Here is a 132,573-nt window from a genome sequence, read left to right on the forward strand (position 1 = left end):
TCCTTTGCTCCAAGGGGGTCAGCTCAAGAGTGACTTTCTCTGTAGGGGAGCCATCCATTCTGGTTTTCTCCAGGCTGAATTAGGTGGGGTGTTTTTTTTTTCCATCTTCCCATGACACTGTTCATCCCTCTACCCTAGAAATTCACAGTTGTTCTCTCATCCCGTTCACTGGTGGACTGTGAGGTCACTGAGGTTGGATGATATGTTACTGATATTTATGCCCCAGCTCTTAGCTAAATTCCTGGGCATCCAAAATATTCATTGAAATGCATCTGCAACGTTATCCATATTATAGAGCTGCAAAAACGACGGTCTCACACCAAGGATAAGAATGTAAAATCTAGGACAGCCCAATTATCCGTGATCTCAGAGCAGCCTCACTTCAACCACTGAAAGAGAAAAAAATAGTGTTGAGTTTTGTTTTTCTTTCCTCTGTCACTTTTAATATATTCAGGTTAGTGGGAGAGCTAAAATAAAAGTGACAGACAAAAATTTAAGATGGTTCATCATATAGAATTACTCAGACTATTGTGAGCAACATTTAAAAAAATATTTTAACACTTGGAATAATTGATATGTACAGCAAATAATATTCATACCTTGAGAGGATATAGTTTTTCATTCATTCAACATTTTCAGAACACTTTCTATACGACAGACACAGTTCTAAAAATATCAATTCATTTAATTCCTATAACAACCTTAAGAGGTCATCACCAGACCAATTTGGAACTTACTTTACTGTCTTGTGATATTGAACTGAATCCTTTCCCCTACATCCAGCAGAAAGATTTTAAATCAAAGAGAATAATAATATCTAAACACACAACTAAAAATTCTTTTCAAATGTCCTAAACAACATCAAAAGTTCTCAGAAAGAATGAGTACTGCAATAATTACCATCTCTAATGTACTAGCAAAAGATAAATAATAATTTGAAGTTTTGAGTAGGATTTTTGTATGGCATAAAAGTACCACATATTTAAAATAAATCACTTGATAAATTATGGACGGAAGGCAATGGAATAGTTCCAGGATTGAGATAACTCCAGGCTTATCACAACATAAACCAGATAACAGGACAAAATCTTGAAAACAGTCTTACTTCTCCTCATTTAATACATTTAGCAAATAGTGATGAGTAATTGCAGGTATAAGACTTAAAAAGAGCAGACTGAAGTATAGACACATTGAAGTGCCACAAAAAGAAAGCTAAGGGTGCTGAGTCCGTAGTAAATAGCCTACTGGGTCCCTATTTTAGAACTGTCAGGGGTGAGGAAGTTGCAGACACTAATGAATATAGATTGGTACTGAAGTTGCAACAACCTTTCCAATAGTATATAGAAGAAGAAAATAGAGATTTTAATAAATCATAGGAACACGTATACCACAGGATGAAGTTAACTGAGTTGTATCAATGAACTTGAATGAAGCTACAGAAGGCTGGCTTGTCAAATTTACTGATGACAAGAGGTCTGGAGAAATGGCTAATGCTTTGGATAATAGGGTCAGCATTTAAGAAGATCTGGTTAACCCTCAAATTAGTAAAATTAAACTAATATATGCATCTATCATTTGGATATCCTACTTATATATCCCCTCTTCACAAAGGCCCTTTTGACCGTCTATTTCTAATAAGGCCTTTGGGATTCTCCACTCACCGTCACTTCACCCTGTTTGGTTTTCAATACAGCACTTATCCCTTCCTAACATTTTTCTTATGTAATTATTAGTTAATTGGCTTTCTTTCTAACTTCATTGGAAAGTAAAATGCATGAAAGTAGTAATCTTGATTAACTTGTATCACTGAGAGTAGAACAGAAGCATTGAATAAATATATGCCCCAAAAATGTCTATTTATTCCCTTCTCTTAAAAACAAATTTGGGTTCAAGATGGAGGCATAGGTAAACACGACTGCCTCCTTGCGTAACTGTAGCAAAATTTATAACTAGACTACAAAACAAATATCACACAGAATCATCAGAAAATGGAAGTATATGGAAGTCTGACAACTAAGGAATTAAAGAAGCCGCTTTCATAGGAGGGGTGGAAATGTGGAGACATGTGGAGAGGAATGGAGAGGAGTGGTGTTGCGCAGTCCTATGCTCCCGTGTGGTGGATAAAAATCAGGAGGGATACCTTGGGTGCGAGGGATTGTAGCCCCACACTAGACCACTGAGCCCGGGGCTCTAGTGCCAGAAAGACAAGTCCCCACAACATCTGGCTGTAAAAACCAGAGGAGATTGGGGCAATGGAAGAAATTGCAGGGTTCTCAGGAGTATCCTCTTAAAGGGCTTGCAACAGACTTAGGACTTACGCAGACACACTACCTCTTGGATTCAGCACCAGGGCGACAGCTAAAAGGGCATCACTGGCGTGAGGGGAGAAACTGAAGTGACTGACATCAGAGTGAGTGCAGGGAGACAGCTTCCTCCCAAACAAAACTCGAGAGGCCAGGCAGTGGCATGGTCCCCTCTCTGAGCCCTCCCCCACGCAAGCCACAGACTGGCAATACAGGTTGCCCCACACTAATGCTTACTTAAGGCGCTGCCCCGTCTTACTGGTGCACTTTTCTACAATAGGCCATGCTACTAAGACAGGGAGTCAAAGCAGCTCTATTTAATACACAGAAACAGACACAGGGAGGCTGTCAAAATGAGGAGACAAAGAAATATGGCCCAAATGAAAGAACAGAACAACACTCCAGAAAAAGAACTAATGAAATGAAGATAAGCAATCAATCAGATGCAGTGTTCAAAATACTGATTATCAGGATCTCAAGGAATTCATTGGGTACTGCAACAGCATAAAATAGACCAGGGCAGAAATGAAGTTTACACTAAGTGAAATAAAGAAAAACATACAGGGAACTAACAGTGGAGGGGATGAAGCTAAGACTCAAATCAATGATTTGGAACATAAGGAAGAAAAAAGCATTCAATCAGAATAGCAAGAAGAAAAAAGAAGCCAGAAAAATGAGAATAGGCTAAATAATAGGCTAAGGTACCCTGGGACATCTTCAAGGGTACCAACATTTGAATCATAGGGGTGCTGGAAGGAGAAGAGAAAGAGGAAGAAATTGAAAACTTATTTGAAAAAATAATGAAAGAAAACTTCCTTAATTTGGCGAAGGAAGTAGACATTTAAGTCCAGGAAGCACAGAGAATCTCAAACAAGATGGACCCAAAGAGGACCACACCAAATCACATCATAATTAAAATGCCAAAGGTTAAAGATAAAGAGAGAATCTTAAAAACAGCAAGAGAAAAGCAAAGAGTTACTACAAAGGAGTTCCCATAAGACTGTTTTGAGTGGATCAAAACCTGTGATTTCTTTACACAGTGGAATACTACGCAGCAGAAAGAAAGAAGGAGCTTCTACCCTTCGCGACAGCAGGGATGGAACCAGGGAGCATTACGCTAAGGAAAATAAGCCTGGGGGTGAAAGACAAATAACATATGATTTCACCTGTAAGTCAAACCTAATCATGAAAACAAATAGTGAGCAAAAATATAATCAGAGAGATTGAAATAAAGAACATACTGAGAGTAACCAGAGGGGAGGGGAGGGGGGATAATGGGAGAAAGACGGGGAAGGGTCATCAAAGAACATGTGTAAAGGACCCATGGACAAAACCAACGTGCAGTGAGATTGAGGGCGAGAGGTGGAGGTAGGAAGGGCCGGGGAAATGGTGGCGGGAAAATGGAGACAACTGTATTTGAACAACAATTTAAAAAATAGAATCTTTTCAATTTTAAAAATAAAGAAACATTGCTGGCTAGAAGGGACTGGCAAGAAGTATTTAAAGTGATGAAAAGCAAAGACTTACAACCTAGATTACTCTCTCCAGCAAAGCTATTACTTAGAATGGAAGGGCAGATAAAGTGCTTCCCAGACAAGGTAAAGCTGAAGGAGTTCATCATCAGCAAGCCACTATTACATGAATGTTAAAGGGACTGCTTTAAGAAAACGAAGATCAAAAGTATGGATGCTAAAATGGCAGTAATTTCACAAGTATCAACAACTGAATCTAAATAACAAACTAAGCAAACGAGCAGAACAGAGGCAGAATCATAGGTATGGAGATCATTTGGAGGGTTATCAGTTGGGAGGGTGAAGGGAGAAGAAGGCGGGATAAGTGCAGGGATTAAGAAACACAAATTGGTAAGTACAAAATAGACAGGGGGATGATAAGAACAGTATGGAAATAGAGTAGCCAGAGAACTTATATGCGTGACCCAAGAACATGAACTAAGGTGGGAGGACCGCTAGAGGGAGTGGCGGATACTGGGTAGAGTGGGGACAAAGGGGGAAAATTGACAAAACTGTAATAGCATAATCAATAAAGTATATTTTTATAAAAACAAATTTGGCCCTGGCTGGTGTGGTTCAGTAGATTGAGTGCTGGCCTGCAAACTAAAGGGTCTCCTGTTTGATTCTCAATCAGGGCACATGCCTGGGTTGTGGGCCACGTTCCCCAGCAGGGAGCATTGGAGAGGCAACCACATTGATGTTTTTCTCCCTCTCTTTCTCCCTCCTTCCCCCTCTCTCTAAAAATGAATAAATTAAATCTTTTAAAAAAATAAAAATAATACAAATTTGACTAGGAAAAAAATGGGTAAATATAACAACAGTATTTGTTATGAAATATGACATCTGTAGATTAATAGAAGAACCGAGCTGGGATCAGAACTGAATGGCTTTGCAACCGAGTAGTCACTTGACCTTTGATAAATCATGGAATTTCTTCAGGGACAGTTTTCTCATCTGTAAACAGGCCTGATAACAGCCCTCCACGACCCCACCCAGGGGTTTTCAAATAAAGTGTATAGCCCTGGCTGGTGTTGCTCAGTGGATTGAGTGCTGGCCTGTGAGCCAAAGGATCTCTCCTTTTATTCCCAGTCAAGGCACATGTCTGGGTCATGGGCCAGGTCCCCAGGAGGGGGCGCACAATAGGCAACCACTCATCAATTTCTTTTTCCCTCTCTTCCACCCTCCCTTCCCCTTTCTCTAAATATAAAAAAGTAAATTAAAAAAAAAATTTCTTTCCTGGTGCTTGATTTAAAAAAATAAAGTGTATAAAAGAATTTTGTAAACTATAAGGTACAAAACAAATGTGAAGAATTGTGACTGAGGGTCAGGGTAGGAAGTTGACTAAATGCCCAGTGTGAATCCTCAATGTTATGTGACTTTAAAAAAAAATAATTAGATACAAACATTTGGATCTAAATAATAGTAGACATTTTGTACCGGCAAGACCCGCACCACGTATTTCCTCTTTAGTTGCATGTTATGCAAGGTATTGACAATTGTCTAAAGACAGATCAAGCAAAAATAGGTTGTAGAGATAGTGTCATTTGAAAAACAATGGAAATAATTGGAGAAAAAAGTGAACGTAAGAAGTATGGAAAGAAGAGGGGACTATGGTACTTATTTTGAATATGTGAAGAATTGTCATGTGGAGGATTTATTCCATGTAGCACCAATGTGCATCTAGGAATTGGTGATTAAAGACAGAAAACCAATTGTTGGTTTTAGGCCTTGTTTTAATGTAAGGAACAATTTTCTAAACTTTAAAGCAGTCCTATAAAGGTGAATGTAATGAAATACGGTGGTCACATCTAAATTACATAGGGACCCATCAGCAGTGTTATTAGGAGGCTTCTAATATTTAGCTCAAGTTTAGCCTATGATTCCACGGTCCTTCCCAAGTCCCAGATTATAGTCAATCAAATGCAATATTTCAAACTCAGACAAATCCTAAAAGACTTTTCTTAGAGACCAAATCAATTAATGAGAGAATGACAGGTGATATCAGTCCTGAATCAATGATAAGAAAGACCAGTGGGGTGTGGTATTCACCAGAGGGAGAGCACCTCTACTTAAACCACTCCATCCTGCTGAGAACCAGTTTCATGCGATTTGGTATGTCTTCTTTGCTTGACAACATTAACTATAAGGGTCACATTTATGACCCTTAGTGTCCTTTAAGGATTTGCTGCTGTATTTCATATGACACCCTTTTGTAAATACAAATGCCAACTAAATATATCTTAAATAGAGTCTTATTCCCAAGCTTGGAGGAAGGAAAGAGGAAGAGAGGCCTTAAAGATTCAGCAAGTGTTAAATTGGCAAAGCCAAACAAATGTTAAAATACTTGTCTGAAATGACTTTTGCATAGTCCTGCTGTAAGAACACATTGGCTCCTCCATATTACCTTTATATTTACATGAAGGAGACACATGCATCAATAAACCCTGTGTTAATCGTGTGTTGACATGCTCTCTGTGTCCACAGACCTACACATGTATGGTTTATAGAAACTGCACGTGAGAAATACAGAGGAAAAAAGTAGAAAAGAGGGAGATTGAACCCACAGAGAAACAGGTTAACATAATTTTCATTACTTTTTTTTCCCTCCCACTTCTGCTTTCCGTCAGCGCAGGAGGAGGCTGTGGGCTGCGGACTCAGTGCTGGAATGAGGAGTAATTGAGCTTGAGCCCAGGCCGAGGTAGCTTCTCCTCCTCCCGGTGTCATTGCTGCAGCCTCCGGGGCCGGGTCCCCGGGTGCAAAATCATTTGCAAAGACAGCGAATGCGCCTCAGAAGTTGCCGGGCATAGGACTCCGGAGGCATTGGCTCGATTAACTTTTCACGTCATTTTCTGCTCCGGAGCCCCTTCTCGCCTCTCCGCCCAGCCTTTCCCACCGCGACTCACCAGCGCTCATGGGGAAGGGGAAGAGCAGCTTGCAGCACTGAGCCGAACCGGACTCGAGCCCGTGATGTCCGGCACCAATTTGGAGGACTCACCCCCTTGTTGCAACTTGTCATCTGCTTCGGAGCCGAATGTAACTCAAGAGCCCTTTTTGAGCTCCACCGACTATGATGAAGACGAGGAATTCCTGCAGTACCTGTGGAGGGAATACCTACACCCGAAAGATTATGAGTGGGTCCTGATCGCCGGGTACATCATCGTGTTCGTGGTGGCTCTCATTGGGAACGTCCTGGGTGAGTCTGGTCCCGAGCAGCCCTCCAGAGGGCTGTCACGTCCCCTTCGCCCCAGGCTGCAAAGGTTCTGAGACCCCTCCCTCCCCCTTGGACGCAAACAAAGAGGTCGCTGCTCTCGGGGTGGGGTTTTCTATTTAAAAAAAAAAAAAAAAGTTTTCTGATTTTAGGAACAAGGACAGAGAGACCAGGAGTGGTGATTCCTTTTTTCTGCCGAGAGAAGCGGGGAACCGCCTTTCTAGGCGAGCACCTGGGTTACAAGTGCCAGCAAAGGGGGAGCGACGGGGATCTCCAGGTGGATTTGGAGTGTGGGGAAATTAGTTATCCTTTTGTGTAACGTGCCTGGGGGTTTGGAGGTTTGGGGAGAGGTAAAGCTGGCAGAATGCAAAGCTGTGCCTCTAAAGAGCAAGCTTGCTTCGGCTTTTGAAGTCACAAAGGATGTGTGGACGAGGTAGAGTGCCCTTTGGCGCGGAGGTTTAGGCTCTGTCTAGAGGTGGTAGTAAAAGGGTCGGGAGCGGAGACAGAGGGAAAGCAGGAAGAAGGTTCATTCACACGCTGAAGCTGATTTACACAGGAACCATGCTGGGCGCAAGCAAGGAGGGGCCTCTGAGAAAAGTGCCGAAGAGATCGCAGTCATTCATCCATTCATTCATCATTCATTCATTCATCCACTCGACCAACATTTTCTTCTCCCCGAGGATGTTTGTTGCTGCGCTTGGGAAATATCTGTACCTCCCCCCCCCCACCCCCAATGACGAGACCAAGCTTAACGTTAGGCTCTCTCTATTTGTCTCTGTCTAGGTTTGCCTGTAAACCTCCCCTCTACCCACCTCTACACAATTTCTGAGGGTTGGGGAGTAGGTGCCACGGAGATACGGTGGCTGTGGTGGTTGAGTCTATTAGGACAGTTAGGAAATCCACTTAAAGAAAAAGAGCTTTGCAAGGGACAGGAGGACTTAGTATGAATTGTGAATGGAAGGAACAGTGTACCTTGATGAATGGAGAGTGGGAGGCTTTTCATATGCAGAGGGCAGTGTGGAGTGAATCTCTGTTGAAAATAAGAGGAGGACATGGGGGTGAGGGAGAGCGAGGAGAAGACGCTCTTGATTTTCAGTTTTAAAAAGGGAAGGAGAGGAGTAAGGTGAAATGGGAAGAGAGGATTTGAAGCCCAAAGCAGAGAATTTGTAGCTGCAATGGAGGATGATAAGGGACTTATCAGGCTTTCTGCACTAACCTCTTTTTTACCTTCTCTCCCCCAGTATGTCAGTCTGGTCAGGAGGCACTGAAAGTAGCCTCTTGCCAGTTCGGCAGGTAGAGCAGTTGGCAGTATGTGATGGAGACGTGTTCTGGAGAAAGTTGGTATAATAGTATTTGAAAAGAGAAATAAAGCTCCTCTGAGAACTTTAGTTTCGCTCTTCATGTATTATTTTTGACTATTATTTGTTGACTTTTAAAAGGTATACATAAGGTAATATTTTGGGGATGTAAATAAGATGGATGAAAGTGGGAATACACATGGTTAGGGCCCTTTGTTATAAGGCTACATCTGTTAATGTACTACCTTTCTTGTTTTCTTTCTTCTTGTCATCCATCCTTAGGATTACAACTATTAAGATGCATGGCCACCAGCATAGCAACATTTCACTGCATCATGCCAACACTTAAAGATGAGCCAATAATCCAAATTGAGTATCTGTTGAGTACCTAATGTGTGACAGACCCCTGCATATACACTCTCTCACTCCAACCTCAAAGTAACCCACATTTGACAGAACAAGAAACAAGGCTTAGAGACTTATTAAGGAACATGTTTCAGATGTATTTCCATTTTGTCTGACCTCAGATCCAGAAAGCTTCATTGATATTCTACTCTATAGCTAGAAAACATATAAAGAATGAATTCTTCATTCCTGATTGTCTGCAAGTCTATTAAATGTACTTCCTGTTCTCTTCTGTACCTATGTTCACTGCTAATAAATTACCACAAGAGGTTAATGGCTCTGTCATTCTCTCCAACAAAAACCTAATCATAGAGAAATGTTATTGCATTGCAGTAAACTTTTGACATGTTTTGCAGGAATAGCTACAAATTGTAACTCTTTCCCTTCTCTAATTTTATTTCAGGCTTAATTTTTGTGATAAAATTTGCTCCTCTTTGCTGTTATTTCATTATGGCTTTGCATAGACCTGTGAGGCATAATATTATATCCTAATTGAGTAGTTTAGGGGGACATGCTTGCTCGCCTGGGCAGTGTTTTAATCTCAAAATGGAAACACCTCTACAGTAATAGGACTTGTTTCATTAGGTAGAGGAAGCGAGCACTGTCCATAGCACCAAGTGCTGAAATGGCCAATTGCATTGAGCCTAAAAAGAAATATTTACTCAAAGCACTCTGCTCTCAAGATAGTGACAGCTATTTTCCTCAGCATTGAATGACACTGAAATTGTCTCTGGCTGAACTGAAACCCATTCTTTGCTGACATATTCCCTGAAAGTTGATGAAGTTAAGTTTGACATTTAAACAAATGAGCAGTGTCATTACTCACAGACAGCTTCCTGCTCTTCGATGTCACTGTCAAATTTGAAAAATGGATTAGATTGAGAATTGATTTCTTTCTTCCCTCTAGTATAAAGGATTCTACGCAGAGAATAACAGGGCATCACATTATTTTGTAAGATAAAGAGGCGACATTCAGTTTGAAGGTGAAATACCACAGTGTAGGCAGCATATGTAATCTCTGACCCTTTGGTTCCATTCATCATTTGCACTTGCATGTAACTGACTACATGGAAAATCTCAATTTTTTTGAACTTATAAATGCAATGTACTAGTTAGAAGTCATTTCCCCCGCAATATCCTTTTGTGAAGCCATATAATGGGATGGCAGAGTCTTGACCATCCCCACCTCATTTTCTTTACTCAACAGCTCCTTTCTCTCATTATATGCCCTCTCCACTATTAGGTGCCTTCTTCCAGAGATAGAGAGCAGTTTTCTGAAAAAAAAATTGTGACAAAAGTCATTAAAAATAAGGCAAATATTACTCTACACAGAATTTCACTAGTAAATGCATTCTAGTAAAAGACACAAGAATGCTTAGTTATAGAATTTAAGTCCTAGAGGAGAAGGTGGGACAGGGTTCTTTCTGGAAACTGTATTTTTCCCATATCTTTAAAATTGTGCTCCACAAAAGCTATTCCTAAGTATATCTTGTACCAAGTAGATACATCCAATTATTTGATTAGTACATTTTGAGCAATATTATGTTTTTAAAATTAATGTGTTTGGGGAGAGAAAGCTCTTGGGGGCACTTAAAGGAAAACATTTAATGTAATTCCTATTTCTTTGGGGTTTTTTTTGAGTTGAAATTGGATGGAGAGATGAGTTCTAGTCAGTTTACACATTAAACATTTGGAGAAAGTGAGCAATTTCTGCCTCTTACTTCTGCATTTAAAGATATCTTAATTTTTACCTGGAGTGCTTCTATTTCTCCTGTTGTGTCATTTCCATATAAAAAAATGAGGAGAATAGTCAACCTATGACATGAATCTAGCTGTGCTTTTTGCTTCTTGTGTGACCATTAACAAGTTATTAACCTCTCCAAATCTGTTTTTTCCAACTGAAAATTAAGGCTGACAATACCTGTCTTGTAGAAAGGTACTATATCTGGTAAAAAATATATAAATATCCTACATATATAGAGAGAGGAGTATACACACACATATGTCTGCATATATGCATGTATACATACCATATATGTGTGTATATATAGTATATTTATTCTCGACACATAGTACACACTGAATGCCAATTTCTATGACTTCATTCTGACTCTTGAAATCTCTTCCCAGTGTGGTTTGTAGCCACCTTCTGCCTCTATGTCTGTGGTTCTATAGTTCTTTACAGCCTCTGCTCCAGCCTTTTTCTGAATTGAGTGTTTTACTACAAGTTATTAGTAAAATCGATCTTGCCTTTTCTCAGCTGAGTGTCTTGCTAACAGCTATTAGTAAAATGGAGTTGGCATATGTTACTCTTCTTTTCCATACCAGCTCCACCCACCCATCCCCTAACAGGTGCTTAGTGCCTTTATACTGACTGCTTAGCATTGCTCTCCCACCTCTCTGTGAAAGTCATTCCTATCATGATAATTTTTTTCACTTTCACACACATAGTTTCAATGTGCCTGCACTGCACCCCATTTGCATAGTTTTTGATTTGTTGGTTTGTTGGTCTACCACTGTTAATGTTTTAAGTGGCATCCCCGTACACACAGACACACACTGGCAATAATATGCTGCTTTAGCTCAGTTAAAGCACACTGCCTATTAAGGGTTTACCCAATAACAGTTAACCTAAGTTAGGTAGGTAGGATAGGAAGAATATTTTAATAGGATTCCATCTTAAAGAGCTAATCTTATGTCCCAGATTTTAGAAATGACAGAGTTACAAGTTCTCACTACTCAGCCTAAGTACCATCTCATTGATGGTTCTTGTAATGCCCAGTTCAGTTCTGTGGTGTGTGCAAACATATCCTTTCCAACACAGGAAGCAGAAAGAGGATAGAGATCATATATTACTCATCTCTGCCAGGACTCCATAGAAGTCATGAATAGTGACTGTAGAAGGTAATATGAACATACTCCATAAACTTTAAACATGTGTTTTTGTTACAGAATGCAAAATGTGCTTATCTGAATAAGAATTAAAGTGATGCTTCTACATTTTTACTAGAGTCATAACCATTTAGTTTTACTTGGTAAAATAAATCATACTTTTGAGATGAACAAAAACTCAGTGATAATTTTTTAAGTGTCTCTCTTAACAATAATAGCAACAATTATCATGAACAGACACTAATGAGATAATGTGCTCCTGATAATTTGAGTGTAATGGATTCTTTCTATACTTGAAAAAATATGAGTAAATTGTGATAATGAAAATAATACCAATTTTCAAAAGAGGCCAAATCTGACATTCAAATACAAATGAAATATTCCAGTTTTAAACTTTTTTACATTTTATTAGCACATACATATGCATTTTATATATTTATATGATTTTAATTATTTAATAGCTTAGAATGTATTTGCAAATCCTCAGGTACTGCAGCTATATTAGCATTCCAAAGGCCCTGAAGTCTCACTCAGCTCCTCACATTTCAGGAGTATCCACCACTGGTGTTATTTCACTGGTGAAAGAAGACCTTTCCATCTTTCTTCTTGCAGCATTCTGACATCCTGCGCCATTAGTGATGTTGGCTCCATCAGTTAATGGCTCACTGGTAAGGTTCAGTCAATGTCATGTGGGGGGTGAAGCAGAGGGTATTCATCTCAAGTTTCTTTTCTCACCACAAAGGAAAATGAAGAATATTTTTTAAGTACTATGTGTCACACTCCACCATGAATATGACTATTTCATTGATGTCTCATAGTAAACTTTTAAGGAGGAAATTAATAGCTTTGTTTTACAAAGAAGAAAAATGAAAATCAAAAAGCTATTTTACCTTGTTCCGAAGTTTAGTCGTACAGTAAGTAGCAGTACTAGGTTTCAAATACAAAGTCACCAGTTTCTGTGGCCCATTACTTTATCCTGTCTCTCTTCTTTGCTTCTAATTCTGATTAAGAAACACAGAAGAAGAAAAAGTGAAAATGATAGTTAGGTGTGCCCTCTGGACAATTTACAGAGTTGTTCTGGCTTGTTGCCATGTCAGTTCTCTGACAGACTCTAGCCGTGAGCTCATCTGATAAGCTGATCAAGGTCAGGCTCAAGTTACTTCACAAGGGAAGATTTCAAGGTAATATAGGTGCTGCCAAAAATGCTTTTGCCTGGTCAGGGCATGAGTCACTGGATACATGTTAGATAATTGTGGCCAAGGATTACTTTGCTATTAAAGGTCCCATGTTTAGACATAATTTAAGACTGAGGGTTTAATATTCAATATCTCACATGATCTAAAGACCTTTTTTCCATTTATTTATTTATTTATTTATTTTTAATTGAGTTTATTAGGACGACACTGGTTAACAAAAATCATACAGGTTTCAGGTGCACAATTCTACAACACATCATCCGTACATTGTATCGTGTGTTTATTACCTCAAGTCTAGTCTCTGTTCATCACTACATATCCCCTGAAACCTTCCTCTGCCTCCTCCACCCTCCTCTGCCTGCAACCACCACACTGTTGTCTGTGTCTATGAGTTTTTTCTTTTTTCTTTTTTTGCTCCCTCCCTCCACAAAGGCACCCAGGTCAGCCTGCCTTCTGTCTTTATAAGTTTCCAATCCTATACATGCATTTTATTTTTTTCTTCCTATGACATAATTAGTATTAACTTTTTAAAAATCATAAGTTTCTTTTGATTTGACTGAATAGGTCAACCTTTATATCACACAATATTGTTCCTAGAGCATTAAGGTGTTACAGAGGTCCAAAGAGATATTACCTATCACTCCATATGTAAAATGACTTTTAGATACTAACAGTAGAACACTTTGAGATGCTAATAGATTAAATACACATCGTATATGACCAATATTTTAATAAATGACTCATAGGACTGAATTTGTTCATTTTAACTTTGTTCTCAAAGAGAGATGATCTCTTGACCAAGTACATGTATTTTATATATATATTTAAAATAAGTTATGTTTTCTCATAAACAAAAAACAAACTGTTCAGAATAAATATGCAGTTTATTCTTTAAAAGTATTTTGGGATTATTAACATTGAGTCATTTCCAGTAATTTCCTTTCAACATCAAATACAGATGAACAATGTTTAATATTTATATAGTATAGTATCTCACTCTTCAGAAGACATTGTTACATATATTGTTTCAATATTCATACATTGGCTCATATATTGTCTATCAATAATAATACATATATTATTCCTCACAATAACCTTAACTCGTAGGTCTTAATTAATGAAAAAAAATTCAATACTTGAATCACCTTAAAAAAAGTTTGAGTGGATGGAAATATCAAGTGGTTGTGTGTCATCTTGGGAAGAGTGTTTCCTGTATTATAAGAGGCCAGGAGAAGAGATACTAGCTATGTTTGTCTGGCCTTCAGCTGTGTTGTCTTTGATACCTGATTTTCACAGCAGTATGTGTTCAAATGTACACTAACTAAACTCACAAACCTGGCAGAAAAAGAAAATGAAAGAATTCTAATGTCTCAATTTAAAGTAAGAAGTTACTCTCACAAGTCCTAAAATACTTGAAGTTCTTTCAATCATCACAGCCTCTTTCTGTAGACATAGCTTTATGAGAGCTTTATTGGTCTGAATAGCTAGGCTATGCCATACTAGCAAATCAATCTTAAATTCTCACTGGCTTAGTGTCACAAACATTTATTTCTTGCTTATTCAGTAGTTAATGTGGGTTGGGGAGTTTGCCTTACCCACTAACTCACTGTCCAGATGTTCTCCATGTTTTATTAACCTCCTTAACAAGTGACCACTGTGGTGACCAGCCTCCAAGATGGCTCCATTTTCTGGTCTCCATTTGCTTGTGTAGTTTCCTTTTCACATTGTGCCAGGATTGAGCTGTGACCAAAAACATACAGCACAAGTGGTAGTATGTCTATGTCACTTTCAAGATTACATTATAAAGGATTACAGCTTCTGCTTTGAGTTCCCACTCTCTCTCTTCCTCTTGGATTTCTTGCTCTGAAGAAAGAAAGATGCCTTGTTGTGAGTGACCCAAATGGTAAGACATTGAAATATCCATCCAACAGCCGTAGAGGAAATATGGCCTTCTAAGAACCATGTGAATGATCTTGAAAGCAAATCTTGAGATGCCTGAAACAGCACCATCCACTGAAACTTAATAACAGACTCTGGGACAGAACAATCTGGCTAAATTTCTCACAAATTCCTAACCCTTTAGAAGCTGTGAGATAATGTTTGTTGTTTTAAGTTGTTGTTTTTTTTTAAATTGTGGATAAGTTGCTCTACAGTCTCCTAAGTTGTCACGGTAGCAGAAGTGTGACCTGAAAAAAATATACTGGCTCTTAACTACCTTTGCCCAAAAACTATACATGTCAATTGTACCCATAATTATTTGGCCCAAACCAAACACATTCTATCACCCTGACTGCAAGTGAGGCTGAAAAATGTAAAGGAACCCTGTCTGTGTCAGAGAAGCCATGCATAGTTCAAAGTATTTTTAACATACATAGACTCAGAATGAGGAAATTTAGGAATCATGTACTTAATGGCATAAGGCTAAGATAAGCTGATAGATATAACCACTTCACACTTTGGATCTCTGCCAATAAAAGTAGCTTATAATTTTGGGAAAGTTTGCTAAATTGATTTCTATGCTAAGCACTTAGGGTAAAAGATAATAAAAACCAAGAAACCTACCCTCCAGTTGGAGAGACAAATATATTAATAGATGATTTCAATATAATGTGGCAAGTGCTCTGACAGATGGTTATAGGATATAGTGAAAGTATATAAAAAGAGTACCTCGTTTCAATTGGGGGATTATAGGAAGATCCAGGAGGAGACGGCACATACACTGAATTTTAACGCATAAATTCAAGTTATACAGGTGAAGAAAATTGGGTAAGGATGTTCTAAGCAGAGGAAGCAACATGAGCAAAGATGCGTGAAATAGCATGGGCTATGAGGAGAAAGTTAAGCAAGTGGGTAACTGAAGTGTAACTGAAGGTGAGAAGAGTCTAGCTATGAGGCTGGAGCATTAGGTAAGGGTTGGGTTACAGAAGGCTTTGTGTACCGTACTAGAGATCCTGACTTGCTTTGACACTGTAGTTTAAAGGGAGACTTACAAGTTTTAAAGGAGGATGCTGCCATTGGTCTGCATTTTTCATGAGGGCATTTGGGAGTTAATGAAAGAAAATCCAAAAGGAGAAAGACTTTTGAGGGTTTTACACTAATGTCGGGGATCATTAAACCAAGCTGGCTTCAATAAAAAAAAATTGATAATAAAAGACAATCAAAATTCTCTAAATTACTTCAATGAGGTTTTCTACATGCTGTATGAGAAATAAAAGGAGAAAAGAAGAAAGTGAGAAAATGAAGAGAAAAATAATGGAAGGGAAAAGGAATAAGACTAAAATATAGGAAAAAATGTTGCTGTTTTTGCTTTGCAGAATACTTAAATTTGAGAAGACATTTCTGTTTAAATTATTTTTATATTTTTACTGAAGAATGTGTGTAAGAATCTTACATGTCATGACTTTATTAATGTTTTCCAATATTCTATATAGTTTTCATTGAAATCATTTTTATTATAACTTATTTGGAAGGTTTCAGAAAGTTACTATACTCCTAGTTATCCATTATTTTGGCCTTTAGAGCATTTTTAACCTCACACTGAGACCAAACAGATGAACAGTTTGACATCTAATGAAATGTTTTTTATATTTTCTTTTGTTTTTTAAGGTTTTTATTTACTCTTAGAGAGAGGGGAGAGAAACATTGATGTGTGAGAGAAATATTGATCTGTTGGTTGCCTCTCCTAGTTCCCCAAGTGGGGAACTGACCCTCAATGTAGACATGTGCCTTAACCAGGAATCGAACATGTGAATCTTTGGTATGCGGGGGTGATGCCCAATCCACTGACCCACAGCAGACAGGATGAAATTTTTTATATTTTCATATGAAATCCTCGTTTTTATTCCAACTTACTTGGAATTTTCTAAAGTTGCTCATTTAAAATTTATTTTAAATGGCATTGTTATCTTTCAAATAATCAATAAAGATATCATATTGACCTCAGGTGAGTTCTGAGGGAATTACAGGAAACATTTCTCTATAAGTTGACTTGGTAACATTTCAAAATTTTTTAAACTGTGGTTAGTTTGAAAAACTTTACACAGTGGAGTATCAAGATGTATTATAAAGTTCTACACCTGAAATTTACGTTATTAACAAATGTTACACCCAATAAGTTTATTTTTAAAAATTAAAACAAAAGTATATAGGGAGTTTTACAACTGAAAATAAATAAACAAATATTTTTTAAAAACCTTTATTCGCTACTCCTAGTTCACAACTGGAATACAGTGGTGATTAAAAACTGTAATATCCTTTTCTAGATTTTCAGTGAGTTTTTACTCTTACTGAGTGAGTCTAAAGCGAATTTATAAAGGACATAGTTTGTAATCATGTGGTTCTTTGATGTTATCACTACATTGCTAGAAATGGGGTCAATAAGGCACTGTCTATAATAATTCACTTCATTAGTTCAAAATGAATTTGATGAGTCATCTACTTTGGTAGAGAACTATATTGCTTATAAATACCATTCAGAAGCCAATTTGTCTTCCTTAAAATGTGCAACTCTTTCTGGATAGATGTACGAAGGTATGATTAAGTGCTTATGAAACCATTTGTCATTGGATGAAACTGGGTCAACTTTTCATTGTGATAAAATAGCTTAAAAGTTAATCTCTCCAATTAGAATACTTATATAAAAATTCCTCAATTTTAAAAAGCTTTAAAATATGCATTAACACACCTCACTAGCTGGTGTAAAAAAGGACATCGTAATTATTGGGACATTTACATGCTTGGGCTTGATTTATATTTCAGACATAGGAAGCCTAGAAAGACTTCATTCTTTAAAATCATCAGAGTTCGTGATGGTGACTCATAAATTCTTGAAAGTCAGTAACCCAAGTTTATAGATTTATGTGTTTTATTTTTCCCAGACAAAATGATCTTTGCAACTAATCACTGAAAGGAAGCCAAACTATCTCAGTGGAAAAGGGAGAGTAAAATTTTAAGAACTTAAAAACTCATTAAAAAAACATGTGCGTCTGCACACTCATGCACAAACACATTGTGGGGACTGGCCTGACCAGGGATGGAGCCCGCAACCCAGGCATGTGCCTTGACTGGGGATCGAACCCGAGACCTTTTGTTTCGCAGGATGATACAACTAACTGAGCCACACTGGTCAGGGCCACCTGAGTTTTTTCATGTGAGAGTAAGAAGCTACCTTCTGAACTTTAAACATGACAAAACTACGTATAAGGCCTTGACTTTCCCAAAGTTAAGAGATATTTTCAACTGTCCTCTGAGTAAAAGAACTAGCTTTCCAGAAGAAAAAAGAAAAAGATAAATACATTAAAGATGTGTAAGTCCTTCAATTAACATTCCTGTAAAAAGGAGCATATCTTGATCTCATTGTCACTGTGGCATTAGTTTGTTCTCCTGAACAGACTTAATACATTCCTGCTATAGAACCTTCAGAGTTTCTAAACCCTCAGACCCTCTCATGGCCAGCTCACGTGCAGGCCCCGTGTCACATCTCCCGACAAGGTCTCTGTGAAGGCCCAGTCTGAATTATCAGCCCCTTCATGTACCACTGCACTTTATTTTCTTTATTTTGTCATAGAACTTATTACTATTGAAATTATACTCTTGGTTTATATGTTAATTTTTCTGTGTCTCCCTTAAATATCATGTAAGTTCCATGAGGATAGGTCCTTTACTTTTCTTTTTTGCAGATGCATCCTCAGTGTCTAGAACAGTGCTAAGTGTGCAGCAATTTTTAGCTACCACCAGGAGACGTCCACCAGGAGAAATTCTTTAGTTATGAGTACATTAAAAATAGGCATTTCGGGCTTTAGATTTTTTCGATATACAATTTTAAAATAAAACCTCAGTAGTTCAAATTATGTTTGTGAAAATTTTGGTCAACATCTTAGGGAACACAAGCTTTAAAATGAATATTATATAATTACTAAAGTAATGTTTCAGAAGACCATTTGCAAATCTCTCCCAAGCACTGAGATTCCCTTGACATTACCAAGAAACTATTTGGCTCTTGTTATGAAAAACAAGTGGGATTTACAAACTGCGCTGTGGCAGGGTTTCCCGCGCCTGCGCCCCCTCCCCGCCCCGAAGGCAGTTATGCCAAGATCCTTCCAAATAACATGACATAATCTACAGTGACGGAGGAGAACAAGTAATGTACAGAATTCTTATTTAAGCCCTCTTTGCTCTTTGATTTGAAGTAGTTCTTAGTTGTTTCCTTTTATGTTTCTATAAAAGTCAAAGGAAACATTTGACCATTTGTGCCCCACATGCAGTAAGAGAGCTGAGACGGAATGTTACCAAGACTCCACACTTTCTACAATAAAAAGGTCCAAACAAGGTCCAGATGTTTTGGAAATGCCCACAGGGACTCAGCATTAGGAACCCTTTCTCATTCTGCCCATTGCCAGTGACATGCCAATTCTGGTCATAAATACACTATCCAGTGCAGACAACTGAAAAAAAAATCATACCTTCAGATGGAGCACAAGAACAGTGTTAGCAATAGCTGAATGGTTCTAGACACTTCATTTAATAAGGAATAAGTCAAAAACAAAAACAAAAATCTTTTGACTAACTCTGGACCTTGATTTCCTCAAATATCCACCTTATAAATTTTTAAAAACCAAAATGTCATCTTGCCCAGCTTTGCTAGCAGACCCTTGACCAATTAAGCCAGTTTTATAAGAATTTCTCATTACTGTGAATTAAGTAAATTACAACAGAATTTGCATGTTAGGCTTTTTAGAATTGTTATATTGCTCTAATTACATAACTCTTCAAAGTTTTAGTTACTCCCGCAACAACCGGTGTGATTGGGCTATTATTCACTCTTTTTCCCAGGTAGTGAGTGACATTTAATATTAGAGAGCTGCTTTTGTGTTAGCTTTTTGAATAGCTGTCCACGTTATCTCTTTGCTTCCCCATTTCTGAATACTAAATAAATGCAATGCTCTGTTCTCCCTTTCCATTCCTCCTGGGACAATGCACTATGCTACTGTGCAAAGCAAGTTGAAAAATAGACTGTGTGTAATTTAAGGAAAACACAAATTTTCATGTGCATTTTTTGGTAAACTCAACTGAAAGGGTATGGAGATTCAGCCACTAACCACCACGGGCACAGTGATCTGTAACTCAGAGTAAGTGCCTGGCCACAGAGCGGGGGAAAGGAGCATCGGGAAAAGTCAAGCCTGGCATAGATTTACTCTGCTGGTAACCAGGAGCTCATAAGCCTTCTCTGAGTGCTCAGTCACAGTCAGCAACTATGGCAGTATCTACAGATTGCTGGTTTGATGTAATGCAAATATATCTTTATCATCCGAATGGAGGTAAAAGCGACACAGAGAAGCAAAAGGCTCAGTCCAACTGTAGCAGCAAAAGGTGCACAAAATATAAAGCAACCTGAACCAACACACGGGTTTTCTAGGGTTTATCTAATCTGGAGCTATTTCCTTTTCTTACTTCATTCAACAAATATTTATTGAACACCCGCAATGTGTAATCTGTTTTATTACATTCTGTGGAGGAAACACAGAAGTGAATGAGGCATGGTCCTTACTGACAAGGAATTTCTAATTTTGTGGGAGAGACTGACATGTAAACAGCAGACTATACTATGAGGGTTATTGAAGAAGCATATGCTCAGCATTAGAACATGGAAACATAAGAGATCTGACTTGGTGTAGGAAATACTCCTTTATGTAGGAGGCAGCATTGCATTTGAGGTATTGTCGCTTTATGAATATAATTTGAAAAGTTCCCAAGGATGAAAAGAAATTACACCTAAGCTGATGAGGTAACCAGAGTAAATTTATGATTGTTTGCAGATATATAAATAACAATGCTGCAAATGTCATTCAGGGAATTTCTGCATGTAAAACGTAGACTTCAATGAGCTTTTCTGGGTAATTCCAAGTAACAAAAGTCTGATGCTTTGTATTCCTTTTATGACCTTCTTTATTTTGTGGGTGTCTGCCACACAGACACCTGTGATGTTATATCATGGTAGAACATTTTAAATCCCTGGAGCTGTTTTAAAATAAGCTCTGATATACCAGACCTTTCAAAGGAAGGTTAGTCTAAGGCAGTGGTAAGAAGTGGAAGTTATGAGAGACTAGATACTCGGAAGCCAGTTAGGGGCCTGTTGAGACTCAAGAAAGTGATTATAAGGGTGAAACAAAGGCATGGAAGTGAAAAGGAAAAAAATTAAACAAATATACAAAACACTCTGGAGATAGATACTGGCAACCATCAAATGTAGGGAATTGATGGGAACAGAAAATAATCTTCTGCTTAATAGACATTTTTGCCCAAAGAAAGAATACTGATTGTTTTGTCTTTTTTTTTTTTTAACATAGATGAGAAGAATGGAAAGAAAATCAAGTGTTGTGAGTAAAGGAGTCAACGTGAATTTAGCCAGGGCAGGATGAGTGACAATTACTAGAGGAGTGTGCTTGTGTGGCTGTTCAGTAGGAAGTAAGATTTGCTTCCCCATATGCCACTTAGTTTGCTGCTACTCAAAGATTCTTTTCTTTGTGGCTATGCAAGCAATCTATACAGTTTATGTAAGAATTACTTAGACAATGTGTTCTGGAATAATTAGAAGCATACAAAGAAATGTAAATTTGTTAATAGGTGAATCAAGTTGCAAGACCTTTTTTGCAACACTAAAATTCAGTGGTTTAAAAAAAATAGCTATTGTGTACCCAGAAAAGCTAAACAAAACAGGCAAAGCTCCTTCCCTTGGGAAACTTATATTCTAGTGGTGATATTTAAGATGTTTTGATAGTAGGACCAACAGGATTTGCTGATAGATTGATTGCATATGGGTGTGAGAAAAAGAAAGGAGTTAACATTTTCATGACAAGTAAATAGATGTTGGTGCCATTTATTGAGATATGGGATGCTGGGAGAGGAGTCATTTCCTGTAGGGAAGGAGAGAGAATCAAGAAAACTATACATTTTGAGATAGGTCAGAGAGGCATACAGTGAGCATTTGAATATGAAGTCAGGAATATTAAGTATTAAGTCAAGCCAGATGAAGTAAACCTGTGATTTATAACCAGTCATCTTTTATGTGCATATCTTTTTACATATTCATTTTATGGCCTTTGATATGAAAAAATATAAAAGAAACTGCATAGTGAATACAGAATTCTGTTTTACATATTATTTTACTTTTGGCTTTCTCCTGTATGAAATCATCACAAATATTTTTCCTTAAACTGGGAAAAGAACCATTTTGAGCTACACATCAAGAAATAAAAACAAAAAGATTAGGGTACATGGTAAAAATTTTATTTGCGTTTCATGCCTGACTTACTAAGTTGGATTTTAGAGGGTGGTAAGTCTAGAACTGACACTTAAAATAAGGCCCCAGTACACCAAGTATGAGAATCCCTGTCATAGAAAAAGGGTAAAAGCCAATTTCCTAGTACAGAAGGACACCTGCTTTTGGAGTCCAACTTGAAGGTGAGGTGATTTTACATTTGACACAGATTCAAATATGCCTGTAAGAGCTACCAGAGGAGAAGAGATTAAAAGACCTGAAAAAATGATCAGGCAGGAAAACAAGAAAATGCAGCAGAAATACTAACAAGTGTTAAAGGAGAAAAAGGGGGAGGGTTAAAGGTAGGGGAGTCCCAAGACTTCAGTGATAACTTTGAAATAATAGTTACATAACACTTTGAGCAGAGGTATCAGTTTGGCTCAATTTATTCTTGTAGTAGTCAGTACACATTTTTTTTGTTATCCAACTGTACCAAAAAAGGACATTTCACAAGTCTGTCATGACAAACCGAATTCACCGCATGAAGAATTCAATGCCTACAGAATTAGTAATGCAAAGATTTAGAAAAATTCTAGGAAAAAAAAGAAAAAGAAAATCAGGAGTGCAAAGGAGTTTCTATGCATTTTTTATTTACAATTTTCTATATGAAGTCAATGTTTCAGGATTGAAGTGAAACTTACTTCCTTTTCCTGTGTTCCTTGAATCCTTCAACAAAATCTACATATATATTTCTATGCACAATGAATGTAGTTAGTCATTTATGTCATAGAAGAAATCTGAGTGTTGCTATAACAGGTGTTTCACCACACAAAAGCTTGGTGAAAGACTGGCTTTGATTTAGTTCTAGTGGATCTGACTTATTAAATTATAAATATGAGGAGCGTTAGGCACAGAATAGATGTAGGATTATGTAGAATTATAAGACCATCAAAAGCTTTTTGGCAATAATATTGAATATATGGAAATCCTGGATGGATATGGACTAAAACAAAGAATAGAAGCTTTCCTCCAAGGGCTTGTCCACAATGAGGTTTTAGAAATTCAGTTTTTCTTTGAAATAGCCTTATCTCTCTGTGTTTAAACAAGGAGGAAACATAAGACTCCATCTAAATCCGCTGCAGAAAGATGACTACCTACCCTTTTCTTCAATATATTGAAGTTTGTAAATATCCTCCTTCCAAAGAGTAGGTGTTATAAAAATATTTTGAAAGATTTATAAGACTTGAGATATATTTGATTATAGAAGGGGCGAGAAGGGACATTTTTATTACAGACTATAATGATTCAGTTTTGGAATATGCAAGTCTAAATTTTTTCATATATGTTGCATATATACATAAAAACCTGGGTCATGGGAACACAGAGCAGACTGAAAGTGACAAGAGGAGATGAGGAAGGAGGACAATGGTGGGAAGGAGAAGGGACTAAGCAAGGAACATGTATGAGTGACCCATGGACATGGACAACAGTGTATAACTGACTGTGGAAGAAGAGGGCAGGGTGGGATGGGTGGAGGAGGGCAAAGGGGGAAAAATTGAGACAACTGTAATATAATAAACATGATTTAAAAATAAAAAAATTTAAAGAATTTTAAAAAAACAAACCCAGGTATACTCACATGTATTTTAAGGAGTCAGTGGAATTAGTTATAGATAATTTTATTCTCCTTTAAATTCAGTTCAAGGAACTCAAATTTAGTTTCTGTTTTCCTCTTAAGAAAAATATTTAGCATCTGCCTTGGCTTTTATTAAGAAAATCATTGTCTTCAACTTTCCTGCAATTGGATCCCAAGTTATTACTTTTTATTTACTTAGAGTATTGATTAAGATAAATGTTGATTGATAAAGCATGTTAAACTGATTCTTTACTAAATCTAATTATCTTCCTCTTTTTTGGGTAATCTCTATTATATGTTAATCTGTATGCTCTGAATATAACCCAGGAATGGGATATATGTTATAGTTTTATGAGCATTTTTCTATTCAACACTCTAATTAAATGCTTTAAGTTCTATTTTTAGCATTGTATGAGTGTAAGAAAACATGGTCTGTGCTCAGGTTTAAAAAGTAGAGAAAATTTATTGAGGGTTCTGGAGAAGGAGGCAAGGTCATAGGGACTAATTCATTAGGAAGGTCATGGGCTGCCATTTTCTTGAGAGAAAATGTCAGCCTCTATAGCCCAAATCCTAATGTTCTGCAGTGATCTGATGTGGCTGGTCTGCTGCTGTTGAATGGGTATAAATGAAAACTGAATAATGAAAGAACATTCATTCCTTCACTCATTCATTCATTCATTATTTCACTCACTAACTTGTTAATGAAACAAGTATTGGTCATTTATTTATTGCCAGGCAATCTCCTTGACAACAGCAAGAACAAAGATAAAAAAAGACACCATTTTCTTCAAGGAATTAATAGTCTCTTGGAAAGGACAGAAATACAATATATTACAGAAAAACACAAAGTAGCATTTACTATTAAATGGATATGAATAGTGTACTGAAATATAAGATTGTATGTATAATATTAGTTTAATGAATGAGAAGAAAACATTAACACTAGAGTCCTTCCTGGGCATCAAAGAAGTAAATGGTAGGAGTGACAAAAGGTGAAGCAAGACATGCTATCAAAGGAGGGCACAGGCAAGCTAAACTTTGCTGCTCCAGCTTTTAATATCCTCAGAATGATGAGAGAAAAAAAAGTGTGGCTTAGAGAAAATTTTGTCCCTTTCATTCCAAGCAGCAAACCTTGGGGTTCATTCACCTTTCTGGCAAACCACGATTTATGGAGGAATTCTCACTGTCCCCATCCCATCCTCCTGTTTAACTGTCGGACTTGATCAAAGTAGCATTATCTCCAAATTTCTCATCAAATATAATAGTTTGGTTGTTTTATTATTATTTTCTTTTGTTTATATTTCTTAGAAATAAGTCATTTAGAGTTAGCATGATAAATTTTATCAATGTAAGACAGAGTTAGTTCCATCGATGAATGCTAATAACGTGTGCTTTCTGACGTGGGCATGGCTTTTCCTTTTCTGTTGCCCCCTGAAGACTAGCTCTCAACTTGTTACCTCCTGGCAATGGACCATAAATGGGTAACGCTTGGCAACATTTTATTTTTTTCCATAACAGGTTTAAAAATAGTGACCTAAAAATGTTTTTGCTCATTTGTCTAAATTCCCTTTATTTTTCATGGTCACAGATAGATGAGTTACAACAACAGTATCTCCTGCATTTTTATTATTAGCTTATAATTAGGATCAGGGACAGTAGACTATTACAAATCTTAGAATGGGAGTCTCTATTGCTAGCTTAAAGGCTTAGGTTTTGCTTATTTTCAGTAGCTTTGGGATGAATATATTATTGGAAACATTGGTCATTTGTAAGTTTATTTATTTAAAATTCTACCAGGAAAATATACAGGGATAGGCAGAAATAGGTTTACAGTTTATTCTTATATTATTATAATCATAATCTGCATGCCTTTTTCCATATGAACAACTGTAAACCTGCTTTTGCCCACCCCTGATTTATGTTAAGTAACTATGTGACTTCCCTTTAAAGGAGAATAATGCTTTATTCTTTAGTAACAATGGTAAATGAAGTATATTTCATTGTAAACATGTATTTCATATTATAATGCATTTTCTTTTAAAAAATAACAAGTATGCCATCTGGAAATGCAAATAACTTAGTGGAATTTTGAAAATGATTTAATGTATAATTAAATATAGATACTTATTTTAAAATTTCAAATCAAAAATATATATCTAAGGTGCTAACTTACCCCAAGTTATATTATTTTTCCTTCACTATCAACATGATAGGACTTAAAACACTAATATTAGAATCTAATTTTATAATAAATGTGGTGAAAAAAGTCAGAAATAAACAAGATTTACTTTGGGAAATTCTATTCAGCTTCATAATGTTCAGCTTCCATAAGTTTGGTATTTAATTATGTTTCTTTGTCACTGAGTGGGCTGGAAATGTGACTATTGGAGCACCAAAACAATGAGGTATTAATGATAGTTCTTTGTTTTTAAATCTGGTGCTTTCTCAGTGAAAAAGATGTTGACCTCTTGAATTTCTATAAAACAAAAAATGTAGCTTTCAATGAAGATAAAATCATATCAGAAGACAAAATGAGATTAGAAAACAAACATGGAATGACTCATATAAAATATTTAAAATCCAGTAATGCAGACAGAGACACATTGTTTCTTCCAGTCATATTTTGTGGTAAATTTCTCACCAAAAACACTAGAAAATGATAATTATAAAGTCATTAACTTTCAGAATAAGGGGCAGGGAAAAAAAAGAATAAATGAAGAAGGGACCCAGTGACAAAATAAAAACCAAAAGTATAAATGAAGATAAAATGAAAAATCAATAGGATATTGACTTCTTTTTTAAAAGACAGAAACATCACAATATAAAACACCTCAGGAGGGAAACATCTCCCTCACACACACACAGACACACACACGTACGCACAACTCCAGAATGATAAAACAAAAGAAATAGCATACCAAAATTACATGAACACTGGCTTTAAACTTTTGAAACGTTTTTAGGTAAAGGTATCATGAGGAAGCGTTGTATCAAGGTGTTGCAGGCATCGACTCAAGATAAAACCAGAACAAATGGCTTAAATTAAAATCAGAGAGAATTGCAATAGCTAAAACAGGCATAGAAAGAGTACAGAAGATAAAAAGAAACACAATCCTGTATATCCCCAAATGCCTAAATTTTAAAAATGTAAAATGTCACTATAGCATAGGGATCTGTAATAGAAACCTGCTGCTTTTTGTCTTCTCAACAGCCACATCTCCCCTTCTTCGCCTTTCAACATTACCCCTTTCTTTAGCAAACTATCCCCTTGCCATTCCACGTAAATGTGGTGGAGAGAGGAAATAAAATGCCAATCATAGCACCACCCACTCCTCACATACCCCCACCACTTCCACCGAGCTCCTTAGAATCAGAGAAAGGACAGATTATTTCCTGTCCCCCAACCACAATGTTTGGCAAAGGGATGATAATCTGATCCAAACGAAAATCACTAAAGTTTGTCCGTTTTTTCCTACTTGGGTTGACTAGACCTGGAGATGCCTGAGATACTCCTCTTTGCCACTCAAAAGAAAATCATATCTCCTAGGAGATTTAAACCAGCCTGCAGAAATACAGGCTGAGAGAGATGGAGAGAACCCTGCTGATAATGTTAGAATCCCTAGATCTAGTTAGACCAACCCTTCCCAGGTATATGAGCTTTATTTGTTTACATTTAGTAGATTTGGATGGGTACTGCGAAGCACTGATTAAAACAGGGACCAACCTGCATGATACAGGTAGTGAGAAGAAAGAAGAGAGAAAACGAGAATGGAAAACAACAACAACAAAGAACAAACGGAGAAAGAACATGAGGAATGCTGACTATTTTTATTCTTTGACATAATTTACATTCCTTAGAGACTGTTCTTCTCTAAGGAATAAGGATGAAGATGACACCTATGCTTGCAGCCTAGGTGGTCCTCCAGAGAGTCCTGACTAAACAAGTACGTTGTTCTCGCAGGACCCTTAAATCTACCTTTAAGTCTTACCATACAGATACTCTAACATGAAACCTGATCCTTTCGATAACCCTAACTGTACCCTAACACTAACAATCCTAACTAAACCTAACCTAACAGTAACCCCAAAACTAACTCTTATTCTGGTTATAGCCATAACCACATGTGTCCCCTAACTTGGACCTGAAAACCAATTGTAAAACTAAACTCAGCCTTACCTCTAAAACTTAATCTAAAACTAACCACGACCCTATTTCTATATCTAAGCATAAAACTAACCTCAGCCATAGCTCTAACTCAAACCCTCACGCCAGCCGCAGACCTGTCTCTAACCCTGCCTCTAACTATAACTTGAACATTTGCCTCAAACCTATCTTACACTACTTTACCTAACCCTAACCCTAATCTCAAATTTACCTCTAATTTTAATGATAGCCCAAACTCCAACCTGCCCCAACGCTAACTCTTACCCCAAACCTACCTCAGACCCCAACCATAATGTAAATTTCAATCTTTCCCCTAACTCTAACTCTGACACTACATATAGCCCCGAATGTAACTCTAATTGATAGTCTAGAACTAAACATAACCCTATGTTCAGGCCCAGCCCTTCCACTAACCTCCATTCGACCTGTAACTCTAGCTCAAATATTGGTACCAAAACTCTCTCTAACACTTTCTATAAACCTAACTCTGAACTAATCTCAAACTTACTCTAATTCTAATGAATTATAATCCAAGTCTGCCTCAACCCATAGCCCTAAAAATAACCTGAGCCCCTTTTCTTATGCTAATGATGACACTAACCCCAAATCTAACTCTAATTATAACCCTATCTCTGTAACTACCCAGAACCTATCTTTAATCCTTTCAAAAATACTCAGGCCTATCTCTAACCCCACCCTAAATGCAAACAACATCAAACCTTAAGCCTAATGCAAAATTTACTTTAACCAAAATATAATCAAAATATAGCTTTAACCAAACCCAAATCCTGCCTGTAACCCTAATCCTTTACCTATCGATAAACCTAACCCTAAAACTAACCCCAATCCTTGTCTTTACCCCAAGCCTAATACCACCCACAAGTCCATTTTAACACTAACCTTAAGTTTCAAATTAACTCCAAATCCGTGTCTAATCCTAGCCCTAGTATTAACTTCATGTCTATTTTTAACTCTATGTCCAAGTCTAAAAGCCCCAACCTAGTTCTTACCCTTATCTTAGAATTAACCCCAATGCTATCTCTAACTCTAACCGTCAACCCTATCTCTAACTAACCCAAATCCTGCCCTAACCCCAACCATAATTCCAAACCTGATCCATAATTTATTTTGGCACCTACTCATGTTCTGAGCATCACTGCTTTGCTTTACTCTCTTCCGACTTTGCTCACTGCATTTTGATAATGAATCAACAAATAGCACTGTGGGATCAGGGTCTTAGAACTATTGCGTTATCCACATTTGTTCCCTGCAACTGACAAAACACAAAACACTAGCTTAAAAAAAATTAAACAAAGGTGTGTGTTCGGAGGTGGGACAAGGGGCGGGGGAACTGGCTCGAGGAACTGAGAAAGGCAGATTGCATGTCCCAGATACTGAGAGATTCAAAGGTGCCAGCCCTGCCGTCAGGTTTCGGTCTGTCTCCCGCCCCAGACCCCTCTCTCTTTTGGCTTCATTTGCAAGTTCCCTGAGACAACGTGGCTGCCAACAACTCCAGGCCTGTAACTTACCTGGACCAACTCCAGTGATTAAAAGTCCCCCTTTTTCCTGGTTGTTCAAGCATAAAACCTAGGATTAGTTTAGATTGAACCTAGTTGATTTTGCTTAGGTCAAATTGCCATTTTTAACTAATCATGACTAACTTGAAATTATGGTCTGCTTGGCAGGTCTAAATAATGCCCACTGTCAGGGACAGGAATGGGGGAGAGCAATACCATCAGAGGCATTTATATGAAGAGTGGGAGGCTGAGGCAGTTCTCCAAAAGTAAAATTAAGTATATGTACTGTTAACAGGAGAAGGGAAATGGATGCTAGACGGCAAAATACACAAATGTCCACTACAAATTTTGAGGAAGACTTTTTTCCTTCATTATGTCTAGCCCACTTTTGTAATCTTAGGAATGAGGATATTGTGGATTTGACCATTATTTTAATGCAACATGTCACCAAATTGGGGATGGATCAGCATCTTGAAAATTTGGAGACTGCTTAACTAAAGATGCTTAGAAAGGAAAGGACAGAATATTTCCAGGAATGTAAACAGTGGCCTGTCTTGGGTAATGTAGGTTCTTGCTAAGAAAAGTTGACTCATGCCTTTGTTTTCTTTCTAACTCTTAATACTATGTTTTGTCTGTAAAGTTTTCTCCTGTTTTTGGTAATTTACCTACCACAAGTACACATTCCAAATTTATGCATTAGATTGGTATTCCTAGTAGTACATTATTTTAAAAAGCAATGCGAACGTATATACAAAATACAATCATGAATTTAAGGATAATAGTGTTCAATGTCTCTTTTGTGCACTTTTAAAAAGTCACGTTTGTTTTATTTTGAAAAATATAACAAAAAGATGTAATTGGGAGAGAATCTAAAGCTAGCAAAAAAAAAACCCCATCTACTATAATTGATGATGAATGAAAAGTATTATATTAAAATTCCAGGTTTCTCCTCTGTTTCTATGAATGAAATGAAAAATTCATAAGGGAAGGATTTAATCAGTCTGTCAAAAATCTAAATCCATAACAACATTATTCACTCACTGCATGTTCTCAATGTGTTTGGGACTTGAATGAATGCATTTTAAAAATCTATGTTTGGCCCTGGTTGGTGTGGCTCAGTGGATTGAGTGCTGCCCTGCAAACTGAAGGGTCTCTGGTTGGATTCTCAGTCAGGGCACATGCCTGGGTTGCAGGCCAGGTCCCTAGTAGGTGGCACGCAAGAGGCAACTGCACATTGATGTTTCCTCTCCTCTCTTTCTCCCTCCCTTTCCCTCTCTCTAAAAATAAAAAAATAAATTAAAAAAAAAAGAAAAAATCTGCCTTCTCTACCATGAATGTGAATGAACATGGCAGTAATTAAGGGTTGGTTTTTGGTGCCTGAGAAAACTCAGCTCTGCTACTCACTGCCCAGGTGAACATTCCCATCCATCTGATTTTTCCACCTGGAAGATCCAGTTTGATTGCAGCAATCAAGATGCCTATGTTTATCATTTATGATCTTTTTGCTAAAAATATTATGTGAATCTGTATGTTCTTTTACTATCTGTATTCTCTATCCTTAAAATGTTTTTTTTCCAGTTTTACTGTATTTTTTGTGCCTGTTAGTTTTCTTATTTCCTATAATCTTTTTTAGTGATTTTGAAGATGGGACTTGTAAGCTTAATTCAACAATGGTTGTTTTTAAACCTACCAATTGTTTAAGAAAGGTGGCCACTGCTTATTCGCACGCTGTCCTGCATATAATTTTTCATGGTTCCATATGTCTCTTTATAAGTTTCTTGATCCTATCTTCAAAATTGAAATCTATAATTTTTATTTTTGCCTTTCATGAGAAGACATTCAGTGTAATTTTGACTTTTCCTAAATTACAAGCTCAATATACTTTACATACTATTATATATTCTAAAAATCTCACTGTAAAATAGTTTTTGGCATTTCCTTTAAAGTCTGTAAGCATATTTACAAATTATTTGTTGTTTTTTAATAATATACATGGTAACACTATTTAACTACACTTTTGTATACTTTGTTTTTCCACAGTTGATGTCTTGTTTTTTGATATATTTATTGGTTTTGTGGATATGAATTGCCCTTTTCTGGAAGACAGTGTAATTTTATTACCTTTGCAAGTGAATGTAAGATTGATTGGACATAAAATTCTTTAATAATAGAGTTTTAATACCTCATTCTGTACACATTTTTCCAAATGTTTTTTCTCTTCAGTGCCATGAGGAAATAATTTCAGCCAACCTGCTCATTTTGTTCTTTGAGAAATAACATGTTTCCCCCAATCCCCGTAATCAGTCATATTATATGAAATTGTATTATAGATGTAGTCCTGATTTGAGTCTACATTTAAAAAATATTTCTATTTTTTTCTGGGTGCTTATTTTTGTAATAGTGCGTGCATTTCTTAAGCTGTATCTATATCTATTCGATTATCATATCTTTCATAGTTTTATCTCATTCTCTTTTACTAATGAATCCTGGGATGCTTCTCTGCACAGTGTTAGTTTCTAGATCCTAATGCCTCTAGTGTGTTTTTAAATCCTTCTGTTGAACTTCAAGTCTCATTGTACTATTTTTAATCCATTTACCTTTTATTCTCTATCTTAGCTCATTCATGAATCCTTACTCTTTTCCAGAGAGGTCAGCATGTTCTTCTAGTTTTGGAAAAACTCAAGCAAAATGTTTCCCAAGATTCTCATCTGTTTCTTAGAATAATGTTTAACTACACCCTATGTTTCATCTTTAGTCCAATGTTTTGTTTTTGACTCATGTATTTTCTTCCCTCCATCCATTTTTAAAATCCTGAAGTGATATCCATTCCCCCCAATATTTTTTTTTCAGAAGAATTTTACCTTCCTTCCCTGCCCTCTTGAGTACTGGCAAATTTTCCCCATCAGATTCAGTGCACAATGTCAAGCTTATGAGCACAGAACCTATCTAAGTATAAGAATTCATAAGGAGGTCTTTCTGGGCTAGTATTGAAGTCTTTTCTACAATTTATGAGATATTCTAAACAATTAGAAATAACTGTGGTTTTTAATTTTAAAAGTCGAGCCTGAAAGAGAAAAAAGATCAAATCATTCAATAAACATTGATCCCACTGTGTTCTCCCTTGCTTGAATACCATTTGCATTTTTTTTATAACATGAATAAATAAGAAACTCATTTTCTTATCTTTGCCTTCACATTATATGCCTGTATGGGTACAGAAAGAGTTCAGCTGATCAGAGTAGCAATTAAGGTAGTCATGTTTGGTAAGTTTTCTAAAATTTTAAAGGATGGCCATCTCTGTTTCTTGGTCATTGAAGCTCTTAACATCTTGTAATTAGGTGCAGACAGAGCAGACGTATCAAACTTTGTCTTCCTTAGTACCATTTGTCCTATTGTGCTTTAGGCAGAGAAGCATATGTAGCCCAAGAATTGCCATCCAGCTGCATCAATGATGCAATTAGTAAAATTCCATTCAGACTTGGAACTTTGCTGTTCTCTCTTCACTGTGGTTAAGTCTTTTAATTATTCAGGCAATCATGAACAGAAAGCTTAGAGATGGTACATCAAAGTACACATTTGTTCAGTTAAAAAACACATGTGTGTGAAGTTCTAAAAGTAAATCATAATGACACAATTCTAATCTATAATGGGAAAATGATATGACTTTTGGTAATTTTTTGCTTGTATAAATATATTATTAAATGGTAGACGTAATACATAAATAACTTTTTTCCTGCTTATTGACATTGATTTATTAGCAGCAAAAGAAAAGCCCAGTCAAAATAATTTTTCATGAGTATAAATGAACGCATAAATGATATATAGAATGCTTGGAAGGACTTTGCATAAACTTAAGAGTCACATTTCATCTCCTACCTACCAGGAGATTAATTTAATATATACTTCAAGAAAACTTTGGTAGATCTAGTTTACCAGGTTATTTAGATAACCTGAACATTTATAGCTAATATCTAGAAAATTAAACCAGAAACATCTATCAACATCTTATATCACTCAGATTTATATGATTACCGTTTTGTTGGCTTTGAGTAGTTTTTGGCCATAAATCTAAATAATAAATTTATTTAAGAAACAATTTTAAGAATCTAATATTAGAAAAGAACTAGAGATGAAATAATATTTTAAAATTAAACAACAGTTTCTGTGCTCACAGTGGAGGTAATGTCAAGGTTACATGAGAGACCACAGGATTTCAGATTTGGGAATAAGAGTACAGAAAATTTTTCAAATCACACATGTTAATTAAATTTTAAAGAAAACCTTTGATAATCTGGATAAAATAAGATTTTTTTATTTCTGTTTTTGCTATTCAGGCAGAAAATAACACTTATTAGCTACATAGACCCATTTCTTTTCTTTCCACCATGTACTTTTGCTAACACCTTTTTCCCCATTCATAAAACTTATTTTTGGGGTGTTTATTGAATTTCCATTAAGTACAAGATGTGTCCTTTTCTGTGGAGGTGAAACCTCCATGAAAGGAAGAGTTGATCTGAATCCTAGCCCTCGTCATCTTATATGTACATGTCTGACTTTAGGAGCTGAGCTATTTTCATGAAATGACATTTCTCTTATCAAAAGTATGGCAAGGACAAATGGCATGGGGGACAATATCTCCCCCATACATAATACCCCATTTAAACTTCAGCGGCTCCAATTTTACCTATATAATATTTGGTTCAACATCAAAATTGTTTTAAGTGTATTTTCCATTGCTTTAACAATGGGAAAACAACTGGTTTAAAATGGAATAACCTCATTATTCACTGTTCTCCAGATTTTACTGTTATGTCAAAATTAGAATTGGAAACACCAACATAATTAAGTCAAGATACACTAGGAACTTTCTCTCTAAAATTGCCTCTATGAAGAGATAAATTGTGTGCCTTGAGCTTTATATTCTCTCAGTATTGGAATGTATAAAATTAAATTCCTCTCAGGATAGAAACTTTTCCTTTGTCCTGTGTATTAAAACTCATTTGACAAACAATATACCTAGCTGAACGCTTCAGAAACAGTTTATTTTTTCTAATTACTGGCTATATCTCTTATTAAACAATGTATTCAATGCTATAGTTATGGTTTGGGTTTTTATTTCTTGTTTTTCCCTTTTGGATCTATCATGTGCCAGTTTGTGTTAGAAGTACAGGGGATACAGAAATGAACAGGCAGAAACAATCCCCCTCCTTGTGGAATTCATTCTTTTGGGAATGGAGAGACAATGAACAAAAGCAGTAAATACATGCACATTAAAATTTTGGATGAAATTAAGTGCTATGAAAACAAATCAAATGAGAGAGGAGTTAAGGAATGACTAGTGGGTATTGGTTCACTTTACAATTAGCTGGTTAAAGAAGTGTTCATTGAAAAGATTATATTTGAGCAAAGATCTTCAGAAGGGACAAAACAGCCCATGCAGATATTTTAGGGGAAAAAAATATTCCCAACCAAGGAAGTGGCTAGTGCAAAAGCCCTGATGCAGAAGTACACCTAGAGTAGGTGAGGAAATGTTAATGGTATGGAAAAGAGATATAGTTTAAGCTATATAGAATATCTGGTAAGAACTTGTACGCCATTGTAATGTAAGTGTTTTTTTCCCCTCCAAATGAGATGGGAATCCATTGGAAGAGTTTGAACAAAGAAGTGAATGATTTACATTTCACATGGTCACTCTGTTGCTGGGTTGAAAATCAACTGCAAGGGTACATATCTGATGCAGCATTTACTCTGCCTTAACTGTTCAATGTTTAGCTCTCCAGCCTGACTTTCAATTTTTGTGACATTTTGCATAAAGGGTTTTTCTTTGCTCTGTCCTAAGGGCTGTATATATTTTACTTGCTGCTTTTTTTTGTTGTTGTTGTCTCTCAGTTCCCAGTAGAATGAAAGTACCATGGAGCCCAGACCAGAGCCCTCTCAACATATGACTCAGTCGTTGGTGGATAAATGCCCCAGCTCTCTTTTCCTCCTGGGTGAGATAAGCCTGAGATGTGTGCTCTGCAATATCACCGTGGGGGTCCCCTCTTAATTAAGCTCAAGCTACTGACAGAAGTATGTTGCCCCATGACATTATTTGCACTAATGTTCTCCTCTTCCAACCTCGCATCTCCATTTCTCAACAGTGTTTCTGGGGAATACTTTCCAAATAAACTACATTTACTTGAATCCTTTTCTTAGAACTTTTTTAGAGAAACCTGAGTGAGACTGAGGTCAAGAGTAGAAGCAGGGGTGGAGGGGGAGGGAGAGAGAGAGAATTCAATGATGTCACCAAAGCTGTTGCCTTAAGCAAGTAAAGCCTGGATTTGGGAGAGTTCAAATGTTCATATTCAAGAATATCAAAATTTTACTTCCAACTATTTGAATTTGAGATGTCTATTATATATCCAAGTTGAGAAGCCAAGTAGATACTTAAATATATAAGAGTCAAATTTGGTAGAAAAGTCCAAGTTGAAAATATACAGGGTCTAGCAGAAGTAACGCCTACTCAAGTGCTGTTGGTACGGTAATAATAGGAGTGTAATAATTTGTAGTTTTAATTTGAACATTCACCTAAAATGTCATATGGTGTACTTGAGTGTGATATTGTTATGTTACAGTATCACATGCTTTTTTATTTTGTAAATAAATAATAAAGGAGGGGCGTTATTTGTGCCGGACTCTGTATATTTGGGAAATGTCACAAGGTACTTTGTATTTAGTAATGAGCCTGGGTGAGATCACTAAGTAGGTGAATATAGATGAAGAAGGACTGAAATGTAGAGTATTTTAATAAATGTTAAGAAAACAAGGAAGCATGAGAGGAGACAGAAGAATGGCCAGTGGAGAAGAAATCTAAGGGAGCCAAGACAGTTAATTGTTTCAAGAAGAGTTCAATCTTAAACTGTTATATGGTACTAATAAGTCAAGTGATATTTGGAATGAGGACATTAAGGTTAAGCACTCTGAGGACTATTAATGACCTTAAGGAAAATGCTTTTGGCATAGTAATGGGGTAGGAGATTATAAGCGGAATGGGTTCAGGAGAAAATAGGAGAGGGATTAGAGATGCTGATATAGACAATAATTAATGATGTTTACAATTAATGTAAGAACCAAGAAATAGGAAGGACTTAAAGGGCAGAATAGTCAAGTGATTTCTTGAGTTTTTGTTGTTGTTGTTGGCTCATATGTTTGTTTCTGAGATGGAAGAAATATCACCGTTTGTATTCATATTCATGTTTTTATCCCTGCTCTGGCTGCCTGCTAATGCACAACTGGATTTATTGCTAGTCTATGATAGTTTACTTAGGTTGGATTTTCTCATGTACCTATTATTATGCTTGTACTTTCATTTTTAAAATCTTTTTACATGTGTTAAATAATATTTATTAACTTTACCACTTATTGAAAGCATTCTCTTTTGTTTTTGGTGTTTTGTTTTTTTTTGAAGATTGAGGCCTAAATAAGTATTTAATATGGTTTTGACAAACATTTAATAAAATTAAAGGAAAGCCAACTATTGATTGAAGAAAATTTTAGATACTTTCATAATAGAAAAGACTAAACTATTGCTCAACCAGTTTTAATACAACTGTGTAGGTATTAATTACCAGTTAATTTTTATAACAATTAAAATCTTTATTTGAATTTATAATATTAGAAAAAATTTGAGAATTAGAGAACTTTTAGCAATAATTATAAAAAAGCAAAATTACAAAATTATTATAAGCAAGAAATGATCTCATGACTGAGATTACATATGAGAATTTTCTTTACCTTTTAAAAAATACTTAAACTCTATTTATATATTTTTATGAAACTATGTGTTCAAAAGACAGCTAAGACTAAGTGTGAGAAAAGATATAAATTTTCAAAGAGAAACTGGAAGTAATGGAAACTGTGTGAGGCTAATAAGAATTTAATAAGCATTCGGTTTATTTTAAAAGAAAAAATGACTACAAGGAATATTGTGAAAATAATATCTACCTATCAGGATTTGCAAAACCTTTAAAAATGTCCTAATCCTTTAAAAATGTCAACAAATTGAGAATTAAGGTTCATGTCTTTGGTTCATTCTAACTAGATAAAAAGTAACGGCTGCAATAATAAGATATGTGACATTTATTGAAAACAAGAAAGATTTCATATGCATCATTATATATCAGAAAGATGTTACAATTTAATTAATTTCAAAAATTTTTTAACAAGACCTGTTCCTCTTATAAATATCACATCAGAAAAGGGAAAAATAATTGAATGATTAGAGTGGGATAATTTTTCATATTATCAACTTGGAGTCAATTTCCAAGTTCAGGATTTATTATGCAATGAAAAAAAAGTCTAGAAGATTGGAGACTTCATGATATTCCTGTCTAAAACTAACTGATGTGTGATCGTATAAAATATGCTAACCTCTTGGCCTTGGTTTGCTTTCCTATAAAATGGGAGGGCTGAAGATAATGTCCAAATTATCTCATAACTCCAGTAATCCTTTCATTTACATATGAAAATTTATAATCATCAGTAAACACATTTTACTGAAAATGTAAGAAAAATTTATTTTACAGGTGTTTTTCTAGTTTGTAAACTAAAAACACTCAATTATGAAATATGCAATATATAGAATAGAATGTTTGCTTTGCTTTGAACTCAGTTATATATAGAACTTAATAAGTTAAGAATTTGAGTTTTCCATGAGTTTCATGATTATTTTCTCCCTTTTCAATGGTTCCCATAGCATGTCTGAATCATATGGATGTGATTCCTTTTAAACTTGTCATTTGAAAAAACGTGGAAGTCCAATTAGACTATGAGTATGTAGGAGACAAGGGCCAAACGGATACTTTTGTGAGATTGTATTAGGGCAAAAAGTGTGGAAGTGATAAGAAGAAAATTTTAGCTTTCAATAGGGAAAAACTCCTAAGAATTATTGCAAATAATGTAATAGGCTGTAGTTATAACTTTAGTTCTTAAACACTTTAAATGTTTAAACAATCCACTATAGTAGGGATATTTTACTAAACATTTGTGCCCTTGGAGGTCAAACAAGGTGATTCATAAAGTTTATTCTAACAGTAAAATAGCACCGCTCATTTTTATCTATCCTCTAAAAATATCTAGCATCAAGAGAATTCACGCAATAGACTGTTGCTGAAATGTCAGTTTATCTGTTTTCATGAAAAAAAAAAAACCTTCCTCAACTCCAGATATGGGGCGGGGGGTAACAGTTTGTAATCTATGTAATCCTAGACCAAATTTAGCTTTGGAAACCATGCCAACATTTCTTGTTCTAATATCTCTTTCTTGGATCTAACTGAGCTATGATGACATAATGGGATGTGGCTTGAGATTTTTATTAGGAAAAGCCTTGAACAACCATGGATTGCTACTTTAATAAGGCACAACAGTCAAACTTTTTAACAAAGACTATTTTTTGTTTAACGAAAGGAGCAGATTTCTGAATTTTATCTGTAATCCCCCATTTAAGAATGTATCACTCATAAATTTGCCTTATTGCTGATTAATCTAAACCCTCAGGGTTATATGTTTTGATGAGAACAGGAAACTTATTGGAGGTTGTTTTCCATGTCACTTATTGACTTCTGCTCTGATGCACTTGGATAAAGTTGCACCTCACACTTTAATCTGGTGTCATTCTTCATGTGTGAGTGTGTGTGTGTGCACGCGTGTGTGTGCATGCGCACACACGATGTGCATTTCAGGAACCCCAGATCAGATCTGTGATAGAATTCAGTGATAATAAATATTTTTTAGGTATATTTAGATGGATTCAATGATGAGCTATGTTTTAATCAGTATCAGTCCTAGATGAGCTATGTAAATGAAAGAATTATGCATTAAATTGGCATTCATGCAAAAGCATTACTTACTAAAGTTGAAATGGAGCTAAGCAGAGTACTTAGAATAAATATAAGAACTATCTTAAATTAAATTGTTACTTAAATCATGTCTTTTGGATCTAATTCAAGGCCCAAATTTGGGCACTGCTGCTGGAGCATCTCTCAGAAAGGAGGTGTGATTTTATTTACTATGATTCTTTTATTATAAATGTATTTTCTAAATTAACTCTTTGCATATTAACATTTGTGATGTTAACATAATGATAAATAATCCAGGTTGTCTTTTAAATCCATGAAAATGGAGGCTTCCAAGGGTGTTATAAATACTTATATTCTATCATGTGTTATTAGTATGTGTCACAAGATATTTAATCTCTGTGCTACCTGAAATCATATACTAAAGACTTATATAAGAAAAGAGGCTTAATCATACTATTTAAGTATTTTAAAAGGTTTATTGATCAACAGGGTTTACTTAGAAAAAGAATATAGAATAACTCATTGAATGGAACAGTTTTCCTAGGAAATGTCCTTTGGTTTCTTTTTCCGACTGATACCCTGTGAAAGTATGTACCACAGCATAGCTTCTTCAAAATTTAAAATTCATACATAAGGAAAATTATTAGAAATGTGTTATCTTTTTATGTTGGTATGATAATAGATAAAATATGGCTACATAACTTAAATTACTAAATACAATTAATAACACAATTATTAAAATAAGATAAGCCTTCATTGTGTTAGTGCTATAGTAAAACTTTTGGGTCACTCCTATCTCAGACTGGCATCTTTCGGGCATACCTGCTCTCCAAAACAATAGGGGCTGGATGGCCAGAAGGTATGCCCCATATCCCTGTAACTCTGACCTTTGCTGACTAGACCAAAGGTGCACATCTTCCTTGGGGCCTTTGGATGTCTTTTTCTGTAAATTTATGGTATGAACTGAGAAGCTGTAGCTAATTTCTGCTATTACTTCCATTAGAATAAGACCAGTACATATATTACACTTTTTCAGTAGAGATCTGAGAAATCCTGCCCACAGGGGCTACAAAAGAAGGGAATAAAATAGTTAAGCAAAGACAGGAAAGAGAATGAGACATATGGTTTGTCTCTGATGGTTTTCTATTTCCTGAACATAGTTCCTTTCTGTGGCCAGATATAAAGATGTCTCTGGGATCTCAAAGACATGCTTGTATCTTTAGAGCATACATTTCTATTTATTTTCATAAGCTAGAGCTGGTTTCTTTAATGCAACAAAAAGACCTTGACTAGTACAACCTGACTTTGCCACATTCTCCTGGATTTAAAAGCCCTTTTTGACATTGATTGTCATGGTTTTAACTTCTTAAGATTATTATGAAGTTTGTTTTATTTTATACCATTACATTTGATAATGAGATCATTGAAAATAAATAAATATTTTGAAGGCACAGTAAATTTTCAACAGTGAATATCCTGAACCATCAATCTCACAAGTATTTTGCAAAGCATAAAATGATTATAATTCATATTCCTGCTAAAATATCGGCAATTAGTACTCTGCTTGGTTCTGGAAAAGGCATATTGCCTAAATGCTTCTAGGAGAAGAGGGACCTTTTTTCCCTATCCCTATAATCTCCATTTTTCTCAGTACTTCATTTAATTTAGGGATTATGTGTTGCCTGTCTCTATCTGCTCTGGAGTGCACACAAATTCTGAATATCTTGATATTTTTAAAAGCCCTTCATAGCCTAGCTGTATCTTTTACGACTTTTCTTTCCAACTCTGTTCTCTTCCCTTATGGATTTCCCTCAGATCATTGAACACAACACTTCCCCCTGAACTTGAAGCCTTTGCACATATACCATTCTTGAGGTGGAACTTCTTGGCCAGTTCCAACCCCTTTAGGTCACCATTTGAACATCATTTTCTCTGGGAAGTTTTCTATGATTTCCAAGCTACTAGGATATGTACTTCCACAGTGTGCTTGACCATATGTCATGATAGTTACCTCATTTTATTGTTATTATTTATTCAATGATATCTTGTGCTAGGCATGAGTGCTGTTAAAGCAGAAATGATTCTCTCTTGTCCCCTATTTAACACAAGGTCTCTCTAGAAATAAGTGCTCAACTACAAAACAACAACAAATTAAATTGATTAGCACTCACACAGAGAAATACCTGCCTTTACTGAGATACCAAGAATATGCCAAATGTCCAGCATTTGTTCATATATGTCTATGCCAGTACTGAGGATGAAAGATGAATAGGACATCTCCCAACCACCTCATCATGGCTGAAGTTTTAGCCTGAGTATGAGGTTTAGTTCCATGTGACTGGGGGAATTTTGACCCTCAAGGCTACACACATTTTTGGAAATGACACCGGGGTGGATATAGTTAGACAGATACCTGCCCAACTCATTTCATTTTTTTCCTTACTATAGGCATCCCTACTTTGTTCAAGTGGCAATATGTGATGAGACATGATTTTTCCAAAGTAACCATATGAGTCCTATTTCCCTGTCTCAATGAATGGTACCAAGGTAGACATGTCAATAACTTCTAGCCAATGAAATTTAAAGGGAATTCAGATTTTGGAGATTTTGATAAAGATTTTGTTTTCTAATGGAAAATAAAAACAGCACCAGGGGAAGATCCTTTTTTAAGACCTTTTTTCCCTCTTCCTGATTCCAATGCATGGAGAAAGCCAGATATCAATATTGAAGGTAGATGTTTTTTAATTATCCAATGACTAACTTGAGGAGAAAGAACCATGTGCTGAAATGGCTGAGTGGAAGAATAGAATGAAATATAGTTCTTTTCAGTTCACAAAGTACTGTTCTAGACCTGAGACAGAATTTACTGGGATTTGTGTTAAATTATAAGTGTCCTAATATTTGAAGCTGTTCTCTACAAATAAACACATCATAAAATGATGCGATATACCTTTGGTGCAATCAAAATATAAGAACTTTGCCCAGAAAGTATCCAGCCAGATACTGTGAAAAATGGAGACATTTATTGATAAAAATACAAGAAACATTGTACATAAGACAATGACTCCTCAGTTTCCTTTAAAGTAGGCACTTTGGGATCTCACACTGTTCTCCTAATCACCATCAGCTGTCCCATCATATTTTCCTGAATCTCATCAATGGTCTGAAATCTCTTCCCTTTCAAAGGTGATTTTAGTTTTGGGAAAAGCCAAAAGTCACAGAGTGCCGAATGTGGACTGTAAAGAGTCTGAGTCACCTGAGTGAGTTGATGTTTTGCCAAAAAAATTCTGTGTAAGATGTGATGCATGAGTGGGCATTGTTATGATGAAGCTGCCAATCGCCAGTTGCCCATAGCTGCAGCCTTCTGAATCACCTGAATAGTTTCCACAGAGGAATGTTCAAATTCAATGCAAAATTTGATGCAGATTTGTTGCTCTACTCACTCAGTCATTTTGAATGTGACGGCCACACAGTACACATGCTCACTCAATGGCATTTACCGCCTCCACTGACTAGTGCAGTGAAGTCATCATTGTTCATGCATGCCCATTCCAGTCCACTCTCCTTCACTGCCAGGTTACATCGATGTCATGCAAACCTGTTCTCCTTGTATTAACAATGGCTGAACTTTTTCCAGACAGACCTCGTACCTGACAAGGGGTCACTTAGTTTGAAAGTCTCAGAAAAGATACTGCCAAGGTGTTCATGTTTTCAGTGGGGATAACTTCCTGTGCTATTTTATTGGCTCTGTAACTATAAATCTTTGTTTCTCTTCAATATGGATCAGATTGTGGCTGGGTGCCTTTCAGGTGAGAGAATAAAATTTAAGTACATGATAGGAAAGAGAAGTAGGAAGAGAGAGAGCAGAGAAGAAAGAAAAACAAGACAAGATCAAACCTTGTACTGGATCAGAATAAGAAGTTGCCAGTGTGGAATGTAATGCCCTGACGTGTTGGGGAACTTGGGAAGGAAGAATGGAGTTAAGAGACAAATAAGTATGTGGAGAACTGTGGAGCACAGAGGGTGCTTAGCTATTTAGTAAAGGTCAGGTTCCAATAAGGTGACAATCTTGTGATATCTTAAAATTACCAATATGTAAAGCAAACAACAATTATGTAGATGATTTTCAGTGGGTCTTGTCACCAATTAACAATTTGGAGGGATTTAAAATTGAATCAGACACTGGATGATGACATCAGCTAGAGGGCAGAATAGGAAGCCTCACTCTTCACCCAACAGAGATGCCAACTCAACAACAATACGTGGACCAATTCCTTTTGTGAGAAATTTAGAAAACAATTAAGAAGCTCCTGCATCCCAGGCAAAAATGAAGTGAGCCACATCAAAACTAGTAGGAAAATTTGTGGTACTCACTCATCATAGTTCATCCTCTCCACACACAGCAGAGCAATTGGAAGGAAATTCCCTGATCATGAGCTCTCTGGGAAAAAAGGAGAAAGCTGAAACATGCAGGTTTCAGGAGGCTTACCACAGGAATTGTTTCTTTTTTGCCTGAATCTAAGCACTGATAGGAAAGCAAACCAGGTGGGGAGCCCTGAGAACAATGGCGGTGTTTGGACTATGATGTAGTTACTCTCCATTGTCCCTCCCCCAGCTCAGTGTGGAATGGTCATGAGAAAACCCCCAACCCAGATTCTCCCTGAGAAAGGAATGAGTTAGGTGTCCAATGTTTCAGACTCTACTGTGCATTAAGCTTTTATTAAGCTGATAGGTTTTGTGTTATGTGTTTTTTACCACAACTAAAAAATACCCCACAAAACGGTTGCTAAAGACTTTGCCAAATGTCATTGCAGTAATTTGAGTTTACATAAGCTGCTATCAAAAAATGAAAAAGCAAAAACAAACAAACAAATGAAGTAGTAGAGTCAATTAATTTGTCAATATATCTCTATTATTATTTTAGGGAATTTTTATTGAGGCAGAGTATATAAAATTTTTTTTTGTTCTAATGATCCATTTTTTTTTCTAGTCATTCTTTGAATGACTAGTTAATTTACCTAAATTAGTGACACCATATTTGATATTTTGATAAATTCTCCATCAGCAACTGGAATCCTTTCCACTGTATCTAAGTGATGCCAAGCAGTTAGGGGATTTGGTTAATTTGTGACAACAGTCCATCTGGTTACCTTGGTGAATAGGCCTCTACTCAATTCTCCTTTATGCCTTCTCTGAATTGTGATTACCCTAGTAAGCATGAGCTAAAAATATGGCATCACTTATGAAATGTCCTGTAGGGATTTTTATACCAGTAAATGGGACGAATTCCCTGTTTGGTGTTCTTTTATCTTAATTAACTTTTAAAAACAAACTATCTTTGCAAAATCATTGTTAGTTGACTGGGGTCAGGATGCATATTTTTCTGACTATGCATTTGTCATTACTTTTGTTACTTATGCTGATACTGGTTTTTATACTTACCTCTAGTTTTGTTACCTATTGATCTTTCATCACTTTAGTACTTTTTATATGGTAGTTTTTTTTCTATCCTCTATTTAAATGATGAGTTTTTTCAGATTTAGAGTTATCTTGTATTCTTTAGTCTTAATTTAGAATTATTTTCAAATATTTTATTTTCTTAAATAATTTTGGTTTCCAAATAATAATATTGAGAGTGAAAAAATAACTAGGATGTAAAAATTATAGTGTATACTATTAGTTTACATTCAGATAAGTGTTTCTACAACTTAATTATAGAAATATGCAAACAGAAACATAACTTTACAAAATGGCACATATGATCATATATCTCAATAGTTTTTTTTTTGCCTAAATCATTTTTTTAAAAAAAACACATGTTCTCATTCTCACCCCCAGCTGCTTATGAGGTGAATTATTGACCATAATCCAGAGTAGGAGTGTAGTGCTCTAGTCCTAAGTAGTGAGCCAAAGGCATGAGTTGTTGTAAGCATGGGATTTGCAGCCAAAATAAATAACTCAGCAAATACTTCTTGAAAAGTTCTACTATGATATGTTCCAGAACCTGTGTGAACCACCAAGAATCTCCCATTTATTCATTCACCAGTGTCCTGGTATCTGGAAATGCCAACATAGTGTATTATAATTCCATATACATATATTTATACTTTTCAGGTATATGAGGAATGATGGTATAATTAACAAACTGTAACTGCATTTAAACATTACCCTATAATCAAATTGCAATAATTTTTTAATCAACAGAAACTGAAAGTATATTTCCATTAAGTATAGCTTCTTTTAAGTATAGCTTCTATTAAATAGCTTTGACATTTTTTGCTTTATGTGAGAGTCTGTGTACTTGAAGTGTTTGGTAAGTCCTACTTCATATGCTTATCATTTATAAAATTATTTTCATTTGGTCCCCATCACAACAATGAAAGAAAGACAGGCTAGGCTGTTTTGTGCTTCTTCCCTAGTTGAGCCTCAGTGTATAATGGGAGGGGGAAACAAGATGATTTTAAGTTCAAGGACACTTGAACTTTAGTGGGTTATGGAATCTTTTGGAGATTTATGAGAGCAATAGATATCAAATGTCACCAATCATATATCTTTAGAGTGTGCTGATCCTCATGTCTTCATATTCTTGATTTTTCTCCTTTCTTATTCTCCTCTTTTTCTCTTTCCCTCTGTGGCTTCATGGTCTTCATTAAACCTATATTACAATGTAAGATGAATTAAAGTGCCCTAAAATGCTTTTTATTTGTTCAGGATTGACTCTGAAGGAAAAAAATATCCTTATGGCATAAAGAAAGTATAAGGACACCTAAACTCACTATACTTATGTTCAATGTCTGAGCTATACGAGTTGTGGAGTGATATCAAATCCCAGAAGATTTTTTGCAGTATAGAAGAACTCATGAAAACATGATGCAGGGATTTCTAAAGCTTTTTTTTTCATTAAAAATGTAACATTCTAATTCAAATTTAATGCATCTATTTTACAAAAGTGATAGAATTTAAATTTTAAAGTATGGGTGATATAAAACAAGGTAAAATTAGTATAATCTAATAACTATAATTGATATTTACTGAGTATTTCATTAGCAGCCAGGCATTGTTCTGCTGCTTGGATTTCATCACTTAGTCCTAAGAGCATTCTGTGAGGTCAGTACTATTTATATCCAGGTGTTACAGACAGGGAGTAAGAGAGATTTAGTGACTAGCCAAGGTTATACACTCATAATGTCCTTAATACTCATTTAGTTGGCAAATGTTTGTTGATTGTTCACTGGGAGTCAGTCATGGAGATATCAACACACATTACTAATTTTCACATAAATTCTATGGGGTAGAAATTAATATCTCCATTGCTATAAGGCTATTAAAACAGGTTTACCAAAGTCATAGAGCTATTACATATTAGAGACTGAATTGGAATCCAGTTCTGTCTGACTCCAGTTTCTCTCCCCCATTTCTTGAACATGTGTGTTTGTATATGCATGTATGTGCAAATGACATAAAAACCTGTTCTAATGTTCTGTAACCCAAAAAGCATTAATATTTTAAGATATGTGTTTGAGTGGGGAATTTGGTACTACATAAAAAGTTCTCTTTTACAATATACCTACCAAATCACACAAAACTAATATTTGGCTATTGGCTGCCCTTGTGTGTTTCTACAGTAGTTTTCCCTTCCCATGAAAACCATGCTATTCTGAGAAAAGGTAGTTTATCATCTCTAGTTTCTCCATATTGTATAGTACTTGATTCAAAGTAAATGCTCTTGGTTACACTTGATAAGGAAAATGTTGAAGGGATTAAAAACTATGAGTCAGTTTCTACTGTGAACCAAGAAAGAAGAATGAGATAAATGGAATTAAATGAAAAATGAAATTGTGATTTAGAAGTACAGAGAAATATATATAATGAAGATATCAAAATCCTGGGCAGAGAATTCAGAGAAGATAGATGGTCATAACAATGATTAGTTATCCTAATACATAGTGACTTGACAGCTGGAAGACAGGAGATTATTTGCACACTGGTTAGAGCCTGAAAGATGATTCTGTAATTTAGTTTGTTTAGGCCTAAGGCACTCTGGTGAAAACAGACAATAAGGGAGGAGCCAGTTAAGACTCAGAACAAATGCACAAGTCATGGTTGAAGTAGTAAGAGAATTACCAGGACAGTGATGAATAACAGAATCACAGCAGGAAGAGTATGTGGACATACAACACGAATAATGATAGAAGCAGGGGAAATAAGTCAGGAAGAATGGGGGAAGAAAAAAGTTTTGAAATTTGTATGTAAAAGTTCAAAGAATGATGTTAAAACCCAGAGAACAAAGAATTTTTAGTTCCAATTTGGGAAGAAGAAAGTTTAACAAGCAAAAATCAAAATGTAAAAGTTCAATATGTGGTATTACAAGATTTGGTCACCCTGAGCACATAAACTCAGTTTGTGACACTGTTTCATAGAATCTTTAGCTTGAAATGCAGATTGAAATATTAGGACTTTCTGCATCTTATAGTCTGTGACTGTTGAAAAGTCAGGGACATAATATTCATTATGCTCATTTTTTTCTCATTGGAACCACAATGATTTCTTCAGTACACCACTAGCTATAATGCTGGTAGATATTTTAAGTGAGCCAAAATATTTTCCAATAACATGTCCCCATCTTGTGCAGCAAACAGCCCCTGAGATCTCATCTGCATTCCATTTTTTCTGTTCAGGTCTCATTCAACCTGCTGGATCAAGTGGATGCGACTTTCTAACACAAGTTCACTTGTATTCTTAAACCTTTTCAGATTAAACAATTCAATACCTATCTTTTTTTTCTAAAATGACTTTCTTTAACTTCATAACAACTGAAAACTTTTTAAGGCCTCTCCATTCCATTTTAAATTTTGTAGTAAAGATCTAGATATAATAAACTACTAAAATTTGACCACTAACTATAAACTTAATAGTTTGTTTTTATGGGTACTCTTTGCATTAATATTTCTAGTAATACTCATAATAACAAGGTAATAATAAAGAGGTTGAGAAGACAGGGTCCTAAGAACCACATTACTCAAAGTACAGTTTATAGACCAATAGCAGTAATTCCTTAATCCAGAAATGCCAAGAGTTTCTTCAAAATGTATAATATGAATAAAAAAGAGTTTATGCATGAATGTAAATGAAATCAATTTAAATAAATGAAAGTGTATTTTAAAGTGTATAATATAAATTTACCAAAAGATGAGTTATAGATATGACATTACTTTTTCTGGATTTATGTCCACAGGTGTGGAGCGGGGAATATTAAAGAGATGGTGTCAGAATATATTTCATCATCACCTAGCAAAGTGATGCATAGCATAATAGTACATATCAGTTATTATATAAATTTCTACTTCACATTAATGGATATATGAATAGTGGGGAACAGATTTTTAAAATCCAAACCACAGTACCTAGTTTCCTGTTTTTCACAAAATGAACAATCATATGTTATAATGTCTAAGTTATTATTGAAAACTTAAATATTATCTTGAATAAATACATGCTGAAAAAAAGAATTAATGAATAAGAATTCAGGCAAAAAAACTCAAGTGTGGATCAGCAATCGTAATGTCATTACCCAAGGAGACAATTCAAAGACTTCTCTTCTAGTTCATTTCTAGAACCAAGGCCCAGTCCACATATTAGCCCCTATACTTTCCTGATATCGAGCCATACTCAACCCTTACCCCACCTTCAACTTTCATGCCTGGAATGATAGAGAACTTACTTCACCTCTTTTACTGAGTGTACAAAATCTTTTATTGAGTGTTGTGACTCAGTGAGAAAGATTAGGTAATTTAAAATATTCCATGATTAGCCCAGGTAATCGCTACTTCCCATAACCCCTATGCCTTTGGCTATTTCCCATGCCTCTTCCAGACTAAGGTGTCATTCAGAGATATGGTATGAGTAAGCACCAAGAAAAAGGCACATTTTTTTCCCTCTGAAAAATATGGTCCAATCAATATCCTACTTATGCTAGTCATCTACACATATTTTAATAACTAAGCAAAAGTGCATAAAATTTATAGATCACAATTTCTATTTTTTTTAAATAATAAACACAGACTTGGATATTCTGAGTATTTTTAATCTTTGACCAGCAAAAATTTCAGCATCAATTTTCATTACTTTTTTAAAATTACTGGAGCAAAATTAGACCTGTATGGAACAAATATTCCCTTTTAAGAAGAGAAGCAAGAGTAAATATCTATATAAAATTATACAGGGGATCTTTGTGTGTGTGTGCTTTAATGGAGAACAGAATTAAAAGGAACACCTACTTTAACAACTAAAAGTGTCAGGGTTCATTTCTAATTTAAACTATGGTACTTGTGTTTTTTAAAGGAAAGGAAGAAAAGATTTGTAAAAGCAAGTATTTTTCAACCAAAATAAGTCTATTTGTGTCTTTTCAAATTAGAAATGTATGACTCTAATATGGAAGGTTCAGCTATTATAAAGTATTATTTAACCAAAAAATATGAAAAGAAAAGAATGAAAAGCAATGAATTCAGCCATTAAAGGGAATAGATTGTCAAGACAATGGTGAAATGACAAATTAAAGAAAAGCTAACATGGGCTATTTGACAAGCCTTCCTTTTAATAAATGTTCTGTCATACATTGTGTTGTTGTTGCTCTAAATTTCAGTGCACCACAGCACATTTCCTAATGTATGTTACTTAAGCACATCATATTTAAATGTCCAAAATAAAAGTCATAATCTTCTCACCTCCACCTGGCTCCTCCTACTATGATTAATTTCTCCATCTCTGTTAATTGTCTAACATCTTCCATGGAACAGATGTGTCCTAACCCATTTTCCTAAACACAATTTTGTATATCAAATTATTTTCTTTTTTATTCCTGACATCTATTCTAACAAACATTGGCCTCAGCATATAATTAAAAGCTTAACAATACTAATAGTTGTTTCAAAAAGCATCCTCTCTTTGTCAATGTGCAACTATTAACATTCATTTGCATGTAATTCACTTTCATACCCATTCACTGGGGTATGAATATTACTTAGTCAAATGAGCAATTAATTAATACAATCTTTACATATTCACTTATTAAAATGCACCATGCAATTTCTATTTCCTTGGGAGTTCTTACTGAATCCATGGGGTGTGAATTTTGAACAGCTGTGGCCATTTATGCATTGCTCTTGTTGTCCAGAAGAGCCAGGTGGACATTCATTTTTTGTCTTCTCTCCTTGCATAGATTTGAAATTTAAAAATCTCATTTTCTCTGACATGCTGTCTAAAAGGATGTTACCTTTCCTTACTCAGTGTGAACCCTAAAACTGAAATGTTTATTGATCACTGATTACAAGTCAAATTTTAGCTTATCAAATAAAGATCAGGATCTCTAATGAAATTTTAAAAATAGCCAGTGTTAGGTGCCTTTGTTTTTGGATGGCAGAGATAACTTGTGAAGAATCTTCCTAAGTTTCACTCTGTTGAAAAATATAATTTTTAGTGGATTCATGTTGCAAGCTCTGTATCAAGTACTTTTATGTTCATTAAAGCAATTCGAAGACATAGGTACAGGTGTCTTAATCTGATATATGTCAAAACTGAAACACAGGGAAATTAAGTAACTTTCTCAATGTTAAAAGATATTGAAGCTGGAATTTTAATTAGGTTTTAAAATCCAAAATATATTATCTTTACCTTTTGTTTGAAGAGAATATTTATATACAAGTGGTATAATCATTTAAAAACTAGGCTCTCTCTTTTTTCCTTTCAGAAAAAAATATTTTTATACCACTCCAAACTTTTAGCAGTGATTTGAAGAATTGTGTGTTTTAGGAGTTAAGAACAGTAAGATACATTTTATATGGCCACATGGAAGACAAAGGTGCATTTAAAAAAATTAATTAGCCAGTTTTAAAAAAAAGAGTTATCATACAACATTATTAAACACTATTTAATGTCATAAATCTGGGCAGCCTAAAATTAGCAATATTTGGGAAAGATACAAATAATCTTTCCTCCCCGTCACTCAGTTATTGCAACTATATTCAGAGCTAGCAAGTGAAATATAATTTAAAATTTTTTAGTAAAGTTAAGGAAGTAGCAGATTCACTTATGTCCACTAAATGTGAATTACTATAAAATAGAAATCAATATGGTTAGTAGCAGAGATGGAAGTTTCATAATTATAATGTACCTATGCCCCAGGAGAAAGGTTTCCCTTCAGTTTCTGGCGTAGGTGCAAACACATATAATGTGGTCCATTCTGCTATCTAAAAGGTCGTTCAGTGGTTTCCAGTCTCATTCAAGACACTCTTAGACACTAACTATATCAGGGATGTATGTCAACAGGCTGACAAAGTGCCACACTGGAAAAAGGTACTATGATTTACATATATTGAATTCTTTTTTTCTTTCCAGATTAAATAGTCATATAAATTCCCTAATGTAAAAAACAAAATCGGAATCATGTAAATTTTTGCAGTCAAGCAATCACTTAGCAAACATTTATTGTACATCTACTATATTCAAAATAGAGGCCCTGCCTTTAGAAAATAAAATATAGGTTCTTTAAAATGACATAGTTGTAGGAAAAATAAACTATATTAGGTGATAAAAAATAAAAGTTGACAAACTGATAGGAAGAGGGGAGAGAAATGGCTGGAACAATTTGACGGCTAACAAGTTGTAAAACAAGTACAGATTTAAATTAGGGAAACATCATGTTAATTTTAAAAGAAATCATACCTACAGTAGCCATCAACATGCCCCATAAAAATTTTCATAAGATTCTTTAAAATAACAAATGTCCTGGAGAGTATTGTTCTCTTCCATTTCCAAATAGCCAATAAACATAAAAATGTTAAACTTGAATCTAACATGAAGAAGACTGACAGTAGTGCTGGCAAAAAATATGGTGACTGAGGTACGTACCTTTGCACGTGAGAGTAAAAACTGATACTGCAACAGCATTTTGGAACTCTTTGGCAATTTTGTAGGATGTGTGGTCACATACACACTCTGTGACAGCAATTTCACTGTATGTAATGAACAGAAACCTACACATATGCCTGCCAAAAAGCATGGACAAGAATTTTAACAGCCGTGCCTATGATAGTCCTGAATTAGAACCAACTGAAATGCCCATCAATGGTAGAGTGGATAAACGGTAATGTAATCACACATTGAAATACTATACAGCAATTAAAATTATATAACGATATGGAGATCTCAGGCAGGAAGATAAACAGAAGTCAAATGACATGGGAAGGAGAGGTTGTTTGTGAGTGTTAATTGGTGCAAAGGGGCCAAGGACAAGGACTGACCATATTGTCTCTGATCTCTGAGTACAACATAGACATCCAGATGCAATTCTGAGAGGCTGCACTAGGAACAAGCACCTTTAGTGACCTAACCTATAAAGAGGACAAAGACATGGGTAACCAGGAAGTTAGTATTTCTCCGTAAACAAATTCTATGGAAGTGCAATTACAGATACTAGATGTAGCCATCAATGGAATTGCAGATTCTAGGACCATGGAGCTTCCCACTCCCCTAAACTTCTCCACAGAGCAGCCTTAACTAGGAGTGCATATTCTTAATAGCACTGCTTGGGTCTTGAACAGCTCCTTCTGTGCAGCAGCCGCGGCGCCACGGAGGCCAAGCCCCTCCCTCCGAGGAATCACGCCACACAGGTGAAAAGTCACACCCAGTTTCCAGCTCCCCTCACTTTGTTTTTCCTCTCGGAAGAATTTTTTTGGACTTGATTTCTATAATTATCTTCTTTGTGTTTCCATTTTATAACATTCTTCCATGCACAGTTTCTCTCTGTCCATCTGTGTGTGTGACGACTGTTTTTGTAAATCCCTTTCCAGATGAATTGTTAATTGTGGTGCCGTAATTATTCCCCACACTGCCTCGCTGATATGAACACCACAGTGACATCAGTTAGTCTCTAGAAGAATTCCTGCCCGCGGTAATGTAATGAGCAGGTGCCGATGAAAACATATTTGTCAAATCAAAGACTTTTATATTTTCTTGAGGAAATAAAAACTGAAATACACTTTAGACATGTTGCTGTATGCGCATGTATAGTAACTTTCTTAAAAGTTTGCTTTCTGTTAACATTAGATAACCTTTTGGGTGGCACATTTCACACTACAGATGTGGTTCTTGGCAATGTCCTATCTGTCAGACTTGTAAAAAAAAAAGTAGTGGCACATTTGCCTGCTGTTTTTCTGAGTACAGAGAGATTTATAGACTTCCCTGCCAAGGTGCGGAGGTGGAGAATGGGAGACTGAGCTTGGCATATTGGCATATTGGCCCAGGAAGAGAAGGAAGCAATACTAAAAATAGGTAGGAGGGCCAGTGCCAGAATGGTGGGATGCACAGAAGGTGAGAAAAAGAGAAGAAAAAACACCTTAAGATGTCATGCAGAGTTTGTAATACCTTTTAAAGACTATTAGTCAACTTCCCCACTTCTTAAACCTATATTCTGAAGTGATTCTGGATGACTTCATTTGTACATGCTTTCTTATGGGAGTTAAATATATGCTCTTTTCCACATATATTCAATTGTTCTATGTGTTGCTTTTCATTTAGAAAAATTATTTTATTTCACCTTAACTAATTCATTTGTATTTAATTAAGAAAGTGGTGCCTGTTTTATCATTTTTAAAATGTATTTTTGGTCTAGAAAATCACACTTGAAAAAATATATTCACTTACACATTGTAAAGAATATTAATTTGATGTTTAGAACTCATCCCTATACTGGCAGGTTCAGCAGTTTTAAAGGCTTTTACTGACACTTTGTGGCAAAGGGTGGAACTACAGTATTTTTCTAAAGATGTTTCCTGACCTGTTTATTTATAATTTCATATGTGTGTAATATAACATAACAATCAAGGAATTATCTTACAAACCTATATACATAGATTTGTAAATCAAATTTTTAAAAATGCACAATCTTTTATTAGCATATCTTAAATATAATACCATAACCTAATATAAATATTTTGGTTTTACAAATGAATAATTAAAATTATGTATAAAAATCATGTAGTTACTTTCTATAACACTGCCATTAATATTGCAGAACTACAGTATTTTTAGTAATTGTATTTTCTTTATTTTTGCAGTTTGTGAATTTTAAAACTTCATAAGTAATTAAGGTTGCTCCATGGCATTTCCATTCAGTACTTAAGATTACTGAGAGCCATTGTTATGTTTCAAAATTTTATTTTCCATTGTTTAGCCCCCTTCTGCATTGAAATTGATTTTTTTAATTGTGACAAAATATACGTAACTTAAAATTTATCATTTTAGCAAATTTTAAGTCTACAGTTCAGTGGCATTAATTACATTCACATTGTTGGACAACCTTCAGCATTATATACCTCCACAACATTTTCCACTTTGTAAAACTGCAACTGTGATCTCCTTAAAAAATAGCACAGTATCCTCCTCTCCTCTCATCCCCTGGCTATATCTTAATGAATTTGACTCAGTATTTAACATAAGTAGAATTATAACATCATTGTCCTTTTGTGTCTGGCTTATTTCACTTAGTATAACATCTACACCTTGTTTTCATGTCACGAAAATTTAATAAATTTGAAAATACTTAAAATTCATATATTTAGTACATATCTTTTCAAGGTGCTCAGTAACACAGTACACCATGCATCATTACTTCTTGATATAAACTTGATTATTACTTGATATTTCAAAATATAAGGATCTATTTAATAAGAGATTCAATATCACCTGTGCAGTTTACATGTTTTTAATTGTCATATCACCAACAGATTAACAGTATGTCACCTTGTATAGTGTTAGATTAAAATTTTCCTAGTACTAGTATCAATTTTCAATAGAAAGGAACTTTTTCCATATGTGGGTCTGATAAATATTAAAACAAAAAAAAATGTTTAAGTGCAGAGTAAAATGACAGAGGTATTTTTAAACTAATACTTCCTTTTCCCCTTTGAAAGTCAGTTAAACCTTTGCCCACAAAATAACAGGAAAATAGATAAGGTTATTTCTAAAGATATCACAAGCTACACTTTCTGAACCACTTTCCATCTGTCGGTCCTGTGGAGAAGAGACAGGAGATACATATCTTCAGATTTTTATAGAAAGAGAGAATGTAAACCAAATGAGGGATGTGAAAGAGAAACAATAAACAGATTTTTACCTTCTTGGCACCTCTGCCTCAAAAATCTCTGTTTCATTAAAATTTGTGTTAGAGCTGGAGTTTCATTGACTTCGTTCTTACCTTCAGTTATGTCCCTCTACCCCTATATTCTCAAGTATTGCTCCCTTGTTCCTAGTTAATGACATTTAAGTGCCGACTCTTAAGTTCAAATTCACCACAGATGGACTTTAATATTGGTACATCATAATCATTCAGAGAACTGATTTCAGAAATAGCACCAAGTTCATGTCTTGGGACCTACCACAGCTCATCAGAACGTAGCATATGAAGAACTGTGAGCCAAGAGAATAATTGACAAGCAGCTAGGTTTTCTGCCATTTGTCAGACTTTACTCAAAGAAGAACAAAGAAAATAAAGGCTTTATTCAGCCAGTGGGGCTTCTCTCTCTCCTTTTAAAGAAGCTCACAGGTAAATGTACCATACCAATGGCAGCAATGCTCTGTAAGTTTATGAACAAATCAATGCCATCAATATTTTCATTGCAAAGTATGTTCTAGGCAGTGTTTGTGTTGGGGGGCAAGCTATTGAAACCAAGAGTGTAAAAGAAAGAGAGAGACCAGCTCAAAATCATATTGAGCCTTTGTTCCAGTAGGAAAATACAGAAAAAAAATAAATACAAATACCTATAATAACTCATTATAATTTTAGATTGTGATTCCTGACCAGAAAAGACACAACATGCAGTAGGGTTTTAAAAAAGAAAATTGTCATATTGTGTTAGGCTAATTGAGAGATTTTGTGAAACAAGCTTTTTTATTTGTTTTATTGGTTTTTGGATGGTTTTGGTAGAATTTCATTAGTTGAAAAGAAGGTTGAAATGAGTGTGGTCATTTACAAACAGAGCAATAACATTTGCAATGTCCTTGGCAGAGAATATGTTTGATACAAAGTGAGATATCGAACTTCTATTGTAGCTCTTAGTAATTTATGGGCAACATTGCAAGATGCAGGGGGCAAGTTCAATGAGAACTTAATGGAAGAATGATTATCTGGTTTTCTTTGACCTAATGAGGAAGAAAAGGAGAACTCTTGTTGAAATGAGTAAGTTATTGTACCTGGAGTGAATGCTATCAAGGAATAAAATGGATAGAAATAAAGATAGGCAGGGTGAAAGGTGAACTATTAGGAGGTTATTGCAGTAGTCTAGTTAATAATTACCACAATCTGACTGGATACTTGCAGCAAGAATAAAAAGAAAATTAGAGGCAGGAGATTTAAAACATAGATAATGGGGAGAAAAACAAAGGATATTAAACTGCAGAAAAATATAAAGTCCAAACTGAAAATTTTGGAAAAGATTGTGCATTTCACACTATATAAATTTAATATGCTGTCAAGAGAAGGCAGTGTTAACCTTATACCTTTAATACTTTGAATGGGTTAATGAATTGAACAAACAGATATTTGTTCAACACAAATATAGAAAATATGTACCTGAAGATCTCTGTGCAGTTCTCAACAGCTCATTTTGAGATATGCACTCATAGAATTTTCAAAGTGATAAGAGGGAAAATCCAGTTATTATATATAAAGGGTCTGGTGAGATTTAGACCAAAGAAGTAATGCCATAGGAAATAGGCATGGCCATAGTCTTTAATATTTAAATGTACATAATGTGAAGAGCACACTTAAGATATCTTAAAATGGCACAGTACAGTGATCTAACAAAGTTCTAATTCAATTTTCTTCAAGTGTGCAGATAATATTTTTATAGATTTTTTCATTTTTCTCCCCAAGATTCAAAAGTAAAGAAACATCTATACAGAAAACCAATTTCTAGTAATTGTACACATAAATAATCTCAAAAAATATGACCTGGCTTTTAGAGAAGATAACACCATCTCAGGCTGTCTACATAGAGCGATATTGACCAAAGCAATTATCCTGTTCCTTGCTGCCCTGGTTAGATCACACTTGGAAACATGTGTGCAGTTACAGATAGCTCATTTTGAGCCATTACTGATAAAGTCTTGAGAAAGTTCAGGATAAAGGTATCAGGGTGATGTGGGTGGGATGGAAAATCTATAGTTGCACATGATAGTTTGGGAGATACTTAACCTGGGTAAGCAAAGGCTTGAGGTATGATTATTGGCATGACCTTTAAATATTTGAACAACTACTGTTATACATTGAATTATATCCCTACAAAAAGAAAAGATTAAGTTTTAACCCCTAGGACCTCAGAATATATCCTTATTTGCAAATAGGGTCATTGTAAACATAATTAGTTAATTTGAAGTTATACTGAAGTAGGTTAGGCTTCTAATCCAGGATGATTATGTGAAGATAGAAACACAGAAGAATATCATGTGATCATGAAGGCAGAGATTGCAAGCCAAGGAATACCAAAGATTGCTGGCAAACCACCAGAAGCGTAGAAGAGGCAAAAAAGGACATTTCTACAGGCTCCAGAGACAGGGACACCACCCTGCTGGGCTTGGAGAACAGAGTCAATTTCACCTATTCTTGACTTAGGTAATATTTAAGTGAAATTTTGGATTTGGAGTTGATGTTAAAATGGGTTAAGAATTTGGAGATTATTGAGATGAAATGAATGTATTTTGCATAAGGAAAAAGCAAATTTTGGGGGACCAGCAGACAGACAATTATGAGTTGAACTATATCCTCCCCAAGAGAAGATTTTGAAGTGTTAACAGTCCATACCTAAGAATGTGACCTTATTTGGAAATAGAGTCATTGCAGATGTAATAAGTTAACATAAAATCATACCAGAACAGAGTTAGCCCCTGATCCAGTAGGACTGGGTTCCTTCTAAGAGGACAGCCATGCGAGAATGGAGACACAGAAGAATGCTGTGTGATGATGATGGTAGAGATTGGAGTGAGGTAGTTGCATGCCAAGAAATGCAAAAGATTGCCAGCAAACCACCAGAGGCCAGGGGACAGTCGAAGAAGTGTTTTTCTACAGGTTTCTGAGGGAGGGAGCATGGACCTGCTGACTCCTTGATTTTGGACTTCTAGCTTCCAGAGCTGAGACAATAAATTTATGTTGGTTTAAAACACCCAATTTGTTGTATTCTGTTACAGTAGCTCTAGGAAACTAATATTGGTTATAATGTAGAAAAAACGATAAGGTTTATTCCTTCAGTTCCTAGAAAAATTTAAAACCATAAGCAGAAAGAAAATGAAAGAAGACATCACCTCAACATAAATAAGAACTTGCTAGTAGTTAAAGGTACCACAAAATGAACTCAACATCTTTAGTAAGTCATGAATGCTCTGCTATTAAAAATGTTCAAGCAGGATAGACTAGGGATGTTACTGAGGTGATTTATGCATAAGATGGCAAGCTAGACTGAATGATCTCCAACTCTAAAATTCTATAAACTTCTGTTAGAATCCTGTCAAATCAATGTTGGCAGCTTCCCTTTCATCTCCTGCTTCAATAAAAAGCATAATGTAATGGCATAGCGTGGTGCATAAGATTTCAATCTAAGCTCTAGCCCTTAACTAGCTATTTGTCCTTACATAGGTTCCATAACCTCTCTAACCTTAGTTTCCCACTTAGTTTAATATTCTTGTAAATATGAATATTAATAGTTATCACTTCACAAACTAGTTCATAACTTAAATTGCTTAGAACAGTGCATGGCAGCTAGTAAGTAGTATAAAAATATTGGTTGGAAAAAAAATACTTGCTTTCATACTAGTTAAACGGAACACATTAACATTATCTTTCTATCACTGCCATTTCTCACCTCTGAAATGTGGAAAATTAGAAGACAAACTAGAACTGCTTTTATTTTTTCAGTTTTGGTTTTGTTTTCCAGTTTCAAATTGTACCATTTGGACCATTTATTGACCAAGTGTCAGAAGTATGATGCTTTTGTCAATTTTCTCATAACAACCCACACTAATGTATTAGTCACCTTCTAGAATGGGTTTGTGCATGAGAGTGTGTGTGAATGTGGGTCTGTGTCAAGTGTTTCTGAGAAATAAATCATGCTGCAGCATCATTTTCAGATAATAAAAAGTACAGTTCACTCTAATAAAGCTCACCCAGGGTGTTGGAGTTAGATACAGATGTGAAGTTTTTCAAAATTAAATCCTCAGAAATTGAGGTATTTTATTAAGTTAGCATCTGTTGGTGACTGAAGGGTAATTTCAGCTTCAAGAGCTAGTAAAAGCATTTTTAGTATATGAAACTCTGAATAAATGAAACATAATTATCAAAAAGATACCCTCATTCAATGACTTAAATTTAGGAAAACGTGCTTTTATTTTTTCACTGTATAAGGTTACTCATCACTGCATCATTTGGACAAATGAGAGACAGCTCTGGCAGGTTAATGATACCCCAGGCAAATTTGCCGCTCCTTTCAATGAAGCAAACCATCAATACATGAGGTAGCAATGCTTACACCTATATAATTCTGAAGCCAGTAATTATGTAACCTTTAGACACACCAGACAGAGGGAGGGAACAGAATCAAGGACAGGGTGTTCCTTCCATAAAGAGAAACTCAGTGAGATAATATATCTCTTAAATAGAAGGATATAGGGAAAAACAGTGAGGAAGAATCAGCTGCAGAAGTGTTGAAAAGTATGTTTGATTTAAGGTGATGCTTAGAGGACATCAAGAGTAATAAAAAGAGGATTGCATTTCTAGAATATGCGCTTTGTTTTAACTCCTTTATTTTCACAAAAGAAGACAACCAGTGTAGTGAAAGACCAGCTCTTCACTTGGTGTTTAATTCCCTTTGTCCTTAGACAAATTCCATTAATTTCCTGTGTCTCCATTACCTTGTGGTGGTAATGATGTCTTCCCTTCGGATTGCTATCCAAATTAAATGACCGAAGTATATGAAACATCTAGCTCAGTATTTGGCAATAACAGGAGCTGAATAATTGTATACTTTTGTCTTTTAAGCCTCTTCATCTACTCAAGTTTCAAATGCAGAGACTGAGATCACATAAGGGTAAATGGCATGGATGAGGCAAACACTACGGTTCACTGAAAATAGCTACCTCCTAATTCATCTCAATTCTGTAAATATTTCTTGAGTATCTACCACATGTTGAATGCTGAAGAAACAAAAAGAAGAGTCGAAGATTGTTGTTTAACTTCTGGGGATCACAATTCAAATTCAAGTGAAAGTAAACACAGCATTATGCTCTGTCGGGAAATGTCTTGCAGGGCAAATGAACTGATTTTAAACATATATTCAGCATTCATACAGGCTGACCAATTGAGTGAAAACACAACATGACCTTAAATTATCTTTCCCCTTCAATATTAATGGACTTTATAGAAGCATTCATTAGCTTGACAGTGTTTCCTCATCAGTACCTACTTTTTTTTTTGTTTGCTTGGTTTCCTGTCTTATTCTGTGTGGGCTACTATCACAGAATACCATAACCTGTTTGGCTTACAAACAACATAAATTTATTTCTCAAAGTTCTGGAGGCTGAAGAGTCAAAGATCAAGGTGCTGGCAGATTTGGGTCTTTATTTTTAAATTTTATTTATTTAAACACAATAAGCTTCAGTGATTTAGGATACTGACCCCTCGTGCAGTTAGGATGTGCACAGAGGCCTGATGTCATCCTCGCTGCATTCCCGGAACAGAGGGACCCTCTGTGCCCTGTGCAGCAGTCTTCGGAAAAAGGAGCACGTGGGGGTCACTGAACTTGGGGTGAGCTCTAGGCCCCTAGGGGAGCCATCTGGGTGCTTTCCCTGACCCCGAGCCTTGACGCTGGGCAGCCTTGCCTTGTATGTCTTCCCAGGGCCAGTTTCCTCAGGCAGGGCACATGCAGCCTCCCCGCTGTTGCCATGACGAGTGGGGCTTTCCCCACAGATGAGATGATGTCTTCCCCAAAGCTCTTCATGCTGTTATCAATAGAAACTGTAGGAGAGCAATCTTTTTTGTCAGGTCAGTTTCTCTATTGGAGCCGCAGGCCATGGGCAGACAGAGAATGCCGGGTGCTAGACACAGGGCCAGGTAGTAGGCGGTCCTGCGTGTGGTGGAGCCATGCAGCTGGAGGTTGTGCAGCAGCCCAAAGAGGCAGCACAGGAGGGCGGCGTTGGCTCTCAGCAGCTGCTCCAGAAACAGGTGCACAGTTTGTGATGCTGAGAGGAGCGTTGTCCTGTTCTTGTCTTTCATCGATGTACCTTTGAAGGAAAATCCTAGTTGAGGGTTAGGATGTAAATAATTTCAGGAAGACACAAACATTCAGTCTGTAATAGTTACTATTCCTCTTTCTTCGCAAATTAGTCTGTGTGGCAGTGTGGAAGAACCACCACATGAGGACAGTGACCAACTACTTCATAGTCAACCTTTCTCTGGCTGACGTGCTTGTGACCATCACCTGCCTTCCAGCCACACTGGTTGTGGACATCACTGAGACCTGGTTTTTTGGACAGTCCCTCTGCAAGGTGATTCCTTATTTACAGGTAATTATAAACTAAATGTCTAATGCATTTAAGATTCTTTGGACACTTGCTAATTTTCTATAATTTATAGGTTCTTTTTGTTCAAAATATAATACAATACAATCTTTAGATTTATGAGTGATTTCTATAACACTTTGACAAATAATTAATTCCACAAGTTCAAGACCATTAACATATATTGGGCTGTTTGCTGAACAATTATAATGAACTTTTTGAAAATTCTATGTCATTATTCTTCTCACACTGACAGGAGAAGTTGGCTCCTTTCTCAAAGTGAGTTTTTAAAAACTGCAACAAAGGCTCTGCACAGGAAATGCCAGGAAAAGAAAAGCAAAAGCCAACTGAGCTGTGGATGGTGGATGCTTAGGGGTTGGACAGACTCCTTCACTCTCAGTCATACATTCTCACCTTCCAAACTTAGTGCCTATCATCCAAATCTGTGATATGACAAAATTTCCACTTCTACTTGTCATGGGTCTCTGAGATCCTTTTGTAATTTCTATATGCAAATATAAAACAGACTCATTCTCTACCAAATAAAATCTCCACCATTACCCTGACCACAGGGTGCACTGATAACAAAAGAAATTCACATCGTCTCACTTCACTTCATTCACAACATTCCATAATCCCCACTAGATTCATTTTTCAAATGATTAACTATCTGGTTGATTTGAGTAATATCAAAATCTAACTGAAAACTTCACCCACAAGTACACTACTAGGTGTAAAAAGCAGCAACAAAACTCTCAATTGTAATCACTATGAGATGCAATTTTATATCCCCCCAAGAAAATCATGTAAATTGTATGCTAGTGTGTATTACACAATAAATATAGTCCTCAAACAGTAAATATTAAATCACTGATTGCCAAGGGCTCATTTAGTGGATTCTATTGATGGGTCAGCCATACCAGCATAGTCGCTCACATTGCCACATGACAGAGAAGGTGCTGCACTTTGGCTAACCATTGGCAGTGGATGACAGTCTTTCAAGTGAACTTTTTTGAATTGATTATGACCATCTAATACTCCAGGGAAGTCCTAGAATGGCTTTGTAGTTTGAACCATACTATGTCTAATTCACCACATTGATTAGAATTCATGAATAATAAATCACTAAGCCGTGTTGAACATTTTATACTTATAATGTTTTGATTGGTTAAATATAAAATGTGGTCCAGCAGCTATGAAAGGTCCACTGTGCAGATCTAGACTGTTAACAATTCTACCCCCAAGTTAGCAACAACATGGAGGGGCCTTCCATGCTTGACATATTGGCAGGGAAATAATGGAGGTTGAGAAGAGAAGGAGATTGGTTTGGGAAAGAGATTTGAATGCACTCTAAAGTGGCACCAAGGAATTCCCAGGAGTGAGTCATCAACCAGTCTAAGCCTATTCTGACTGAGTGCAGCCCTTGAAGATTATACTTAAAATGGAATTAACCTCTAAGAATTTAACGTAGTTTAAACTTTACTTGTAATTTCTATGACTGTTCTGCACTGAAATGTGAACTGTCCCAATTAAAAGCTAGAACTCCAAGCTTGAGAAAGAAAGAGAAAGCCTGATGGTTTAATCCTTATTATCATTGCCATAATTATAATAAGTAACAACAAACATACAGCATTTATATGCCAGCCCAAAACTAGGCATTTCACATCTCAATTGATTCTCCCTACTGTTAGCAGGCAATTTCACAGATGAGAAAACTGAGGCATAGAAAAGTTAAGTACCTTACCAAAATCACACATTTATCAAGTGAGATGGGATTCATGCCTAGAATATCTTATTGCATTGTTGCTGCCTTTCTCAGAGAAAAGCAGAGTCCTTTCAATTTCACTCACTTAGCAGAAAAAAAAAATGAAAACACATACACATGAAGCCTAAAATAATGTGAATGACCCAATATTGCACAGCTAGCTGGTGGGAGAGTGAGCGAGAACACACATCGGATCACTTACCCTGATGCCTGGCCCAGAGCCCTTCCTCCTGTGCTGTGCTTGCATCTCAGATCCCTTTCACTCTGGTGTTCTTATAGTCAATGCATCGATAAGGAAGGTCCTGATGTAGGAAGCAGAGATACCGGACCTTCTACACATTGTGGGATCAGTACAACTAGGAAAGAAAAAAAGAGGAAGGTGACTGGACAGCATCTATTGTATTACCTTAAACTGAGGCTTATAACTATTTATTAATGCAAAATAATATTTATTAAGAACATATAACACTGTGCCCAATAATGAGGACCTGGAAGTGGAGGGGAAAAAATACAGTAGCAATTTTTTTGCTCTGGAGATTTTTCTGATAGGAAAAACAGATAATGAATAAATTAACTAAGCATAATAATTGTACTATAAATACTGACAATAAAAAAAGTAATAAAAATAACAGAAAAGAGAACAAGGTTTTGTTTTAAAGATGGGATTTTGAGAGTGATATCAGAATCAGTGGTTCATCCAGTATAGGAGAATAAATTAACTATAATTGCATAAACTGATTGTGTGGGGGTAGGTATGCTAAACATGTTTCTTTGGTATTTCCTTAAATCCAAGTTAAAATATCATTTATGGTGTTATTAATTATAGAAATCTTGACTAGGGAAATTTATTTGGATTTTAGAAGCAAGTTGCTCATACCTGCAATGACAAACTATGGTATGAAGATCCATATAAAGAATTTTCTTTTACCATAGTTAATGTCTTTCTTTGGTTGCAACATGTTGGAAGTGAACAGATATACAAAAAATGTTCTTTTTTTTTGAAAATATGAAATGAAATAGCCATAATTTAAACATGCCAATTAAATGCAATTGCAATCAAATTCCCATATGATAGTTTAGCAGAAAGACACATCATATTATTCTTTATAAGTGAGAATTTTTCAGTTCAGACTAAAAATATATATTTTATTTTTTTCAGTTGAGGATATGATTTCTTCTATCAGTGGAAAAGTTTCAAGAATAGTAATCATCGATCAAGGAGGGTGGCTGCCACTGCAACTTTTGCGTTTGCCCTTTAAATGTCTTTTTGCATCCCCAGCCACCTGTCTCTGGCAGAGAGCGCCCCTAAGCTTTTTGGGGTTGCGTTTTGTCTGTATTTTCTCGGCTTTAGCTGCTGTAGTTTAGGGGTTCCTGTTTATGATTCAGACCCCGTTCTTCTCGGGGGGAGCTAACTGGCCGTTTCAATGTCCCTCTGGTGCCAGTGCCTGTGGGCACCCAGCCCACCCTCTCGAGCCTCCACCGCAATTCTCACCCTTTGGGATGTGTGAGAGTAGAATCAAAAATCATGTATTTTATTATGTAAATAAAAAAAAAAGAATAGTAATCATTCATGACTACCAGATTACAAATGAAAACATTTGACATAAAAAAAGTTTACAATATTTTCATAGTCCCTTTTTCATATTTAAGAAGAAATGTGTTTTTTTTCTTAATACATTTTAAATATTAATTTGACAGAGCTTTTTCTGATTGGAAAGCACTGCGTGAAATGTTTTATGGCAAGTTATATACAGTTATTTGTTGTGACTACCTTTCTAATAAAGTAACAACATTAAGAGTGATCCATTAAACAGCAGGCACTTATCTTTGACTGTCTCCTTTTCCCTAGACTGTGTCAGTGTCCGTGTCTGTCCTCACACTGAGCTGCATTGCCCTGGATCGATGGTATGCCATCTGTCACCCTTTGATGTTTAAGAGCACAGCCAAGCGGGCCCGAAACAGCATTGTCATCATCTGGATTGTCTCTTGCATTATAATGATTCCTCAGGCCATCGTCATGGAATGCAGCGCCACATTCCCCTCCATAGCCAATAAAACCATCCTCTTCACCGTGTGCGATGAGCACTGGGGAGGTAAGTGCATCATGGCCCACAAGCTGCCATTGCTATTACAGCCACAAACCAAAAAATGTCATTTCATAGCCATTGTAAACCTGGCCTTGTATATTTTGTTGGCATTTGCTAGTATAGGTTTGTAAGAGCATGCAGACCAAGTTGAAACCCAAAGTAGTTTCACAGAATAACTCTGCCTATGTTCGTTCTTTAGAAATGCTGCGTATTATTATCTAGTTTTCAGATAAGAAATGAAAGGAGGGGTTTATTCCATAATTGAGATCTGATTATGTTAGTTTTTCTTAAACTGTCTAAAACGAAGAAGACTTATGTATATGAATCCTAGTGTGGGTTCTGGAATGATTCGCACTTTACAAGATGGTAGAACATTTCATTGCCTCAAGTGTCGAGTTCCCTAATAGGTTTCAAATACAACTGAATTTTTCATTTGAAAACCCTGTCCTGCCTGGAAACATGACTGGAGTTGAGTATGGAGACCGATGTTTTTCTCTGAGTCAAATTATCTAAATTTGCTTTCTCTGTTTATAACATATTAAATTGGTAGAAGTTATCACTGGCATAACTATTATATACTTTAAGAATGATATCAATAATGAATCCTTTTTTCTCCATCCGATATGTATAGTAGTTAAATTTAAACAAGCAAAAGCTTGAAAGTCTTATGTTCCTTTGATCCAAAACTCTCAGAGACAGTCTTTGAGGCTTTTCTGTGACAGTGGACATTCTTCTCTATCAATGCCTGGTGATGGCACAAATCTGAACCCAGCAACGAGTGACAGAATATAAAATAATCCTGCGTTTCAGCATAGCATGCACAAGTTATAAAATTATTGCATGAAATTTGAAAAAAAAATCTGCTCTCTTCTGAATAAGTATGTAATGATGGCTCATAATTATCAAATTTAAATATTAAGAAAGCAGGTGTTTATTAGAAAGCTGTACATTTATGCTTATTAGAAAGATGTATCTAAAAATTAGCAATGTACCCAAAAATCGCTTATGAATGGTATTTTTAAATATTTGCATTTTTAATTTATGTCATTTCTTACCCTGGCATTTTTACTGAAACACTGAAAAGAGAAAAACTTAGTAACTGAAAAATTAGGCATATACTTTCACTACAGTGAAATAAAATTTAAAAGACACTAGGATATTTTGCACATTCTCTAGAGTCCTATAATAGTTAAAATTTCACAGTTTGCTTTTTCTATTATCCCAAATATTAAATATCCTTTTTGTTGCTGAGATTTACTCTTCTTTTCTAACATTTGGACAAGAATTGACGAAGAGCTAACATTTCAGCAAAACATTGAAGGTGAGCAGGGAATCATTAGACAGGGAAGAGGAAAAAGGGTGTCCCAGGAAGCAAAAACAAAATAAATAAAACAAAAAAATAAAAAACAAACAAACCCCCCCCCCCCCATACAGTGGGCAGCATCACTGGAAGAAGAAAGAGAGTCCCAACTGACAGTTTCAGGAATGTAGGGTTATGTGGACTAATAAACTGTATTTGCGGAGAAGGGGGGTTGGGGACTGATTGTGATTTGTCTCTTACGCAATTGCTTTACATTGGAGTTATATTTGGAAACAGCCTAAAGATCTCTCATTCAGAATTAATTAGTTAACTCATGATGTAACTGAGCCATAAATTGCTTGCTCAACATTGTGAAGCAAACAAGTACATTTAAATCTAATCTTTCAACTCGAAAATTGGGTTTCTTTAAGTTTATGAAGATGGTTATTAGATAAAACACCCACTGACTATTCCATATGTGTCAGTAATATTTTCATTAAATATTTTAGTAGTTTCATTTATAAATTTGTAGGCAGCTTTTATAAACTTTTCCTTTCTTATGTTGCCCTGAATAACATTAATTCCCGTTTACAAAAGGTTTCCAAAACTAGGGAAACTTGACAGTTGCTATGCTTAAGTACATAGCCACATCACTGTCTAATTACCTTTGAGTAATAAATATATAAAACTCATTTTAAACTTGGGTATTTTTATTATCTAGCCCTAGCAGGTACATTCCCCCCCCCAAAAAAAAACAATTATTGTTGAATATTGTTGAATAAAACAATTATTGTTGAATTTAAAAGTCATTTTATATTAGCCCATAATTACTTACAATTATTATAAAGGCTAAAATTGTTACCAAACTGAATTTGATCACCCTCAAAACAAACAATAAAATCTATGAAATTAGCTTAGATAAAATTGTTACTCCAATGTTTTAAAGAAGAATTTAAAGTAATTCAAAACAGGTCTTTATTTTGTTCATTAGACATTTACTTTATAGTAATTTTTACATAGCATGAGCTTTGTTAATTTAGGCTATTTATAAATGCATGTTCAACTTAAAATGTTATAATTTGGATCAAGTATGATACTTATGATCTTAAAATATCATAGGAATTTGTATTTTACAGCATCAGCTCTCTAAAACTTAAACATCTTTCAAGTCAGAATACCATTTAGCACAATGTTTTAAAGTTGATTGTAAACTGTCTTCTCTTTATCTTAATCGAATGAATAATGTATTTATAAAAACACAGTGATATCATAATTGTCTTATAACTAATATTACAGTGTGAAAAGAGTCAGTAAACAATGTGGCCACCTGATTCATATCTATCAAATCACATTTGGAAAAATCTGGAAAATGCTATCTCATTCATTGTGCAAAATAACTGAGAACTCTATCATACTAAAAATATTACCAGAACAACATATTTTATGGAACTCGCTGTAATCCTCATTGCCTATGGCCTGTTCAGGGAAAAAAGAAAAAGACCACAAACCATACCTTTTGGCAGGCACACTTAACACTGAAAAACAAACAAAATGTACTAATATATTTTATTACCTAAAATATCTCTTTGTATATCTTCCTTGTTTGCTTCAGTCACACCAATTCACACTTTAAAATTTAAAAATTCTTCCAGAATTATGTTTATACTTTCTCGATTGCTTGGTTTATAAATGCATAGTTCAGGAGGGTGGATTCTATCGGGAGAAATGAAACTTTCTTCTTGCACTCAATCAATAATATGACTATCTCATTATTCAATTATCTAGTGTTTAATGAGCATTTACTATTTGTCAAACATTTTTCTGGACAATGGGAATTCAGAATCTCTCTCTTTTTTAGATTTTATTGCCAAATTGTTCCTTAGGGGTCTGAAAAAAAATGGATCTCTTCTTTACAGCCAAATTCATTATGGCATCTGGTCTCTTATGAGATTTTTTAATATATAGACATATGTATCTCTATGTATTAATAGGAATATTTGTTAAAATATTCATCAGGGAAAATATAATAAAATATATTAAAGATTCAGGTAAACTTTAATGGATCCATAAGCTTTGATAAGGCAGGCCAAATTAAATATTTGGGAAATTATTTTCATTTTTCCATTAAATCCTGATAGGTGTACCATAAAGGAGAAAATGTTTGCAGTTTTTAGATAATTAGATTACCATATTGGCTCAAAAATGGCCCTTTACTCATATGAGAGAAATTAAGTTAGGTCTAATATATATTATCCTTTAATCTCTGGTTTCAAAGCAAAAACAAATACCCACATTTGCTCCTTTTTTGTTGGTTTGATATATATGCAATAATTTATTCAGATATGCCTATTCATCAGTTGAGTACAAACACCAAGTTTTAATGGTTGTCAGTCTTTAAAATGCTTTTTTCTAATTTAGATTATCCTTAAGTGGAACAAATTTTATGTAGCTGCATTCGAGGTTATATATAAATGTTTTAAAATGTGTTTAATACATTGCTCATCAAGTGCAGAGAGACTACAAAGATATTTTCAACACATACAATTTAAAATTTCAATGCTATGTCTGAGGAATTTAAGGCTATCATGTTACCCTTAACGATCTCTTTATTAAAACAATCTATCCTAGACTGAAAGTATAATTTTGCTTGATCAACTTTTCTGTGTGGGTGTTCATTATCATAATATATGTTTAGCAATTACATATTTTCCAACTATTTATATAAATATACTGACCTCTGAATGAGTTTTCCATCCCTTCTGTTTAAAACTTCAAATTGTTATCTCAGTAATGGTATCCATGGCTGCAGTTAAAACAAAACAAAATGAAACAAAACCCTATCAAATACTACCTTCCTCCGCTCACTCAATTTAGTCTACTGCAGATATGGAGGCTTCACAGGTATGCAAGCTTCAAAGCCATATTTTCATGTGGGAAGCTCCTGTGATACCGGCTTCAAAACAAACAAAAGTTCAAAGCCACTAAGGTGCCTGGAAAGCACAGAAATCACTCTCTGGTGCCTTTGAAATTGGCTCACCAAATGCAGTTCAGGCTGTAGCACTTCAAAGGGAAAGGCTGTTTGTTATTCCTCCAGTAAAGCTGTTTGGATTCTATGACTTTTTACATAACTGACCTGTTTTACAGGATAAACTTGAGAGGGAGTTAAAAACTGATGAGCTAGGTGGCCACCACGTGGGCCACAGAGAAGCTAGAAATGACTGTTAGACACTCTAGCCACACACACACCCAACTGTTCCTTCTGAAGATTATGGTGGGGAAAAGCAGTATCAGAGAAATAAGACAGAGTTTTAGAAAGAAGAATAAGGAGAATATTAAATTATACTCATCTGACTCTAGAAGACAGGGCTCTGAAATCAAAGGGGGCATATTCAACTCAAAGAAATGCTTAAAAGATATTCAGGAAGAATTAAATGAATGTTCAATAAATGTTATTAGTATGGTGATCAGCACAATTATTATTAGTTGATACTGACAATAAATTACCCTTATCTCAATTGATTGCATAACTGAATCTGCATGCTTCTTTGTATATGCCCTTTCCAAAATAATGAAAATAATGAGATACATGGAGGTTATAGAGTTATCCCTCAATAATAGTATGGAACCAACTCCATTGCCAATATTAAAGTCAAAATAACTTGTGTAATTTTTAGAAGTGAATAAAAAAATTTGTTTTGTTAGCTTTCAGTTAGAATTATGTTTAATTTTTGTGTTTAATATCCATGAATTTCATGTGGGATGTATTGTTTTTTGTTTTACATTCAAGTAAAAGTGACTAGATCACTGTAATATATTCAAATATCAGGATAAGGAAAATATCCTTCAAAGCATTTAAAAAGTTGGTTATGGATATATTTTAGAAAAGCAACAAAAATGTAATGTCAAGTCACAATGCCATTAATTGATTAACTGACTCTTTAATAAAAGCGATCTGTGATAGGTTTCACTTGTGTTTATATAACTAATGATAAGTAAAACATAGCTATAATCCTAGAGATGTTTATGAGAACTAAGTGAGATGGAATCAAAGAGAAAATACCCATGTTGCCTTAAAAAACTCACTTTAAAAAACCCTAAAAATCTCAGTTTTTACTAAAAGTACATGCATACAAACATACAACATACTTAAAAATTTATTTTGTATATGAACTAGTAACTCAACAAAAATATTATCAAATGTTTGCTGTATTTATTTCTCTGATTTTTTCCCACATTTGAAGGCACATCTGGGAATAGCTTCCTCTTTCTCAGGAAAGTTATATTCTAATGAGGAGGAATCTACTGAGATTACATTCTCTTGCTATTTTAACAAAAGCATTAGTAATTAGGTTTTGATTGAGTCATGTCTCTTCTTGTAAATGCAAGTATAGGACAATACAAGTTAATTTTATAAATTAGCCACATGTAACCAAAACAAAGAAGGGCTTTGTGGTAAACGAACACTTCACTGGATAGACTCTGGCAGCACAAATTAAGAAATAGCTCATTGTTATTCCTCTCTGAGTACATCAAATTAAATTAAGATTTCACATTTAGTACATATATACTGAGTAAATATAAGTCATTAATATTGTAAATTATTTTCCCGTTTTTGTGTATGTGTGCCCGTGAAATCATATAGAAGGTAAATCTATGCTCTGAAACAAGACATTGACAAAGTCACCTTTAAAAATTGCTATGAATTATAAGATTTTATTATTTTGACTTTCATTCCAGGTGAAATTTACCCCAAGTTGTATCACATTTGCTTCTTTCTGGTGACGTACATGGCACCCCTGTGTCTTATGGTGTTGGCCTATCTGCAAATATTTCGTAAACTCTGGTGCCGACAGGTATGTATTTCAAATAATTTCCTTGAGTTTTTTTCAGGATGTGCTTAAAAAAAATTTAAGAGTAGATTGAACCAGCATAGTACGCTTAGCAAAGGATTGTGTACATTGCTAAAATAATGAGGCTCTAGCCATGGCAACATATCCAGGCATTTTTTTAGGGTGATATTTAGGGAATATATTTTATGAACTACCTAAATGACTTTAAATTTTAAACCTATGTGATTGACTTGATTTTTGTCTAGAACTTATATTATAAATTTTACTTTTTATGAGAAATAACAAATAAAATTCCATTAAAGTTTCCTGAGATTATAAGTAAAGAACGTTATATTTTTATGAGATTTATGTAATACATTTGTATTATACGGGTTAAATCTCCAACTTCAACAATTTTGTTTTTCAGAACAGTGGGAGAATAAAGCAAAATTTAATGTTTTAGAAACTGTTTATAGTGCTAATTTGGGAGTAGTAAAATTTGTTAGATAAATTGCTTTTTCCAGTTATTGTATTAATTCACTCAGTTGTTCGTTCATGAAATACTTATTATATTTCATCTTCATGCATATCTGATTAAAAGTAGAAAATTGTATGTCACCGATGGATTCATCATCTCCAGGAGGGAAACAGTCAGACGCAGAGTGAAAATCTCCTTAATAAACGTAAACTCAAGGAATCAGAGGAAGGCTTAGTGGGAGGGGGATGTAATTCAAAACGGGGAGCCGTTAAACTCCACCTTGATTCATAGGAGTTCACCGGCAAACACATGTAGTGGTTTGTAAAAGTATAGAAAAAAGGATATAGCTCAACCTCTTATACTGGTAAATTGTATATTAAAATAACACATTACTTACAGATGTGTATCTCTGTCTCTAAATTTATCACCAATACTTTAAGATACCTGGCTTGAAAATTTATCGTCAGTACTTTGAGCTTCCTTTAGTCTGTTTGCTCTGATGTATTTTACCCAACTGAAATAATTTATTGAGCCACTTTAATTCATTAAAATAATTTCACACACCTTTTATTTGGTCATTGTCTGAGGATGAGTCCCAATTCAGGTCTTTTTCAACCATTGTTACTCTAAGCAGTTTTCCAGATCATCTGTTAGTAGTTGGATATGAGCAATAGTTGCATTTTTCAACCCTCTATGTCTCATAATTCCAATTTTTTTCTTTTCCTCTATTTTTACAAAGAAGCCCTTCTATAATCTCATAAATGCAACCTGTACCGACACTTATTAACATTCTGTTCCCCAATTTTTTCACTGAAATAACAAATATCTACCACTGTAAAACATAGGTGGTGATTTTTCAAAGCCTAATGATAGTTTCCTTGACACTCTCCATCTGACCGTGAAACCAGTGCCACATATTTTCTGCTGTTACTGTTGCACTCCACTTCTTGATAACTGTTATCATACTAGTCAGTTTTTGCTAGGTTATTTAGCTCTGAGAGAAACCCAAAGTGTGTGGGCTGTCATAGTAGTTTGTCTCACTCATGTTCCATGTTAATGGTGAGCTGGGACCACACCCCGCTTGTCTTCTCAGTCTTTCTCAGTGTGAAGGAGCAGCCATTCTGGGACTGAGGGAAAGGGCAAGAAAGCAGGAAGAAACATGTAATGTCTCTTAAAATTTCTGCTTTGAACTAGCATTGTCTCCTCAGTTTTGATTGTCAAAACAAGTCATGTGGTTAAGCTTGACTGTGAAGAACGAATGGAAGTATCCTCTACTCACCGAAAAACACTACCAATCAAAGGGCAAGGGGGGTCTTCTTAGATGCTGGGGAGCTGAAATGATAGGGTACAGAAAAGTCATAGACATAGACTCGAGGTCAATAATGTATGAATTTAAATACTGAAATTTAATTGATACATTAATTTTGTTAATTACTTCAATTTTTGTGTCTCTCTTCTATCATCTTTAAAGTGCAGTTATACAGCACCTATATCACAGTGTTGTTACACTTAGTAGATGGATAAATTCAAGGGTCTGGTACCTAGAAAATGTTTATTAAATAAAATAATTGTATAGCATATGTTGTTATGCAGCCTTTCAACTAATTCTGCTTGAATTTCCAAAATAGCAACCATCGGTTCCATTGATGTATATGACTACTTTCCTAAATAGGTCTCTTTGGTAGCATTTTTAAATAACGTTGTAGTGAGTTTTTTTCTTTGTCTACCTCCCCTACTCTGCTAAGTTGAAGACAGTACACTCTGACCTTCATCTTGTATACTTCCAGTTAGTACATGCTTCACCCATATCAGTTGTTCAATACATACTTCATAAGAAAAAAAGTGAGTAAAAGAATAAGAGAAAGGGCTAAGAAAAATTTATATACAGGAACACAAGGGGAATTCATTGCCCAGCTACTCAGAAAAAAACATTTTGCAGGAGAAAATTAGAATTTGAAAATATTCATGGAAGAGAAAAAGCATTTTATGAGCATATAATATTAAAAATATTTTAGATTTAGATGGAGATTTAGATGTTCAGTATAAGAGCATTTCCTAGTTCTGAATTTTTACTGGTTAGTGTGCATTACATAAATAGGTGCTTATGTTGTATTCATTTTTCTACAGATTGATATAACTTTAAAACCCTTTGGGAGTACCTGAGTTTGTCTTGTTCATAATTGCAACTCTAACAATTAACATGATACCTTGCATAAAGAAGGTATTCAAAAAATGTTTGTGGAATAATTGGGTAACTACCAAACTCCAACCAATGTACTTCATTATTTATAGTTCCCCATTTCTCAAACTCTAAAATAAGTTCAAAATTGTATTTAAGTTTAGAAGTAATCCACATATTTTTGATGGATTTTCCAGGTTGGCTCAAGCCACATGATTCACAAGATTTTCCCAGCCTAGACTGGGAAACTAGAAACATTTACAAAACATTTTGGAACAGAAACTGGCAAGTTCAGCTGAGTTCACTGTAGCAGCCACAATAAAGAAAATTAACCCCAAATGAGTGATTATATAGAATTCTGCTTGAACAGTTCTCAATTTCCAACTGTTAATGTCTATAAACAGAGTGGCAAGGCATACAGTCCCATAGGCTAAATCAAATGAGCCATCAAATGGAAATCTGTCCTATGTGCTCATATTACGAAGATGCATGGAACCTGTTACATACTGTGGAATTAAAAAGTGTAAGATTATTAGTGAGCAAAGCGTGTGTCCTTCTCTCACTTTCTCAAGGACTTTGAGCTTCATTAAAAGAATTACTCAGTGCTTTGCTGTAAGCAATGACTTAAATTCTGTCTTTGACAGTGTGACTCAGAGAACTCAGTGTTGAAATTCTACAGACTCTTCTCTAAAACTCCTCTTTTTCTAAGGCCTGCTTAATCTTAGTTTACTTGGCCCTGTGTGCATCTGTCTGCATTCTTTCCAGTTCTAGCCCTCATATATTTCAACACTTTAATCTTAAACATGTGGACTCATGTTAGTTATTCCACAAATATTTATTGAGCACCTATGTGTCTGGTACTGTGTATGGAAATGGACATGAATTATAATAGATATTTAAGTGTGAAACTAAATGTCAACACTACAAATTCCTTTCAATTTTGAAAGACCTGCCCTTCTCAACTTTTGTCAGTCTCTTCTACTTCTCTTTATTGTTCAACACTCTTCTAATAGAACTTAATTAATATAAGGCGATGGCAAGTCAATCTAATGTGAAGAAATAGAAAATTGTAATTGCAGCGGTAGAATTAAAAGGCAGTAAGTAACTCAAGTCCACACATAGAAATAAAGAGCATCAGTAAAGGTAACTATATATGTAAATACAGAAGAGAGTATAAAGTAATTTTGTCTATAATTACTTTCTCCCCCAATTTGACTTAAAACACAACAGCATAAAGCAATAATTATAACTGAAGATTCAGCTTATAATGTATAAAGATGTAATTCAAAGGAAAGAATGAAACTATATTAAAGGACAGTTTTTGCATACTATGGAAACTAAATTAGCATTAATCTGTGGTATTTGTTTTTCTCTTTCTGCCTTACTTCACTTAGCATAATGCCCTCTAGGTCCATCCATGTCACTGCTAATGAAAAGATTTCATGATTTCTGTTATGGCTGAGTAATATTCTACTGTGTATATGTACCAGATCTTCTTTATCCATTCAGTCATACAGTAGTTCTATTTTTACTTTTTGGAGGAAACTTCATGCTGTTTTCCGTAGCAGCTACATCAATTTACAATCTCAATAACAATACACAACAATTCCCTTTCCCTTACATCTTCCCCAAACACTCATTTGTTGATTATTGATGATAGCCATTCAGACAGGTATGAGGTGATATCTTGTGGTTCTGATTTGCATTTCCGTAATGATTAATGATGTTGAGCATCTTTTTACATGTCTGTTGATTGTCTATCTGTATATCAATGTCTATTCATGTCCTCTGTTCATTTTTAAATCAATTGTTTTTTTTTTATATTCAGCTATATGAGTTCCTTATACTTTGGATACTAACCCCTTATTAGATACATCATTTGCAAATATCTTCTTTAACTCAGTAGTTTGCTTTTTTGGTTTTGCTGATGGTTTCTTTTTTGGTGCAAAAGCTTTTAAGTTTGATGTAGTCTCATTTGTTTATTTTTGCTGTTGATGACTGCTTCAGGGGACATATTCAACAAAATGTAACTAAGACCAATGTGAAGTATAATCTAAAAAACAAAATAAATAAACAAATAAAACAGAAACCAATTCATAGACATGGGCAACAAATTGATGGCCTCAGGATGGGAGGAAGGTTTGGAGGATGAGTGAAAATGGTGAAAGAGATTAAGTACAAATTTCCAGTTATAAAAATAGCAACAAGGATATAAAATACAGCATAGGAAATATAGCCAATAATATTATAAAAACTACACATAGTGTCGGATAGGTAGTAAACTCATGGCAGTGATCACTTGGTAAGGTATGTAAACATCTAATCACTATGTTGTACACCTGAAGCTAAAATAATACTAGATTTCAACTGTAATTGAAGAATAACTTTTTTTAAAAGATTTTATTTATTTATTTTAGAAAGAGAGGAAGGGAGGGAGAAAGATAGGGAGAGAAATATCAATGTGTGGTTGCCTCTTGTGTGCCCCTTACTGGGGACCTGGCCTGCAACCCAGGCATGTGCCCTGACTGGGAATCGAACCAGCAATCCTTTGGTTCACAAGCTGGCATTCAGTCCACTGAGCTGCACCAGCCAGGGCTGAAGAATAACTTTTTAAGTCTTAGTTATTTAATAATGGTAAAATGGTACAGTCTTGCTATGAAGAGGGACATTTCATAATGATAAGTCAATCCATCAGGAGAATATAAAAATTATATACTTACCAGAATTTAACAGCTGAAATCTACAATACATGAAACAAACACTAACAGAATTCAAGGGAGAAATTGACAATTCAACAATAATCGTTGAAAATTTCAATTACGTTTTTAGTAATAGGTGGAAACACTAGTTAGAAGATGAACAAGGAAATGGAAGACTTGAACAAAACTGTCAACCAAATAGACAGAAATATCTATAAAACAATTGTTCAAAAACCAGGAGAATCCACATTCATCCCAAGAGCACATGAAATCTTCTCCATGACAGATCATATGATAGGCCACAAAGCAAGCTTAAAAACACTTAAAGTGATCTTAAAGTGATTGATATCATAAAAAGAACATTATTTTACTATAATGGAATTATACTGAAAATAAACCATAGAAATACAATTAGGAAATTCACAAATATATAGAAATTAAACATTACACTTTTAAATAACAAATAGGTAAAAGAAGAAATCACAAGATAAATTGGAGAATACTTTGAAATGAATGAAAGTGAAAACACAATAACCAAAATTTATGGCATGCAGCAAAATAAGTGCTTATAGGGAAATTCAATTTAAAATGACTATATTAAAAATAAAGGCAGTGAAAGACAAATACCATATGATCTCACCTATTCAACAAAACAAACAAGCAAGCAAAGTATAACCAGAGACATTGAAATAAAGAACAAATTGACGGTAACCAGAGGGGACAGGGAAGAGGGATAATGAGGAAAGAAGGGGGTCACCAAGGAACATGTATAAAAGACACATGGAAAAAGCCGAAGGGGGTAGGATCGAGGGTGAGAGGCAGGGATGAGTGGGGAGGTAGGGGAAATGGAGACAACTGTACTTGAGCAACAATAAAGAATACATTAATTAATTAATAAAAATAAAGATCTCAAATCAATAGCATAGTATTCGACTTTTAGAAATTAGAAATATAAAAATATTTTAAAAACTAAAGCAAATAGTAGGAAGGAAATAATGAAGATTAGAGTGAAAATAAAGTATAAAAATAACAAACATTCAACAGAACTAAAAGTTCTCTTTAAAGGTCAGAGATAATGACAAACAAATAGCTAAGAAACAAGAGAGGATTCAGATCACTGAAATGAGAAGTAAAAGAGGGAAAATATCATATATATTACATAAATAAAAAGAGGAAGAGAATAAAGAAATCCTATCCATCAGGAAAATATAAAATTGTATGCCAACAAATTAGATCATGTAGAAGAAATGGACAAAATCATAAAAAGACACAAACTACAAAAATGACTAAAGAATTAGAAACAATTGAATAGACCTATTACAAGTGAAAATACTGAATTAATAACAAAGAAACTTCCCACAGAGAAAAGCCCAGGTAGCTTCACCATTAAATTCTACCAAATGTTTAGTGAAAAGTTAGCTTCAAAGCTCCACCCATTCTTTCAAACAACAGAAGAGTGGGGAACACTCCCCAGCTCATCCCATGAGGTCAGACTTGGCAGATATTAAAACCAGACAAAGGCATCACGAGAAAACTACTATTGTACTTATGAATATAGGTGTTAAAATACTCAACAACCTACTAGCAAACCAAATTCAATATATAAAAACAGTTATACATGATGACCAAGTGTAATTTAGTTCAGCAATACAACATGGGTTTAGAACATTAATATCAATCAATGTAATACCACATTAATAGAATAAAAGACAAAACCACACAATCATTTCACTAGTTGCAGCAAAAACATTTGACAAAATATAACATCCTTTAAAGATAAAAGTACTGCCCTGGCTGGTGGTCGCTTGTTCGATTCCTGGTCAGAATGCATGTGTTGGCAGCGGGCTAGGCCCCCTGCTGGGGGCCTGGGAGAGGCAACCTGTCCGTGTTTCTCTTGAACATCAGTGTTTCACCCCCTCTGTTTCTCCCTCTATCCCACTCTCTCTAAGAAATAAGTATATTTTCTTAAAGATAAAAGCACTAAGCAACTAGGAATAAAAAGGAATTCCTCAATTTGATGAAGAGCATCTACAAAAACCTCACAGCTAACATGACACTTAATGGTGAAAAACTGACTATTTTTCTAAGATCAGGAACAACACAAGGATGTCTACTCTTATCACTTCTATTCAATATTGAATAGAACTAGATTTTATCCAGGTCAACTAGTCAAGAAGTAACATTAATAATAATAAATATAAAAGGCATTAAGATTGTAAAGTAAAAAGCAAACTACCACTTTTTATAGATTATATGATCTTGTATATAGAAAATTATTAAAAATCCACATGTAAAAAATGTATTAGAACTACTAAACAAGTTTAGCAAGTTTCCAGGATAAATGTCAATGGACAAAAATCAATTTTATATACAATCTATATACTAGCAAAGAACAACCAAAGAATAGAATTAACAAAACAATTTGATTTTAAAAAGCACCAAAAAATATAGAATAGTTAGAAATAAATTTAATAGAATAAATATGCACCTTATATATTTAAAACTAAAAAAAAATCACTGAAAGTTAAAGAAGGACTAAATAATAGTCCATGTTACTGGATTGGAATACTAAATATAGTTAAGACTGAAAAATTCTCCAACCTGATCTCAGCACAATACTTACCAAAATCCCAGCTGTCTTTTATTTTTTATTTTTTGTAAAAATTGGGAAGTTGATACTAAAATTAACATGGAAATGCAAGAGACAGAGAATAGACCAAATAATCTTCAAAAAGAATGACACATTTGGAGGACTCCTTGATTTTAAATCTTATTCTAAAGCTAAAGTAGTCAAGATAGTGTGGTATTTTGCTCAGTGATCGTCATATAGGTCAATAAAGCAGAATTCAAAGTCTGCAAGGAAACTTTTATTTATGGTCAATGGAATTTTTACAAGGGTGTCAACACAATTCAATGAGGAAAGTTATAGTCTTGTCAACAAATGGTGGGACAAGGAAAGGACTTATGATCTTTATACCAGCAGTTAGCATGTGCATCTAAACTAAAAAAGGTTAAAAAAATGTCAAAAAGTCTTTGGAAAATGTCACTGGGTTTTCTAACAGAAGCATCCTTAAATGGTACTCAGTGTAAAACACAAAAAAATAGCCCCATTTTTCCTGCCAGACAGAGAAATCTAAGGAGGTTATTATTTCATATGAGATAGCATTTACCTAGTGTCAATTGTACTCTATTATAATAAAATGGCAAATGAGTTAAAAAACAGAGGAAAGATATTGTTATGTCCTCCTAGAGCAGGCATTTGCTAAGTACTAAGAAAAAGCACCCACCAAACCAAGTATACCTTTCCAGCTGCCAACTTAACTCTTTGTTCCCCCTCCTTCTAGCTAAAATCCTGACATTGCTACTGGTTGGCTCCTTTTTCTCAACACCTTCCGCCTCCACTGATTTCTCAGCCCACTTCATTCTGATTCAAATTCCATCACTACACTGAAACAGTGCTCACTAAAGTAACCAGTGACTAAAATACAAGGCCTCTCCAGAAAGTATCAAGCAATGTAATATGAAAAATACAGACATTTATTGAAGAACATACAAATACAAGAAACATTGTATATAGGACAATGACACCTCCGTTCCCTTTAAAGCAGGCACCTTAGGACCTCACACAGTTTTCCCAATCACCATTAGCTGTCCCATCAAATTTTCCTAAATCTTATCAATGGTCTGAAATCTCCTTCCTTTCAAAGGTGATTTTAGTTTTCAGAAAAGCCAGAAGTCACAGGGCACCAAATCTGGGCTGTATGGGGGCAGATTCATCTGGGTGATTTGATGTTTTGCCAGAAAACTCTGCATGGGATGCATGAGTGGGCATTGTCATGATGAAGCTGCCAATCACCTGTTGCCCATAGCTGCGGCCTTCTGAATCATCTGAATAGTTTCTGCAGAGGAATGTTCAAGCTTAATGCAAAATTTGATGCAGATTTGTTGCTCTACTCGCTCAATCATTTTGAACGTGATGGCAACACAGTACATGCGCTCGCTCAATGGCATCTACCTACTCTACTGACTAGTGCAGTGAAGTCCTCATTGTTCACACACGTGCATTCCATCCACTCTCCTTGGCTGCCAAGTTACATCAATTTTGCACAAATCATTTCATTATATTAACAATGGCTGGACTTTTTCTGGACAGACCTCGTATAGCACATGTGATGAAGTTTATAAATGAAAACCTTGTATCATGATGGGGAAAGATGAGCTTTGCAGTCTGACAGACCTGAGTGCAAATTCTGACTTGTTAATTATTAAAGATATAGACTTGGTATTTTATTAATTTATTTAATACTTATTTTATTTAATCCTCCTCAATGCCAGCTTGATTACCTATACAATAAAATTTATAATCTACTTCTAGAAATGCATTAATGATTACTCCAGATTATGTATAGTTCCTGGTACTCAGTTAATATCAGTGATTTTTGTTAGTATTATGCTTTCTCGAGACATAGACAGCTGACCAATGGGGTCTTTCTCTGTCTCCTCGAGATAAGTGCACATTAACTATCTTCTATCCTTATTTAGATCATCATCTAAAAAGATGTTATCATGACTTTTTTCCCCCTGATTGCAGGGACCAGAGCCACGCTCCCTGTGTTAGAGTCTCTCTATGGGAACTGTTGCTGATGGTCACAGAAGTCATCAGATGCAGATTGCTGAATCTCTCCTTCAGGGGAACACTCAATAATACAATTGCTAAAGTTTAAATGATCACTCAGAGATCATTTATAAGACAGTTCAAGGCCATTTAGCAGACATTTATATGGTTATTCATGCTAAAGTTCTTCTGGAACTTTCTATTGCCGCTTCTCCTCAATTGTGTGTGTGCGTTTTAAATATCATGTTAAATGTTAAAAAGCGATTCACATAGTGGGAAAGATTCTCAGCTCCTATCTCCTGCCAACCAATGCTAAGAAGATTGAGGGGGACTATATGAAAAGATCAGTGTACAGGGCAGGACAGATAGAGTTGGAAGAGAAATCATTTTCTAACTTTTTCTGCTAAGGGCAGGTTTTCATTAACTGTATTTGTTCCTTTTTGAGAGAGGCTAGTTAGGGTCAAAAGGAGCATCATGTTAATTCATCTGTGTAAAGTAAAATTCTGTGCTCAAATGAAAGGTTATCTAACAGACTTGGACCTTATGGAGTATAAAGCAACAGAATGCATCCAACATCCATACAGGGAGGCCGCAGGGACACATCGATCTGTCGGGGGTGGGGGGTTGCGGCACAGACATAAAAACAAGAACTGAGTGATCTTAATAGAACTAAGATGGCCATATGGTGTGTTTGCTGGCACATTTTCCTTTTTAAAAAATTATACATGCTGAATTTTATTGTTTTGCTCACTAAACCCTATCAATCTCCATGAGCTTATAATTAAGAAAATATTATACTTGGAGGGACTCCCTCATTTTATCAAATAACTTTGAAAAGAAATGGAAAATGCAAGTTGTGTAACTGTCTTTACAAATTTCAAGTATTTGAAATGTTAATGTAAGACCACAGGGATTCTCAGTTTTTTGTGTGTGCATGTTAAAGTGCCAGACCATAAAACTAGTCTCAAGCAATTTCATAACAATACATAATAAGCAACAGAGAATTTTTTTTAACCTTGTATTCCCTTCATTCAAAGGTTTGCATTGGCCAAACTTGAGAAGCAGAAAACTTAACAAAAAGCGAAAGGTTGTTAAGCCCTATTTCGCCATCTGGCAGTAGATGGCAGTAGTGAAACATGAAAAATCCATTCAGGTGCTTTGCAATTACCTGCTAGATTTTCCTTCTTTTAAACTTGGGCATCTGAGCTAGACCAGGATTCCTAAGAAAATAGTATGGTTGTCATCCTTTTACTGGTCTAAGCTGGCTTTTATTTCTCTCTCTCTTTCTCTCTCTTTTTAATTAAGAGATTGTTTTTTGTTTGTTTTGTTTAGAACAGTTTTGGTTCACAGCAAAATTAAGTAGAAGGTACCAGAGAATTCCTGCTTGCCCGAGCTCCACTTATGCACAGCATCCCCAAAATCAACATCTTCCAGAAGAGTGGTTACAATTGAAGGACTTACACTGATATAGCATAATCACCCAAAGTCTATAGTTTGCCTTGTGGTTCACACTTGATGTTGTACATTCTTTGGGTTTAGACACTGTACCCAAATACTTTGTGTAATATACAATGGCATATAACCATCATTATGGTATTATACTGAGTATTTGCACTGTCCTAAAAATCCTCTGTACTTTGCCTAGTCATCCCTTCCCACCTCATCATCACTGATCTTTTTGGTGTATTCATAGTTTTATCTTTTCCAGGATGTAATGCAGTTGGAATCATATCTTATGTAGCATTTTTAGATTGGCTTCTTTTACTCAGTAATATGCATTTAAGTTTCCCCTTTTCTTTTATGGCTTGATATCTTATATCTTTATAGCATTGAATAATATTCCATTGTCTGGATATACAACTTTTCGTTTTTATGAAGAGATGTCTTTTCCATTTGTAGTTCTCTTTAGACCTTGACAATATTTTGATGTTTCCACATTTTTCCACTCAGACTCCTATTTGGCACTCGAATATATTACTCAAGAACATGCTTCATTCAGCAAATGTTCAGGAAGCAGGCCCTCAAAACCTTCAAACCACTCAGACCATGGGCGTCTGGGACACTCTCCTTATTGTGTCTTATAATTACTTCTCCAAAGTGGAACACTCCTCAGTCAGATAGCAATAAAGGGTCTCTGCTTCTTTCAGATCCCTGGAACGTCTTCTGTGGTTCAGAGAAAATGGAAGCCCTTACAGCCTGTTCCACAGCCCCGAGGGCCAGGACAGCAGACCAAGTCCCGGATTAGCGCTGTGGCTGCTGAAATAAAGCAGATCCGAGCCAGACGAAAAACAGCCCGGATGCTGATGGTTGTGCTTTTGGTGTTTGCAATTTGCTATCTACCAATTAGCATCCTCAATGTGCTGAAGAGGTAAAGTTCAGCTATTATTTGAAAATGAAGTGATCTGTCATTTCTTGCTTCTTAAGAACTTTTTTTAAGCCAGAGAAAAACCTAAATCTTTTGTCTAGATAGCTTGTCAGGCTTCATAACTCAGTGTTGTTGTTACCAACAGGTAAGGCAAACATCCTTTTAGATGCTCAGACTGTAAATGCTCTTGTTCATGTAAATTCTTAGTTGAATGGCAGACACAAAACAGATGTTCCCCTGACCCCTTCAAGCTAATTGCAGAAAAAAAGTTCTACTGCTCAAAAATCTCATTTACAGCTTGGAGTTCTCTTTTGATCAGAAAAAATGGGTTTTCCAAAACTTCATTTTCAAAGGCATGCAGAATTGTGACAGAAGTCTATCTAAATGATTAAAAAGAGATAAGAATGTTTTGTTAGCGTTTTAATTATACCTAAAAGTATGTTTGTGAGCAAATGCACAAAAAGTGAAATCACAACACATACTTTGTTTTGAATGTTTAAACAGTAAGAAAATCCATTTCCTAAAGTCAATGAATCAAGCTCAGGGTGAATATTAATAAAAAATCAGTACAAAAGTTTTCAGCCAGAAAAAGTGTTATGTGTTACACTGCAAACGTACTATTAACACAATTAACCAATGCAACACCGTTGATGCATTGCTCCTGCAATGGCACACTTGAACCTCATGGCCAGCCAACTTTACTGAGAATCATCAGAACTGTTGCACATAGACTGGTCCCAAGGCAATGCTAATTCTGTTTATAATAGACTTAGAACTAAAACTAGGATTGCTGCTCTCACTTTTGCCTGATTCGGAGTCAATATCATGTTCCTCACAGCTGGGGACTCTGGAGAGAGTTTTTGGCTGGAGATTCACAGACGAAAGGTGGTAGAATCAGCTGCAAAGATTTCTCATTCTCTTTGGCCCTTTCATTGATTGCTTCATGACTTTTTCAATGGAGAAAAAGTGAAAAATGCACTTTTGTTTAGTAATATTATTTTACTACAGATACAGTCTTAAAGGTAAATGATTTCAACTGCTTGAGTCCTTGAGACATATACTGGCTCACAAGAAAAGGAGTGACTTTACTCTCCATGTCTTTTCATAATTTCCTTTGGAACTTTGCTTCTCCACAGCAATCATATACAAATTTATTGTGGTCTTTTGCTAGATGATGTTTTCTGCCCTTAAAAACTTTGTAAACATGCTGTAAAACTGGATGGAGTTTACTTATTTTTCTTTTTTGTACCTTTACTTTAGTCTAAATTCAATGAAAATGAGATTTACTGCTCTCTGGATCGTTCATTTGGGTTTCCTGCATCTCAGCATTTGCGCTGTCCTTTACGCTCTTTCCAAACACCTACTTGTCCATAATATTTCTCTTATCCTATTGACTTAAATGCCTTCCTTTCCAAATGGAGAGAACTTGCTTTCTAAAGAGAAACGCCATGTTTAATTTAAAATATTTGAAATTTTTGAGAATTCTGGTCTTTTCCACAAACTGAAAAAATAAATTGATAACCTCAAAAATAATTTTTCTCTTTACCACACACATTTTCTTTAAATGTGTCTCTCTTTGTTTGTCCTAGCATTTTATACTTATTTTTCTCTCATATAAGTTTCTAAATTCCTTTTCTACAAACTTAAATTTTTGCCTGACTAGTTTAAACCAACCTTTTTAAAGCAGTTCTGATTTGACTAGGATTTCAAAGCTATGTTGTAGTAGAAAGGCGTAACATTGCTAATTTCATTTGTTCATGTTGCACTCCACAGAGCATCGCTTTATTCTGGAAATGCATTTCTGTCATGGGCACAAGTTACACAGTCAATGATAGAATCCTGGCAGGAAATGCATTGTAATCTTCAGTCTATAAATATATTGGGTAATTACAAGTTACCTGCTGTTGGCTAGTGAGTAGAATTAGCATACTTCTAAATATGGAAAAAATCTTTTAAATGACCATTGAGAATATCATAATGAGATTTTTCAGAGTTAAAAATAGTACCAACATTAAAACTCATCGAAACTCATGAATTTTAAGAAATCACCAGAATGTAGCTTACTGAAAACCAGTTCTTCTCTGGGTATAAAGAAGTCACAGAGGCAAATTTCAACATGTCTGGAAATATTGGAGTTGAAGAAATTGATCAATACCTTGATCAATGAACAAATAAAAGTAGGAAGAAGTTCTTACTGACTGCAATTTAGGATTGCTATTTAAATGACACACATAATGGAATATTAACAAATCTGCTCAATTGTATGTAGAGACAAAAATGAAAAGAGAGAGAGAAAGATACTTAAATTCTGTAGTTTTAACTGTAAGAAGTATTATTGGATTTGCTGTTTAGAGGAGAGAGAGTCCTTCTTCTCTAACCTGATTTGACTTTCTGATTTATTGATGGTGCTATAGAGTTTCTGTTCACGTGCTGAAGTTTTTCTGAACCTACCATAGTACCATAAACCTATCAGTGGTGAATGCAGCAGAGGATAACAGGGGTCAGGTAGCTTCTATAAATGGTTTTGTTCACCTTTGAATTTAATGATTGAAAATGTATTCTCCAGAATCGTACCAGATTTCCTGTTATCGTTATTTTTCTTACAGAGTGTTTGGAATGTTTACCCATACGGAAGACAGAGAGACTGTATATGCCTGGTTTACGTTTTCACACTGGCTTGTGTATGCCAATAGTGCTGCAAACCCAATTATTTATAATTTTCTCAGTGGTAAGTTTTCAACTATTTCTTCTATATAAACCACAGCTCTAACGAAGGCTGAGGGACCAATGATCAGAGATTTTGAACACCCTTGAACTGGATGAAGAGCTTAGAGGCTATACAATAAAAAATGATTTCCCTGACCTGATTTGTCTTGAGGTTTTTCCTTTATGATCAGGAACACATTACCTAAGTCATCAGAGAAAATTATCGAAGGGATATTTTTTTTCCCAATAAAACTTAGAAGAAATTTTGAAATAGGAGGAAAGTGAAAATTGTGAGACTTGAATAACACAGAATCTTGCTTGTCATTAAACTTTAATTTATGTAAAATAACTTCAGCTGAGAATAAAACAGCTTTGCTATATAATATTTCCTTGGCCAACTTTTGTAGCCTAATTGAGATTGAATTGGAAACTTTCCACTTTTATGCACTTTTCTATTTACATTAATATTGTGGCTAACATCTCTTGGGTTTTTTCCAAGATTTCTCACTCACCACAAAAAGAAAAAATATATATTCTTCCTAAATAACACCTAAGTCAAATGACAAACACATACACACATCTAAAAGTTATTTAACCTATTTATGAATCAATACAATGATAAAAATCATTGAACAAATTATTTTTTTATATACAATTTGCCTGATTGACTTTTAGACTTATGTTTTAATTAGCTCTGTCTTTTACTTAAGCTTTTATTTATTTATTTTCAGAGAGAGGGGAAGGGAGGAAGAAAGAGAGGGAGAGAAACATCAATGTGTGGTGGCCTCTCATGCAGCCCCTACAGGGGACCTGGCCTGCAACCCAGGCATATGCCCTAGACTGGGAATCGAACCTGCAACCCTTTGGTTCACAGGCCAGTGCTCAATCCACTTAGCTACATCTTTACATTGTCTTATATTCTAAATAGTTGGCTATTTCTTTTTCATTTCTCCCTCCAAATATAATATGATAATAAATATATATGGATAATTATATAATAAGCAATTTATTTTATTTTATATTTAATAAAATATGTATATTTTGTAACTCCCTATTTGACCTTCTGGGTTATAAAAATAAAAAAGACAACCAATTAGATTTTTTAAAAATAACTTTTTCAGACATTGCATATATCCTATATGTATTATGTTTATTTCACCTTTCAGAAAATCAGGTGGTGTTTGTGTGAGCTTTGTTCTGTATACACTTGCCCTGTCACACCCAATTCCAGTCTCCAAACCAAAGGCTACATTCAGTCTGAGACAACCAGACTGGACTGCTCATGTGCTGTCTGAAGGAACATGGGGCCATGTGGAGCTGTAGCTTGGAAAGCAGTGGGGAAGCAATTGCCAAGGGGTTAGGGATGACTAAAGCTCTGAGCCTTGCACTAAGTGTTTGAAATAGAAGCCCGGCACCAAGTCAAAGTGCTGTTTTGTGGTTAAGAGTGAGTTAGGGAAGGCAGCTGACAATCACCGAGGACTTAGGTCACTGCTATTGTCTTGGCTTTTAACCTTCATCTTCCCGTTTAATCATTCAACAACCCAATTTGGTAACTGAGGCTCAAAGGAAATAAATTATGATTCCCAACACTGCCATTTATCCTTAAAAAAGTAATTGTTTCATTGTCATATCTCTCTAAGTTCATGTCAGTAATTTAAAGACGAGGAATGATTTCTCAATTTTTTTCAGTTTGTTGTGCTGTCTATGCAGATTATGAAACTTTAGAGACTTTGCAGATATTTTAAGATATTTTTCTAGATATTTTGTTTAATTGATTGTTTCAGCAGAACAGGGTTTTTTTTTTTTTTTTTTTTTTGCAGAGTAAAATGGGTAATGTCTATATAGTTTGGGCTGCATACAACGTAAGTTTTATCATTTTTGAAATTATTAAATATTTCTGGGTATTCTACTGTTGATCACTTTTATTATAGTTAACTACTTTAAAATAACCCACATTCACAAATACATAAGGTTTGAGTAGAAAGGAATGAAACAGACTCCAAATATCACGCATGAAAAGCAGCCTCATTATTTTATGAAAATACCTCATTGTTTCAAGAGTCTACCATGCTTCCACTAACGCAATTTCCTTTTCCTATTTTCCCCATCTTTGCAAAATGTGACACCTCATTGTTAGTTTGGCTCAAGTGAACAACTCAGTTGTACCCTACTCATGATTTGCTAAAACATATTTACGCACAGTTCTTTTTTCCTTTCGTTTCCCTGGTTTGCCAGGAAAATTTCGAGAGGAATTTAAAGCCGCATTTTCTTGCTGTTGCCTTGGAGTGCACCATCGCCAGGAAGATCGGCTCGCCAGGGGGCGCACGAGCACAGAGAGCAGAAAATCTCTGACCACCCAGATCAGCAACCTGGAGAACATATCCAAACTCTCAGAGCAAGTCGTGCTCACCAGTATAAGCACACTCCCGGCAGCCAATGGAGCAGGGCTGCTTCAAAACTGGTAGAATATTTATTCAAATGACAAGGATACCTGAGTAAAACTATTCTTTTTTAAAAATCTCTGTACACAGAAATTTTATTATCTGAACGATCTGAATCTAAAATTACTTTGTGGACCCATTTTTGAAAAAGAAAAACCTATTGTTCTTTCGAAATAAAAGTCAGTTTAAACTAATTTCTCAACTTTTAATTTAAATATGTTAGACATTTAACCTTCAACTGAATTTATTTCAGGCTATTTCACTTTTAGTTTCCCGTATTATGATTTGTGTCAATTAAATGTTTAAGTATTTTTAATTCTAATTGTTATTTCAATCTCCCATTCAAATTGGTTGCTAGAAATTAACAAAAGTTCTCCAATAATTTTCTTTTGGAAACTAAAAGAAGTAGCAATTACTAACTCTGAATTAACAGAATATGTTAGTTGACTTTATAGTTTAAAAAATCGCAAAAGACTGTGATTATGATGTGTATCTCAGAGAATATTTATATACAAAATAGCATATTATATTAGATAATTCAAAAGCTACCTTTCAAACCTATATAAAAATAAATATTATTAAACTTTATTTTTCATGAATTTTATCACTCAGTAACACGATTCTCTCAGGTCTGTAACTTTACCATTTCTCATCTCAACATATGGCCAGTAAGACACAGTATTAAGATAAAAATTTTGGAGTAACTACGAATACATAGTAATTTCCATCTCTAAGACTTCAACATTTAAATAAGATAAAATCATATTATTATACCCTTCTAACCAGTGAAAATGAGGTAGTCAGCCTTGGTGGATTAAATTTTAAAATGCAATTTACAAAGGAAAAGAGTAGTGGAATACTAAATCGCAGCTGGGTTCCACATTGCACAGGTTAATGCCATGGAGATTTGATGGTAAACATTTGCATTTATTGAAATCCCATAAACATTTATCAAAGACCTACCAGAAAGCACCCTCTGGACAGGTTATTGCCATAGAGATTTGATGGTAAATATTTTCATTAATTTAAATTCTATAAACATTTATCAAACATCTACCAGAAAGCACCAGCTGTGCTAGGTGCTAGGAAGTGAGTGGGGGTGGATGTAAATGTGCCTTTAACAGAGCTCAGGTCTGCTGAGGGAGACACGCTGACAGAGCCTGCAGGGCAGCAAAGCATTGTGGAGGACGGATTCCCACATCCACAGAGCAGCGACCCAGACGCAGCCGGTGATGCTGTTCCTCACTGGGGAGGTTGGCACTTTTCTGCTCCTATTTAATTACAGCGACACTGCTAATGTCAGCGAATTCCACCTGGGCTTGTGGCTGAAAGCCAGGTGATTAGGCTAATGGAGGGACTTGCTCTTAACCTACACACAAATGAATAGGAGTACAGTATATTTTGTACAAATGTAAGCTCTGGGGTTCAAAGCACCGAATAGTCCAAATTTGTTTCTCTGCCAATTGTTTCTAATTCAAATATTCACTTCAAAGTTAACTTGAAAGTAAAATATATATTCATGAAAACTTGCTCTCATATGATAGTAGTAGGTGTTCTCATTTCAATTGAAACAAGATATGAACAATATTCAAGAAAGATTTTCCTAGAAGATAAAAATTATCTTGTTCTTTTTTTGCTTTTACCCAACTCCTCACTTTCAGAAAGAAGTCATAACAAACAAATTATCCACTGGTTGTTTTTATATTTTAGAATTTGGGATTACCTTGTGTTTTTTACTACTCAAAACAAAAGCTACTCTTGCATATGAGGTTTATTAAAATTATATTGCTTGTTAGAAAAACAATGTCAATGAAAACAAAGTATTGTAACTCTCTTCTTTATCCCCTTTGTACATCTGAGAACTTTTTTCTTATTTATGGTGCATGAAAGGAGAGTTGCAATTTTCAGGTTGTGATGGAAGCTAGCACTTTAAATAGTTTGAAGATAACTTCAGATGATATTGATAATATGCCTTAATAGTTAAGTAATATCTCAGAGTAAGAGCTAAATCCTTTAGACACTAATATATCTAGTTCTTTCTCCTGTAAGAATGAGAGAAATGGACAGCGGGAGAAAGAGCAGGAGGGGGAGAGAAAGAGAAAGAGGAGTTGCGTGATTGTGTGCTAGAGTCAGGCTCAGAAGTCAGAATTCCTTTGCTCTAAATCCGTGATTCCCGAAGTGTGATTGCCGAAGTGTGATTCCTGAACCATCAGCATCACCTAAGATTTTATTACGCATGCAAATGCCCACCCTATCTCAGACCTGCTGAATCAAAACTTTGGGGGTGGTATCCAGGAACCTATGTGTTAACAAGCCCTACGGGTGATGCTGAAGCACCTTAAAATTTGAGAACCACTGCTCCAAATACTACCGCCTGGCACCTGTTTATTAACCCATGTGATATAAAGTATTTTACTGCACAAGCATCTACAACAGGGACCACTGTGATCTCTCCTGTCAGCCTGGTTGGAGGTCTGAAAAGAAGAGGCTGAGTATCAGTGTTGAATGTTATTCAGTGTCACCTCAAAGAGATTATGGTTTATGAAACAATTGTCCCTGAGTTACAAGTGCAGTGTGAAAGATGACTGATTTTAAAGCCCATGTATGGTTTATTGCTATCTGTATGACTTGAGCTTCTAACAAAAAAACTTTCATATTTCCAATTTTATTTATACTTACTAAGGCCAAGTTTGCAGAAGCAGTTTCTAAGAGTGAATATTACCTGGGAGGAAAAGGAAACAAATACCAGTTCTTATGAGAAACTGAGGGAGTGGAGAAATAATAGACTATGCACATTGCTCTCGATACGTTCATACAGGAATTCCTCCGAGGTCTGGATCTAAATCCTCTCACCTTATTGGTTACCTTAGTGGAAAAAGATAAAGAAATACGTGTTCCCCAAACCTGCCAATCTATGGAACAAAGGGTCAACTACTTACCTCATTATGTGCTAATAACACAAATGAGAAGAGTTCTTATAAAAAGAATGTGTTGTGACTGTTCTATGCTGTATATAGAATGTGTTATTTTTATATATTTCAAAGATTTAATGTAAAATGTCAATGTTACTGAAATTTATTAATAGTACTAGATAATAATTTTATCTAATATAGAGTCCACTTGAATTTCATTATTTTTGAACTACAAACCCTTGAAAAGTTTCATAGTTGAATTTATTTATTCTTGGAAAAATATGACTATAGTCTTTCTGAGGAAAATAACTTCTAAATTCACCAGGGCTTAGAGCTTTTCTTGGATATTAAATAACTGTTACAATTCACTGATGGGTTGATTTCAAAAGTGTTAGGCACGATGATATTGAATTTCATTCCCAGTGTACATTGTTTTAATGAAGATACAGGTAAATATGCCCATAAAACATAGTTTGAATATACATAAACCTGAAATATCAAAATTACAAACACTGAAGACACTTAACAGAAACAAATACTGAGGAAGGCTATTATTATTTTAATATTAGTGTAATAGAATGTTTCACTTGATATAAATCATAATTGTAACCACTTGCATTTCAAAAAATTCTCAGTAGTCATTATAACTTAGAAAGCTTTTCAATTCTAGTTAATTTTGCAACAGATGAATTTTCTACTTCCTATTAGTTACAAATCAAAAGAAGTAAATTTTATTAGATCATGTGCAATTAGTTTTCAAATGGCATGAAGCAAAATAATAGGTTTTTTAGACAATATGTAAACAGAGAAAATACTGTTAATATAAGTCTATTCTATTATATACCACAGAAAATGAACTACAAAGGCATGAAAAACATTATTATCTCCCCCAATTCAAAGGAAGTTGTTTTCTATAGACTATTAAAATTAAAGGGGAGGCAAAGAGCTCCCTCCCAGTTGCCACGTATTTCTATTATCTTATATTTTCTTTATCAACTTTGGAGTTTGAGTGTCTTTAAGTTTTTCATAAAATGTATTTATATAATTGTTGTATGCTATGTATGTAACATAAGGTCACTTGTTTAACAATTATCTTCTACACTTAAATTTCTTTATGCCTGATTTACTGTGTCTTCATGAAAAAAGCTTTATCAAATTCAATGTGATAGCACCCCAATGACTGTGAAGGATGCTCATTATGTAGTTTTTAAGTAAAAAACATATTCAGAATTCAATAATCACAGTCACATTGTCCTCTGTATTGTATGAAAAATCTTGTTGTTGTTGATTAGATAAGTTGGCTATTCACTCATAATTAGTGTCACATCTTTGCAGTTAAAGATTGAATTAAGCCCTCTGGTACAGTTCTTAATAACAAAAATATTTTTTCCAATAAGTTTATATAACCAAGGATAGTCATGATATAAAATGTTTTTAATGCTGTTTTAAGAGCACGGACTATGATAAGATGGTTAAGATTAATACAGAAATATTTCATAAAATAATGTAAAACCACATGTGCATAGAGCATTAAATTTTGGAGCTTTTATTTGAGTCAAGAGACTTAAAGAAAATGGATGACCTTGTGATTTTCAATTTAGTAGACTAGTGAGTATAGCATTTATGTAATTAAGCAATGTTTCTTGGTCATTGTATGTAAAAGTTTTAGCACTATTTTAAGTTTAATGATAAATTTCAAAAATGTATTATTTATTGCTTTTTATTTACCTAAATGATTACGAGAAATGACAGAATCAACTTCCAAGGATTTTGATTTAAAATTCATTTTTATTCAGCACTGTTTAACTTGTATAAAAAATGAAGCTGAATTAACTGGTCAAGGTAAATATTTGACTCCTCCTAGAGACTATGATTTGAGAATGGGGTAATTTCTAAAGACAAAGTGAACCTCTCAGTAAAAATCCCCAGGAAGAATAGCTATTTCAGTGGTGAGGATGCTTTGCTTTGAGTGATCCATTATCACAGCCTAGATACTCGCCACTCCTCCTCCTCAATCCACCCTGGAAGAAGGGTGGAGATCATCGCCCTGGGTCATCTTCATGTTCACCTAGACCAGTGGCCATGATTGGGAAGTAAGATTTCAAAGAAAAGTTTCTTAAAGCACCTCTCTGGCCTTCCCCTGTTTTCAAATCACTGTTTCTCCCTCTCCAGCTGCAGTTCTTACCCTCAGCTCTTATCCTCAGTCCTACCCTAAGCTAAGCTTGGGCCAACCTACCTCTGCAGCCTGCTACTGACCTACAGAGATCCCTAACCTTTCAGCCCAACTCCAGGCAATAGGTATAACTCATTTCCTTAGGTTCTTGTCTCCTGTGATAAACCAATGGCAAGTGGTTAATTTGAGAACAAAAATGAAACAGAGCTCAAGGAAAAAAGGGGAAAAAAATGTACACTTTTTATACTAAAAAATTTATAATTTTATATCTTTAAAAAAAGTTTTTCTTTGCAGAATATCCATGTCAGTGGTCTTCTGGGTCTGTGTTCACTCCCTTTTCAAGCCACAGGTAAGCGTGCTGCCTCAGCTTGGAAGAGATCCCCATTTTGAGATTCTTAGGGCATGGTCACCTCAGGTTACTAGGGACATATGCCTAGGGAGGTATTGTTTGTGCCACTTTTGGAAACATGTATTCCATCGATTTCATAGGCTCAGCTTCTAGGCAATAACAGAAAGATAATGCTCAATTAAAAAAAATACAAATGGTTTATTATGCAGTTTATTTTCTTTTTCACATCTAAAAAAGGTTAATAGTTTGTTTTTTAGGGAAAAAAATTCTATGAATATTTAATCAAAAAATGGATAAAGAATGCCAAAAGGGCATTTAAAGCTTTTTAAAAATAATAAAAATAGGCAAGAAATATACAAAAGCAGGTTTAGTTTCAAAAATAATAAAGTAACAATTACAATAACACATCATTGTCACAATCAGATTAATAAGTGTGAAAAATATTGGGAATATCAAGTATTGGTGACTGTGAAAGGAACTGGGTATTGTTAGACTCTTTTTCTTCATCTTCTTAAAGCAGTCTCTTTGGCATATTTTGCAATGCTTGTTTGGTGGCGGTGTATTCTTTTAGCCTTCCTTAGTCTGGGAAACTCCTTTTTGGCCTTCCATTTTAATTGAGAGCCTTGCTGGGTAGAGAAATTTTGGTTACAGGTCTTCGTTTTTCATAACTTGGAATATTTCTTGCCATTCCCTTCTGGCTTGTAGTGTTTCTACTCAGAAGTCACCTGCTAGCTGTACCACAGCTCCCTTATATGTTACTACCTCTTTCTCCCTTGTTTCCTTTTGGATTCTCTGTTTGTCCTTAGTATTTGTCATTTTGATGATGATGTGTCTTGGAGTGGGCCTCATTGGGTTCCTCTTGAATGGGACCCTCTGTGTTTCCTGGACTCGTGTAACTTTTTCTCTCCTCAAATTAGGGAAGTTTTCCCTCATTTTTCAAACAGATTCTCTATCCCTTCCTCCTCTTTTTCTCCTTCTGGTATCACTATTAAATGAACATTATTACATTTCAGGTTGTCCTGCATTTCCCTAAAAGCCTCTTCATTCTTTTCGAGTCTTTTTCTTTCATTTTCTTGCTCTTTCTGGGAGCTTTCTTCTACCTTATCATCCAGCTCGTTGATTCATTCCTCTACTTCTTCTAGCCTGCTTTTGATTCCTTCTACTGTGTTCTTCAATTCAGAAATTGTATTTTTCATTTCCTCTTTGCCTCTTATTGTTAATGTCTATGTCCTTTTTCATGCTGATATAGTTTACAATAAGTTCCTCGTAGTTTCCCTGTAGTTTTTTGTAATTCTCACTGAGCCCACTGAGCTCAATGAGCTTCCTTAGAACCATTGTTTGGAACTCAATATCTGATAGTTTACTTGCCTGTATTTCATTTAGTTCTCTTTGTGGGGACTCCTCCTTTCCCTTCAACTGGGGGATGTTTCTTTGTCTTCCCATTATTTGTGAGACTCTTCTTTTTGCTTCTCCTTCTTAAATTGATCCATCATGATTTCCTGGCTTTGTGGTATGAACTTCTATCGTAGGAGACTGCTGTTCTTTTCTTTCTGGATCTGCCTCTAATGGTGTCAGATGTTGGCCCCATCTAACCTTTGGCAGACTGTTCAAGACTTCCACGAATCTACTGTCTGTGGCTGTCTCCTTCAGCTAGCTGTTAATCTAGTCACTCCGTACTCAGCAGTCAGGCTTAGACACCACAGGGCAGGGGAGAGTCCCTCCTGGGCGTAGGGTTACTGGGTCCTCTCACCATGCTGCCACTCAGGGGAGTGGTCTGCCTGAACCAGGTGGTTGCTGCCACATAGGGAAGGAGCCAGCACTGAGATCCCACCAGCTAATCTCTCTGTACTCTCCCCAAAGCCTCCATCTCCAGTCTCTCCTCAAGTGTCTCTAGGCCACTCTGCACCCACTTTAGCTAGGGATCTACTCTCTGTAGCTACCACTCTGTACTCAGCAGTCAGGCTTTAGCACCACTGGGGCAGGGAAGAGTCTCCACTGGGGGCAGGGCTATTGTGTGCTCTCATACTATTTCCTCTCAGGGGAGTGGTCTGCCTGAGCCAGATGGCTGCTGCAGTATGGACGAAGAGTCAGCACTGGGATCCCCTCGGCTACTCTCTCAGTTCTCTCCCCAAAGCCTCCTTCTCTAGTCTCTCCTCCAGGTCTCCAACCCACTCTGCCCCTATCTTTGCTGGAGCCCAGGGTAAGTGGCTGCAAATAAAAATTTATGTGTTGGCCCTTTAAAAAGGCTCTTTTTGTCTCCAGCCACCTGTCTCCGGCAGAGAGCAACCCTGCTGTTTTTTGCAGCTGGCTGTTATCTGTGTACTTTTTGGGCTCTGGTCCTGCAGGCTGGAGATCCCCACTTATGGTTTAGATCCCACTCTTCTCAGGGGGATCCAGCTGGCCATTTCAATATCCTTTTGGTTCTGCTGCCCATGGGTGCCATGCCTGCCTTCTCAATTCTCTACCACATTCCTTACCAGTTAGTTGTGCTAAAGCCAATTCCTGTCTCTCTGAGGTTTTAAAGCTCCTCTCTTGCTATTGTTCAGTTGTTTGTTCCAGGTGAATTCTCAACAATTTAGTTGTCCTGGAAGGAGGTCCATTCACTCCTCTGCATCTTGATTTCTATTATGCAGTTTCTAATTAATTTCACAACATTTAAGTTAATATGATAATTCCCAAAGGGAGAATGTTGCCAACATAATGTTTGTGGGGCTAGAAAATGCTTAACAGTGTATGGCAACATGAAGCTTAATTTATTGTAGATCTATTCACAAGAGCATCTCCAAAAAGAAGTTATGTTACCTTTCACAGGGACATAGATAGGGAAGCTCTCCTTCAATAGTTCAAGTAAATGAGGTGAGGAACTTGTTTATAAAGCTGTGTCTAGATCATGCAGAAAAGCCATTAAAGAATGAAAAAAATGATCATTTTAGAATATTACCAACAATGTCCATATGCATTTGTGTGTATAACTAAGTTATAGGTAGCTGATTGTGGTCCATTGATCAATAGATAGATAGACATATAGATAGATATTACTTAGTTATTTAGCCTTCTAGAATCAGATGCCAGGCCAGTTGCTCTTCTTTTACATGTGATTGCACCCCAGAGACTAACATCTCCAGGTGGAAAGTCTGCGGTGGCATTAATACAGCACTTTCTTTACCCTATCTCTGCCATTATCAGCCCTTATTATTTATTCTCCTGTTTCAGAAGCTGTTCTGAAAATAATGTCATTATTTACAAATTCTCTTTAAGACTATATAGCTTTGCCTCACTGGATTTTGCCAATCCTTTAAAACTCTCCTTATTGTCTAATCTTGGCTTTTAACTGTATGTGGGAGCAGGAGTAAGTCATCTCATTTTTTTTCCTAACTAGCTATTAATGACTTCCTTATGCATTCATCTTTTTTAAATAGTAAATTATCCATTTCAAATCCATCTGGAGCTGGGACTCTTTTACTTTATACACCCTATGGCTTTACTCCTTCTTCTGAGAGCTGTTGTAATAGTAAGACTTACCTTCCCACCCTCTGCCATCATGAAAAGACAGCAGAGCTCCATTCATTTCATTATAAACCTAATAATATTGCATTTTTCCTACTCTACAAGGAGGATTTGCCATGTGCTCTGCCAAACATTTTGTCTTTTAAGAAATGATTTAAGTTGTTAAAATATTTATTAGAAAACTCTTTCTCTTTACAAAGCATGTATCTTTCTTTGCATCTATATTCTACCAATTCTAAAGGCCCAGTTTCCTTATGTGAAAATCTAGCTTAGATTTTTAGGATGTATTATTATAAGGAAGCAACTGGAAATCATCTTTTTGCTCATTTGTTTTGTTTTGTTTTACCCATAGAATCTGAATAATTAATTTTAAAGGATACTCCATGGTTTTTACTCTCCTGTTGCTGAAAGAGAATTTCTCTTTACTTTCTTGACCCTAAATTGTGCTCTTACAGTGATTTATTTTGCACATTACTGGAATGGAGTGAGATCATGTAGTTCAGAAGATTGGGAAAGGCACAAACATTTCCCTCATTCCATTAGCAGAAATCTGTGGTTCAAAAGTTAATAACACTCTACATATTCTTGTGGGAGTTTCTTATCACCCATCAACAACTTACATGCAGGTGAAAGTCAGCCCTGAATGCAACTTGTTCCATAAACCCAAAGCATCCCCTTACCTCTTTCTCAGAGTTCAGGTAAGCCCTGCTAGAGATGCTTGTACTGGTTCTGAAGCACACTATTTTCTCAAGAGTCAGGATGTGTCAAGATGTTCTCCTGACAAGATTTTGTAATGGGGTGACACATTAAAAAAGGCTGCCCACCTTAAAATATTTGAAACATTTGGTTTAATACAATATTTAAGTCTGATAAATATATAATCACTTTCCCTGTTACATAGCATAGAATGATAGTCAATATTTTATATACATATGATAAAATCACATTGCTGATAAGAGTGTCCAAAACAGACAACTGAAACAGCTTTCTAATTACTACCATCAAAGAGAGCCTTAAATAAAACATTTAAAATAGACATCATTATTTTGTATAGGTGTGCCCCATTAATGCCACCAACCAAGAGTTGCCCAATTTGGTGCTCCTGACCCAAGAGTCTAGCTAGCTTAAGTTGTAGTCACCCATAAAACAAGATACCTCATCCAATTAAGTTTGTGCTTATTTTTCAACCATGAAATGTATTTATATAATTGGAGGGTATGTCAGCATAGTGATGCTTAATGCTGGCATTCTGTGGGTGATTTACTGGGCCATTTTAGAATGCCTGCAGTTTTTGATTATACTTTATTTCCCAAATAAAACTATGGTGGCCAGGCTCTTGTGGCAGGGACCACCAATCCATCTCTGCTTCAAAATCCCCCGAGATTCTTGTTAAAAAAAATGCAGATCCCCCGACACCACTCCCAATGCCCTGCTTTAGTTGATCTAGGGTGAAACTCGGGGATTCTGATTTAGCCAGGCCAGCCTGGCACCTGACCACTGATATAGTCCTTGAGACTCTAGGGAGCCAGTTCCTCACTTTTCTGTTTTACAGCCAACTCCATCTTACCTTTAGGAGAATATTGGTGGCCCATGGGCCTCTCTACCCACTTCTGACTGAAACAGGCAGCATGCCATTTAAGCCATTGCCCTTGTTTGGTTTCTTATTTTCAGAAAATGTCAACGCAGCACCAAATTCATGAGAACTGTGTTATATGACTCAGCTCCTTTCTGGGTAACACAACTATTTCAGGCTCTTGTCAAGATTCACTGGTGTTCCTTCAGTTACACATTTGCAACTAACAATATTTGATAATAAAAAACTTGTAAGCCAAAGCAAAACTCTCTCACTACCAGATGGTATCACTTTAGACAAAACTATAAATAGACTCCCGAATGGCCTTTTAAAAACTAACTGGAGATAAGTAGAAGAACTTATAGAATATGCTATTGTCCTTAGCATATTAAAACCTAAGACAGGAAGCAATACCTTCGGAGAATTTTCCATAGGATATAGTCTTTTTATTCCTCCAGTTACTTCAAAAATGATCTTTAAATTATCCCCAAGTGGAACTATACCCTTTTATTCCTTCTTAGTACAGTAAATGTAGACACATGCAATAACATAGACTTTGTATGTGTTACTGTATTTGGGGTAAGATGATAGCACCCTTCACTGAGAAGCATTGTGAGAAAGAGCACTAAGAACATGCTACTATGTTTACTTAACAGTGTGGAGGGCTTGTCCATGGCATTACAAGGTATTTTATCAAGGGGAATATAAAGAAAATTTTCCTTTTTTTTAAATTTTATTTTAATTTATTTTTTCAAATACATTTGTCTCTGCCTACCCCCCACCACTTTCCCTTGCCCCCTTCCTCCTTCCCTCCCTCAGCTCTTCCCCTTTGGTTTTGTCCATGAGTCCTTGCGATATGTTCCTTGACTTTCCCCTTCCCTTCCTTTTCCCCGCCCCCCCCCTTCCCTCTTGTCTCTGTTGATTTCTTTTCCTTTCAGTGTTGCTGGTCTTATTTTCTGCCTAGACTTAGTCCACGAATACTTGCTTTCATTTTAAGGACATTGTACAACTTGATATTTTAAAAAATTGTACTAACTTTTCATATTACCTACTAGAAGGACTAGAAGCAAATCACTTGTCTGCTCACACCTGAACAAGTATACAAAAGGTCATAGCCAACATTGTGTGGACTAATCCTCATGTAGCTTCAATTTGTTTACCTCTCTTCTTTCCTATTTGCCACCATTCCCTGCCATTTTAATGTTTGTATTGTACTTTAATTATTTTTGAAACAAATATATTTGTTTGAGAGCACAAAAGACAAACATACCTAGAAACATTTAAAAAGATTAATATTAAGCAAAACTAAAATTAACTATAAAACTACATATAAATGTATGTATATCAGCAAATAATTTTTTAAAAAAACTAATAAGCTGTAACAGAGAGGGAAGACATTAACTTACAAAAAATATGAATGAGGTATACATGCAGATTTTGGTTCTTAGTCTCTCTTACTGTGGCTTCTGTGGAAGAGACTGTACTGGCTCACAATAGTCTCTGCCCATGCCACAACTGAAGAGTGAGCATCCCTGCATTGTATCTCAGGCCCTGCCCATCCCCAGGTGGGGTTTGTAACCCTCTACACCACAAGGACTCTCTGAAATCATTTTCATTTACAAATATCTGTCAGAAAGGATTTTTGAAATGTGAAATTCATTTAAATGCTTTCCCAAGTATTAATGGGTTTCAAATCCTGATGGACATCTTAGTTATGATGTTTTTCATAGCACTATGCAATAAATCTAATTTTTTTTCACTTCAGGAAAGTTTCCTCCCAAAATTAAGTTCTTGGTCATTAAGTATATATTAGACTTAATATTTACATTTTCTTTTTTTTTTCTATCCCCCCACCCTCTGCCCTCTGGAAACCATCGGTTTGTTCTCTGTACCTATGGGTCTGTTTCTGTTCTGTTTTGTTTACTCATTTATTTTGTTCTTTTAGATTCCACATGTAAGTGAGATCATATGGTATTAGCCTTTCTCTGTCTGACTTATTTCATTTAGCATAATATACTCTAAGTCCATCTACATTGTCATAAATGGCAAGACTTCATTTGTTATTGCCAACCAATATTTCTTGCATATACCTACATATATACATATATACAATAAACATAAGAGTGCATATATCTTCTCAAATTAGTGTTTTATTAGTGTTTTTATTTTTATTCCACTTCTTGAAGTGGAATCACTGGTCGTATGGCAGGTTTATTTTTAATTTTTTGAGGAAACTCCATACTGTTTTCCACAATGGCTGTACCAATCCTCATTCCCAACAACAGTGCAAGAGGATTTCATTTTCTCCCCATCCTTTCCAACACTTTTGTTTGTTGATTTATTGATGATATTCGGACAATTGTGAGGTGATATCTCATTCTGGTTTTACTTTGCATTTCTCCGATGATGAATATCGTTAAGCACATTTTTCATATGTCTATTGGTAATCTGTATGTCTGTTTTAGAGAAATGCCTATTCAAGTCCTCTGTCCATTTTTTAATTGGATTTTTTTAGGTGTTGAGTTATATGAGTTCCTTATAAATTTTGGATATTAATCCCTTATTGAATGTATCACTTACAAACATTTTCTCTTATTCAGTACATTATCTTTTTGTATTATTATTTCCTACATTGTGCAAAAAATTTTTAGTTTGATATAATTCCATTTGTTCTTTTTTTTTTCCTGTTCCTCTTGCTCAAGGAGATAGACCCAAAAAGATATTGCTACGAATGATGTCAAAGAGTTTACTGCCTATGTATTCTTCTAGCAGTTTCATAGTTTCAGGTCTATGATTTCCTTAAGACTAAAAAGGTAAACATGTTTCAGGAAGCATAGACAACTGTTCTCTCAAAAATTATAATTCAGTAACTTACTAGGTACCTTTCAGAGTCCTTCCGTACCACTTATCTTCTCAATAAATTGTAGTTTGGGTCTTTTTATTTAGTTATTTTCTTCCCTGTTTGCACATAAGTCAGGGCTATACTCATAAGATTTGTGTGTCAACCTCTGGGACTAGCACAGTGTCTTCTAAGGTGTAGGCACTCAAAAGAACCTTTGTTGACTAAATCAATAAATGAAGAACACCTATCCAACATTGTGATTTGTATCACTAAGTTCTGAAAGTGTTAGGATCAATATGGACACTTTTCATAAAGAAAAATGAAAAATTGGGTGTTTATTACTTACCTAAACACTGCAGTAAAAGGGGAATACAGATGAAAGACCTAACTCCTTGCCCACATTAAGCTAACATTTTGGTAAGGAAGAATATAAACAACATTTTAAAAATTTATTTTTAAATGTTAGATATTAGTATAAAACTTTTGGCTCTGCCTAGAGGAAAGTAGCTTTGAAATAAGGAGGCTTTGCTGGAGTTTGAAAGCAAAAATGAAGTCGGGCATTTTGGGCTGAAGGGACAGACCCACAATGGGAAAGTCATGCAGAAGAGGATGACCCCTTCAGGAATGACACATACTTTAAAGGGAAAATGGGGGACCATGACAGGAAATGGCTTTAAATGGGTGGGAAAAGGTAGATAGTATAAAGCTTTTCATAATATTCCAGGAAGTTTGAAACTTGTGTTATGTAATAAAGAAAAATTTAGGAATTCTATGTAGAAAAGTCATATGATTAGATTTTGTTTCTAGAGAGTACATTAATAACCATGTAGCTGGGAATTTGAGAGTAGGATATTATAATTTCAGATATCAGGTAAGTTTTTATAGAATTATTCATCTTCAAGAATAATGGTTGGATCTAAACCAAGGCAGTGGCCATGGGACTGGAAAAGAAACATTAGATTTAGATAAAGATTTGGGGAATAAGAAAAGTGTCACATTAATGTTTAATTCTTTTTACCATGAATCTAAGCCACCAACATAACAGAAGTAATGTTCCCTCTGTAGCTGAGGTGTTTTAAATGCCTTTTTAAACTTGCCTACCCTCCCTAGGTAACATGCTCTGTTCTGACTTGTGTGTATTTACAAGTGAGCCAAAGAGGTAGGTGCTCACTCTGTGAGCAGTCCTCTTTCTCTTTTACCCCTTACCAATGACCCCCATCGTTCTGGCATATGTTGCCTCAAGTACCACAAAACTTTGCTACTCTTAGAGCCAAGAATCTGCCACTAATTTTGACCAGCCTGCTCTGCTAGCTGCTCCCCTGCTAAGGTGGTCTTGGTGTACAAGCATGGCCACTGAGGGTTCTCTTCTCTCCCCCTCTCTTCCAATGTGTGTGTAGAGGTATATGTTTGAGAGTGTTGGTGTGTCTAGTGAATATATAGAAAAGAACAGGCCAATTTTTCTGCTCTTGTGTTTCACATCAAAATCAGTCTCAGGTCCAAGTCTTAGAGGCTCTTTAATTATACATTTTATACTCGGGCTGCTATTTCTCAAGGGGCCATCCTATTGTCAACTGAAATTCAAAATCCCATTGCAGTGACCCAAGCCTGTAGTCTCTTAGATATTCTTGAATTCTGTGCCTAGGCAGGAGTGGAAGTCAACTAATATCATAGTTATTGGTGAAAGGTTGAAAGCTTTTCCTCTACAATCAAGAACAAGACAAGGGTGTTCACTTTTGCTAACACTATTCAACATAGTACTGGAAGTCCTAGCCAGAGAAATCAGATAAGACAAAGAAATAAAAGGCATCCACATTGAAAAGGGAGAAGCAAAATCGTTGTTATTTGCAGATGGTATGTCTTATGTATGAAATATCCTAAAGACCAGCTCAAAAAAGAAACAAAAACAAAAACGCTGGAATTAATCAATAAATTCAGTACAGTGCAGGATATAAAATCAACATAAAGAAATCAGTTAAGTTTCTATGTATTAACAATAAAACATCTAAAAAGAAATAGTAAAGGAAACTATCCCATTTACAATAGCATCAAAAACAATAAAATATTAAAACTAAATTTAGCCAAGGGGGTGAAAGATCTATACCATGAAAATTATGACACTTTGATGAAAGAAACTGAAAACACAAAAAATATGTAAAGGTATCTTGTGTTCATGGATCAGAATTGTTATTGTTAAAATGTCCATAATATCCAAAACCATAAATAGATTCAGTGCAACCACTATCAAACTTCCATTGGCATTTTTCACAGAAGTTGAAAAATATACTAAAATTTGTGTGAAACCTCAAAAGATCATGAATACCCAAAGCAATCTTGAGAAAGAACAAGAAGGCAGAGGCATCACAATTCCTGATTTCAAACTATATTATGATGCTGTAGAAATCAAGACAGTGTGATACTGGCATAAAAACAGACATATAGATAATTGGAACAAAACAGGGACCCCATCAATAAATGTACGCTTATATAGCCAACTAATATTTTACAAGGGACCTAAGGGGAGATGATAGTCTCTTCAACAAATAGTGTGGGGAAAACTGAATAACCACATGTAGAAAAATAAAATTAGACTCTTAAAGAAATTACAAAAATTAACGCAAGTGAATTGAATATTTAAATGTAAGACCGGATATAAAACTCCAAGAAGAAAATGAGGAAAAAAGGTCCCTGACATTGACCTTGGCAATGAGTTTTTGGATATGACACTAAAAACATAAGCAACAAAAGCAAAAAATAAACAAGTGGGTTATATAGAACCAGCTTTTAAGCTAGTAAAAAATGAAAAAGAAACATATAGAATGAGAGATAATATTTGCAAAACATATATTGGATAAGAGGATAATATCCAAACTGTGTTAAAAACTCATACATCGCAATAGCTAAAAATCAAATAATCTGATTTCAAATGGGCAGAGAAATTGAATGCTCATTTTTCCAAAGATGACATCCAATCAGCCAACAGGTACATGGAAAGATGCTTCAACATCACTAGTCATCAGAGGAATCAAATCAAAACCATTATGAGATATCACCTCACACTTGTTAAAATACACTATCATCAAGAAAACACAAGATATCAAATGTTGGTAAGGATATGAAGAAAAAAGAATTCTTGTGCACTGTTGGTGGAAATGTAAATGGATGCAGCAACTATGGAAAACTGTGTAAAGGTTCCTCAGAAAACTAAAAGGGAACTACAATATGATCCAGCAAACCACTTCTGGGTATATGATGTCTGTCCATAAAAAAGTCCAGCCATTATTAATATAATGAGAATGATTTGCATGACATCCATGGAACCTGAGAGCCAAGGAGAGTGGACTGGAATGTGCATGTGTGAACAATGATGATTTCACTGTACTAGTCAGTGAGAGCAGTGGACACTGTTGAGTGAATGTGTGTACTGTGTGATCACCGCATTCAAAATGGCTGAGTGAGTAGAGCAACAAATTTATATCAAATTTGGTTTAAGCTTGAACAGTCTTCCATGAAAACTATTCTGATTGACTCAGAAGGCCACATCTGTGGGTAGCTGGTGATTGGCAACTTCATCACAACAATGTGCCCGCTCATGCATCACATCTGGTGCAGAATTCTTTGGTGAAACATCCAATCACCCAGGTGAGTTGACACCTCCTACAGCCCAGATTTGTTGCCTTGCAACTTCTAGCTTTTCCCAAAATTAAAAGCACCTTTGAAAGGGAAGAGATTTCAGACTGTTGATGACATTCAGGAAAATATAATGGGGCAGCTGATAGCAATTGAGAGAAATGTGTGAGGTCCCAAGGTGCCAGCTTTGGGGAGGCTGAGGCATCATTGTCCTATGTATAATGTTCCTTGTATCTTGCATCATCTTCAATAAATGTCTCTATTTTTCATAGTACATGGCTGGATACCTTCTATACAGACCAAAAGAAATGAAAACAGGATATCAAAAGGATCTGTGCTCTCATGATCAATGCAGCATTGCTTAAAATAACAAAAGTATGGAAACAATCTAAATGTCCACTAAAGAATGAGCAGATAAAGAACATGCGGTGTGTACATACATGCAATGGAATGTTATTAATCCATGAGAAAGAAGGACATGCTGCCATTTGCAACAATATCAATAGACCTTAAAGGAATTATGTTAAGCGAAATAAGTCAGAGAGAAAAAGACAAATACTGTATGAAATCTCTTAGTATGTGGAGTCTAAATAAGCCACTCTCATTGAAACAGAGTATATTGGTAGTAATCAGGGGCTGGATTGGTGGAAGTTTGGGGAAATAATGGTCAAAGTGTACATACTTGCAAGTAGAAGATAAATAAGTTCTGGAAATCTGATACACAGCAAAGTGATTATAGTAAACAATATTGAATTACATACTTCAAATTTGCTGAGAGACTAGACCTTAAATGTCCTCATATAAAAAAGAAATAATAATTATGTGAGATGATAGAGGTATTAGCTAACAGTATGATGATAATAGTATTAGAATATATATCAAATAAGCACATTGTACATATTAAACTTATATAATGTTATATCTCAATTATATCCACCAAAAAGTATTACCAAAACATAGTATAAAAATAAGAAATGATACAATTCAAATTATCAAGCAACATTAATATGTTCATTGAAGAAAGTAAGGTATCAAATACAAATAAAAATATTTATTTAAAACATACATGTGTATACTACTTAAAATAAGAATATAAATTATTTTTAAGCTGGAATATTTATTTATTTTTTTTGGTCTAAATATGAGAGCAGTCTTTAATTTTTAAAAATTAGTTTCAACAAATGTTGATTTTTCTTTTTTTTTGAATTGCAATACCCTTTTCCATTTTTTATTTATTGATTCTTTTAATTTATAAATCATGTTTATTCTATTACAGTTGTCTCAATTTTCCCCCTTTTACCCCCCTCCACCCATCCCACCTCCAACCCCCACTCCCACAGTCAATTCCCACTCTGTTGTCCATGTCCATGGGTCATTCATACATGTGCTTTGTCTAGTCCCTTCCACTTACCACGATAGTTGTCTTTCCCCCTCCCCTCTGGTCATTTTCAGTCTGCTCCATGTTTCCGTGTCTGTGGTTTATTTTGTTCATTAATTTATTTAGTTGAATAGAGTCCACTTATAGGTAAGATCATATGGTAATTGCCTTTCATCAACTGGCTTATTTCATTCAGCTTAATAATCTCCACTTCCATCCATGTTGTCACAAAAGGTAGCAGTTCCATCTCTCTCTCTCTATTTCTTTCTTCTTTTTATAAATTAATTTATTTATTTTTTCAACTACATTTGTCCCGGCCTTCCCCCCACCACTTTCCCTTGCCCCCTCCCTCCCTCCCACCTTCCCTCAACCCTATCCCTTTGGTTTTGTCCATGAGTCCTTGCTATATGTTCCTTGACTTTCCCCTTCCCTTCCTTTTCCCCCGCCCCTGCTCCTTCCCTCCTGTCTCTGTTGGTTCCTATTCCTTTCAGTGTCGCTGGTCTTATTTTCCTTGCATCTTTGCATTGTTGGTTAGGTTCTGCTTATAGGTGAGATCATATGGTATTTGTCTTTCGCCCCCTGGCTTATTTCACCTAGCATGATGCTCTCCAGTTCCATCCATGCTGTCACAAAGTTTAGTACTTCTTTTTTTCTTTCTGCTGCGTAGTACTCCATTGTGTAAATGTACCATAATTTTTTGATCCAGTCATCTACTGATGGGCATTTAGGTTGCTTCCAACACTTGGCTATTGTAAATTGTGCTGCTATGAACATTGGGGTGCATAGGTTCTTTTGTATTGGCATCTTGGTGTTCTCAGGGTATAGTCCCAGCAGGGGAATCGCTGGATCAAAAGGCAGTTCCATTTTCAGCTTTCTGAGGAAGTTCCACACTGCTTTCCACAATGGCTGCACCAGTCTACATTCCCACCAACAGTGGACTAGGGTTCCCTTTTCTCCACAGCCTCGCCAGCACCTGTTGTTTGTTGATCTGTTTATGATGGCCATTCTGACCGGTGTGATGATGGTACTTCATTGTGGTTTTGATCTGCATTTCTCTGATGGCTAGTGATGCAGAGCATCCTTTCAAATGCCTCTGGGCCCTCTGTATCTCCTCCTTAGAAAAGCATCTGCCCAGGTCCTTTGCCCATTTTTTGATTGGATCGTTTGTCTTCTTGGAGTAGAGTCGAGTGAGTTCTTTATATATCTTGGAGATCAAACCTCTATCTGATGTATCATTAGCAAATATATTTTCCAATAGAGTTGGGTCCCTTTTCATTTTGCTGATGTTTTCTTTAGCCATGCAGAAGCTTCTTATTTTGATCAGGTCCCACTTGCTTATTCTTTCCTTTATGTCCCTTGCTTTAGGAGACATATCGGTGAAAAAATTGCTGGGTGGGATATCTGTGAGTTTCCTGCCAATATTCTCCTCTAGGACTTCTATGGTGTTGCGACTTACATTTAAGTCTTTTATCTATCGTGAGTTTATTTCTGTGTATGGTGTCAGCTGATGATCCAATTTCAATTTTTTGCATGTAGCCGTCCAGCTCTCCCAACACCATTTGTTGAAGAGGCTATTATTGCTCCATTTTATTAAGCTGGAATATTTAAATTGGTAATTTTTTGTCTGCTCAGAAAACTTTAAAAAATATAGAAAGGTAGAGATATTAGCCAATTTAATAATAATTTAATAGCATTAGGTATAAATGGAAGCAGTGTTTTAAAGCTGTGAACATAAACTGTGTAGTTAGCCTAGTTTTTTGATGGAAAACTTGAAAAGTTATTCATCTTCTCTTCACCACAGTTTAATTAACATAGTATAGGAATAATAATACTCATTTCTGAAACACAGGGCTCTTGAGGATCTCATGACTGACTACATACAAAGTGCTTAGAACCACCTTTGACAACAGTGTGTGCTAAATACATGTTAGTTTCAAAAGTTAGGAACTGTGATTTTAAATAATACTTGATTTAGAATAAAATTAAAACTTAAATATGTCAATTCAAAAATGTAAAAGAACACTTCAAAAGCAATGCACAAAAATAGCTACATCTATAAAAAGGAAAAATTAAATGTTATTTCTTTAAAATCATGAAAAGAAATGAACTAATATTTGATTTTTAGAAATTAAATCTTGCTGTATAAAAGCAGAAAATGAGATAAATTTCTGTAAAAAGAAGGCCAAATTCCCCTCAGGCAACCTTCAGTTTGTTCTCTGCATCTATGTGTCTGTTTCTGTTTTATTTGTTCATGTATCTTGTTCTTTAGTTTCCACATATGAGTGAATTCACATGGTATTTTTCTTTCTCTGTTTTACTTATGTCACATAACATGTTACCCTCTAGGTCCATCAATGCTGTTGCCAATGTTAAGATTTCATTCTTTTTATGGCTGAAGACTATTCCATTGTTTATAGGTACCACTGCTTTTTTATCCACTTATCTATGAGCACTTGAGTTGCTTTCATATATTAACTGTTCTAAATAATGCTGCAATGAACATAGGATGCATATCCTTCCAAATCAGAGTTTTGGGTTTCTTCTGATATATATCCAGAAACAGAATTGCTGGATCATAAGGCAGTTCTGTTTTTGTTTTTCTGAGGGAGCTGCATGCTGCTTTCCACAGGGCCTGCAGCAGTCTGCACTGACACCAACGTGCACAAGGATTCCCTTTCCACCTCATTTGCACTAACACTTGTTGTTTGTTGTTTTATTGATGATAGCCATTCTGGCAGGTGTGATGTGATATTTCACTATGGTTTTAATTTGCATTTCTCCAATGATTAGTGGCACTGAGTATCTTTTCCTACTCTTACTGGTCATCTGTATGTCCTCTTTGGAAAAGTGTCTATTCAGGTCTTCTGCCCATTTTTTATTGCATCATTTGTTTCTCTGGTCTTGAGTTGTATGAGTTCTTTATAAACTTTGGATATTGACTTACTATGGAATGTATTATTGACAAATATACTCCCCCATTCAGTAGGTTGTCTTTTTATTTTGTTGGTAGTTTCCATTGCTATTCATAACAATTTAGTTTGATGTAGTCCCATTTGCTTATTTTTGCTTTTGTTTTTCTTGCCCACAGAGATATATCAGGAAAAAAAATATTGCTAAGAGAAATGTCAAGGAGTTTACTGGCTATGTTTTTTTCTAGAAGATTTTGGGTTTGAGTCTTACATTTAAGTCTTTGATCCATTTTAGTTAGTTAGCTCTTGTACATGGCAGAAGAAAGAGGTCTAGTTTCTTTTTCTTTTGGCATGTATCTGTCCAATATTCCCAACACCATTTATTGAATAGGCTGTCTGTAACCCATCATATGTTCTTGCCTCCTTTGTCAAATATCAATTGACCAGGGAGATGTGGGTTTATTTCTAGGCTCTCTATTCTGTTCCATTGATCTATGTGTCTGTTTTTATGCAAGTACCATGCTGTTCTGATTACTTTAGCCTTGTATTATAGTTTGATATCAGGTAGTATGAGACATTCAACTTTGTTCTTTCTCAAGATTACTGTGGCTATTTAGGGTCTTTTGTGGTTCCATATAAATTTTTGGATTATTTGTTCTAATTCTGTGTAAAACACCATTGGCATTTTGATAGGAATTACATTGAATTTATAGATTGCTTTGGGTAGTATGGGCATTTTAATAATGTCAATTCTTCATATCCATAAGTAGAGTGTATGCTTCCATTTATTTGTATCATCTTTAATTTCTGTTTTTCAATGTCTTATAATTTTCTGAATATAGATATTTTACCTCCTTGGTTGAATTTATTTCTAGGTTTCTTTTATATGCAATTGTAAATGGCATTGTTTTCTTAGTTTCTTTCCTTATAGTTCATTATTGATGTTTATAAATTCAGAGAATGGGGAACATTTTTAATTGGTTGACAAAGAATACTGCTTAGTAGTATCACGTACTTTGGTTGAGGATTGAAATTAATATTACCACTACTAATAATAATGCCAACAAGCAGTAATGGAATTTTTTATTATGATTCAGCAGTGCAGAGGCAGAGTTCATTTGACTTGGGAATTGGCATATTTAGTGTATTCAAGTATCACATGTCGAAAGCAATTGAGGATAACAAATAATGTAAGAAATTTTTTACCACAGGCTTCAGAATGGGAGGCAAGAAAGTAAAGTTAGGAGAGTAATGAGAGAATAAGAAGGTCATGCAGAACTGGAGGTTACACTGAAGTATAAAAACATAATTACAAGAAAAAACAAGATTTGTAAAGGGAGGAAATTGGTGTGCTTGGGAGCTGTGGCAGACTGCAATCTTTCAAAAATGGCTGGACCAATATATATCCAGTTCCACATGCTGTTTTTACAATGCTACCATGACATTCCTCCATTAGAAGGTTGGGGGAGGTCTATGTCCCTTTCTTTTTGAACTAAGTAGAATGTTGGCATTCTCCAGACCAATAGAATATAGTAGAAGTCTTGCCACAATGTTTCAGAGGCTAACTCACAAAGGGCAACACTAGCTTCCATCTGGCTTTCTCTTGGGACATGCACCTTGGGAGCCTTGAACTGACATGTAAGAATTACAGCATCCTAAAGTTACTATGCTGGAGAAACTATGTGGAAAAACTACACATAGACAGAGACTATGTCCATGAAGTACGAGCTGTTCTTCATAATTCAGGCACCAGGCAGGTGGTAAAGAGGCATTCAAAATCATCCCTCTGAAATAACTCCCTTCAACATCAAGGGAGACCTGAGTCAGAACCACACAGACAAGCCACTCCCAAATTCCAGTCCCACAAATAGACTAAGCTATAGTAAATTGTTATTGTTGCAAGACACTAAGTTTTAGGGTCATTTTTACATTAGGAAAAAAACCTGATGAACTGGAGACATAGATAAAAATGCAAAGTAGGAGAAAATAGGGGGAAATGAAAGAAGAGAAAAATATTAAAGTACTCTGCAAAAAAAGGCTTTCAAAAGGAAAAGTTTGTTCCTAGCATCTTAATGAATGAAAGGTCAGATTACATGCACAGCTTCAGGTTTGAGTACCATTAATCCCAGGCTCTATTTGTAGTAACTGAACTATTAGGAAAATATGATTTGAAAGTGAACATTACATCAACAGATGTGTTTAATTTATTTAGAAATCTATAATGGGAGAGGAAGAACAAAAGCTTTTGGAAAGGGTTTTTTATGATAATTCCATTAAAGAAACAAAGCTTTTTTTAGGAAGGAATTAAAGGGGAGTAAAGATATGATGTTCTGTTTAAAATCATATGACATATTAATTAGTCCCATAAAACGGCAGACAGATATAGAATATGGATGATAGAGAAAAAAAGAAAAACTAGAAAAGACACCACAACAGAAGAGGAGAAAGCCAACCTCAGGTGGGTGCTTCTAATTTAGGAACAGAAGGGTTATAGGAAAAAGCCAAAATTAAATTATAGCTGTGACTCAAAACACATTTTAATTTTATTTGCAGTCAAGAAAAATGCTTTAGGTGCAGAACAAATATAATTTAAAATCTCCACTATATCTCCTTTGACCTCACATACCTCCCTGGATATTTCCCCAAATCTCTGTTTCACTACAGCAAATTTCCTTGAAAGAGGAAAGACCTATCATCAGAAATTCTTCTACTTCCATTTTATCCAGAGTCCACTCCAAATTTAGCACCTAAAGGTTTCAATATTTTTACCAATGACCTCTACATTGCTAACTGAATACTCTTTTCTCATTGTACTTGAGCTATTACTAATTGATTACTCCCTTCTCCTTGAAGCAATTCTACTTGGCTTCTAGGGTGCCCTACTATTACGGTCTTCCTTTCATTTCATTGGCTATTTCTTCTTAGTTTCTTGTCATTTTCCTGACCTTGTATTTCAGTTCACTGAACTAGCCTCCCAACTAGGCTTCCTGCTTCCACCTTAACTCCCTTTAGGTTGTTCTCCACACAGTGGGAATTATAGTCCTTTTTAAAAAAAGTAAATCATATCCTGTTAGTACTGACCTCAGTACTCTCTAATGGCTTCCTATTTTATTTAAGTAAAAAAAAAAAAATCAACATTCTAGCTATAAGCAAACTCCCGTATGATCTGGCCCTATAGCCCCCGTGACCCCATGTCCTATCACTGTCCTCTGCTCACTCCACCACAGCCACAGGGGCCAAATGGCTCATCTGCGAACATACTCAGCACTTACCTATTTCAAGGTTTTGTACTTGCTCCCCTCCTGCCTGAAATCTTTCCCCATTTGTTCTGCTGCGTGTCTTGTCCAATTACCTACTTATATAAAATAGTAATTCTTTGGTCCACAACTTGGGCATTTCATATCACATTTTTCCTTCCCTTATTTTTCTTCTAAAACTTATAGATATCCGGTGAAGATGGTATTTAGGTTTTATTTTGTTTATACTTGTACATCCCAACTAAAATGTATGAAGGCAGCAGCTGTGCTTATTTATTGCCTATCTCCCAAACAGGAACTATGCCTGAGATGTAGTAGGTGCTCAATAAATATTTTTTGAGTAAATAAATTATTAGACTAAATAAAGTTTAAAATATCACCATAATAGAATACTAGGTAGACATAAATATGACAATTTTAATATTGACATATGTACATGGAAAGGTGTTCATGGTACATTGTTAAGAGAACAAACCAAATTGTAGAGCCTAATTTGGAGTATAATGTTAAAATACACATGGTATATATTTATAAATATGCCTGGAAAAATTTTGAAAGTTGTACATTGAATCTTAGCATGATTTGTCTCAGGGATTAAAATTACAAATTATTTTTATTTTCTTATTTATATTTTTTGTATTTTCCAAAATATTAACAATGACTATAGGTTTACTTGTACATTTATGAAAGACAACTAATTTCCACATACAGAAAAAAAGACATTATGTGAATAGATGCTTATTTTTTGTACTACTCATGGAGTTTCTATTTCTGTTTTAACATTTAGGATTTAGAAAGCTTTACTTTAAAAAATAATATCTTAAATTCAAGAAGTAAACATAGAATTTTAATGGAAGTAGACAAATATTCCTAATAGGTACTGACTTTCACCCTCTGTTTTCATATTATTTTCATCTATAATTTATGAGTAATACTGTGCTATCTATGCTTTGAAAAATGGTATATAGGGTACATATGTGTATATGTAGACATGAAAATAAACCTAGAAAAAATGAACACTTACATTAGTTGCCCATGTTATAGGATTATTGTGATTTTTTTTTCACAGTTGCAATCAGAAAAAAAAGATGGTTTTTAACATTTTTGTACAAATGTATATACAAATATAATAATGATGCTTTAAAAGTAATAAATACAAAGTGAAACAATTTAAAGATATGAAAAGGTAAATAGTGGCTATCTCTTGGTGATTTAAATAAAAATATTTTTCTTTGTTGTTTTTCAAATGCTATATTTAAGTACCAAGTATTTTTAAATGGAAACAAAATTTACCTTGAAAAGAAAAAGCAGGTAATTTAAACAGTATGATCTGTTTCCAGTAGCCTTAACAACATATTAACAATAACAGGTTCCCGTGTGTCATTGTCCCATGGAATGTACAAATCCTTTCTCCAATACTTCCCTGGGAGATGGATTTTACAAAAATCATTCAAACTGTAGGTTAACAGAAAGTTTTCCCTACCTCCAGTCCTTTATTTCTCTGGAGGACAATGCCTGCTCTGTGTGTGGATGACCTGATTTCAAAGGCTACTATATGTTATAACAAAAGGAAGAAGATATATCAAATTTAAATATAAATATATGGTGATTTAAGGTTATCTGATAATAAATTATCTCTCCTCCATTTAATAATAAAATGGCCAAATCAGCAGACACATGCAACTTACCACCAGGATGATCTGAATGTGCAGTAGACTCTAATATTAACATGAAATGGAAAGCAGAGAGTACAGAATTAGGAAAAGAAAATTTAAAGGAATTAAAAATATTTTTCAGCCCTGGCTGGTGTGGCTCAGTGGACTGAGTGCCAGCTTGTGAAACAAAGGGTTGCCGATTTGATTCCCAGTCAGGGTACCTGCCTGGGTTGCAGGCCAGGTCCCCAGTGGGGGATGTGCGAGAAGCAACCGTACATTGATATTTCTCTCCCTCTCTTTCTTCCTACCTTCCCCTCACTCTAAAAATAAATAAATAAAATCTTTTAAAAATATTTTTCAACAGTTGGTCTTGATTTTGTTTTTAGAAGTGTCATAAATTCATCAAAATTAGACCCAACTAATAGATTTTCCAGGAAAAGTCAAAACCATTCTACAGAACTGCAGTTTTCAGCTAGGAATAGTAGCTGCTTTACAGACATGCTGCCCATGTCATACATCTGACTCTTATGATTGGCCCAATTGTAAATGATGTTTTGGTATAAAAATTTTAAATTATTTGTGTCAAAGCAAAGGATAGTATTAGTACATTAAAGTTTCAATATTTCTCAAGAGCTTGGAAGAAAGATTATGTACCAAAATTTAAATTATAAAATCAATAAAACACAATTACATAAAGAAATGTTTAATTTTAGCTGAAAGAGCAGCTTGGGCTGCTCTGTTTGGGTACATTAATTTACCCAAAAAATCCAAAAATGTGGTATTTATCTCATTATCATAAAGAATATCTGGGGACCATTCTAACCTCATGCCATTAAGGATTCAGGTTGTGTAGAATTAATTTTAGGACTAATCCTCCTTAATCTAAATCTTTCATCTACCAACTTTCCCCTATTGGCATGGTCACATAAAATAAATATACTATCTAGTAATCGAATTTATTTTTGTGAATAAATAAATTGGCAATATAATCAACATTTCCATTTCTATGATCTTTTTTAACGTTAGTGAGGTCCTAAAGGACATATCCATTCTTGGTCCTATTAGAGTGAGAACTAGACCTTTGTACCACAATAACAGCCCACAACAATGTTCTCTCATGGAGCTGTTTTGATCCTCTTGGAAATATCCACCTATCTTCCTTAGTGACACATGGACTGTGGAAACCATTGTCTCATTCTAATTTTAAATTATTCAATAGATAGTCTTATATTGTATATTGAGCATCAAATTGTGAACCAAGTGCCTCAATAAATGACAACAATCAACACCATGTTACACAAAGCAGAAATAAGGACATACTGTGGACGCCTCCATCCCACCTCCACCTCTAATTCTCATCAGATCCTATAAATGTCCTGTATCTATCAACTCCTCTCCATTGTCACTGCTACTTAGTTCATAATTACCATGCCTCTACGAAACTACTGAAATAGCCTCACAACTGGTAATTATTTTCATTTCCAATCCATCTTCCATAGTATTCATTGCTGGGGCAGCTTTTCAGTATACCAACCTGGTCACGTTCTTTTTAAAACTCACAAATACCCTCCCTTTTCTCTGTGGATAGACTCTAGCTAGTCTCCTTGGTAAGGCATAAAATTCTGCCCTTAATACAGTCGTCTATCTTTTTTTCCCCACCCACTATTTCAGTGAATTTAGTCCTCTTGAGGTCCCAGAACAGACCTCAGGAGCCTGTCTCTATGCTGTTTTTCAGTTTCTCCCAGTGCTGCCTGCCCTATCCCAGCATTCCTGGCCACCTCACATGAGATTTTTAGGGAGGATATCAGCAGGCAGTTCATTGTGAGGTGATTATGTACACCATCATGTTACCTCATTATTTTTTCTAGTGAGTCCCTCCAGTAAAAGATAACCTTTTATTTCCTTCTAAAATATAATATAATGTCTTCCTTTACTACTAAGTGTCTTAAAATAACTTTTTCTCTCTGTATGTATGTATTTGTGTGTATAAATATGCACACATGCACACACACACACACACACAGATTCTTTCCAGAGCTGAAAATTTTGAGTTGACTCTAAATCTGAGGCTTAGTTCTCTCCTCCAGATGAGTGTCTTATGAAATTTAAGTATACAAATACTTAATTTTGTAAATGCAGGGGTGGTTTTAGAGGAACTCAAATATTATTAAAAATAAAGAAGTGTCCTTGTTTTCATCTCAAAAGAAAATGTCTTCTAATGCATAGATGTTTCACAGATTTACTATCATTTTTGTTTTCAACATCTTTTTTCTTATTTTATATGTAATTTCATTGTCACCCTGTTATATCTGATCTGTGAAAAGGGACCATTCCTCATTTTTGTTTTTGCAGAGAGGCTTGGATATAGTAGGCTTTTAGTAAATATGTACTGAATAAAAACACTAGTGTCTTTTACCCAGTGATGAGGTATGAGGTCTTATGCATTTCACTCATATAAGTATGGGTTTTTTATAGGGAAGAAAATTAGAACAATTAAATGAGATCAGTGGATTTTGAATAGGAGCCCAGGAAACTTTGGATGCTCACGGACAGCTGTGGATGGTGATGGCAAAGGCCAACGAACAGAGGCCAGGCTTCCCGCCCAGATTGCAACCAAATCTACTCTGCTTTCTTCTGTTGTGTTTATTCATTAATATCATGCTATTCAAAACATATATTTAAGTCTCACGTGATTATCATTGTAAACTATTGAAGATGATGATTTTTTAAATTTCCTCTCACCTCTAGAATGTTCTGATTCAATAGATGGTTTTCGTTTGAATAGTTAATTGAATTGAAAGTACTGTTTTTGTTGACATAGAATAAGGTCTATTAATTTCGGGTTTCTGTAAATTTTCCTGGGGCAAAATTCTGTACTATTTTACTAAATTCCGATTGAAATTCACTACTTCTTGTGCTATCATTGTTACCAGTAGAAATTACAGGTGTTTTTTATATGACACTGCATTGATGGAAATTACCCCAAATTAGCATTTATGTCATCACTACACTGAAATTACAGTATTATTTAGGCCTGTGTGGATCTTGACATTTACTCCTGTAGTAAAGTAGCATATATATTGCTTTCTCACAAATTTGTTTTTTAAAATATTTCAATAAATAAATTTCAACATGGTTAATTCCCTCTGCCATCCTTTTAAAAATTGTACCTTTAAAAGAACCATAACAATATGGAGAAAAGGTGCTGATGGCACACTGAAATGCTAAAAATCCCCTGATTTAGATGGTGACACAGTTGATAATTACCTTGGGATAAGCAGATGTATGACCACAGATGCTTTCTAAACCTGCGTGATAGATCTCAGCAGCTGTACCTATTCAGCAAACATCAGCCTCACTCACCCAGGGTCATACGTTCAGGGATGGGTATCACTGTACGCTAGAAAGTCATAATTATATCCCCTCTCTTGAACAGGGCATTGTATTTTGGTTGGTATTCTTCTCCTTTGTTTCATCAGTTTATTTTGCTTGTGGTAGCGCTACATAAATTCACCCTTCAGATGCTTTGCTGAGTATGTTTCCCTTTTTGCCTTCCCAGGATCCTAACACAGTGATTGTCCTTGGTGTGCACTCCTCTCCCACCATCAGCACCTGTGGTTGGAATAGGGCCATCTCCACCTACAGCTGTGATGCTGGGAAGCAAGTGGGATCAGTTTCGATTGGTGAAATTGATGGGCACAAGACACATGTAGAACTCAGGTGACTCAGTTCTGGAATTTTAACAAGGAAAGAGTCACACTTCCAACTCTGGCTTCTAAGACTTGGCACCCCTAAGACTTGACAACTATCTTCCCCCTGAAGGAAAGAAGCTGCCTGAGAATGAAGCTGACACAGAAGAAAGCAGCTCAGAGACAGGAGGGGAAAAGCCCTCAGGCCCATAAGACAAGGTTTAAAACGTGCCTGGAATCAGTTCTACACCTGCACTCCTCAACTGCGGAAGCCTGTTGGAGGAGGTCAAGAAGAGGACGTGACTGTCTGTTGACCCTCAAGCTGCATTCGGCAATCAGAGGCTCCTCAGCCCCTCCCCTGTCCTTGGAATGTGAGTTCTGTTCACAGTTCCTACAGAGGAAGCCATTTCAAGGACATCACCACCAGAGAATAATGTATTGTTGAGACCATCTGGACTGAATATGTTACTGAACCCAGTGAAGGCTTTTATATAAACTTGGATGATTCTGATGGATGGATACAGAGATCTACTAATATTTCAGTCACCCATGACAAACCTCATCATAGGTAAGTTCCTTTGCATGTTAAACCCATCACCTACCAGTCTGGAGTGGCCTGCCTCTTTTAGGTCTCTCCTTGCCACCCATGTTTGGGGGCCAGTTTGTGAAGCAACAGAGCCACAAAAGCCCCCTCTTACATAAGTCATCTTTAGTTGGCTTATATCAAAAAAGAACAATTATCTTGGTAAAAGTTATAATACAAGTTTAGTGACAGTACTGTAAAAGAAAATGATTAATTTTATGACATTATAATTATTTTCTTAAACAATAATTAAGTCATTGGGTGCAATATAACTGGCACTTGCTAATCTCTGTGATATAAATCCTGTCTACCTACTTAATATCTATAGTAACCATGAATACACATAGCCCATTTTTACAGAGGAATAAATTCTGATGTACCTTCTGACATAAAGTCATTTACCTACATTTAGAGAGGAAAAATGGTGTTACAATATCAGTTTTCTGGGCTCCAGAGACTGTTTTTTCATCATGCATTCTGAAAAAAAGATATAACTTCTCTCCTAGTATAAAATAAACATGGACAATTGCAATCAACAACTCTTTCACTGTAAAACTGTATACACACAAATGTTTCTCTCCCATCTCAAGAGTTGATTATGTACACCTGTTTTTCCTAATTTCTTGTCAAAGCAGCATTTTATATTTCTAAGCATCCATTACAGAAAGTTCTCAGGGGGGTTAAAAGTGGAAGTCTCGTGATGCCCCACAGGAGATGATATGTTCTGAGTTACTGTGAGGAAGAACACAATCAAAGTATGATTGAGATAAATGATTCTTATTTAATCCAGGCATTGAATTTTTGCTATAACAAAATATTACAGACTGAGAGGCTTATAAAACAATGGAAATTTATTTCTCATGGTTCTGGAAACTGAAGTTCAATATCAAGGTACCTGCATAGTCATGTTCTCATGAGAGAGCTCTTCCAGGTTCATAGCTGGCACCTTCTTGCTATGTCCTCACAAGGCAGAAGGAAGGAGCAAGTGATCTCCCTAGAGTCTCTTCTTAAGGCACTAACCCAATTCATGAGGGTTTCACACTCACAACTTAAGCATTTCCCACACTCGCTGCCTACTCATACAGTAAGCCTACTCGCTGCCTTTTGGGTTTCAGATTTCAACATATGAATTTTATATGGACATAAATATTTCTTTAGACAATAGCAATGCCTATCATTGAAGCTAGGAGAAAAATAGTTGTAAGTGATGAGCATGTGGGGGATTACATTCCCAATGAAACAGAACATTTCTGCATCGTGCTCATTGTGTTTGGAGGCTTGAAGGAACTGTAGCTGAGGCAGCACACTTTTTAAGCATCCTGGGGTTTGTGGCACATGTTGAGAGCATCTCTTATTTGGGAAGATAAAATACGCCAGACTGATACTAGTGAGTCTTAAACTCCCCATACATTTTCCTCAGATGCTTTAATAACTTGTCTCCTTTTCCATATCCTCAAGTGACATAAAATTGCCTTAATGGGGCTAATTAATAAAGTGAAAACTGAGCAAGCTCAAGTGTCTAGGAAAATTTGGGGTTATCTTTGGCAGTCTTTTACACTGTTTAGTATTCTAGCTATGGGGGAAAAGACTTTTCCATGAATGTGCAGAGTATGTATCATTTTTAGTATCTAGCTTGTGGGCTTTCTTGGAAGTAATATCTGAGAGCAGTACACACAGAACAAAATAATTGAATTTGGACATAATGGGGAAAGTTCACAGCTCAAAAAAGATTGGTGAGGAAATGGTGACATAGGAAGATGACTTGAATCAGTAATGCTTTTAGGAAGCAAGGGCAGAAGCTGAAGGCTTATTCTGCACAATTACTGTTAAGAAGGAGGTTGGAGACAATAGAGCTGCCTTTCTTCCAGGTGAGCAGCCCAAGTCGTCCAGCATGATAGTCTTCATTTTCCTGGGTGAGTGAATTATGCTTCTGATTTATCTGAATGTACAACACCAATTCTTCATGCACCAAATGCTTTCCTATCTAACCTGTCAGTTAAGCTAATAAGGGGCTTATAATATGAAGTATCAATTACAATTATATATTTTAACATGGTTTATTACTTTTGCAAAAAATGTGCACTTATTTTTCTTTATTAATAACTATATAAAGTGCATAATGTAAGAATTGTATTTATTACTCAGGTTGTCTCTGTATGATCATAAAGAGTAATCCAATTACTTTGAGTTATTTATTAGGTTTTATGGAACTCACATATATACTCGAATCTTTTAGAAATGAAACCTTCCAGTGTCTATTTACAAGTTATAAGATGTCAAATTTCAAATAACTATCCATTTCTTTTTGAAGTTAAAGAAAAATGAGATTAATTTAAGCCATTCAGTTCTCCTAATTTTATTGTTTAAATATTTAAAAGGTAGGGGTTATTTAGTAGAATAAAACAACACTGAAGCAAATACTTCACATTTCAGTCAGTTTCTGTGGCCTGGAGACAAAGTGTGGATGCATCCCTCTTATACTGGGGAGTGTAAATGTATTGTAAGATGCTGGTAAAAAAGAATTCCAGCTCAAGTAGAATTCATGAGATCTACTTGACATATGTGTTACTGGAGAAGCTATTATATTTTCTTCAGCATTTAGTAGAATCTGTAAATTGAATTTAGAAAAAAAGGGATATTTATGGTTGTAGCTGAATATTAATAATCCACTCATTAAACCAAAGCAAGTATATTTTCTACTTATTCTACACTAAATAATGTTGATGAATAAAGGCATAATTGTGGGCAAGAAAACAAAGGTCATTTCAAATGATGTTGAAAACAAAAGAACAGTTAAAATAAATCAGGTCAAAGAAATTAAGACAAAAAGGAAAGGAATTTTTATATATTTTTAGTTTTTCTTTAGTTTAAATAATAGTTATTCAATGTTCCAAAATTTTGTTTCTTATGTTTATTTCTAATAATAATATATTACTTATATTGTTTATTATAAAGGAAAATCTAGGAGAGTTTAACTTTTGTAGATAAGGTAGCAATATAACAGAACACCCAAACTCTATTACAATCTCATTATAGCCCTGGCTGAAAAAACAATGACGGCCTCTTGATTTCAACTTTTATTTCTAAATTAACCCTGACACAAATTTACATGAAGGAGAGAAATCATTTCTAAAAATTATAGGGTCAAAACCGTGCTATTAGATAGTTTAACCAATACTTACCATAGTACCTTCTTCAAAACACTTGTTTGACATTGTCTAAATAGGTCTTGTGATGTGGGAAAGTACAAAGAAATGCAGGACATAGTGATTTATTAAAAAAGAGTAGTTACTGTCCTAATGAGACTTTTCCATTTTAAGAGCGTGAATATGATGTGCAACATTCTCCATCTTATTTATTTTACTTATTTTTTTAAAAATAATTTATTGTTATTCTATTATAGTTGTCCCATTTTTCCCCCTTAGCCCTCTTCTGCCCAGCCTAGCTCGTGCTCCCACACTCAGTCCCCACACTGTTGTCCATGTCCATGTGTCATTCACACATGTTCCTTGACTAGTCCCTTCCTCTTTCCACCATTACCTCGCATCCCCCTCCCCTCTCATTGCTCAATCTGTTCCATGTTTTCATGCCTCTGGTTCTATTTTGCTCATTAGTTTGTTTTTATTCATTAGGTTCCTCTTATAGGTAAGACCATATAGTATTTTGTCTTTAATCCACTGGCTTATTTCATTTATCATAATAGTCTCCAGTTCCATCCAGGCTATTGCAAAAGGTAGGTCTTCTTTCTTTCTTTCTGCTGTGTAGTATCCCATTGTGTAAATGTATTGCAGTTTTTTGATCCACTCATTTACTGATGGGCACTCAGGCTGTTTCTAGCACATCACTATTGTAAATAGCACTACTATGAACATAGGGATGCATAAGTTCTTTTGAATTGGTATTTTGGGATTCTTAAGGTATATTCCCAGCAGTGGAATCTCTGGGTGAAAAGGCAGTTCCATTTTTAATTTTTTGAGGAAATTACATACTGTTTTCTGCAGTGGCTGCACCAGTCTTCATTCCCACTAACAGTGCACTAGGATTCCCTTTTCTCCATATCCTCACCAGCATCTGTTTTTGGTTGATTTATTAATGATGGCCATTCTAACAGGTGTGAGGTAGTGTCTCATTGTGGTTTTAATTTGCATCTTTCTGATGGCTAGTGATGTTAAGCATCTTTCCATATGTCTATGAGATATTTGTATGTCCTCATTGGGGAAGTGTCTGTTCAGGTCCTTTGTCCATTTTTTAATTGGATTGTTTGTCTTTCTGGTGTTGAGTTGGATGAGTTCTTTATGTATTTTGGAGGTCAAACCCTTGTCCAATATATCATTAGCAAATATGTTCTCCCATATGGTCAGTTCCCTTTTCATTCTAATAATGGTTTCTTTAGCTGTGCAAAATAATTTTAATTTGATGTCATCCCATTTTTTAATTTTTTCCTTTATTTCCCTTGCCCTAGGAGATATTTTGGCAAAAATATCACTACATGGGATATCTGAAATTTTACTGTCTGTGTTTTCCTCTAGGACTTTTATGGTACCATGACTTATATTTAGGTTTTTTATTCATTTTGAGTTTATTTTGATGTACGATGTAAGTTGGTGATCTGCTTTCTTTTTCTTTTCTTTTCTTTTTTTTTTTTTGCATATACCAGTTAAGTTTTCCCAGCACCATTTTTTGAAGAACTGTTTTTACTCCATTGTTTGCTCCTGTCCCCATTGTCAAATATTAATTGACCAGAGAAACATGGGTTTATTTCTGGGCTCTCTATTCTGTTCCATTTATCTATGTGTCTATTCTTATGCCAGTACCAGACTGTTTTGATTACAGTGACCTCATAATATAGTTTGATATCAGGAATTACGATTCCTTCTTTCTCAAGATTGCTGAGTCTTTTGGGGGTCTTTTTGTAGTTCCATATAAATTTTTGAAATAATTTGTTCTAAATCTGAAATATGCCATTGATATTTTAATAGAAACTGCATTGAATCTATAGATTGCTTAAGGTAATATGGACATTTTAATGATGTTAATTCTTCCAGTCCATGAACATGGTATATGTTTCTATTTGTTTGTATCTTCCTTAATTTCTTTCTTCGGTGATCTATAATTTTCCAAGTACAGTTCTTTTACCTCTTTGGTTAAGTTTATTTCCAGGTACTATATATTTTTTGTTGCTACAGTAAATGTTTTTTTCCCCTAGATTCTCTTTCTGATATTTCATTGTTGGTGTGTGAAAATGCCGTAAGTTTCTGAATATTTACTTTTGTATCCTGCTATTTTGCCAAATTCACTTATGAGGTTAAGTAGTTGTTTGGTGGACATTATAGAGTTTTCTATGTATACTGTCATGTTGTCTGCAAATAGTGACAATTTTACTTCCTCCTTTCCAATTTGGCTGCTCGTTATTTCTTTTTATTATATGATTGATGTGGCTAGAAATTCCAGCACTATGTTGAACAAAAGTAGTGAAAGCAGACACCATTGTCTTGTTCCTGACCTCAATGGGAAGTTTTTAGTTTTGCCCATTGAGTATGATTTTGGCTGTAGGTTTCTTATATGTGGCCTTTATTATGTTGAAGTATGCTCCCTCTATTCCCACTTTGCTGAGAGTTTTTATGTTAAACAGGTGCTGGATTTTGTCAAATGCTTTTTTTCAGCGCCTATTGATATGATCATGTGATTTTATCCTTCATTTTTTTTATGTGGTGTATTATGTTTATTGATTTGTGAATATTGTACCATCCTTGTATCCCTGGGATGAATCACACTTGATGATTGTGTATGATCTTTTTAATGTATTGCTGGGTCTGGATTGCCAATATTTTGTTGAGGGTTTTAGCATCTATGTTCATCAGAGATATTAATCTGTAGTTTTCTTTCTTTGTTGTGTTTTTACATGGTTTTGGAGTTAGGATAATACTGGCCTCATAAAAAAGAGTTTAGGAGTCTTCCCTCTTCTAGAATTTTTTAAAATAGTTTTGGAAGTATGGGAGTTAGTTCTTCTCAGAATGTTTGGTAAAATTTGTCTGTAAAGCAATCCAATCCAGGGCTTTTGTATGCCAGGCATTTTTTGATTCCTGCTTCAATTTCAATACTTGTTATTGGTGTATTCAGGCTTTCTGCTTCTTTATGATTCAGTTTTGGAAAATTGTATGTTTCTAAAAATTTGTCCATTTTGCCCAGGTTGTCCAATTTCTTTGCATATAGTCGTTTGTAATAATTTCTTACAATCCTTTGTATTTCTGTGGTATCAGTTGTAACTGCTCCTCTTTCATTTCTGATTTTATTTATTTGGTTCCTCTCTCTTTTTGTCTTGTGTCCAGTTAAAGTTTTGTCAATTTTATTTATCTTTTCAAAGAACCAGCTCCTAGATTCATTGATCTTTTGATTTTTTTTCTTTAGTTTCTATGTAATTTAATTATGTTCTTATCTTGATTATTTCCTTCTTTCTACTTGCTCTGGGCTTTGATTGTTGTTTTTCTATTTCTTGCTATGTAAGGTTAGGTTGTTTATTTGAGATTTTTCTATCTTCTTTAGGTAGGCATGTATTACTATGAACTTCCCTCTCAGGACTTACTTCACTGTGTCCCATATATTTTGGGCTGTTGTGTGTTCATTTTCATTTTTTTCCCAGATCCTTTTTTATTTCTTCCTTGTTCTCATTGTTAACCCATTCATTGTTTAATAACATGTTATTCAGTCTCCATGTATTTGAATGCTTTTGACTTTTTTTCCTTGAGAATGGTTTCTACTTACAAGCCATTGTGATTGGAGATGCCTGATACGTTTTCAATTCTCTTGAATTTGTTGAGAGTTGTTCTGTGTTCTACCACATGATGTATCTTTTTAAAATGTTCCATGTACTTTTGAAAAGAATGTGTATTTGGCTTCTTTGGGATGAAAAGTTCTATATGTATCAATTAAGTCCATTTGATCTAGAGTGTCGTTCAGTGCCCCAGTATCCTTGTTGATTTTTTCTTTGGAAGATCTATCCACTGTTGACAGTGAGGAGTTAAAATCCCTTACACTGACTATATTGCTGTCAATATCTTTCTTGAAGTCCTCAGGATTTTTCCTGATGTATTTAGGTGCTCCTATGTTGGGTGTATATATGATTACAAGAGTTATATCCTCTCATTGGACTACTCCCTTAAATAATATGTAGTGACCTTCTTTGTCTTTTATTATGGCCTTTGTTTTGAAGTCTATTTTGTCTGAGAGTAAGTATTGCTACCCCAGAGTTTTTTTTCATGTCTGTTTACTTGAAATATTGTTTTTCTATCACTTCACTTTTAACTTGTGTAGAGCTTTTGTACTGAAGTAGATCTCTTGTAGACAGCATATGTGCAGGACATGTTTCCTTATCCACTCAGCTACTTATGGCTTATGATTGGAACATTTATTCCATTTACATATAAGGTTATTATTGATCAGTACTTATTCATTGCCATTTTTCCCTTTGTACCTGTGTCTCCACTCCGTGCTCTCTCTCTCTCTCTTTTTTTTTTTATCCTCTTAAAGCAGTCCCTTTAGCACCTCTTACAATGATGGTTTGGTGGAGATATAATCTTTTAGCTTTATTTTTGTTAGGGAGGCTGCTTATTTTGCCTTCCATTTTAACTGAAAGCCTTGCTAGGTAGAGTAGTCTTGGTTGTGGATCTTTGCTTTTCATTACTTCAAATATTTTGTGCCATTCTCTTCTGGCTTGTACTTCTTCTGTTGAGAAATTAGCTAATACCATTATTGGAACTTCCTTGTATGTTACTAGCTGTTTCTCCCTTGCTGCATTTAAGATTCTATTTTGTTTTTAAATTTTGCCGGTTTAATTATGGTGTCTTCAAGTGGACCTCTTTGAGTTCATTTTGATTGGGACTCTCCATGCTTCCTGAACTTGCAGCATGGCTTTTCCCCTCACCAAGTTAGGTAAGTTTTCTCTCATTACCCTTTCAAACAGGTTTTCTATCCCTTACTCCTCTTCTTCTCCTTCTGATAGCTCTATGATATGAATATTATGTCTCATGTTGTCCTGTAGCTCCCTTAAACCATCTTTGTTCTTTCTGAGTCTTTTTTCATTTTGTTTCTCTGTCTGAGAGTTCTTTTCTACCTTGTCCTCCAACTCACTGATTTGACCGTCTACTTCATCTAGCCTGATTTTAATTTTTTCTAGTGTATTCATCATTTCAGATGTTGTATTCTTTATTTCCTTCTGGTTCTTTTTCTGACCTCTATATCCTTTTTCATGCTGATGTAGTTTCCAATAAGTTCCTTGTAGCTTCCATAGAGCTCTTTGTAATTCTCACTGAGCTCCTTGAGCATCTTTATAACCATTATTTGAACTCTTTGAATTATAGATTGCTTGCCTCCATTTCAATTAGCACTCTTTCTGGGGATTTCTCCTTTCCTTTTGTTTGGGGGATATTTCTTTGTCTCCCCATTTTAGGTAACTCTTCTTGTTTGTTTCTGCATATTAGACTGATTTTCTTTAACTCTCTGTCTTTGTGGGGTGGCCTTCTGTGGTAGGAGTCCTGTGGGGCTCATCAGTGCAGTCTCCTTGATCTCCTGAGCTGGATATTCTTGGGGTGCCCTTTCTACCTTGTGTGGGTTCTCTTATTGTTCATAGACTTTGGTTATTGTTGGGTCATTCTTTGGTGGGTTCTTCCCTCAGCTGTCTGACTGAGAGTCATACTGTCCACCACATCTTATATGCTGTTGTACAGGTGCTGCCAGAACAAAACAAAACAAAACAACCCAGGAAACAAAGCCCACACCCATAAAAATAGCCCCACCCACAACCACACTATCAACAACAAATAAGCAAATATTAGTAAAGGTAGAAAAAGATTAAGACTACTATAAGAAAGAAAAAAATGAATATGAGATGATTAACAGAACAAAAAGTGATTTTTGAGAGTGCAGAGAATAATAAAAGTAGGGAATAATAACGGTGAAGAAAGAAAGAAAGAAAATAATATTTACATTGTTAATAAGGAGGGAAGTGGGCAAAACAGAGTAAGAAATAGGAAGATTATAGTATGAGGTTTAAATTTTTTTTAAATAGTGAAAAAATAGGAACAAAATTGAAGAAACGCATCCACCACAGCAATATCAACAAAATATAAGCAAAGATTAATACACGTTGAAAGGGAAAAAGAAGGAAAAAATAAAGAAAAGTTATGAGATGTCTAAAGGAAAGAAAAGTGATTTTGAGAGAATAGAGGGAGAAGAAATACTAAGAGAGAGGCTAAGAGAGGGAAAAAGTGGGAAAAAATGATAAAAAGAATGGGCAGGAGGAAGGAAAAATGGAGTAGGAGAGGAGAACACTAAAATTTGAGATTTGAAATGCAAAAATAGTGACCACCTAGGAATAAAATCAAAGAAATACAGCAGCCACTATATCAACAACCAACAAAGATTAATAAATGTCAAGAGAGAATAAGGATAGTATAAGAACAGGAAAACGAATGTGAGATGACTAATGACAAGAAGAATGGTTTTATAAGCTGGAGGGAGGAGAAATAGTAAGAGTGTGGAATAGAAACAAAATGTAGAAAGAGAAAAAAATGGAAACAAAAATAAGAGGAAGGAAGAAGGTAATACAGGGTAAGAGATGGGAGGAGCAAAATATGAAATTTAAAAAACTAAAATAAAAAATAGTGAAATAATAGGAACAAGCTTGGAGAAAAAGAAAAAAAAATGTTAAAGAGCTATGCCAGAGAAAAAAATAATGCAAATAATAAAGACCATGGCGGAGTTTGTCACCACAGAGTCTAGTGTTTGTTACTGTTTTCTCTTTCTGGGTCTGCCCCTGGTAATGTAAGATGGTGTCCTAGTCTAGGCCTAGACAGCCTGTCCAAGACCACCAGCAATCCACAGTCAATGGCTGTCTCCTTCAGGCTTGGCTGGACCCCACTCTTCTGCCTGCTGCCTTTATATCAGCACAAGGCCCAGAAGTGGTTCATCTAATGTCTGAAAGCACCACCAGTACCATCTCCACCTGTCTCCAGAGGGGGCCTCTGGTGTGACTAGGAAGGTGGAATCTCTGGGTCACCCCCAGCAGGCTCTGTTCAGTCTTCAGGGAAGATTGTGGGAGTGTTTCCCTGTTCTCTTACCACACATCTTGGTCCGTTCCAGATTATTGCCAATATTGTATGGTTTCTGGCGAATTAGCAGTCCATTTCCTGTGATGCCAGTCTGTGTAAAAGGGACATTTCTTTTCTGCTTGGCTCTGACAGTGGCTCTAAGAGCCAAGGTTGAGTGGGGCCCTGAACACCCTTGATGCGTTTGTCTCTAATATCTCTGCTCTGTTTGTTCAGTGGAGCAGGGTCTGATGAACCAGTGTAACTCGTAGTGTCTGATAGAAGTTCAGAAGTTCAGCCCTTTCAGAGCCCCTACTTCTTTTCCCTGTGGATATGTACCGAGCAGGGAGCTCCCAAACCTGACTTCACCGATCTGCAGAGCCTGCAATCCCACAGGTGGGGGTTGGGCATTCCTGCCTGTGAGGGGACCTGCCTGGCTGCAATGAACCTCAGGCCTTCAGCTCCCAGCCATCCGGTCCCCAGCCTGCTGCTCTCATAGGAGACTCAGGCCTAAAATCTCCACACTGCACAGTCTCCTGCTCACCAGCTGTGCTGGGTTGGGTTCCATGGTCCCTTCAGCATGACACTTTCTACTCTTCCTGTACAGCAGGACTCGGTGGAACTCAACTGCACTTTCATTCCAGTTTCTTTGTTGGCAGAGCCTTTGTTACTTGTGCGCATGTGAGCGCAGGGTTCCTGGTGAGTCTCGAGTCTGGCCTCAGCTCCTCTTTCAAAAGAGTCTCTATGTGGCCCCCTCACTGCATCACCAAGCACTGGGGCAGTTCTCTGCATGCTCCACCTCCCCCCAAACCACAAAATCTCTCTTGGCCAGGGCTCACCACAGCCTGCCAGTGCTGCTGACAGTTTTAGGAGATAGAGTTTCTCTCTCTAACTCTCCTGGTTGACACTGTAGCTATGGATATGCTGCTTGCTGTGTGTGTGTGTGTGTGTATGCGTGTGTGTGTAGCCTTAGTATCCCAGACTTTGTATATTGTTTCAAGTCTCTCCCGACCAGAGTTGGTGTTTTCCCTATGTAGGACTGGGATCCCCCACTCTGGGAGGGGCAGGAGCTACTAAGCTGTGTTTTGGGACCAATCTCTCCTCATCTGCAGGCACCTTGCAGAGGCTATTTCCTCTCAACTTATAAAAATCTCTTACTGGATGGTGCATAGCATCCTCTGTACACCTTGGCTTCAAAAATTCATATGAGCTGAGATTCCATTGATTGTTCAGGTCACTTGTCAGAAGGCTCGTCAGAAGATCAGATGAAGATCTGTTCTGGGGGCACAAGAGAATGGGCCAGCTTCCGCCTACTCGGCTGCCATCTTCAGCTCCATCCATCTTATTTTTAAAAGACAACCTGTTTTTCACTGAGCATTTCAAGAGAATCCTTGAAAAGTTGGGGATTAAATACATATGCATGAATTACAGTTAGTAATAAATAAGATTTTGGAAAGCTGGAGATAGAGTCATGTGGGTCAAAACATTGAGATGGTTTTTATAGCTTGTTCAGTATTTCATCTGAGTGGAAGATATGAAAAATCATGTTAAAGAAACAATCAAATGAGCTATTCAACCTAAAAATTTAAAAATAAAAGAGATTACAGAAAGGTAATAGGTAGAATTCATTAGTAACTATTACATTGAGATACTGATGAGATTTTGATGATATACCTAGGAGAACATACCTATAAGTTGCTTGAGGGAGCTAACATGACATAAAGATCAATGGTAAATAAAATTTCACTTTTTAAATAAACTGAACTTCTGACATAAAATTCATGCTTCAGGGTGTTTGGCAAGCTGGATTTAAACACGTAAACTTGGGCCAGAATCCAAGGGGCTCACTTTATTTTTCTCTAAGCTTCTAACCTAGGACAGAGGCTTGACTAGATGAGGTTATCAATGAACACATTAAAAACAAACAAACAAACAAAGCTGATATGTCAATTTCTGCTCCAGCCCTCAATAAGAAAAATGAAACTGAGCAACATGTGTGGCCCTAACCTTCAAATATGGTGATCCAGCAAGTAGTACATATGTCTAAACAGTTGTCTTGAGTTCTCCTTATGAGGAGAGGTTTGAAAAGAGGTAAGATAAAGAAAATATTTTAAGGGCTTACTTGAAACCTATAACTCTATATTGTCACAGATGACTGATAGTTAACATCACCATTTTATAAATTAGAGGAATTTAGATCTGATTAGGATATAGCCAAGCATCTCTTGATTATAGTTAATATATTATCTCTATAAGTTGTTTGTAATTTTCATATTTTTCTATGGATTGATTAAGCAAGTGTCAGTTTGCATGCTTATAGAATCAATTTGAATAATTTTACAATATACTAAATTAACATTGCTACTTTCTTGATATTTTTGGAAGACTTGCCAGAATCTTTCTTCTTCTACCTAAAATAACTTTCAAATATCTGGATGGTATTATTTTATTTGAATATCATCAGTTATTTATATATGACTCATCTATAAACAACTATTCAAGTTGGTATAAGTTAACATTCATGTATTAAATATCTGTTGGGTTGACTAAAAATTTTGGGGTTTTTTCCCATAAGATGGATCCAGTAGCACTTAGTTGTCTTTAACTTCATTGAAAACAATTTTATTGGATGGTATTGTGACAGCTGTCATAACAGCCTGCATTTAAAAAAAAAATTAAAATTTGTGAATTTGTGTGTAGCCATTTTAATATAGAAGGTGGAAGAAAATCCATAACATTTTTGGGCATACT

At 35.4% G+C, this 132,573-nt stretch overlaps 1 protein-coding gene across 1 annotated transcript; it reads left to right on the plus strand.

Moving 5' to 3' along the window:
• The first annotated feature begins 6,781 nt into the window (after positions 1-6,781).
• On the plus strand, positions 6,782-91,734 carry HCRTR2 (hypocretin receptor 2). The gene is made up of 8 exons (XM_054568831.1): positions 6,782-7,007; positions 61,650-61,828; positions 65,437-65,680; positions 71,712-71,827; positions 83,922-84,142; positions 86,746-86,867; positions 89,081-89,308; positions 91,712-91,734. Exons 1-8 carry the CDS (start codon positions 6,782-6,784, stop codon positions 91,732-91,734), a joined length of 1,359 nt encoding a protein of 452 aa, XP_054424806.1.
• Positions 91,735-132,573: the final 40,839 nt, after the last annotated feature.

The sequence above is a fragment of the Pteronotus mesoamericanus genome, unplaced genomic scaffold, assembly GCF_021234165.1.
Source record: "Pteronotus mesoamericanus isolate MK-2021 breed Mesoamerican mustached bat unplaced genomic scaffold, CSHL_Meso_final contig_20, whole genome shotgun sequence".
Classification (NCBI taxonomy): Eukaryota; Metazoa; Chordata; class Mammalia; order Chiroptera; family Mormoopidae; genus Pteronotus; species Pteronotus mesoamericanus.

Excerpts from the sequence above, each read along its gene's own strand:
- HCRTR2 (XM_054568831.1), top strand. The coding sequence starts at position 6,782 with ATGTCCGGCACCAATTTGGAGGACTCACCCCCTTGTTGCAACTTGTCA. Across the intron at positions 7,008-61,649 it reads TCTCATTGGGAACGTCCTGG|TCTGTGTGGCAGTGTGGAAG; the intron begins GTGAGTCTGGTC and ends TTCGCAAATTAG. Across the intron at positions 61,829-65,436 it reads AGGTGATTCCTTATTTACAG|ACTGTGTCAGTGTCCGTGTC; the intron begins GTAATTATAAAC and ends CCTTTTCCCTAG.